A 116,247-nucleotide genomic window follows, 5' to 3' on the forward strand; every position below is an offset into this window, starting at 1 on the left:
AAAGAATGTTTTCTTTATGTTGCAAGAAATGATGAATGAATTTTATAAATAACAGCAAAGCGCTGGAAGCTAGATTTGTGAGATGGAAGCTCCCAGTGTGCTCCTGGTAATACAAAACTGTGGTTTCTTATTGTAAATATTAGCACAGATCAGTGTATCAGTATTTACAAAATAAATTGTAATACAAAACTGTATTTGTCCTTCAAGCTCAGTTTAGATTATGCAGTTTATTCATTACTCGTGGTTCATGACAGTATTTTCCTACAACTTTATAACTACATGGCTATTACGTGACGTTCAGAAACTTTGTTTTCAAAATCATTTTAACACTACATCGACATAAACTAGCAGGTTTTTTAAAAATAAGGAATTATGTCAACTATTTATTTATAAGTGCAATTCGACTTTCCAGTGTGCTGTTTACCCAGACCTCAAGTCTCCGAGAGATCGGATGTAGTGGTCCAAGGTCTAGCTGTTGGGAGTGGGAACACGGGTAAGTGGATGTATTTTGACTTCCACAGGACAAATAGGGGCACTTTCATGTCTCTGGAAGGAAGAAAGAACAAAGAATGTAATAAGTGTGGCTTGAAAAGTCTGATTGACAGTGTGGTTACAGCTTAATCCTTGAAACTTGTGCTGTTACAGCACCACTGGTAGTAATGTAATTTAACAGAATCTTTAAACCGGTGGCAAACAAAAAATGTCACAAAATCTTAACTGTATTCATTAAAATGTATAAGTGGTTATAAAATGATTAGTGTTTGTTTTCTTTGCAAAGATCCATGCAAAAAGTTAATTTACTAAATAAAAAAGCGTTACAAGAGTTATAGTTTTAGTAATAATACAGATGTTCCTAAATTTTGAATCAACAGAAAATATCTTGTCTTTACTTCAGCGTGTCAAAATTACACTGAAACATTACATTTTTATTTAAATCCCAAGCAGAAAACAAACAAGCAATACAATGCAAAAATAAAATTAATAATCACTGGCCCAGAATCAGAGTGTCGTTGTTCTTCCCCTTCATGCCGATGCTGCATTCTCACCCTGTTGGGCCTTATGAACAATAGTACCTACAAGTTTAAAAATAAATGTACTATATTGGCATATTTACATTTATTAAGCTATTCGTTTTCAAATAAACCTAAAAGCTGCTTCAGAGAGTTTCTTCTTTTTACCACACACTGTGTCAGCAGATGCAATTCAGCTGACAAGTTGCAGTGAACTTCATAACTCAGAAATCATTTAGAAAATGTAATTAAATGAATAGATTTTTCATGTGGTAAAGCAGTTGTACTTTACATTAAACTTTTGCCTGCTGGAGCTTTAAAATATAGCAGCAGCTAAATGCTATTCCATTTTATTAGACATGATATAATAATAATAATAATAATGGATTGGATTTATATAGCGCTTTTCAAGGCACCCAAAGCGCTTTACAATACCACTATTCATTCACTCTCACATTCATACACTGGTGGAGGCAAGCTACAGTTGTAGCCACAGCTGCCCTGGGGCAGACTGACAGAAGCGAGGCTGCCATATCGCGCCATCGGCCCCTGTTATCTTGCTGTTATCTTGCAGTGATTCAATAATCACCTACTAATCTTTTAAGGGGTACCTGAAGCGCGCAACATAGCAGAAGTAAATAAATTAACAGTAATTGTGATTAAGAAAATCATTTTTATCCGGTTGGATGTGTGCTTTTAATCAAAATTATGTTTTTAATGCTAAAACTTAAAAATTTGTTTTTATTCACTCATTTTCAAATTTACCATTTAATAAAAACACAGAAAAAATGGTAAACCACATCAATGTCGTTGTATTTTTTTATTAGGCTAAATACTTTACTTGCATTTCTGGTAAGAAAAACAGGTTTAGTGGACTAATGTTATGGAATAGAATAGAATAGAATAGAATAGAATAGAATAGAATAGCATAGAATAAAGCTTTACTATCCCACGAATGAGAAATTTGGGTGTTACACAGCTCTTATAGCAAGGGGAATATAAAATATAGAAGGAAGACACAAAGTGGTCCTATATACACAAGCAACTGAAGTTTGTATATATAGGTAACAATGTAGCAAACAAGCTGATTAGTAAGATAACCCCAAAAATGTTTTCAAGCATTAGGTCATTCAGCTGCTGGTAAGAATGACCTTATGCATGACTGACTCCTCAGACAAGTGCACTGTGTTTACAATCTTTAGATCAGCTTGGTATTTGTCTAACTATTAACAATATAATTTTTGGTTCTAAAATATTTGTGTTTTCTTGTTTTAATGACAGGTAGTCTAATAAATGCGTACTGTAGCACTGTAGATGAATCCAGATATTTAATTAAATTTAATTTTGCTTTAAAACTAACAACACATTTTAATGCTTAAATCATTGAAAGGAGAACGAAGGGTGTGCAAATGTTTAACATTTTCAAAAGACTTAGTGCAGCTGCCAAAGAGGAACTACTGATTGTTGAGTTGATTAACTCTTGTTTTATAGTTTGGTGAGGGGTATTTTGAGCAAACATTCTTGGTGCTGTAGCTCACTGAGGGGTCCATTTACACAAAAAAAGAAAGTAATAAAAGGAAAATTGTGTGATACATACTATATAAATATTGTATAGTAAATTTGCATTAATCAACAACAATGCAGATCGTTGTTGCATTGTTCTCATGCTGTGGTTAACATAAAAGTGCCTTCTAGGTCTCTCTTTCATGGCTCATTTGTTTACTCTGTGTTGTCACCACCTTTTTTGTCTTTAAGATTTCTGTGTAATGCACATATCCCTCCTCTATGACACACTCACTCTTGGAAATCATTTAAAGAGCACAAGTCATACACGCTTGTCTTGTTTTGTAAATATCTAGAAATCGGATCAGTCGCTCTGAATGGTGTGTTGATATAACCCTAATGCTATAAGGCAAAATTTTAAAATTAGAGAGTTCTACACTAGACATAAGTTGAGTGCTAATTAGGAATTGACTCTGGACTGACTAGACCATTCCAGAACCTTCATTTTGATTAGTTTTTTTTTTCTTTAGCCATTCAGAGGTGACCTTTCTGAATAATGAATAATATAATAATATATTATAATATATAATAATAATAATGAACTGTGGTTCACTGAAGTCCAAAAGCCTTAGAAATGGCTTTGTAATCGTTTCAATGCAAATAGACATCAATTAATTTGTTTCTCAGACGTTTCTTTAGATTACAGGTTGCTTTTTGAGATCTTTTTGCCTGCTTCCGTTTGTCAGATAGGTTCTATTTCAGTGATTTCTTTATTTGCCAGGTCTTGCAGCACAGAGGTTATCACTAAACTGCCATTTAAGTAAACACTGTCGTTGTAATCTCTCTCTCTCTCTCTCCCTGTATAACTGTATTGTTTCACAATTAAGAATAATAATTGGCATTTCACAGAAATTCACATCAAGTTTGTGATTCCTGAGGAAGTGCGGTGATATTCCCCCAGGAAAGACAAAGTGGCTTTCTACACTTGATCCATGACCTTTCATCACCTTAACAAAAGATATAAAGATATGAAAAATCCAAGTTGAACAGTCAGTCACCAAATCCATCTTGCCAGTTTTTGTATTTTTATTTCCCCCTGTGACTGCTAGTAATTATGCGGCTATAAATTGTCCCCTTCTGTGGCATATTTGAATTTGGTGTTGACAGCAAGTATCTAGTCTATCTCTTTATTTGAAGTGTTTCTCCCAAACTTTGCAAAACTGTGATTGCAGATATTTGACTTTGATTACAGGTCACAGAGCTGGGATCCCATTGTGATGGTGCTGACTGACTCTACTACAAAACATCTCTGAAGTACAATTATGAAAAATCCATGTTTTGGGACATTTTAAGGTAGGTTTACTCCATCAAACACTGATTAGTGAACAGTTTATTCATTTTTTTCCGATAGTCCTTTGGAGGACTCTTACAATAGTACATTTAAGGCTACTTATGCCTTTGACATTGAACTCCTTGCAGCTGTTAAATGAACTAAAAATCAAAAGCACTGTCCTTATGTTTGCCCTGAGATTGGGTTTCATTCTTATTAGTTGAAGAAAATTGAATAAGACCGAGGGGCCCTTAACAGGATGTCAGTCAACGTAGTTTGAAATCAAGGAAACCAGTTTTACTCTATGTAAGCATTTATTGCCGGGGGGTCCTTCAATCTAAAAGAAAAAACGTGCATAGAGTGAATACAACTTCACTAAAAACCAAACGAAAAAAATATTAAAATGTTTGTTATTACTGCCCATTAAAAAGCCTACGTTTTATTTGTAAACCATGAAATCAACTGATCCACACCAAAGCCCAATTTTCCTGCTGTAAGGTGATAGTGCTAAGCACTGCACCACCTGGGAATTTTTTTAGAAGTGACCTTTTAATGCAGGCAGTGAGCAGTGATGGTTTCATTCTTTCAGGGAAATAAAGGCAGTATTAGTGTGAAGGGCAGTTACTAGCATGGCTTTTTTTGAGAAACGTTTTCCGAACAAACACCGCTATCCAGTCTTAAAGTCCTGACTCAAATTACCTAAACACTGCACGACTGTTGAAAGGAAGTTGACGGGAATGACTCACTGCTAAATGGTGTGTTTCCAAATCTGAAACTTTTCAGTTTGTCTGTTTGTCACTGTTTACTATAGCAATAAATGAAACAGAACCGAAAGGGTCTCTTTGCTGCTGTTGCCAGTGTCTAGAGTGCTAAGAAAAATAAATTCTACTTACTTGTCCAGTTCTGAGATAAAGTGATATGTTGACCTTACTGCACAATTACTCTATTTAAAAAAAATGTGATGTTAAATGTAAAAAAAATTAATTAAGAAGATTAAAAGCATTATATCTCACATTCAAACTTTTCTCAGCACACTTTGGTTAAATCAAAATTCAGTCACACAACTGATTTAAATAATGTCATTATTGTGCTAGGGAACAGGGAAATATAATAATGCATTTATATAGTGCTTTTTGGGGCCCTCAAAGTGCTTTACAATTCCACTATTCATTCACTCCCACACTGGTGGAGACAGCTACAGTTGTAGTCACAGCTGCCCTGGGGCAGACTGACAGAAGCAAGGCTGCCATATCGTGCCATCAGTCCCTCTGGCCATCACCAGTAGGCGGTAGGTGAAGTGTCTTGCCCAAGGACACAACGACCGAGACTGTCCGAGCCGGGGCTTGAACCGGCCACCTTCCGGTTACAGGACGAACTGCCAACTCTTTGAGCCACGATCGCCCATGATTGTGTCTTCAAAATACCCATAGCATCATAGACATTTATACTACAAGTATATTTATAAAAGTTAAACAGTAATGCTCTTTAAATGGAAATGTGTACTGTCATTTACATCTTTTTATTATTTTATTTATTTATTTATTTATTTATTTTTACATTTGTTACATTAATTTCCGAGATTTTCCATGTTTTTCTCCTGCCTCTTTAGTTTTATATGATCCACTCACTTTGTTCTCTCTCTCTCTTTGCATCTTTATACCCCTCCTCACTTAGCTTAATGGGGTGACAACACACGGTTGCTCGTTTACAGCAAACATATCCAGCTCCGCCGTACATCAAGGACAGTCCTTCCTTTATGATCAGGTTGTTGAGTTGGAGTGGGGGCGGGGGATGGGGGATGGGGGGCGGGAAGTGTTGGATAGGATGTTAAATTGCAATGCTTAGGCTACAATACTCCTCAATAAACACCAGAAGACGTCACTAGATATGTGATTTATTCACAAATAATAAATGTTTATCTGCAGTAACCTCAGAATAACCTTCATTTTCCATACTCACAGCCTCATACCTTTTTCAACCCATGTGGTGCTACGGCAGGGATCAAACTAGATCATCAGGCAAAACATACAAAATTATATAATAATACAGATGACTGAAATTTTGAAATATTAAATAAGTATCCAAGCTTAGCTGGATTTTAAAAAACAAAAAAAAAACAGTAAATACCATATCTTGGTCCAGTCAAAATGCATTACAATCTCTGTCAGTTTTCCTCAGTTAACAAACATAAGCATAGAAGTGAGCCTGAAAATGTTTATGTGCCTGTGTATGGAGGCGTATTTCATTGACACTTAGCAACATTACATTTTTACAGAAGAAAAAAATCACAGTGATGTTAAAAATGCTATTTTATCAACTTCCACGTGGCTTTCTTACCTCACAAACTCATTGGTCCAACATATAAATCCTGAAAAAACAAAGTGCTGAAAAGGGGCTTCTTGATGTTGCTCCTGTCTATTATTGTAGGGTCTTTATCTTACAATTTAAAAAAGAAAGAAACCCCCCCAAATTGAACAGGCGTTAATACTGCCAAGATTCTCGTTGATACTCGCATCGAAATAAAAGACTGCTGAGAATAGCTGCTGTTGGCAGTATATGAGCTCACTGTGTGTCAATTCAAGTAAAGTAAGATCTCCTACTTTTTCAAACTCTCTGGGTTAACATCGTAAAATGCTTGTTGTGCTCAGCTCACCTTTCTTTGGAAACAGCGTTTCTTAGGAACTGCTTTCTGCCCCTCTCTTTTCTTTCTTGTAATTATTTGATTTTGCTTTCTTGTAGAAAGACATGACTCACAGTGTGCATTAGCGCTCGCCTAGGCAGAATAAATCAGTTGTGCTATAAAAGTGAGTCAAGCGTGGGATGGACTGAACCATTTTGTGTTTTTCTAATATATATTAATATGTACAGAAGTGTGCTTTGGACCTCGTACTTAAATTTGAACCATCTCATTCATCATTTACCTTTCTCTCATATTTATTTCAGACAGTTTCCATGTTTTCCTCCTGCGCCTTTTGTTTTACATTTTACCTCATCTTTGTCACTCCATTCTTTGCATCTTCACAACGATCCTCACTTTGCTCTGTGGGTTGATAACACAAAGTTATACGTTTACAGCAAACATATCCAGCAACTCCCTGCTCTGCACCCATAAAAACTTCAAGGACAGCCCTTCCTTCCTAAACAAGAAGAGGATACATTGATTTGATGAGGGACATCAGGGTCAAAAGTGTTTTTTAATTACATGCTAGGTCTTTGTTGACAAAACTACCCCTTAAAGATTTATGAATTTTACAAGATTACAAGTTGTAATTTTTTTCTTTTTTTTTTTCATTTCTAAAAACCTGTTCCTTCCATAAATGGTGAAAAATCCTAATCAATTAGAGATATATTTTTGCCTCATGGGGTTTCCCAAGGCAAATGGCAAATAACCCTCTCCTTCATCTCTTCTCTCACATTTATTTCAGACAGTTTCCGTGTTTCTTTTCTAGGTTTTCTCGCTCACCCTTTTTTTGTTTGACAGTATATCTCTTCTTTGCCGTTTCTTTCTTTCTATCTTTACACCCATCCTAACCTTGCTTAATGAGATGATAACATGCTTACATTGATTCACACGTTTACAGCAAACATATCCTGTAACTCCATGTACTCCGACCAGTCAGACATCAAGGGCAGCCCTTTCTTTGCGAACAGGAAGAGAACATCTTGGTTTGATGAGGGATATCAGGGTCAATTTTCGAGCATAGCTGTGTTCATCAAGGCACCTAGAACACGCTAGGTCGCTGATGATTGGTTTTGTAATTGTATGACCAGATTCGCAGTGAGGTTTGCTGTGCCCAAATGTATAGGGAGGGTTCATTGTGCATGTCTGGCAGAGGATCCTTGTTTGTTAGATCTTTAACTTCCCCTTCCAGCAACGCAAGGATGACAAGGATGAAGGGTTATCGAAGTTGACTGATCAATTGTGGTAGCTCTATTGCCGAGATATCTGCACTGAGTAGTGGCACCAAAGCTGAAGGGAGCCATCAAGCTGAAGGAGTCCAACCAAGCGTGGTTAGCTGTTGGGCTTCTGGACACAGCTGACGGGTACCCTTGGCAGTGACTGAAGCAAAAAATTTGAGTGTTGGAGGAGTTTAATCATACTACCTCCCCCAACCCATGACCTATTGAGTTTAACCTCCACGCTTCCTTCCTCTAAGCTCCTCCTCCACAGGTATAAAAGTAAGCTGAAATTAAGCCACCTATGTTCAGGGCAGAGTGGAAGACGCAGGAGACAACTGGACTGAAAGAGGGAGGTGGAGTAGGAAGGTTAGACTGATTAACTGAACTGACTGCTGTCAGACTGCACTGCAACCATGGGAGTGACAGTAAGTTTGGACTGAGCTCGACAGTTTTGGATTGCTCAGGGTTGAATATTCTTGCCGCTTACTTACACATTAGCTTACATCTCTGTTAAATTTCTTTCTTTTTTTTTTACTTCTTTATCAACTGTGAAGAGACATTTTTCGAAATTATATAAACAATGACACATTTACTTCATTATGTAAAATCTGAAAGGCAACTTTCCAGCATGTTTCATGTTGTATCAGTTTTATTTAAAACCCTATTTTGTGACACTGTGAAAACATACATTAATTTCTTTACAGCTTTAGAAACTTAAAACATATTCTAAAATGATCTATTTGAATTTGAATTTGCTGTTCTAATATTTAACAGCATATCAGTTAACAATATATTATTCTTTAATTGTTGACAATAATTAATAATTTAGTTTCATGCAACTTTCTGCTTTAAAATCACCTTCGATTTTAGTCGTATTCAGAACTCCCTTTTGTGACACTTTGTTCATAACAGAAAATGAAAGATGATTACAAACTGGCGGCAACCGCAGACCACGAAGAGAAGAGGAGCAAGAAGGGTAGAAAAAATAGGGATACGGAGGACCTGAAAAAAGAAGTTGACCTGGTGAGTACGTAAATTATGTGAAGCCACTCTGGGATAATCTTTCATGTAAGTGTTTGATTGGCACAATTTAAGTATGCCAATATAGTATAAAGAGTTTATAACATGTGAAAATCCGTGTTCAAACACAAAAAGATTCTTATCTTAAAATGACTCTGTATGGAGCAATGTGTAAAGTGCAGATGCATTTTGTCCCCTGTGTCCTTCTGGAGGAATTTACAGGGATGTTTTTTAAGCCTCAAATGACATTTTCGTCTTTTTCTCTCCCACACTCTCCTTAGGATGATCACAAATTAAGCGTGGACGAGATTCACAGAAAATATGGAACCGACCTAGTCATGGTGAGGACTCCGAATATGTGTCTTTGTTTTTGTGAGTGTTTGAGATGGTAAGGACAGAGGCCAGGAAAGATCAGGTAGTCTTGAAAAACATCATGGTGTGCATGCAAATAATAGCATATAAAATGTTCAAGATCTCAGTTTCTCACCCACTATGAGCAGTATCTAGTTACGGAGTTCTGTTTTATTGGTCTAGTTTTACAAACCAAATTCTTCAAATTTGAACAAAATGAAAACTAAAAGACTTTTAATCCACACGAGCCACTATTTTTTTCACATCTCTTTTATAGGTAAGCATGTTAAACAACTAAAAAGCAATCAAATAATAATAACTTAATAATTTGCTATATGTTCTCCAGGCTTAATCTTTTTGAACTTTCTTGTTTTTTCAGTCATTTGTTGCCTTGACAGCTTTTGTGTGGCCTGTAGCAAACATCAAATTTAACATTAGCTCATTTTGTGCATAAAATTGTAAAATTACAGAGAAAATACCACTGCCTTGCCACTGCTGTGCCAAGTAAAAAAACGGCATTGGAAAGGCAAAATTAAGAGGGTGACAGGAACCAGTAAATATACTACAATATTACTGTTGTAGGATGTAACTATACTGTACTACACATGTACAGACAAGTCTTTTGAACTTCTGGGGTAACTGAGACACTGTTTTTAGGGTCTCTCCTCCTCCAGAGCAAAAGAGATCCTGGCCCGAGATGGCCCCAACGCCCTCACACCTCCTCCCACAACACCCGAATGGGTCAAGTTCTGCAAACAGGTAGGAGTCCAACATCCTCACCATGAAAACCACAAACCTGTGTTTTAACTCACACATTATAAATGCAAAAAAAAGTAAGTACAACCACCAAAGGTTAAATGTTATTTCCCCTGGTTTCCAGCTGTTTGGTGGTTTCTGCATGCTGCTGTGGATTGGTGCCTTCCTCTGCTTTGTGGCTTATAGTATCCAGGCTGCCTCAGAAGATGAACCTGCAAGTGATAACGTAAGCGAGTCTTTATCTAAATTGTTATTGTGACCATTAATTCAATTCAATTCAATTCAATTTTATTTATATAGCGCCAAATCACAACATAAGTCGCCATTAAGGATCACCTAACTCTCTCGTGTCTCTTCATGTAGTTGTACCTAGGTATCGTCCTTTCTGTTGTGGTCATGATCACGGCTTGCTTCTCCTACTACCAAGAGGCCAAGAGCTCCAGGATTATGGATTCCTTTAAGAACATGGTCCCACAGGTGAGACACTGAAAGGAAAACTAATGTAAATTCAACATATTTACAGCTTATATGAATTAAGAAACTGCAGTATTTTTGCACAGTCTTAAGGGAAAAGTTCTGCACTGATGATACATTTTATCATCTGAAATTTTGGTGTTGGCATTAAATTCAAACCGGGTTAATCAAAAATTCCTAAAATCTTTGATTTCATAGCAAGCCCTGGTTATCCGTGACGGAGAGAAGAAAAGCATCAACACTGAGGAGGTGGTGCTTGGAGATTTAGTGGAGGTGAAAGGAGGAGACCGGATCCCTGCTGATCTGAGAATCATCTCTGCTCACGGCTGCAAGGTCTGTATCTCAAATACTCTTTATGCCACCAAACATTTTTGTAGAGCATGTGTTTGATATCTACTATTATTTATTTATTTATTTAAATGAGAAGAAGACATGCTGTGATGTTTAGTTAGTTTTAGACATAGTTTAGTTATGGCCGGCGACAGAGTCAAGCTCAGCCCTCAGTCCATTTAGATTAGCTAATCTTGTGCATGCAAGCTGATTGCTCAACTGTTCAACATTTTTATGTATCCCACTAGTAAATCTGAGAAGTTACTAGCTATGTTGATTGGATGTGGTGGTCTTCATTCTAAGTAGCTTTTCTTTGATCATATCATAAACTGTTCCCATTTGTTTCTTAAGTTTATTATTATTATTTTTTACAAAAATATTTAATTCTGTGTTTTCATGTCACTGATCCCCTCACTGATCTTCGTTTGATTTTGTTTGTTATCTCTCAGGTGGACAACTCCTCCCTGACGGGTGAATCAGAGCCCCAGACTCGTTCTCCAGAATTTTCCAATGAAAACCCACTGGAAACCAGGAACATTGCTTTCTTCTCCACTAACTGTGTAGAAGGTAGAGTATGAACAGCTTGTGGTTGACAATTTGAGTGTGGTTTTTATTTGATGAAACAGTAGTTTAGTGATGCTTGCTGGTAATCCACAAAATAAGAAGGATAACAAGGAAGAATGAAATCATCTATTGTTCTGTGGACTCTGTGTCTCTTCAATTTTCAGGCACAGCCAGAGGAATCGTCATCAACACTGGAGATAATACTATCATGGGCCGTATCGCCACCCTGGCTTCCAGTCTTGAAGCTGGAAAAACTCCCATTGCCATTGAGATCGAACATTTTATCCACATCATCACTGGAGTGGCCGTGTTCTTGGGTGTTTCTTTCTTCATCCTCTCCGTCATCCTTGGATATAACTGGCTGGAGGGTATTATCTTCCTCATTGGTATCATTGTCGCCAACGTGCCAGAAGGTCTCTTGGCTACTGTCACTGTGAGTTTTGGTGTCAAATGACATTCTCTGCAGATAGCTTATGTCTTAGTGTCTGCAGTTGTCATAGTTTTGAAAACTTACGTTTTGTCTGTAGGTGTGTCTGACTCTGACTGCTAAGCGCATGGCCAAGAAGAACTGCCTGGTGAAGAACTTGGAAGCTGTCGAGACTCTGGGCTCCACCTCCACCATTTGCTCTGACAAGACCGGCACCCTGACCCAGAACAGAATGACCGTGGCCCACATGTGGTTTGACAACCAGATCCATGAGGCCGACACCACTGAGAACCAGAGCGGTACCTCTTTTGACAGGAGCTCTGCCACCTGGGCTGCTCTGTCCAGAATCGCCGGACTCTGCAACCGGGCCGTCTTCCTGGCTGAACAGAACAAAGTTCCTGTTTTGAAGGTGATAAACTTTCATTTCTTAAGGCTCTTGTGGTTGGCAAGTAAAAGCTTTGGTATTTTAAATAAGGCATAGGATGTAACTTATGAATCCATTTTACCAACTCTGTCTTTTTCTAAAAATCCACAGAGACATGTGGCTGGTGATGCATCAGAAGCTGCCTTGCTGAAGTGTATCGAGCTGTGCTGTGGATCTGTTAGTGACATGAGAGAAAAATACCCCAAAATTGCTGAGATCCCCTTTAATTCCACAAACAAATACCAGGTAAATCATCCATACAGAGTGACAAATCTCAAAAATACATTGTACATGCTTTGGTTTGTGAACTTCTGTTTCAAAGCTTTGTGTTTAAATCAAAAGTCCAGTAAGCCAATTTTCTCAAAAATACCTATACAGTCTGACTTCTTGTTGTTATCAGTGGAGTCATCCTTTGCTGGCAGGAGTACAGTTTAAGGCAATAAACCTTGACGGTATGTTGTTGTGGAAATGCACAGTAGTATACTTCTTTGAAGTGCAGTGCCTGGTTCACATATATACTTGGGACATTGCAATGTAAAGTCTCCATGAACAATTCTATGTGGTCACAAATAATCGGCAGGCACAGTGACATCTCCACCAATGCTTGCACTCACTGCTAGATGGTGAAATTCAAGTCACACTCAAGATTACCCTTGCAAATGTAGAACGCCTAATGAGGGCCTAATTTTTGAGACCTGAAAACTTTGCGTTTAAATCAAGGCTTTCTGTTGCCCCACAGCTCTCCATCCATAAAAACAACACCCCTGGCGAAACCAAGCATTTGCTGGTGATGAAAGGAGCTCCAGAGAGGATTTTGGACCGCTGCTCCACCATCGTGATCCAGGGCAAAGAGCAGCCTCTGGACGCTCAGCTGAAAGATTCTTTTAATAGTGCCTATCTTGAGTTGGGAGGCCTTGGAGAGAGAGTTTTGGGTACAGCTTCACTTCTTTTTATATCAGCATTTATGAACTGTTTGTTTACTGGAGAAAATTTAATCTAACAAGTACTTTCTGTGTGTCTTTTTCAGGTTTCTGCCACTATAACCTCTCTGATGACCAGTTCCCAGAAGGCTTTGCTTTTGATGCTGATGATATGAACTTCCCCACTGAAAACCTGTGCTTTATTGGCCTCATGTCCATGATTGACCCTCCTCGTGCTGCTGTGCCCGATGCTGTGAGTAAATGCAGGAGTGCTGGAATCAAGGTATGCTAACTTTTTTGAAACAACAGATTTTAAACTTTCTCTTTTTTCAAACTGTGGTCAAAACTTCAAGTTAAATATTTTTCTTATCTTTTCTTTCTCAGGTCATCATGGTCACAGGTGACCATCCAATTACAGCCAAGGCTATTGCTAGAGGTGTGGGTATCATCTCAGAAGGCAATGAGACTGTTGAAGACATTGCTGCCCGCTTAAATATTCCAGTTTCAGAGGTCAACCCTAGGTTAGTTTTCTTATCAAGATTTATTTAGCTAGCTTTGAACATTTTGTGAGCATAAGAGGCAGCTGTTCAAATTAAATCAAGTTTGGCTAATGAAGGTTTTGACATCTGCAGAGCCTAAAAGGCTTTTACCATTAATTTGTGCAAGAAAAAATAATCTTGATATGGTTCTTAGCTACTGGCTTTCCTGTTTCTTCATCAGCAGTACAAGACTATACTATACTATAATCCTGAATCAGTAGTCATCTTCGTAACTCAAGTGCAAATAATACCTAATAAATGCAACACATGTGATTCATTATCTGCAATGGGAAGACAACAAGTAGAATATGTTGTAAATGTAGCTTTTTGCTGAATGTTCCATCATCAACTTTTGCTGAGGCTGATGTTATTTTCTTTCCCCCATTATTATCTTTTTCTAATATCCTTAACATAGTCTGTGCTTGGACACAGGATGTTGGACTACAGCTGCTGTTCGTTAATAGATGATTCTTATATAGTGCTTTCCTGCTCTACTTGAGTACTTGAAGTACTTTGTACAACATGCAACATTTATCCATTTATTCATGCACATTGACACACGAGCCAGCAACCTTCCAATTAGCGAATGAACTCCTCTACCTCCTGAGCCACACTACTGTCATCCAGTTGTCCCTCATTTATTGTGGGAGTTACGTTCTAAAAATAACCTGCGATAAGTGAAATCCGCGAAGTAGCCAAGTTTATTTTTTGCAATTATTATAAATGTTTTAAGGCTGTAAAACCCCTAACTACACACTTTTTTCAGACAGGCATCAAGATTTTTACACTTTTCTCTCTTGTTTAAATACTCTCAAAGTTCAAACCTTGTAGAAAAATAAGTGCAGTATTATAGAATGAAACTGAAGGCACCCGCAGGTGATGATGCTTCGTCGACATTGTTGTGTTTGTTGGGGAGAAAACTTACAAACATACAGTGCAGCACTTCAGAGTCACACTGCAAGCGAAGATTTATGTAAATTTGACAAGTTGAACGCAATCTGTACTGTGCAGGAGACACTGCACGAGGTTGATTGAAAATGGTCTACAGCCAATCAGGACGCAGAATACAATGCGCATTAAAAAAGAAAAAAGAAAAAAAAAGCATGCAGAATTGCACAAAAAAAAAATCAGCGAAACACCTCTGTACTAACACTACTGCAATCTAATCTACAGGGAAGCTAAGGCCTGCGTCATCCATGGTAGTGAGCTGAAAGAAATGACCCCAGAGCAGCTTGATGATGTGCTGAAGCACCACACTGAAATTGTATTTGCCAGGACCTCCCCTCAGCAGAAACTGATCATCGTGGAAGGATGCCAGAGACAGGTGAGCATCAGGGGTGGCGGGAGTGGGGATTCTCACACACACAGTTTCAACATTGTTTTGTTTAAAATGTATATAAAAAAATGCTTTCTTCCAGGGAGCCATTGTGGCCGTGACAGGTGATGGTGTGAACGACTCTCCAGCTCTGAAGAAAGCTGACATCGGTGTTGCTATGGGCATCGCTGGATCTGATGTCTCCAAACAGGCTGCTGACATGATCCTGCTAGACGATAACTTTGCCTCCATTTTAACTGGAGTGGAAGAAGGTAACATCTATATCAAGACTTGGAAAAAAAGTAAAATTCCATAAAATACAAAGCTTCGCAGCAGCTGCTGAATTCCTTTTTCAGGCCGCCTGATCTTTGATAACTTGAAGAAGTCCATCGCCTACACTCTGACCAGTAAAATCCCAGAGATGTCGCCATTCCTCTTCTTCGTGCTTTTTGACATCCCTCTTGCCCTGGGAACTGTCACCATCCTCTGTATTGACCTGGGAACTGACATGGTGAGATTTTGCCTGATTCTGTTCAATTCAGTTTAATTCAATCTATGTAGAACAAAATCACAACAACAGTCACAAAAACAATGATTTTAGAAGGCAGAATCATCCACGCTGTTTTAGCTTTAGCACATTCTGTTAAACACGTTTAACTAATTGTTGTGTTATCTGGCCTCTTAGATAAATAAAGTTTGGTATTATCCACATAGCAGTAAAAGTCAATGTAAAAGGGAAGCATGTATAATGTAAACAGAATTGGTCCTAGCATGGAACCCTGTGGAACTCCATAATTAACCTTAGTGTGAGAAGAGAACTCTCCATCTTACATGAAGAAACTGTAGTCCATTGGATGGAAAGGATTCAAACTACTGTAGCACAGTACCTTTAATACCAGCAGTATCACTGAAGCTGTTTCTGTGGTGTAATGTGGTCTACACTGACTATTTAGAAGTACTAATTATTACCTTAACCAGATCAATCGTAGGGAGAGAATCTAAATAAATATCAGTAGTATTAAAGCTTACTGTGAGTAATGATATGTTTGTGACATTGTTATTAAATGTTGTTTTTTAAATAGTTCAAATATTACTTATGAAGAAATTAATAAAGTTATTTATACTTAAGTAAGTTGGGTACAGTGCTGAAAAGAAAACTGCGATTTTTGCTGTTTTCCTTGATCAGAGATGGATAGGAAGATGTCCTGGGTTAATGAGGGGGCATTTCCTCTCCAGCTTACTGAATCTGTTCTACACAGAAGCTCAAGCGGAAGATAATGCATTTATGGGTGGATAATTTGTTTTTTCTTTTTCTTTTCTTGTGCCATGACAGGTCCCTGCCATCTCCCTGGCCTATGAACAGGCTGAAAGTGACATCATGAAGAGGCAGCCTAGAAATGCCCAAACAGACAAGCTGGTGAATGAGAGACTCATCAGTATGGCCTATGGGCAAATTGGTAACACATCGTTCACTGTTTAACCTTTAGCTATATCAAATCTGTTTTTAATACTTTTGTGCTGTTTTAAGCCTTCCTCTACTGCCCCCTGCTGGATTTTGTTTATACTGCAGACACTAAAACACCTTTAAATATCATATCCAAAATGGGTACCGTCATTTGGTGAGGAAGTTATTGCTTATAGATTGAATGCAATCATTAATTTAAATGCATATTACTTTATTAAATTGAAAGATTTTTTGTTTGCAGGCATTAAAAACGGAATCCGTCAGTTTTTTTCAGGCAAATCTGATCATTATTTAATTTGTTAATAGGTTAAACGTGCGGCATTGTTTCAAACAATTAATGTGTTTAATTTTCATTCACCATGGATTTGCAGAGTGTTACATTGACATGTCATATTTGCTACTGCTTTCTTTAAGAAGAGGCAGCCACAGTTGTTATTTATATTTGTCATTAGTAAAAGTTGAAACCCTGTCTGATAAGCATTCTTTGATGTTTTTGCTTCTTTTAGGTATGATGCAGGCCTTAGGTGGCTTTTTCACTTATTTTGTCATCCTGTCTGAGAATGGATTCCTCCCCAAAGATCTGGTGGGAATCAGAGTGTTCTGGGATAACAGATATCTAAATGACCTGGAAGACAGCTATGGACAGGAGTGGGTCAGTCACAGTAATGTTACTAACTTTACTCCAGACTGTGAGAATTGTAAAACGTGTGTGTTTCAGTGATTCAGTGTTAATTTAGCTTTTGTCCCCCAGACGTACGAGCGCAGAAAGATCGTCGAGTTTACCTGCCACACAGCTTTCTTCACAAGTATTGTGATCGTCCAGGTGGCCGATCTGCTCATCTGTAAAACCAGGACCAACTCCATTGTGAAACAAGGAATGAAGTATGTATGCACAGATATACATGAGATCTCCAATAACAACAGACTTTGGAACCGCCATTTTCCAAATAAACCGGCAAATAAGTCCAGTTTTAACGAGATTAGTCTCTGCTGTTTTATTGATTCTTACATTTATTTATTTCACAGGAACTACGTTCTCATCTTTGGCATCTTTGAGGAGATGGCTCTGGCTGCCTTCCTGTCATACTGCCCAGGCATGGACATTGCCATCAGAATGTACCCTATGAAGTGAGTAAAAACAATCTGATAGGTTTACACTATAATTTTCTACACTGTAATTATACAAATGAACCAAAACACTCAGCATTATTTGGCTACTTTAGAGAAATCGCTATATAAGATAAGATAAGATAAGATAACCTTTATTAGTCCCACACGTGGGAAATTTGTTTTGTCACAGCAGGAAGTGGACAGTGCAAAAGTTATGAGGCAAAAATTAGAATACAATAAGAATAAATACAGTACACAACTGTACAGAATAGAATAAAATAAAATACTATATACAGTAGAATAAAATAAAATAAATATACAATAAGATAAAAATAGAATACAAATACAAATACTATATACAACTGAGTAAAAATACAAATACAAATATATTCAGTTTTGCTATTTCACCCATGTTTTTGTGGCTGCCTAGTTTGCCATCTTCATTTATGCAAAGACGATCATGTCCTTGTATTTTGTTAAATGGAGTTTTAGTGTTGTTAATATAAAATAAAATATGTTTATTACTGTCATTTCCACTTTGTAGTAAAGCGCACAAGCTGCGATATGGGTTGCTCTCCTCTAAAAAGAAAAAAGTTAAGACACTTTTAGGCTCATAGGCTCAGAAATTCATACAATCTTGCCAAAGAATATCCAAGAGGACCATAAAACATTTGCATTAATTTGTTTACTTTTCCTGTGGGTGTTCTTTAAATGTTGTGCAGTATATCATAAGTTTTCTATGTGTGCATTATGACATTGAAAGGGATCATGTCCGTATGGTCTCTTCTAGACGTGACCAGTAACAGGAATTTTAAGATCAATACTGACACAAATATTTGGTGATTTCAGAACTGATACTGGCCAATTTTTTTCTTTCAGACAGAAAATATGAACAGCTTTCCCTGTTATATATGAGTCCTTGATGTGACAATGAGGTTTTAAAACAGTCTTTCTTTGTCGTGGATTGCTTGTTTATGCTCTGTCCAACTTTGTTCGGGTTAGCTGGGTTTTGTGTTTGTGCCGTTTCAAATATGTGTTGCCAACAGGGAAGTTGCAGAGTGCCCTCTGGTAGGCAAACTTGCAACATCAATGGTCATAAAACGACTGAAGACTTTTTTCTCCCCATGTCTTCCTTACTTTTTTTTTTTAATCAACTGTTATATATCCTGATACTGTTATTTAAGCTGATATATCGACCCCACTGATATATCATTTGGTCTCTAGTCTGTTCTTACTGACCTGTAGCAGTGAGTACCTTCTGTTTTTAGATTTTTTAGATGCGTTGTTTTGCTTCCTCACCTCATAAATTCATTTTAACATCTGGTTGTCTACAGCATAATGTTCACCATCAAAGCTTTTCATGTGCTTTTACAGAACCTGACATAAGAATTTCCAAGATGTTGAGAAGCAAGCTTTTGTGTGGGTTTTTTTTTTTGTCATTTGAAATTGAATCTTTGTCTGTCCATCCTTACCTTAGGCCAATGTGGTGGTTCTGTTCCGTTCCCTACTCCTTCCTCATCTTCATCTATGATGAAGTCAGAAAATATATCCTCAGACGCACCCCAGGAGGTAAGACCTTCCCAGCTCTTTGTTTTACTTTCTGACACACGTAGGACACATTTTTGCCTGTAAACTCTGCATTTTAAATATTAGTGTAGGGGAATGCAAAGGTCATACTTTTTTTACATTTTATCTAAAGGGTTTGAGAAACCACAAACTGAACACCAGAACAGCAAAACGTATTAAGAGTGAAAGGTGAAAAATGTTGATTATTCCAAGAAATGAAAATAAACTGTGTCCTGATGATCAGACTTCAGTTCAGAATTGTACAGGATGTAAATCTAATAATATAAAACCCAAATACACAAACCTCTAGCTCTTCTAGGGTCATATGACTTCATCCCGGGGTGAATATTAATGGCCTCGCTCATGATATCCTCTCATAAGCAACCCTGAGACCAAACTGACACACCCTCACATGTCCCTGAAGGGTAGAGCTCCTAATAGCATCATCACCAAAATCATGGCTGCAGTTTATCTTCTTTATAATCCCCAGTCAAGTCAATTTTTTCCCCAATAACTGTCAGTAAACATAAGCAAAATAAAGTAAAGACAGATAAAAATTAGATAAGTTGGCCACTCTATAATTTTTATTAGAATTTTTCGTTGGATTTGTCTGTAAAAGACAAAAGGAAGTATCTAAACTCTCACATTTGTGGGTGTGCGAATGCACAAGTTGTGTAAAGCGCTTTGAGTGCTCAGAAGAGTAGAAAAGCGCTATACAAGAACCAGTCCATTTACCACAGTTGACATGAAACATCACACTAATTGTGTCTCATTTGATTTCTAGGTTGGGTGGAGCTAGAGACATACTACTGAGCCAACATGACATAGGCTTGGAGGATGTGCGTTTTTCATTACCATCTTATGCAATCTTACATTATTAATATAAATATATATTTATCAGTGTGTGTCACAATAAAGAACATCTGTTGTACACTGAGGCTGCCTGCATGTTAGTGTCTTTTGTAAACACTTTTCTCGTAGGTTTCTCTGTTTTGTTAGCAGTAAAAATACTGATTCAGGATGGGGGTGGGGGTGGGGGGGTGGGGGGGGATTTCCCTGAAGCTTCAGCAGATATAGGACCTGTAATTCATTTCCACCTTTCTACAGTCCTTAGTTTGGTACAAGCTATGTGTCACAAATAAAAAAGTAACATATTAGGACATTTTTCTAATAATTTGCTGAGAGGTTAGAGACCATTTTGTTCAAGAGCACAGAGTATTTTAATGGGCAAAGTGTTGCTAATTTCTTAGATTTTCCATTTTTCCCCCTCCCCTTCGCTCTTTGTTTCTTCGTACTTTTACAACTGCCACCAAAACCAGCACTACCACCACCTTTACTAAACATGGTTGAGTAGCTACAAAGAGTCATAAGTGTACTAGAAACACTTCCAACAACCCCCACAGGCCAGCCGGTGAGCCAAGCCTTCCTCCTCACTGCAGATTCCAAAGAACAGGAAGTGCACATGTTGATTTTGTGAGGAACATCAAAGTCCTTTGGTTAAAGGGCAATCGTTTTTTTTACATTTTATTAGAGAAGTTAAAGATATTGTTGTCTCTTCAAGGGTACAGTGTGTTCCAGGTACTCTGTGTTGCTCACTTATTCACTGAAACCATCTCAGTTAAACTTTATGACTTTGCTTTGATTTCTGCTGGCCGCAGAAGTGCTGAGCTGGGGCTTCCAGTTCCCAAACCTTTTGGTTCCTGATAGCATATCAGTGAAACCAATTAAATCGTATTTGTAAATTGACTTTGCCCAGATTCTGAGTCACGATAAAAAGAAAACACACCCTCTTTTCCAAGGGTTTAAGGATCAGTACATAATAGAAAAATCTGGTCGTTATGAGGTTTTAAAGTTAGTTAAATACAACCTTCAATGAATAGCAAAGCCATAGCAAAGCATGAATAGTCCTTTTACATGATTGTTCAGAATTTAACTTATACACTGTGATCACCTGTTAGGTCTTCACCCAAAGTCAAGGTCACATTTGTCATTTTACAGACATTTTTCCATTTTCACAGCCAGACCTTCACGCACCCTGCCTAAATTCCACCAAATCCTTGCTCTTCATGTAGGAACATTACTGAATCCGAATTAGTCGTTAACATAAGGTTCTTAATAATTTAATGACTGGTATCCTGTTAGATGGTGATGATCATGATCTTCATGGTCATGATCATGGAGGGAGTGGTCCTACTGGTTGACTCCCACATTAGGAAGGCGTGGTTGGGGCTTTCCTTTCACCATTATGCTAACATCAGTGAAATGCTGGTGAATTCACATATTTCCATGCTTTTTATGTGTCAGGGTTACCACTGACCATCCTGAACTTTAACTTTGTCAAGTAGATTGCTTTTTACTGGATGTGACTCTTTAAAAGCCTCATTGATTTCTCAAAGGATTCTAATTGTCTTTATTTTCTGTAATACAGTAAGTCAAAAGCACATCACTCTACTGCTCAGCTTTACACATTTCAAAAACCTTGAAACTGCTATTGATTGTAAGCTGAATGAACTAGTACATCCTTGAAGTTTCAATAAAGCACTGGGAGTCAGATTTATCAGGTAGATGTGCAGTAATACAGAACAAAGGGTTGTTGCTGAAAAGAACAGTGCAGATCTGTGCACCAGGATTTTAACTGTATGCACAGAGTAATTCGAAGCACTAAAGCAGTTTTATTCCTCCACCACATTGGATCAGGTAGACAAGGTTTTACTCTTGTCTACCTGCCTGCCAGCTTCATATTCACCATCCTTTTTCTAATATATCCATTATCCCTCCTCTGCACATGTTCAAACCATGTCAGCCTTGCCTCACTTTATCTTCAAATCACTCAAGCTGAGCTTTTCCTCTGATGTTCTCATTTGTAATCCTGTCCCAATGAAAATCTAAGCATTTTCAGCTCTCCACTCCTGACTTCATCATGCAGTACCACAGTTCCTCCTTTGGCACCCTATCATATGTTTTCTATAGATCCACAAAGAAGCACAGTTGGAAAAAATCAGCTACATTCTTTGCCAGACATCCCCAAAGCTCCACAAGTATGTCATATGAACCCACTGCCACTCTTCAGTGTGTTCATAGCTGTCCATACTTCCTCCTTACTAATTCTCTGCTGCTCATCCTTTCTGGCATGATCTTTCTGTCCAGCCAATCGATATAGTGTTTTTGTTTTTCCTTAGTGACCAGCCTTGTGTATGAGTCACTGTAACTGTTTGCCTTTGGCACTTCTTTCTTTTTGCCATATGCCTAGCCTCCCACTACTCCTCCCCACTTTCTTCATCACACGAATGATTCCACTCTTTCTTTGCCAACATCTTTTGAATATTTTCCTCTCCTAATGGCATCACCATCTCCTCTTTACTCCATCCAGAGGATACAGTAAGTACCTTCTTGGCAGTTTCCCTCACCACTTCCCTTCTGCTTTCCCAGTCACTGGGTAAGTCTTTACATGTTACATTTTACTCTGTCACTGGTGACATCAGCTGAGATGAAGATCTCTGAGAGTTAAAGTCAGAACCAACTTCTTGCCTTTCCAACAGAAACATGGAACGAGTGGATGCCTGGCTGTTGGGGGCAGGATCCCAGGTAAGTAGAGCATTTTTGGGTCTGTCTACATCCATCATGATTCCCACTGTCAAATAGAGGGGCAGTGTCGTGTAGTTAAAAAACAGAATGGAAAAGTATAAAGTATGTAATCAGTGTGGCCAAAAGTAGTTATGTGATTTTACATGATCAAGTCTATGACCTAAAATTTCCAATGTGGAAAAGCAGCCCTACTGTACATTAATATTTTGCTTGCTGGAGTTTTAAAATATAAGCTATACAATCGTTATTCAATTTTAGCGCACTTGATGTCCTTCCTTCGAAGGAGAAACAGACAAAATTTGTCCATCTGTCTGTTTATTAGCAGTCTTTGGTCGACAGCTTTCATTTTCATTTTCAGTTCAAGCTTATTTAATTTGGGTGAACATGATATCAAGTTCACACAAATTGTGAAAAGCAGTAAAAACTTTACATTACCCACACATTTTTATGGATTGTGTTCAAAACTCAAACAATATACTAGGCCCTGAAGGACATGACTCCCTAGGTTGGCGAAACATTTGACCTTCACCATCATATAAGCACTGAAGTTCAAAGTTGACCTTGAAGAAACATTTCAAGACCAAATCAAGTAATATATGATATGAAAGGACATGGCAAGAGCTATACAACACTTTTTTTCTGTATGATGCCTACAATGTCACAATGACACCATAATAGACTGATATGTTGTAATAAACACATCATTAGGCATCAAAGTTTTAGTCTAACCCTTCCTCCTCCGGGGGAAGTCGTTCTGAGAGCAATTCAAACACACATTTACTTCTGCGTACCTTTATCTGATACCTCAATAATCCTCTTTGCTCCATCAGGCATCTCACAGAGGTCTCCATGGTCCTCTGACGCAACATCGTGAATAGTGAGTCTTCATTTGGGTCCTTTCTGCTCCATCCCATATTTACTGCTGGGCATCAGCCTCTGCTCTTCCAGGTACCAGGCGCCTGGGAGCGACTCATCAGGTACATCACACTCAAGCAACATCCCTCTCTTACTTTAAAGATACATTTTTTTTTTCTTTTTAAAATTTTAGAACATACTTTTTCATTTTAATTCTTCTCCGCTGTCAACCTATTTAAGTAGTTCTTCTAACTATAATGCATATTGTTTGTACATTAAGGACTGGCATGACAACTCAATGACAAATTTGACTCTTATGGAAGAGGCAGTTGACATAGTGCAGAATGAAAAGTATATGTTTATGTGACCATTATCAAAGGATTATGATAAAACACTTACCAATTAACCCTGGTTAACCAAGGTCTTTTCTGGGATTTCATGATGTTGTATTCTTAATCAGCATTGGTAGGACAGCAGTGGTTCCTGTTCATCTTTCAGTCATTTTCTATACTTAATTCCAATATTTAAGGTTGTCAGGAGCCTAAGGAAGGTAGATTCACACTACATAAAGCACCACTTAAAACTAATATAAACATGTTGTTGGTTTTCTTGAACACCACTGTTAAAAGGACTACTAGTATCATACTTGCTTACTTATCCTTGAAAGACAGAATTGCTAGACCTTCACTGTGGCAGTTCATAGCTTTGCAGGTGTAAACACCTTTGTCTGGTATACACGTCTAACACCATCTTCAGAGAGTTTCTTCTTCCCATTGTCCTTGCAGTGTTCACCATTTTGCACTGTGGTTTCCTATAAAGTCTCAATTTTCCTGCATATGTTGCATCACGCCATTGATCACTCACATCCTCGTGTTGTGGCTGGGTCTCTCCTTCGACTTTGAGATAGGTCTGGGTCACTCTGGTATGGTCAGCAAGTAACCTTTTCCCTCCTCTGACAGCTTGTAAGGTCCCTCAGATAGCTATCCCACGGTGGCCCACTACAGGACATGGATAGCCTAAAACAGTGCCTCCCAACCACTGTGCATAGATGTGCTGTGAGAAATGATCAGGTGTGCCGTGAAAGATTATCTGGTTCCACCTTATTGGTACTCGAAGCGATTGGCGTGAGTAACGGACAGAACAGTTACATTGTCTTCCACTAGAGGGCAGTACAACTACCTGCTCTATTTGGTAGTTGAAGTTATATAACAGTCATGCTGTGAGACAACACAGTGCGTAATGTCAACAGGAAAATATTTGAAATGAAAAACTAGTCAATCTTACCTGGTTCCTGGAGAAAATTCTGACCCAGATAAGAGCCCTAGCATGAGTAGTGGTCAGAAGAAAGCAAAAAGGTATACTGAGCCAATTCTATACCTGGTGCACGGGGAAAATTTATCAATATGCTTTTTGTGACATTTTTGTTTGGTGGTGTGCCGTGTGATTTTTCTAATGTGAAATATGTGCCATGGCTCCAAAAGGTTGGGAAACAATGGCCTAAAACATGAGGTCTACCACCAAAACATCCATGATGATGTCACCCTTTGTTTAGGTTTTATTTATTCTAGCTTCATCTGAGACACTTTAAAGAAATGCTTATTGTAGTAGATAATCAGTTCAGACAAAATAAATACAGACTATAGCTCGGAAACCCAAAAACAATAACAATAAACAGGATTAAATGGTTTTGTGAGCAAACACTCGGTTGTCTCACAGATGGCGCTGTAGCTCAGTGAAGCGTGTGTTTATAAAGCAGTCTGTTCCAAAAACAACATACACCATTCATTATCTGAAGCTTTATGTTCTTTTGTAGTTTAGCAGCCGCTCGTTTCTCTTTCATGGCTCATTTGTTTCGTCAGTCCTGTCACCACCTTTCTTTTTGCATTAGGAATTTCAGCCATCTGTGCTCTGTGACACATCACTTAGAAATCATCCGAAGACCATAAGTCATGAGTAGAAAATTTAAATGATGAGTAAAGTCATAAGAGAGACGTATCCACTTTGAGTGTTTTGTGGGCACATGACAGGAAAAGATCCACCTCCTTAAAGCTAAAGAAATTAGCTCAGTGTAAAAGTCAACAGAGAATAGCTTATTTCTAATTGCACGCATTAAATTTTAGAGGATAAAATGCTTTTGCAGCTGCTGTCCACTCCACCTCTGCTGCACCGAGACTCAATTTATGGGCATACAGATTACTCTGTGGGCTCACCTTTCTGATACTCAGGTGACGCTAGCTGCTGTAGGAAAGAGGAGAAGGCCTCACATTTGTCTGCTGTGTTTTGTTTTGCTTGTGGAAGGGAGGCTGTGCACAGCTCTGGTATGCTTAACATAACTACAGAGTGCAGAGACAGTGTTTTAGACGAGAGCAATAAGTGTCACCTAGAGGAGGAGTGATCCAGACAGCACTTTCTCAATAACACTGCATTACCTAGTCTCACCATCAGGCTGGTGGGACTGAAAATAAAATTATATCACATGACTTTAATCCGTCACATTCATGTACCTTATAGTCAGTCTATATAAACAATGCACAGAGCTTTCCTTTAGCAGAGCAGCAGAGGAACAGGAAGATCATCTGTGTGTATATAAGATCAGCCCTGTGGGACACTGCAAGCTTTCCTCTCTGTTTCATTACATGTTTTTTTGAATAATAATAGCTTCTAGAAAAGTCCTTGTAATGTAATAGTGTTGTTGGATCTGTGGATCATCACTACTTATTTTCACAGGCAGAGCTAGGAGGTTGAAGAGAAGGTGACTTGAAGTTTTGTGGGGTTTTTTATTTCTTCCTCTGTTTGTATGGTCATGTGACCTTGTGATGTCAGCACAGCATACATATTCTGATGTGACCTAAAACCCTTGCAGGGTCAAAGTTAATCAAGCATGAATTCACAGAGCAGGAGTTACAGAATTACAGAAGGTCCAAAGGCATAAAAAGCATACAAGAGATTTACTTGTTTTTCCAGTACTGTCCATTAGATGAGGCTAAAGAGTTATTTTAAAAAATGAACTGTGGCCCTGACGTGAGTTTAAGGTTAAAAACAGCCATGCAGAAAATCAACATATTTAAGCCACACAGCTGTCACCTTTGACCTCCCTGAGCAGAACCATAGTAGAATTAATATCACAAAGTGGCAAAGCATCTCATTGCATCAAAATAAAATCCTCTATTAACAACATATTTCATTTCATTTCATTTATTTGTTTCAAACATGGTTCAACAGTATTCATTTCCTACATACAAATCCCCCTAGTCCACATTTAGATATAAATTTTCTAAAATAATAATAATCATAATAGTAATAAAATTGCCCATTTTTTAAATTATTAATTTAATAAAATTCTAAATGATCTAAAATAAAGATGATCTTTTAGGAAAAGTCTTGTTTTACCAACACTGCACTAAAAAGAAGCATCGCTCAGTTTACTGTTTCCAATCACTGTCTCATTGCTGTAACTTGTGTCGCTGAAGTCTTATTAAGAGGGGTGATGTTATTGGAAATCTGTGAAAACATTGTGGTCCCAGGATGAAACATTTATGGCCCCAGAGACCAGAGGGAGCGTGCTCAGACGCAAGTACAGGCCCGAGGACGGATCCTCATCCTTCTAATTTTGAACCTGCTGTGAAAAAGAAGAACAAACACATACTGAGAACGACTGAACTAATATAGAGACACGCAGAGCCAAAAGAAAGATCAAACATCTTTGTCAGGTGACCCCTGACATTTTGGCTCCTCCCTCTTCTCCATGCAACCAGCAAGCATGTTGGGAAAACCAACAAAGGATTCTGGGAAAGACAGTTGGGAGACTTTTTCCCCCCTTTTTTCAATATAAACAACATCTGTGTATGTGTATGAGACAAAGAGAGGATTACATGTTTTTGAGCACTAGTTTTTATTGTTATTATTATTTGATTTTTTTTTTCTCCTGAGAATAATTTTAGCTCTGATTCAACATTGTCCCAGATTGTGGCGCACGTCATGGCACTGAAATCATTTTTATGCTGGGAAAAGAAGCTTTTCTGAAATGATTGATTTGGAAATGTAGTTTTCTTGTTTGGTGTTCCTGACAGTGTCCTTGGGGTAGAGCACTTACACTTGGCTGAGTTACACACACGCTCAGTGAAATCAAGCAATCGAGAGACTGATAGTGTGAATGCAATAAAATAATTGGTTTATTGGTTTATTCACTGGAGGCAAAAGTTATGAAAAAGGCTGGTGACAGCACTGGAGCTATTATTTATTTATTTTGGAAAATGATCCTTTATCCTGAGAATTTAGAAAGATTAATGCCTTTCTCATGTGAAAATCAGGATAATATTTGGGCATTAAGACTGGAGGCTGGTGAAAACAAGTAGTCAAAAGCACATAGTGCCTGTCCAAAAAACCCCTTACAGCATGCAACTACCCTGCAAACGTTATTACTGGACTCAGAAACGTTATCTCCTCTACCCTGTTTAGTTTTTGGTTAGGAGGAACTAATCATCTGGTGTCATACTATGTTCATTTTAATTACCCAGAATACTCCAAAAAGTTTGTGCCTCAGTGTTCAACACACATAGAGCCACTGAGAGTGGATTTAAGAAAGCAAACCAACTCAAAGCCATTATAAACCAGGACATTTGCACAGGTAGAGGACAGTCCTATGAAAGAGTCAAATGCACTTGGAGGTAATGTCTGTATGCAGATATTATTTTATTAGAACAAGAGTTAGTGCAGTTCTAATTAAGTTGAAAGTCAATATTTGGTGTAAGTAGTCTTCAGGAATAGTTCTCCAGGCTTCTTGAAGGACATTCAAAGCTCTTCTTTGGATGTTTCTGCCTTTTGTTCTGTTCTCTGTCAACATGATCCCACACTGCTTCAATAATGTTGATGTCCGGGCTCTGGGGAGGCCAATCCATGACTGATATGGTAAATGGCCTGCATTTGTATAGCGCTTTTCTAGTCCATAGGACCCCAAGGCGCTTTACACTACATTCAGTCATCCACCCATTCACACACACATTCACACACTGGCGATAGCAAGCTACATTGTAGCCACAGCTGCCCTGGGGCGCACTGACAGAGGCGAGGCTGCCGGACACAGGTGCCACCGGGCCCTCTGACCACCACCAGTAGGCAAACACGGGGTTAGGATGCAGCCTGGGATCGAACCACCGACCTTCTGATTAGTGGCTGACCTGCTCTGCCACCTGAGCTACAGCCACACACAGTGCTCCACTGTGTGTGTTTTTCTATCCAGGTATGATTTTACTGCATTGTGTGCAGTGTGCTTGGGATCAATAACATGATGAAAAATAAAGCTGTTACCAATCAGGTGCTTTCCAGTTAGTATTACATGGTGCATCATAATCCGATGGTACTTTTTCTGCATTTAGAAATCTATCAGTTTTAACAAGGTCTGCAACACTGACTGGAATACAGATCAAACCATGATGGAGCCTCCTCCGTGTTCCAGTTATAGAACAGTCTGTCCAGCTTCTACCTCTAACCAACTCCGGGGCGATCGTGGCTCAAGAATTGGCAGTTCGTCCTGTAATCGGAAAGTTGCCGATTCGAGCCCCGGCTCAGACAGTCTCGGTCGTTGTGTCCTTGGGCAAGACACTTCACCTACTGGTGATGGCCAGAGGGGTCGATGGCGAGATATGGCAGCCTTGCTTCTGTCAGTCTGCCCCAGGGCAGCTGTGGCTACAACTGTAGCTGCCTCCACCAGTGTGTGAGAGTGAATGAATAGCGCTATATAAATGCAATCCATTATTAACCAGCACTTCTCACATTCCTGTCCACAAACCTGAGCATCAAGCAGAATTTTCCTTTCCCACGTTTTGGCCTGCAGTGGTTAAGTTTGTCTTAAAAGTAAAAGATCATCTTGTTATATTATTACATTTTCCTGAGTCTGATTTGTAGAGGAGTTGTGTTTGAAAATCCCATTTGTTGTCTTGTTTACATTTAATCAAAAAGGACTCTTGAGGGTTCATATCTCACAGCTACATCATAGGCGTAACTCTGAAGTGCAGGTAAACTCAGACTTGTATTTTGTGTTCTGCTTCATAGAGCTGGTACAGTCCAATCCTGGATTTGGCTCCGTATTGTGTTTACTTTAATAATGATGGTCAGATGTTGCATCGGATACATATTACATTACTTTTTGGGATCAGAAGCAGATGTGGAGAACATTCACACAATCCCTGCTTAAGGCAGAAAAGTACAGCACTGTGCTCTCTTCCCACCTTGCAAACTGTGTGGATGAGCCAGTTTTCAAGTTTGCAGTATTCACTCACCGGCCAATTTGTTAGGTACACCTCGCTAATGCTGGGTTAAACCTCCTAAAGTCTTCAGAGCTCTCTGAATTTGTCATGTCACAGATTCAACAAGGTGCTGGACGCACTCCTCTGAGATTTTTATCCATGTTGACATGACATCATCACACAGTTGATGCAGATTTGATGTGAATCTCCTGTTCCACCCAATCTCCTGTTTCTGTTCCTCCCAAAGGTGCTTTATTGGATTGAGATCTGGTGACTGTGGAGGTCATTTGAGTTCAGTGAACTCATTGTCATGTTTTAGAAACCAGTTTGAGATGACTGAGATGGTAAATTGTGGTCATAAAGGGACGGACACTGTCAGCAACTAAACTCAGTTAGGTTCAGCTGCTGCCAAGGACTAGAAGTGTGCCAAGAAAAACATATTTTTTAAATGTTTTTTTTTTTCAGTTCATTAGCTCTAAAAAAGAGCATTTGGGTTATTAAAATCTCCAGAGTAAAAGTGGAATAAATGTAGTCAAGTTTATATAATTTCTAATCTATGCACATTTGGCATAACCAGTAAAATTTAGTTAAAAGGATTTTCCAAATTTTGCTGACTTTCCAAAATAAGGTTTACAGCTTGTAGCAGATATTTGGAATATATATATCTAACTTCATTAATGGGTCCATCCATGGTGCCATCACCGTGATCAGTGTTTCTGACTCTCCCCACTGGTGCACTGAAACAAATAACATTATGCAAACAGTAAGAAGAAAGAAAATGTTCATCCATCCATCCATCCATCCATTTTCATCCGCTTTGTCTGGGGCCGGGTCGCGGGGGCAGCAGCCTAAGCAAAGAGGCCCAGACCTCCCTCTCCCCAGCCACCTCCTCCAGCTTATCCGGGGGAATACCAAGGCGTTCCCAGGCCAGCCGAGAGATATAATCTCTCCAGCGTGTCCTGGGTCTGCCCCGGGGCCTCCTCCCGGTGGGACATGCCTGGAACACCTCACCCAGGAGGCGCCCAGGGGGCATCCTTGTCAGATGCCCGAACCACCTCAGCTGGCTCCTTTCGATGTGGAGCAGCAGCTGCTCTACTCTGAGCCCCTGTTGAAAGAAAAGAAAATGTTCAGTGTCTTTATATTCAATATTTATATTATAAAATTATTTAGATTTATATGCATCTCTTTGGTTTGCATCATTGTAGTAATCCTCTCTTCCATCCGTATGTTGCAGTACATTTTACACTCATGACAGTCTGCTGATGTTGGGTTTTTCACTTCTGAGGGTAATGTGAGGTGTTACTTGTAGAAGTCAGCCACCCTGAGTGCAGCAGAGTGATTTTACTGGAGTCAAATAATGTACAAAAAATGACTTTAAGGGCAGATGTGGATGCAAATTTCATATGATGACCCATATGATGACATGTGATGACACACACATCCAAGATGACTCTTGGATGTTATAACAGATGTGAGAGGAGCAGTACATGCCGTCGCACCTCTAGGTTGCAGGCAGCCATCTGCTACAGTATATTATAGAACCTAAAAAAGGAAAAGCTAAAGCTACCCGGATGTCAGAGCCAGCTATAAACCACTGGCCTTGGTATGAGCAACATATCAAAGCAGTTTGGAGACAAAGGGATGGATGTTATCAAATGAACTTATCCAAATAGATGAAAAGGACTTAACTTTATATTGTAAGTTATATGTTTTTTATTTATTGCAGTTTTGGGGAAGTTAAACTGATTCCTTGCATTATGACAAAAAAAATTTATATTGAAGAAAAGCAAAGTTTTTGTTTGTATATGCTGTCCACTGAAGCTCTTACAAAGAAAATCTAAATCAACAAAAATGACTTCCAATTATTGCTAATCAATAATAATTTATCTTGTTTTTCTGTTTAATGAGCAGTGGCAATTCATCTGTGGGCAAAAGATATATCACCAGCAAGTGGAAGAGGTCAGTAGAGGGAGCAGAAAGCGTCGCAGTTAGGATCCTCTCACACCTAATTATTAATGTATTTTTTTTTTACTTTGTTTGGCATCAGATTAGTACAGTGGCACTGTGAAGCAAAACACTACAACAAACAAAAAGTAGCAAAACAGGAAAAACAAAAAAAAGGGTGTTTTTTCTCTGTAGAAATATTATATGACATTTTTTTGTATTTGCTGAATAGACAGATCTCCCGAATTTTAGTACATCTGTTACACCTATTGATGACACGAGCGTGTACAAAACTTTGGTAGTGTAACTAAATTTTCTGGTTCCAGTGGTGTGAAAAAAACATTTCACTCCACTCTAAATTAAAACACACACATACACAAACTTGTTTAGATGGAAGAAGCTTCTCAGTTTAATAGGCTGACAGTCAGACACACTGATATAGATGAGGGTTATTTAAAGCACACATCCTGATGCTTGAGCTACAGTTACCATGACAACCTGTTTGTGTGAGCATGTGTATGCACGAGTCCTCCACATGAACCCTGCTAACTTACTTTCTTTTCTGAAAAGGATGCTGATCAGACTAAAAACTGCTTCTTGGGTCTCACTAATTCACTTGTTGCTGTTCTGCTGCTCTCATTAGGAAAAATAGACACAGGACAAGCTTTCTACTATTAACCTTTTCTTGTTTGTGAACTTTGTTTAATGAACTTTTGCCGGCTTGTGTTGATGCCCCACACTGAGAATATCTTGCAGTGGGGTTAGTCTAGCCATTCATAAATGTTCGCTATTGTTTTAGTGTGGAAGGGGACATTCTGGCGACCATGCATAACTTTAACTAAAGGTTTCTATTTAGTTATGAATGACTATAAATTTAAACATTTGCTATGTGGATTGTTTACTCTGCAACAGACGAGCAACCTTTCCAAGGTTAACCCCACCTTTCACCCTGTGGTAGCTGCTATAGGCTCCAGCCCCCCCACAACCCTGTATTTGGATAAGAAGAAGGAGGGATTGGATGGATGGCGTTAAGAGACTTTTTTAGGTCGTTGTTGGTGCATGGTGGTGCTGTGGTGGTTCTCCATATTCTCCTCATGCCTTTGTGGCTTCTCTCTGGCTTCCTCCCACATTCCAAAGACTTGGGTTAGGTTAACTGCTGATTTTAAATTGGTTGTAGGTTTGAGCATGAATCTGGCTTTCTGTGTTAGTCCTGTGACAGACTGGTGACATGCCTCTCTTGCCCTGTGAGACACCCACAACACTAAAAATATACAAGTTTGTCTAGTATGATCACCTGTCAGTCACATGAGCGTGTTTCACTCAAACCTGTAGAGAAAGTCATGTACTTCACATAGCTGCACATCCTCTACACCAGGGGTCCCCAATCCCAGTCCACGAGGGCCGGTGTCCCTGCAGGTTTTTGATCTCATCCTGGATCAACACACCTGAATCACATGATTAGTTCATTACCAAGCCTCTGGAGAACTTCAAGACATGTTGAGGAGGTAATTTACCCATTTAAATCAGCTGCGATGGATGAAGGACACATCTAAAACCTGCAGGGACACCGGCCCTCGTGGACTGGGATTGGGGACCCCTGCTCTACACCTTTGTACACTTTTGATGTTGTACATTCAGGAAACGTACAATGGCCTCTTTTACACTTGTACCTACTTAGCTCAACTCGACTCGATTGTACTTAACCCTTTTTTTAATTCGGTTTCAACAGTTTTCCACTACAATTGAGTACCATCTCACTGTCACGATCTTGGGTCTTTTGACCCAGTGTTTTGAGTTAATATATATATATATATATATATATATATACATATATTGATGTTTATGTTTTTTAATTATGCCTAGGTTGCTATTATAGTTCATTGTGATTCCCCGTGTGTCTTCAACCCCTGTGTTTAAGTCTCCCTTGTCCTTCATGTGTTTCATGCCTGCGTCTCATTATGTTTCCTGTTTTATTTTGAAGAGGTGTCAAATACTGAGCTTCAGTAAAGATTCAATTTGGAGTTATTTAAATTTCCTATCACCTTAAATCTTCACTCAAAGACAAGTATCTTTGACAGTATATATATAGTATATATATATATTGTATAGTGTATATTATGTATAAGAGACAAATATTGTTATTTTAATATGTTGGCATTACTAAATTTGGCTCAATGCTTACATATATGTGTAAAAACAAAATGTACGAGCTGTGAAAACTGTTTCTGATAGAATGAAGAGTAGACTTATATATTAAATATTCCTTTATTGGGTGAGAAAATCATACCAAGTCATACAAAACAGATATAAGAGCCTTAAACAGGCTGACTTCTGCTAAATGGGTCAAACTGGGCAGATAGTATACAAACACATAACATCCTTATAGAATATGATGTAACACTATAGATCAACTTACCTCAGAATATATAAAGCATATAAACAATTACAACAATATGATGCAACAAGCACAGCAGTACTACTAATCCAAAATACTCAAAGCTTCATAGAACTGAAACAAACATGGCAGCATCACTGACTTTCAGCCTGTTCTGTTTGTGGATATTATCCATAAAATCATCACATTCTCAGTAAGATTAAGGTCAGCTATTGAACCGTGTATATTATAAAGTAAAGATTTTAAAACCAAGTTGATGCTGAGAGTACTCACATCACTAATGTCACATAACTTTGCCGACATGTGGCCAACAGTAATGTTTTAATGTTCTTCATTATTAAACATTTGCACATAAATATGTGACATAATATTCAGTGCTTACTTTTAAAGGTTTACTCTTCAGCCGCTTCACTTCAGCCGTTCGCCTTTTTATCCTCCTGAGGCAGCATTTGTAGGCCGATTACATCACAGCAACGCGACGAAGGCTGTCCAAATTCGTAGACTCCTTCAAATGCGGCCAACAAATGCATCTTTCATTTCACCAGATTTGAAGGATGGGTCAGGTATATCCTTCGTGGCTCACCATATCCCAGAACACGGCCCAGCCAATTCCAACAATAGCGACAGTTACTTTGTTTTAATATTAATCGTATTACTTTTTCTGGGTCACAAAATAAACTTTTAAGACATTTTCAGGCGAGAATGTAGCTGTGTAAACTTTAAATATCTGCTCGGTTTATCAAGACATCACATATTTGTAAAAGTGCTACGACATTTTCAGAGACATCTGTTATCCAGCAGCTCGATAGCTAGCCGGGAGCTTGAGGGTCACTAGAGCTGCTGAGAACGGCAAACTCCCGGCACATCGTTTTCAAAGCCCCCATTACTCAGATTAAACATGATATATAAGTCACTTAGATAACTTAAAAATGTTATTGTTTGGCTTTTTTCAGTGTTTTATTTGTTCATGAGTTAATCGGTTTGGCTGAGATTACAGCTGAACAAACGTCGAATGGAAAACTGATTAAACAGAAGTGTGATCAAGAATTTACGCCAGTGTCCTGTTATATTTTAGATAGCAAGGAGCAGACAGCTGAGTTTATGAAACTCCACTGAGACAGGTGGTGATGCAAATCTGAAGGCAAGACTGTCCAATTTCACCACAGCCGCTCAATTCCAGCCTACCCAGCCTTCGGAGGACCCGGCCCACGTAGGCCACAAAGGCCGGGTCCTCAGGAGGATACAGCCTATGAATCTGGACACAGCTTCAATGTGCACGGGGTCGTTATAGCAACATGGCTAAAAGTCCAGTGACTTGTTTGTATGCCACAAACACAACAATGGAGGACGTTGAGGTGGCTGCATACCTACTGCTCGGTCTATGACATCTTGTCAGACTCAGGAACCATGTTGCCAGGTTTCAGAAATTGTGCATATGATTGTTGTTAAGGAGTCACTCTCATGACTCAAAGAGTGACACCACTGACAGGCCAATCGGGGGCATGCAGTCTGCTGACATCACATTTTCAGGTTGATTCAGATCGCTTTGAACCCAGGCCGAGCAGGTACTAAAAAAGTACCTGGTACCAGGTTCTACTACCTAATGTAAAATCCTAAAAACCAAGTCGGGTCAAGCAGAGCCGAGTAGGTACTAGTAGAAGCGAGACAAATGTGATATGACTCAGTCTTTGAGTGCAGAAGTGTAAAGACTTAGAGAGTGCGTCCCATCCCAGAGTCCTACTGCAAGAAACTTATAAATAATTGGAAGATGCTGCCCACAGATTCTGTCCATTATGATATTATTCCCATGGAAATGACCCAACCTCTGCAAACGGTGCTATGTAAAAATCAGCTGCTAAACCTGTTAAAATGTGGGCTGGTTCTTCAAATAACAAGTGGCTCTGTACCAGCACTGTGTTGATGACAAAGAGTGAGTAGACTGGTAGGGAGTGTTTTTTTTTTAAATGAAACATTTCATAGGGGACCTAATTACTATGATAACTAAAGTAGTCCAGTCTTTTATCAGAATACCAAGAAATGTGATGCTGTTTTTCACCCAATCCTGTGTTTGCTAGAGGGATATCTCAAATATCTGCCAGTGCATAGATGGCCTTGGTACACCAAGCCAAAGAACAATTGATTTGCTACTGGTGTTTCAGATTGAGATCTGGGATTTCTGCCATCAGATGAAGTTTTAGCCTTACCTGCAAACCTTACAAAAGAAATCTGTGCATGCACTTGCAGTGGCAGGAAGACAGAGTCTGGATGTTTTCTGTTAGTAGAACAAATGAAGAGTTTTGGTCTTTTTTCTGCAGTGAAAATGCACAATTGGAATTACATAACGGTCGCTAGTTGTCTTTAAAAAAAACAACAACTAGTACATTGCTTACATTTTCTTTTCTAGTCTTTTGATTTCAAACTTTCTCGTCTTGCTACTTGTCTTGTGCACCGTTTCATCAAAGTTGGCCCACTTCTCCAAAAACTTCCCAGCGAGGAGAGATAATGATGGCAGAACTCTGGCTGCCTCTAGGCAATGGTGTGCAACCATATACACATACACACACTGGGTGCCAAAACCACACATGGCATATTTGCTCTTAACAACCCTTCAGGGAAAACACACACACACACGCATGATGAGGTAAACTGATGCAATCTAACTGAAAGTGTCGATTCAGCAGAAAAAAATGCACTGACAAGAAATAAAGTATCATCCACCGTTTCCATGTTTCCACAGCGTGTGTGAGATAGCAGATAGGAACTGGTGATAGTTTTCCGCTGCCATCACACTACTTCCATAAACATTTTTCATCAGTCTTGCTGTCTGATTGCCATGGTAACCTCTACACCTGTCATGTGCAGACACACACACACCAACACGGTCACAGCCCCAAATTAGTTCAAGCCTTCCTGGTCGAAAAACAGCACATGTCGGTGATTTTCTCCTCCAGCAGCAGCTTTCGCTCTTTTTAGACTTTCACAAACATCCTGTTTTCTTCGTGTAATTATGACAATTTCCGAATTGTAAATGCACACCTAAATTTTGTCACTGCGAGGAAGAAACACACCCACAAAGCTAATTATAGCATGTGTGAGGACATCTTGTCCTCTGATCTCACCCCCTCTTAAAAATTATAAACAGCAGCTGTTGGTGATGAGCCTCCTGCATACTTATCTCCACTGCACGAGTCATTCAGGGAGTTTAATGTACTTCATGTTCTCAGAGAAACCTTAGATCTAAATGCAAAGGCAGAATAATTATTGCCTGTCATGGTTTACTTTAAACTGGCTTTCCCTTTGTTTGATTCGATGAAATGAACCTGAAAATGTTTTCTTACATTTGAAACTATGAATGGAGAGAGAGGTGTGGCTGTGACACAGTGATGAATGAAGTCATAAGGGAGGCTGAATGAAGTACTCTTCCTGATTGAACCTTTGCTAAGCTACATTAAATATCTTAAGCCCACAGTTCCAAAAGAAGTAGATTAAATAATGACAGGCACAAAATCCTTCTTTTAAGTTTTACAGTAATGATAAGTATACAGGATTAGTTCGTGCTCTAGTTTAAGCTCATTCATGCGTACTCCCTCTGAGTATTTGCTATGTGACTTGAAAGCGGCGTATAGCAGGGGCTAAGCGGTTAGCATTTTAAAAGAGCAGTTGTTTCGCTGGGTAGATGCAGTAACGTGATCTCTGGTTTGGATTTCTGATGTTGTGCTTCATCAGGGGACATTGTTATGCAATTATTGTGCTGTTGAATTTAGCCATGTTAGCACTGTAATGCTGTTTTTTCTTTTTCTAAAATTACAATAATATTTTCTTAAAAAGAATATTTTTACAAATTTTAACATTTATTTTCATGCAATCTAATCTGATGCTTTATTTATTCAGAAATGTATTTATAAACCTGCACAGGTTTTTATGTTTTTTTCTTCAGTGTGAAGCACATTGAGTTTACATTTAATAAAAATTGCCATTGCAAAACAGACTCAACAATTAACAATTTATAGATAGAAATATGCTTTCAGTCTTTAATGAAACTGGAATGCATTTCATTAACCATGTGCAAAAATAGACACGTAACATTTGCATCTACTCTCCTCTCTTTTTCCATTCGAATTACTTTCTATTAAAAGCTTCATTCTATCTTTGTGTTTATTTTATGTTAAACTCTGACTTCATTATTTTTGACAAGTGCAGCATAGCTCAGTAAACAGTAGTTTATTTTTTCATGTAGCATTTAGCTGCACTGAATACTAACAAAAGAACTGTATACGTTAATCTGTTTTTACATATAGCCTACAACAAAATTCCCTGCTAGTCCGGTATTATATAAGTGCAGCTCTGTGTTTGGTGTTTGACTGTGAAAAAAAAAAGCAAAAAAGTTGTTCAACACTGGGGATAAAATTCACAAAAATAATTGGAGAAAAGAACAAAAGAAATCACATAAAATAAATAGACAAAATAGTCATAATAATCTTTTTAATATCTCGCATGATGTTTGCATGCCTTAATCTTACATTTTACATAATTTAAATCTCATCATACACTATAAACAGATCCCTAAACCCTCCTCTGTGCATCTATAAACCTTCTGCACTAGTACTTAACATTTGATACTTTATTCATACCTGATGACGCATAAGTCAGTATTTTTCTACTTGAATTTATTTAGTTGTCAGCTGTCTCTATTTTTGCCATTATTTTTCTCAGGTTATTATTAATATATGAATGAGGCGGCCTTTTTTATATGTTTACATGAGATTACAGTAGATTGTTACGTAACCCCTTGCACGTGCTCGTTAAAGTGAAGCAGCCTGGTGATTCATTGCACACATGGATAACTAAATGGCAGAAAGTCAGAGCAGGGAATGAAGTGTTACGTAACATGAATCAAGCACACACATGTGTATGATCAAGTAAACTGGGCGAAAAAATCCATCATTCATTCACTGAAGATTTGGCATGTTCGTGTGTGTATGATTTGGTGTATTAGTGTGCGATCACGCGAGCACATCCAACTCTGACTGGCAGATTGCTTGCAGTGAAATGTCAGCTGCCCACACCCTGCAACATGCTGTGCTGTGTGCGTGTGTGTGTGTGAGTGCTTCATTCACAAGAGCACGCGATAGAGTGACAGGCAGACAGACACATGGGAGGAGGGCTGCAGAGACAGTAGGGAGGGAAAAATCAATACATAATTTCAAAACAAGTTCACTTTTTCATCATATTTAACTGATACTCTGATGCGGTATGGATTAATGCGTGACACGGATCTATTCCTCATTAAACTCAAAGAGCCAGTAATAATAAAAAAGGGTTGAAAATTTCTGCAAATCCTGCCCTGATCGACTGAATGAGCTCACAACAAATTTGCCTTTTTCTAGAACAGTACTGCAGTCACATGTATAAGCTTCTTTTTCATATTCGAGGCTGATAAAATACATTGACGTACTCTCATCAGCCACTCTAATATCTACACTTTCCTACCGCTACTGTCAGAGCTGCTTTAAATCTTCATGGCACAGATTCAACAAGGTGCTGGAAAACTTCCTCAGAGACTTTGATCCATGTTGACATAACAGCATCACAGTTGGTGCAGAATTTTTCATCTTGAAAACTGCAGCAGACCAGGCATCATTTTTACGGTCTGTTTTTTCCAGTTTTGGTGAGCCTGTGTGGAATGTAGTCTGTGGTGTTTCGTTTTATAGCCCATCTGCTTCAAGGCAGGATGTGTTCTGCATTCAGAGATGCTCTTTTGCATCCCTGGTTGTAAAAAGTGGGTGTTTCAGTTACTCAGTTACTGCTAAATTCTTATCAGATGTTTGGCCCCTCTCTCCTGCCATCAACCCCCCCCCCCCCCCCCCCTCCCCCCAACACACACACACACACTTTGGGAACCACTGCTCTAGAGGGAGGGAAAATCCCAGCAGATCCAGAAGTTTGAATTCTCAAACCAGCCCCTCCAACAACACCAACAACCATACCAAGTTCAAAGTCACTTAAATCACCTTTCTTCCCATTCTAAACTTCAGGAGGTTGTCTTGACCTAGCTAAATGTCACAGCAGTGTCACACCAATGTGACTGGTTGATAATGAGTAGCTGAAAAGGTATATATATAAAAGGATTATATACCTATAAAGGTATATAAAAGGAAAAAAATCATCAAGGCTCAGCTTATCTCAGTGATCACAAAATACACAGAGGATGCCACACCTGAGTTTCAGTTACCAATTAACGTTAGTATATTTAAACTAAAGGTGGGGAGGCCTGGCAACAAAGAAACAAAAAGGTGTAAGGTGAAATTCCACACAATGGGCCGCAGGACCCACAACTTCCTTCCTGAGAATAATGAGCTCAGAAAACAAAAATAACCAATAAAGCTTTCAACCTGGAAGGAAAGGAAAAAAAATCTTTACAAGGAAGCAGGGAAACGAGAGTGCGGCAGAAATGAAGAAAAGGGTGGGTAGCAGTTACAGTCACTGTTATTAAGTGAGAGAAATACAATGTTAGCGAATGACTCCGATAACCACACAAGCAAATGGATCGATCTATGTGTTTCAATCTTCAGATGAATCCCATGATTGTGCCGAAAAGTTTGACCACATGGTACATAAAAGAAGATTAAAGCACAGCAGATGATTATTTAATCAGAGTTAATGATTTATTAACTTTACTATATAAGTTAGTAATAGATTAACTTCCTTAAATCCACACATTGGTAGATGGAATAGAAACAAAGTGAACAGAAAGTTAAACAGTGTGATGACAGATGCTGGTGACATTTTGTTCTTTTGTAATCTCACCATCATGTCCCTAATCCCAGATACACTCAAACTGCTTTAAAGTTGCTGTGAAAACTCATTGTACTGACTCTATTGTCTAGCTTCATATTTACACCTGTCATCTTGCCGTGTCATTACTCACATGGTGAGTGCGTACCTGTTCCCCAACAGGAATCTCTCGTCCTTTGGGAGTGTGGTACAGTGTCATGCTCCTCTCCGAATGCTAATTTGTGCATGAATATGTGCATGATTGATAGAATGATAAGTGGAATAACCAGAAGTGTGTGTATGTGTGTGTGTCTGGTTGTAGTGGGCTGTCCTTCCTCGGCGCTCCCCACCACAGTAAATCCAGCTCTCTGGCTCTAACATCATTAAGAGGCTAAGACCAGTCCCCGGGGGCCCAGAGAGAAATCCACGTTCCTCAGTGTGTGCATGCATTATGTGCATTCTGCTTTTTTGTTCTCTGTCCTAATTCAAATTCATGCCCATGCTGTTTCTTACGTGTGGCCTGTGAAATGATCCAGCAGAGCAGTAAGTGAAGTGGAAATCTGAAATTCAGTTGCAGCAGAAACTGAAATCTGAAATAATTTTACTTTGCATCCAAGTCCATATTGTTCCCTTGAGGCTCACGTTGTCAATCCATTTTAATTCCTGTGTGTATGCGTGTGTCCAAGAAATCCATCTGCTCTCCCCTTGTTAAGATCAGCCTCAGAGGGACCCTTGAGCACAAATCCTCCCCTTCTTGCGCTTATTTACCAGACGTAAATGAAGGGAGAAACATCAGCTTCAGTATGCGAGTCCATCTCATGTCTTACAGTCTGTATATTTTTTCGTTATTATATTTGTAAAAAAAAAAAAATCACAAAAAAACACTGAAAACAAGTTGATTTCTAAAACACCTCTGATGTATAGTGATTGTCCAGTTATAGCTTAGCAACACTAGATTTACTAAACCTGCGCAAATTTGCGTAACTTCCCTAAACCCAACACCTACTAGAATTACTGGCTTTTTTTATTTTCTGGTGCAAGTCCTGAGGTGTTAATCACCCCTGCTGAGAGTTTCACAGGTCGTCAGCTCGTTTCTCCTCCAGCTTTTGTTGTGCAAACCACCCATTATCCTTGAGGCCTGGCACATTTGCATTTGCTCACTCAGAGTTGCTCAGATCCAAGCCAAGCCAAACCTCTGTGTTACAACCTTCAGAAATTCCTGCCATATCGATACAAAAGACACACATTCACAATATATGGGTACACAAGTCTGTTTTATTTCAAAGTGTTTCAAACTTTACAGCGTTTGCAGACCCAGTGTTCATCATCCCTGCATTTGGCACAGGTGAATTTCTGACATGTTGCACAGGTAAACCTGCTGCGATTCCTGTTGCAGCTCTCTTGCACCTGGCACTGCGTTGTCTTTCCAGACACTGGCACAGTAGCTGCAGCAGCTTCAGCAGCCTGTGCTAATATTTCCTTGTGCTGCATGAATCGGCAACGAAGTTCCTGAGCTAGAAGACTCAGAAACAATCTTCTTTTGCCTGTCCACCCTGTACATGCCTTGTACAAAATGTAGGCATTCCCCGCCGCCAGGTCCAGCATATTGTAGAAAACTGCTACTGGCCACCTGCGTGTTGCTGCTCTTATGGAATACATCCGCGCAAGTTGAGGAAGTTCACGCCGGACTTTATTCACCGTGCCCAGTAACGTTGTTTTGTGCTGCAGCAGTCTGTGCGACAGTGACAGTGAAGTAAAGAAATTGTCCGTTGTGACGTTTCTCCCATCATCCAAAAACGGCTCCATCAGTTTCATGACCATGTTCTCTGCCAGCCTCTGTCCCTTCTGACGACTGGGGTCCTTTCCCAAGTAAGGAGATGCACTGCAGACATATTTGGTGTCCAAGTCTGTGGCCATCCAGAACTTGATCCCAAATTTGTCTGGCTTTGTTGCGTTATACTGTGTGAATGGACAACGAACCTTGGTAGGGAACAGCTGTTCATCTATGGTCATGTGTTCTCCTGGAGTGAAACTCTTAGCACAGTTCTCGTTGAAGCGTGTCCAGATGTCAGAGATCGCCGCAAATTTGTCTGTTTTCACCCGTTCTGCCCGCGTGTCCTTGTCATCAAATCGAAGGTGTTGCATAATTGAAATGAATCTATCTCGGGGCATTGTCTCTTTGATTACTGGCACCAGAAATCTTTCTGACCAGCAATCCACAATGGCACCAACGGGACACATGATTGCTCTTACAAACAGGATTGAAATGAATGCCATCAGTTCATGAACTGACAAATTCCAGTCCGGCTCTGTTCTGTGGGCTTGATGTACCGTACACTCTCTGATGGTGTGCAGCATTCCCACGTCTAACAGGCAAAGGAAGCTTTGGAGCACACTTGTAATTTTACGCTGTCGGAAGATAAACAAATAGAGAATGGTAAATTTACATGAACCTCACTCTAAATGGGTTTATATAAATATCATATGTAATATGACAATGACAAACCTTAGCAGACTCTGTGGGTCCAGCTTGTGCAGTGAAGCACGAGCGATTTGCTCCTGCACTGGGTATTCCATTGTTCTCCTCTACCCACAAATTGCCGTCTTTTGCCGTGTGGCTCAGACAGGGCTTCCCAGTACCACGGGGCCTCTTCCGTGGAGGCATGTTGGGTTCTTGTTCCGTCTCCTTTTCAGATTCTTCTGAGGAGGTATCAGTGGCCTGCTGGACAAATGAAACCTCTCCTCCATCAGAATCTGCTTCGTCCATTTCCTGAAGCAAGGCCCAAGCCTGTTGCGCGGAGAGGTTCTTCCTGCGTGGCAGTGATACGGAGGCCATCCTGATGTGCGTTCTCAGAAATGCGTAGAAGAAATGATTCTCCCTCCTGGCCGGTCTGCTTTTATGCACAGCACTGTGCTGTAGTCAAGTAATGCCACTCCTACACATATACAAATCTCTCCTGGTTGGGGGAGGGTGTTTTGCACAACAAAAGCAGGAGAACAATAGAGCTGAAGGCCTGTGAAAATCTCAGCGGGGTGCTAGCACTAGAATTACTGAGCCTTTTTTCCTGCTGTAAGTCCGTACTACTACATTTACTAACCCTGCGCAAATTTGCGTAAATTCCCTGAACCTAACACCTCCTAGCACCCTGCTTAGAGGCCTTCAGCTCCATTGTAGGGTTGTAACACAGATTTTTCTCTTGCCTTGGATCTGAGCTACTCTGAGTGAACAAATGCAAATGTTCCAGGCCTCAAAGATAATGGGTGGTTTGCACAACAAAAACAGGAGGAGAATCGAGCTGATGACCTGTGAAAAATTCAGCAGGGGACTTCCACCAGAAAATAAAAAAGTCAGTTATTCTAGGAGGTCTTACCGGTAGGTTCAGGGGATTTACGCAAATTTGCGCAGGTTTAATAAATCTAGTAGTAGGGACTTGCACCAGGAATAAAAAGGCTCAGTAATTCTAGTGTTAGCAAGCCTAACTAGGTACAGCAAACCCGTAACTCTTCAGATTTTCCACATGTGCAGTTTTTGTGAATGGGGGACAAGTTTGATCCTCAACATTTCATGCGGTTGAAGGATTCTTGGTTTGGTTTTTCTTTCCAGAACTAAACGTATGTGCAAAAAGTATATATACATCTCTGTAATGTGAGCAAGTGTGAGCACCGCTATAAAAGCAGAAGTTTAACACAATTCCAAGGTGAAAAGACATCATCTGTGATCTTAGAAAAGCAATTGCTTCTGCCTATCTAGGAAGGGTTTGGCTATAAGGCCAAAGACTATCAATCTATAGCGAGAAAGACTGTTTACAAGTGGAAAACTTGGTGGCCATGATCAGACTGTGCAATTCTTAGAGAAACTGCAAAAGATGCAAGAGCTACATCTGAGACTCTACAGGCCTCAGTTAGCATGTTAAAGCGCTTAACAGTATAATTAGAAAAAGACTGAATAAATATGGGTTGTTTGGAAGAATTGGAGAAAGCCTCCTGCTCTAAGAAAGAAATGGCAGCAAAGCTTAAATTTGCAAAGCTGCATCTGAGCAAACCACAAGACTTTGGAAACAATGTCCTTTGAACAGATGAGACTAAAGTGGAAATGTTTGGCCATAATGCACAGCACCATGTATGGCGAAACCCAAATATAACATACCAACACAGTGGAGGAGGAATGATGATTAGGCCTTGTTTAAAGCCAGGGGACCTTAGCACCTTGAGTCACCACGAGCTCCTCTGTATACCAAAGTATTCTAGAGTCAAATGTGAGCCTAACAGCTAAGGCACAGCAGCAAATCTATAGCAGAATGACTGAAAAAGAAAAGAATCAAGGTGTTGTAATGAACCAATCAAAATCCAGACCTCAGCCTTAGTGAAGTGCTGTGGTGTTCAACCTTAAGAGAGCTGTGCATAAAAAATTACTGCAAACCTCAATGAATTCCTCTGCAATGATATGAGCGACTGATAAAGACATACAGAAAACAGTGAATTCACATTACTGCTGCTAAAAGTGGCTCTACAAGCTACTAAATCATGGGATGGACTAAACAGTGAACATGGGGGTCCCATGGAAACCTTCTTTTTCCCATAACTGTAGCTACAGAAGCAGTATGCCTTATCTTTTACATCTAAAGTTCACAGTGAGTAAAAACCTGAACTGTGAACACTTCTGGGGCAAACCGACCTCAGAGGTAATTGTCATCTTACTTGCTAAAATTGCTGTACTGTCAGGTCAGGATATTCCTCAAGTTTACTGTGCTGAAGCTGAGCTGTAAGAACAGAAACTTCTGGTCAGCAAATGCCAGCTCAAACTTGGATTTAACCACTCTGTGTTCAGATACCTGGAGTTTGCACACTGTTTCAGTCTCTTATTTAAAGCTTTTTGATGCAGCTCACCATGCCAACACTGCACACCTCCTGCTGTCTTCACAAAGTCAGAATTTTTATTTTGTTTCCCTTTATCTCACTCGCACAACCATGCTAGAGTTACGGACAGTACACCTCAACTATTATGCATGAGACCTTGTTGCTAGGCAACACTGGCCTATGTCAGAATGTCTTTACATGCAAGATCAGACTGTGCTTTTTTTTTTTAAGTAGTATTTTTGCAAAAGTTTTGCAGACCAGTTCGATTGGTGGTTTATCAGAACAGGCATGTGAAGGTGGAGATGAGGATATCTGTGTGTGTGTGTGTGTGTGTGTGTGTGTGTGTGTGTGTGTGTATTAATCTTGCTTGCTGGTCATGCACTCTGTTTTAGTATTTTTTCTTTTGCTGCCAAAATTAACCCCACAAACTTTAACATTTCGCTTTTATTAATTCCCCCGATTTACTTTAAATTTGTTTTAAGTATTTCTCACATTCATATCTCACTTACTTTGTTTTTCTTTGCTTTGTCTTTGTTTTGTGTTTTTTATACAGATTTTTTAAAGCTTCCAGTGTGGATATTGTGGAATTTTAACCATTTAAATACTGATCATTATTGTAAGGTAATTTGAAGATTATACGTTTTTTTATAGAGAAGAAAAACAGAGAGAGATACGTGTATGTGTGGTGTGTGTGTGTGTGTGTGTGTGTGTGTGTGTGTGTGTGTGTGTGTGTGTGTGTGTGTGTGTGTGTGTGTGTGTGACTCATTGTACATTACATAATTTTGAAGCTGAAGGAAGTGACAGGTGGGGCGGGACAATGTGGTGTTTATATTTTGAACAGTGAAAACTGTCCATCTAATCCTCATGTTACAGTTTTTCTCAGTCGCTTTGGTGCGTTTCTCAGATCAGAATTGAAATTCTCATAACTATTAGTTCAACCTCCACAACACTCAGTCATTTGTGCACATCATAGTAGCAATTTCTCCTCTCTCTGAACAAACTGCAAATGATTTTGGACATGAATCAGTTGCTTCCATACATTTCCCTGCTGCTTTCTGACATTTCCATTTGCTTATGTCATGTCAGTCAAAAGTAATCATACCTATGGATGCTGAATAGTCATTCCCAATAAAACTAATAGTCATACATCCATTGCTTAAGTCATCACACACAAAATTGTTGAACTAGTTATCACATGCCAAATATTGGCCATCTGTCAAGCAAATCCTATACCTTTCTGTATCATTTTTCCTGGAAATGTCTCCGAAATTGAACAATTGATCTCAGGTGAATTACAGCTGTCACTCATGAGGAGGCTCTACCAAATTGGTGATTTTATGTTTACATGTATTCTACAGTGAACAAGTGACTGTAGCATATTTTTCTTTTGCACAATTCTGTAGGATTACAAACACTTCTACACAATGGAAATGTGAAACGTATGTATTCAGTGTCTCAGTTACTCCCAAGACTCCCATAACATCTACAGTGACTTTACTGCACATTTCAGATGGCTGTACAGGTAGGCCATAGTGCTGTCGTCAGCATTTTCAGGTGTCACCAATTGTTTTTGCAATGGGAAACACTGAAATTATAAACTGTCATAGTGGAAACATGACAATGCCATTTGACTATCTTGTTCATAAAGATGGTGTCAAGACTTTTCATTTTGATGGCACTGACAGTTTCATTGACATGGATACTTGCTTTTGAGGTATGGATAATCAATTCTGTGCATGTGACGTGCTTTTGCAGGCTATCCACTAGGTTTTGCAGTTTGCACTAATTGTTTTGGGAAATGCACTAACTGCTGTGCAAATGTTAATGGTGTTCTGAGAAACGCACCAAAGCGACTGAGAAAAACTGTAAGCTTCAGAGCTGAACTCGAAGCACCGCATGTCCTCACATTTGGATGTTACGCCCTAGAATAAAACAACACTATGTGACACGATCAAGGCTTTAAACCTGCAGCATCAAAATTATTAAATCTAAATATACTGTTAAACACGTTTAACGTTACTAAAAAGAAACATTTCTTTTATAAAATGCTTTTTAAATGTGTGTGTATATATAGAGATAGATAGATAGATAGATAGATAGATAGATAGATAGATAGATAGATAGATAGATAGATAGATAGATAGATAGATAGATAGATAGATAGATAGATAGATAGATAGATAGATAGATATTTTATACTGTATATTTTTAAAGCTTGAAACAAATACAGGTCACAATGGATTTTTTAAAATGTTGACAGGGATGTCCTGAGCGAAGCTGACTTTGATCTTAAGTTGGTGGCTGTGGCTACAATGTAGCTTGCCATCACCAGTGTGTGAATGTAGTGTAAAGCACTTTGGGGTTCATAGGGACTAAGTAAAGCGCTATACAAATACAGGCCATTTACCATTTTAAAATTAGGTTCTGGTAGTCCATTACTCCTACTGTCATGTAATTTTAAACTATAAAGTTTTCATTAATTCACAGAAAATGTCCTTTCCCCCCCCCGTGGACTCACTGTAAGAAAAAGAAAATCTGACACCCCTGATATAAAAGAACAAATGATCTCAAATAATATAAGCAAACCACAAGGCGACTGCTGTTGTGATTTCACACTATATTAAAAAAAATTATTTGAATTGAACTTGAACATGAAATCTAACAAAGCCATCACATTCAAATGAATGCGGTTTATAGTGGTTGAGAAATTATCACATTACCTTTCTGCAAAACACAAAAGAACTGCAAACACTGAAATATTGTTCAGGTTGACTGCAGTGAGCAGTAATCGAGGAGGAAGCAGGTGCTTGATTCTTGGCTCTGACTCTTCTGTGCTGCATGTTTTCCATGAACCTCCGGCCAATCTGTGCACGAAGTAAAACTTGCAACAGCAATTATCTCCAGGAGTTCTTGGCAAAAACGAAGGTTTTTGTAGGATACTATCTGTTTAGGGATGTGCATTTATATGTATATATATGCATATAGTGCTGCAGAACTGTATAACAGTATAAATGTTTGGTGAAAATAATACTTGGTCATGCTGACTCACGCGAAAGGTCACTTTTCACAAGAAAATGTAAATTATTTTAAACAGTACCTATTATGCTCATTTCCAGCTCTATTTTGTTTGGGGGGAGATCCACTAGAGTAGCTTTGCATCCATCACTGTTCAAAATTATCTTGACTTATGTTTTACAAGGCCTCACTTGATCCTCTGTGGCGGAACAAGGTTTTTAACCTTCTTTTAAAGGCACCTTGCCATGGAAGCCAACTTTCCTTTGATTGGCTGGGTTTGAACATCAAGTGGGTGGGGCTTCTGTGCTATGTCCCTGAGATGACCGTAGTGAGAACATCCGGACTCTACGTGCCCTTTAAGTGTTTTAATGCTTCATTTCACCTGATGATTTTGCCATTGATTCATTTTATCATTGCTACAGGTTTTAGGATTAACACACATGTTAAATGAGGGTGAAAACTGGCCTCTTGTATGCCATACATTAGTCTGGTAAGGTGATAATAATCATTTCATTTTATGTTCTGCAAAGGTAATCAATGTCTGTAACTGAAAAAACAGAATCTTAACCTAAAATAAACCTACTTTAACCTAAAATTCATCTGCCCTTGACCTGCAGTTTGCTACATTAAGATTTAAATAGATGGAAGTCCTGTGAATAATATACCGTAGCAAAGTACCATCCGGCTGTAGTTAGGTCAGTGGGGGATTAGTCCAGTGGGAGGTGGTGTTGCTTTGGATTGGAGTGGGCGTGCTCAGTTTCTCTTTCTCAGTGACCATTTAGCTATCGGTAAGCATTTCACGGCGCTTGTATAAATATTCATGTTGTCACGTGTGGGTGACTGGAAGAGCTGGACAGATTTACGTTTGTTTTCATCAAATTTTATCAGTCACGGGCCCCCCGTCCCCCATCCCCCTCGCTCATCACCCTCTCTCTCTATTCTTCTTTCTATTCCCGTTACTCTGCGGTCCACTGTTAACACAGGTCTCGTTGTGTGTGTGTGTGTGTGTGTGTGTGTGTGTGTGTGTGTGTGTGTGTGTGTGGTGTACCCTGGTAGTTTTCCATGAGGGAAGGTTGTGAGGGCCCCAGGGGAAAGTCTTTACAGAGGGGAGGAGTCAGCATAGGAATTCTGTGCGTGTGTGTGTGTGTGTGTGTGTGTGAGAGAGAGCGAGAGAGAGAGAGAGAGGGGGGGGGGGGGTAAAGTGATTATGATAATGAAGAGGAATGGGTGATGTGGGGGAAGTTACAGGTGTATGCACGTGTATGTGTGTGTGTGTGTGTGTGTGTGTGTGTGCACGCATGTGTGAATGAACTCCTACTAAGAAATAACTAGCAGGAGAGTGAAAAAAAAGAAAACTCTAGAGTACAAAGGGCATCTTGAGTGTGTGTCCTTCTCGTGTGCAGTGTCAGGAACTGAGATGGTATTGTACAAAAGGTGAATAGAAGCTGGATAGGAGAGACTAAGAAAATGGAAGGCAGATAAGAGCTTGAAGGAGAGTGAACTCAAGACAGAAAAAGTGGGGAAATGAAGACAAGGAAATCCTTTGTTGTGATATGCCTGTGTCCTTTCCAAGGACAAGATGACATTCCAGTACCATCATGTGACAAGTCTCCTCCTCTCTTGTCTGTTCGGCTCCTCCTTTCCGACGTTATCGTGTCCCTCCCCTGACATTTTCCTCTGCTCTTAGCTTCTCCCAGCAAGTTGCCTTTCTTTGTCCACTGTGGTGAAGGAGAGGTTAATGAGAAGGTGAGAGACTTTTAAGTGTATAAGGCCGATTCCAGAAAGGTTGTGAGGCTGTGTAAAATACAAATAAAAACTGAATTTAATGATTTTAAAAAAATGTTGTGAACCCACATTTTTATTCACATCAGAACATAGAAAACGTGTCATTTTAAGAAAAGAAAAAAGGTCATTTTGAATTTTATGGGAGCAATCTCCAAAAAAGTTAGGACCGGACCATGCTTGCCACTTTGATATGTTATTCTAGCTGCTTAACAGTCCTGGATCTACTTTCTTGTATTTTTCATTTCATGAATGAGTTCAGTTAGTGGTGAATCAGCCTGCACTTTCTACTATCAAGTCATGCTGTTGTAATAGATGCAGGATTCAATTTAGCATTGTCTTGCTGAAATGTGCAAGCCCTTCCCTGAAAAAGACTTTGAATGGAAACATGCGTTGCTCTAAAACCTGGATATACCATCATCGCAGAGGGTGACTTTCCAGATGTGCAATCTGACAATTCCATAGACATTAATAGCCCTTTTCCACTAGAACCTACTTGGGTGGCTTGGCACGGCTCAACTTGGTTTTTAGGTTATTCTGTTAGGTGAAAAACCATAAAACCCCGGCCGGGGTTCCAAGCAATCTGAGGCAATCCAAAAATGTGACGTCAACATACTGCATGCCATCGATTCGCTAGTCAGTGGCATCACTCGGTGAGTCATCCTCTATAAAAATCAAAACCGCCATTTTTGAAACCTAGAAACCAGGAAAATGGCCACACAAAAGACAACACTGTGTTCCCCGAGTCTGATAAAAAGCCAAAGACCAAGCAGCAGGTATACCATCGCCTTGACGTCCTCCATCGTTATGGTGTTCGTGTCACATATATATGACATCTTGGGACTTTTTGCCACGTTGCTATAACAACCCTACGCACATTAGGTGGTACTCGATTGTAACAGAAAACGACCCAAACCGAGTCGAGTTGAGCTGAGTAGGTACTTGTGGAAAATGGCTATAAAGCTGTCTCATACCAGCACCAATTCAGACTTTTGATAACTGATGACAGATTTACTCATTTTAATTTTTTGACCACAGAAGTTTTCTACTTTGCCTGTGTTCATTTTAAACTAACCTTTGCCACGGAGAAGATGGTGACATTTCTGGTTATGATCCTCCACCCATTTTTCTTTATTCCTTACTTCTAAAAAACTCTGCCAATCATGTTATTGGCCTTTTGCTAATTAACCAAATTAGATAAAAGTGTTCCTCCAGCTGTTTCGGTTTACGTCCCTCTACTTTGTCCTTCTACCAACATATTGAGATGTGTTGCTGCCATCACGTTTTTAGATGAAACAATACTTCTCATGAAATAAGAAAATGTCTCAGTTCAAACATTCAATGTGTTTCTCTTTCATTTAAATGTCTTTTCTATTGCAAGTTTCTATACAGGCTCAGTAACCTTTTTTTTTTTTTTGCCTTAACTTTGATTAAAGACCAATAAATAAATAAATAAATTCACTCTAGATTTCCAGTGAAAAACGTTCCAGGAATATATGGTTAAATCCATTGTTTGGAAAACTGAGCATTTCACTTTAGGGGTAATCAGCCCTAATCCACCACCTAGATTAGAGGGGATTTACTCATTATTAACTCATGCACTACAGGTCTGCCAGTTTCATGCCCACTGCTTATTACATTGTAGAAAATAATATTTCCATCAACCTCAAGAATAACAGGAAAAACATCGCTGTGTGTGGGTGCAGTGATTGTAACAAATTTCAAGAAAATAGAAGAAACTGAAATACATACAGGGAGTGCAGAATTATTAGGCAACTTAACAAAAACAAATATATACCCATTTCAATTGTTTATTTTTACCAGTGACACCAATATAACATCTCCACATTCACAAATATACATTTCTGACATTCAAAAACAAAACAAAAACAAATCAGCGACCAATATAGCCACCTTTCTTTGCAAGGACACTCAAAAGCCTGCCATCCATGGATTCTGTCAGTGTTTTGATCTGTTCACCATCAACATTGCCGACAGCAGCAAACACAGCCTCCCAGACACTGTTCAGAGAGGTGCACTGTTTTCCCTGCTTGTAAATCTCACATTTGATGATGGACCACAGGTTCTCAATGGGGTTCAGATCAGGTGAACAAGGAGGCCATGTCATTAGTTTTTCTTCTTTTATACCCTTTCTTGCCAGCCACGCTGTGGAGTACTTGGACGCGTGTGATGGAGCATTGTCCTGCATGAAAATCATGTTTTTCTTGAAGGATGCAGACTTCTTCCTGTACCACTGCTTGAAGAAGGTGTCTTCCAGAAACTGGCAGTAGGACTGGGAGTTGAGCTTGACTCCATCCTCAACCCGAAAAGGCCCCACAAGCTCATCTTTGATGATACCAGCCCAAACCAGTACTCCACCTCCACCTTGCTGGCGTCTGAGTCGGACTGGAGCTCTCTGCCCTTTACCAATCCAGCCACGGGCCCATCCATCTGGCCCATCAAGACTCACTCTCATTTCATCAGTCCATAAAACCTTAGAAAAACCAGTCTTGAGATATTTCTTGGCCCAGTCTTGACGTTTCAGCTTGTGTGTCTTGTTCAGTGGTGGTCGTCTTTCAGCCTTTCTTACCTTGGCCATGTGTCTGAGTATTGCACACCTTGTGCTTTTGGGCACTCCAGTGATGTTGCAGCTCTGAAATATGGCCAAACTGGTGGCAAGTGGCATCTTGGCAGCTGCACGCTTGACTTTTCTCAGTTCATGGGCAGTTATTTTGCGCCTTGGTTTTTCCACACGCTTCTTGCGACCCTGTTGACTATTTTGAATGAAACGCTTGATTGTTCGATGATCACGCTTCAGAAGCTTTGCAATTTTGAGAAAGCTGCATCCCTCTGCAAGATATCTCACTATTTTTGACTTGTCTGAGCCTGTCAAGTCCTTCTTTTGACCCATTTTGCCAAAGGAAAGGACGTTGCCTAATAATTATGCACACCTGATATAGGGTGTTGATGTCATTAGACCACACCCCTTCTCATTACAGAGATGCACATCACCTAATATGCTTAATTAGTAGTAGGCTTTCGAGCCTATACAGCTTGGAGTAAGACAACATGCATGAAGAGGATGATGTGGACAAAATAATCATTTGCCTAATAATTCTGCACTCCCTGTATTTGAGATTAGGGTACACCAGCAACCTGTTGCTAATTTAGAATCACCAGTTAACCCTACATGCATGTCTTTGTGATGAAAACCAGAATACCTGGGGAGAATGTGCATCACACAGAAAACCACAAACTGACCTGAAGGTTCAACCCCAGAATCTTCCTGCCATGAGATAACAGTGTTTAGCTCCATACCACCATGCTAACCAGGAAACTAACTTTTCTTTTCATGTCAGACATAACGGTGACCACTGACCGAGTCATTCAAGGAAGTGAAGGCAGTTTTTCTGTGGAAGGCAGTTACAAGAATCTCCTTTTTTTTTTTTAAAGCTTTCTCAACAAACACTGCCACACAGCTGAAACAAACGCTGCATGACTTTTGAAAGGAAGCTGATAGCAATGACTCAGTGCTATGTTACGCATTCCAACATGTGCTTTTTCACAGTTTGTACTTTTTGTGATCATCCCAGTTCAGGACTTTGACATATCTTTTACCTAATATGTATTTAGTCTCGAATATGTTGCAAGTGAGATGCCTTTGAACACATACAACAGTGCGTAGCATTTTCTGCTTCGGGCAAAACCTTTGTCATAGCAAAACTGGCACAAACAAAATCTTGGTTTTAAGACAACAATTATGTCATTTTAATTTGGTAGCTGCAGCCATAATTAGTGAGTATGTGCATGTTTACAACTATGGAAAGGCATAATGACAACTTAGAGCTATATCTGAAATCAGCAGAGGTAGGTGGCTGAAGGCCTGCGCCCTGGATGTTTATTTTTTGATAACAGTCTCTTGAGACAAACACAAGATTTGCTCAGACAGTTAAGCAACAGCATTTGATGGTCTTTCTTAAACACATTCACTGAAACCAATCTCCTGATCTTTTGACCTTAGTTTGACTCCCAAACAGACTGCATATTGACTCTATGATTGAATTGTGTATGACGGAAACATCACAGCTGAGAAAAACAGACCATGGTGTCAGGATGCAACTTTTTGAAATTCTGCTATGGTTTTTTTTTTTTTGTTTGTTTTGGTCAAACAAAAAAGTGAATCCACATTTTTATACCCAAATTTGAGCCGAAACACCGGACTTCTCCATTTTGTTAATTACCAGTACTGTTAACTTAGGGCAGCAATGGCATAAACTTCACTTTGGGTGGTTGTCTAGTAAAGCAGAGCACAATTTGTGTCTTTTAAACAAATGCCTGGTTTGATTCTGCAGGAGGGTTCTTCCACTTAAAAGGGAATTTTTCCTTCCCACTGTCACCAAATCCCTAGCTCATAAGGGGTCATATGATTGTTGGGGTTTTCTCTGTAGTATTATTGTAGGGTCTAACTTACAATATAAAGCACCTTGAGGCGACTGCCGTTGTGATTTGGAGCTGTATAAATAAAATTTAATTGAAAAAAATGTAATTGAACAATTTGCAATGTTGCTATTCTGTAATAACACATATATTAAATTAAATACTCAGTCTTGACTTTATATTCCTAATGTACTGTCTTCGTTTAACTACAATGCATTTAAAACAAACCTTTAAAAGCAGTTTTTGACAGAGGTGGCACAGAGATATTGTGGGAGACCTTAAAACACACAAACTAAAGTAATGAAAAATGTGCTAGTCCCTCTGCAGCAGAAGGTGAAACGCTGGAATAGAGGTGCTTTGAGCTAAATATTTACGTCAGCATGCCTACATGTCTACGTGCTCACAATAACAATCATCACTTGCTGACATTTGCTTGTTTGCGGTGTTCAAAAAGCTTAAAATTTGCTAAACACAAAGAACAACAGAGATTGGCTCGTATTTGTTTGTTTTCACACATATTGGCAGATTTACCTGATGATGGTTCTTGATGTGACGTAGAGAGCCACATTTCATGGTGACCAAAACAAGTACTAAAAAAAACCCTTAAGCCTTAAGGTGATTGCTGTTGTGGTGTACAAATAAAACTGATTTGAATTAGTGTGAATGTGTGTGTGAATGGGTGGATGACTGGATGTGTAAAGCGCTTTGGGGTCCTTAGGGACTAGTAAAGCGCTATATCAATACAGGCCATTTACCATTTTTTTAATTTTATTTGTACACCATGACTTTGGTAATGACTGGAATTTAAATATTCCAGTCATGACCAAAATAGAAGGTTGAGTCCAGGAGCCATTGGACTGATGTTGCCACCACAGACTGAAAGACCTAAGGACTGCCATGATGCAACAGTTATATAATACTTTACCTGCAGGATGCATCAGTGTCAGAACTCCAGGTGTTATTTTTTTGTCTGTAGATGACAAGTGTTGAGCTAGAGCTGCAAGTGCAGGCACGTGGGCAAAGCTTGCCAAAGAGACGTTCAGTGCTTTCAGACAGATAGGTGTCCTCAGATTATGTAAAGGATCTATTTTAACCCATGTTACCATGTTGACCCAAACCTAACCAAACTGTCATCAAAAAAGGCCTGAATTTAGAAGTCTTTCAGTCTTTAGGGAATCATCCAGAAAACCCATAAGACTTGTGGTGAGAAGAAAATCACTAGCACATTACTTGCATGTGGTGGTCATTTTGGTATGTGTCTGTTAGCAAACTAGCTTGCGTCCACACTGGGGTTTGCACATTGCAGTATGTGTGCATGAATGTGTGAGAAAGAGTGAGCTCAGACAGTAGCTCTTTGTTGCTGTTGCCAGGATTTTGGATCAGCCAGGCTGAAAGTGCCTACAGTGACTCTTTCTTCCTTTATTCTCTCACTAGTTCCTTGTGCCACTATACTACAGTGCACAGTGCTGGGAAATGTAAAACTATAACGTCACATCCAGTGCTGAAAAGAGAAGTCTTACATAGCTTTTAATTTCTATTTTATTTGTTCAGTGGTTACATTTTAAAAGATTCAAATCATTTGTACATTAGATATTTTACATTCTGTCATCGGTTGTGATCAACCCCAAATTAAATATCTAATTTTTGGTGTGAGTTCTTACAAAATGGAAAATTAGTGCAGAAATGTATTAAAACATGTGCCAGCGCACGTGAAAATACAGTATTTAATAGTTTATACAATTCCACAAGCTTGAAAGTCAATATTTAGGTTACCACCTTTGTTCTTCAACACAGTCTGAACTCTTTTAGGCAGCTTTCCTGTCATTTCTTTAAGTAGTCTTCAGGAATTGTTCTCCAGGCTTCTTGAAGGACATTCAAATCTCTTCTCTGGATGTTTCTGCCTTTTGTTCTGTTCTCTGTCAACATGATCCCACACTGCTTCGATAATGTTTAAGTCCAAGTTCTGGGGAGGCCAATCCATGTCTGATAGTGCTGGATTGGCCTCAGATCAGGGATGGGATGTGTTTCAGCATCAAGCTCATTATAAGCACATGAAGGAATGTGTCAAATAAACCCTTAATCTTCATCTGATGTGCTAAAGGATTTGCATTTGTGACTTTGATGAATATGAAGTTGTGAAGAATATTAACACAAGCTTTAGGAAAACTGCACATGAAAGAAAAAAATCTGTCAGAATCATTAAGACAAGTATTGATTCCCTATTTACTTCTGTACCAACATGGTTCAGTTTCAACTGCCTGTTTGCAGCTTTGACCATACAATAATAGCAATAACCTGAATTAGAAAAATGCATCCCTCGCCCTGTCTGTCTCTTTCTCCCTCCATCTTCCTTTTTTCATTCCTTTAATTGCAGCGGGTAATCCTCAACCAGATTAAATGGATGTGCAGGGTCTATGTGCGTGCGCCTGTGTGGTCTGAATGAACGACACATAGATCTCTCAGAGATTACATGATCCCTGTCATCATCTCCCTGGGTGAAACTGACAAAAATCCAAATCCAATTTACTCTCCACTGACGTCCACTCGTACCAGGAATACGATCTGGCAGCTTGTAAAGCAGCTAAACCGAACCACTTAGGATTTTCTTCATGTCAGAGAGGATGCCATGTGCGTTGCCGTAGCCTAGTTTGATTACACTTTGATCTGTCAGCTGGCCTATTTCTAGCTGACACTGCAGCTGATTTGAATGTTTACTAATTACACAAGCATTTTGTTGTGGTGCAAACAGATTTCAGAAATTCTTTCATCTCTCTTGGCCTGCAAGGAACCAAGCTTCTGGTAAATGGTTGGTTGTAGAAACTGCTGTGGACGCCCTCTGTTTTATGCCTTATCTTCTCCTTTCATACACAATTTGACCTGGTTTTTGAATTTCCTCATTCAGGTGACTGACTTAACCATTGAAGAATATGCATCCATCAGAAGTCACATCATCAACACATCCCATAACATTGCTTCCACCATGTTTGATAGATGATGTGATATGCTTCTTTATCTTGTGTTGTTCTCTGCTTTTCTATATTTTTCTCTTTCCCTCATTCTTTATCTTGGTTTCATCTGTCCAAGCATCTTTTTCCCCCTTCTGGCTCTTTTAGAGGTTTAGGGTTTTCTGTATAAGCCATTCCTAGGCTCAGAAAATCCCCTCATTCATATAATCAACTTGATTCATTTCTTTCCATCTTGTTTTTGTCCTACTGGCTTCTTTGCCAGTCATGTTGATGTTATGTCATTCTTTGATATTGGTGACAAATGTGGTCTGACAAACTTCAACACCATCTTGGACTATATCTGGCAGCAATAATCCTTTTTGTGGTGTTCTTCTGGAGGCACTAGTTCTGCTGAGGGACTCCAACAAGAACCTGTAGGAGGTAGAGAACTGATCCAATGTAATAAATTAACTGAAAATGTCAAGTAGACCAAAGACTACCAGCTGCAGTTAGAGATGAAAGACTTACTAGAAAAAACTCTAGTTATTTATTTACTACTTACCAGGTAAACTATTCACAGAGGAGCACCTTATAAATAGTAGTGTTTAACATATGAATGGGAGCTGTGATGCATGGACAAAAATATTTAAAAAGTAAAATGTTGCCAACTAAAGTGATGGGATTAAAAAAAGATTAAGAAAACTACTTTGACTGTTTATTTGATTTTTAACGTTCTGATAAAGACTAAAAAAATTATTAAGGTGATGGGACCAAGTACAGTCCAGTTTTGAGTACTTATTAGTTTGCTAAAATGGCAGGCTTCTAATTTAAACAAAATCATATTTAGTACAACTAATTTAGGGCAAAGGTTGTTTTTTTTTTATAACAGTAGTCCTCTGTTTGATGACAGAAAACAAATATGCAGCATTTAGCTTCATATCCATATATTTTTTTCTGACCTCATTTGTTTTTTTTTTCTATATTTGTATGAAGTGGAAACCAAGAGAGACAAAAAGTTGTTTTTTGTTTTTGTCCCTTTCATTCATGGCAGCCTCAACAAGAGTCTGTTTTCTCTTTTGTTGACCTTGGCACAGATATCCCAGCGTGTCCACAGAGTCTCTGACTTCTTCATCTGGAATTACTCTCTGCAAAGAAACATTTATGTCTGAGGCTATATAGCATGTTTCTGTGCTGTACTTAAATTTTTATTTTTTCTGTGAAAATTGGCCATTCTGTGTCTGTTTGATCAAAAGCAACCCAAAATTACTGCTAAAACTGAAACCTAAAAATGCACATGCTGAGCTAAATTCTAAACACCAAGAATAAATTACAGTCCTCCTTTTTTCAAGCTTTAGACAAACACCTAAGATGGAAATTTTGAGTATGTGTGTGAAGTCTCTTTTAGGAGTTATTAAGTCCTACTGGGAGTATGTCAGGCTGACTTAACATTATGAAGTTTTCTCTTAAATGCTGGCAAAGTAAAACTAATATTTTAATTCAACTTACTTTTACTCAATACTTTTCATTTTGACTCGGTGTACCACCCCAGTGGATTTTAATTCAAGCAATCACAATGTTAATAAAGTGCAGACTTTCAGCTTTAATTCAAAATATCTAACTTGCATTAACTGTTTATGAATTACAGACATGGTTTCTTTACTAGTCAACTGGCCAGGTGAGACTTATTGCCTATTCCAGAACCAGTTATACAGATGGTAAATGGCCTGCATTTGTAAAGCGCTTTACTCAGTCCCTAAGGACCCCAAAGCGCTTTACACTACATTCAGTCATTCACCCATTCACACACAGGCAATGGCAAGCTACCAGATACTGGTGCTGGTCAGAGGGCCTGGTGGCGCCTGTGTCCGGCAGCCTCGCCTCTGTCAGTGCGCCCCAGGGCAGCTGTGGCTACAATGTAGCTTGCTATCGCCAGTGTGTGAATGTGTGTGTGAATGGGTGGATGACTGAATGTAGTGTAAAGCGCTTTGGGGTCCTATGGACTAGAAAAGCGCTATACAAATGCAGGCCATTTACCATTACCATTTACATTGTAGCCACAGCTGCCCTGGGACGCACTGACAGAGGCGAGGCTGCCGGACACTGGCGCCACCGGGCCCTCTGACCAGCACCAGTAGGCAAACATGGGGTTAGTATCTTGCCCAAGGATATTTGGCATGCAGCCAGGAGGTAGCCTGGGATCGAACCACCGACCTTCTGATTAGTGGCTACAGATAAAAGAGTTGGAATTGATTCCAAGCGTTGAAATTGCATTTGGTAGCTCTTCACTCCAAAGTGATGTAAGCGGAAGTGAAAGTGGCCAAATTCAACCTGCAACATCAAAAGGCCTTAAAGACCACAGAAGAAGTCTAGGAAGTGGATGATCACAGAAGTATTTCCATGGTGAAGAAAAACAACTTCACAACATCTGACAAAGTATCACTGTCAGGGTCTACAGGTTTGTCAAGGTTTACAACAAGGTGCACAGCGCTGATAAATGATATGACATGCAATCTATACTTTCTGCAAATCGATGATGACCCAAATCATACTGCAAAAGCAACCCAATGTTTTCTGAGGGCAAAGAAAGGGGATATTGTTCAATGGGCAACTCAGTCACCTGATCTGAACTCAACACAGCTGCTTTTCAGTTCCTTTAAACAAAACTAAATGCAGCAAGACCGGCAAACAAGCAGCAACTATGGGTGACTGTACAGCATCTCAAGAGAGGAACCATGATGTTTGTTGACAGCAAGGGAATAAAAACAATTCTTATATTTATGAAAATAGTTTGTGCAATTACTTTTAGGGCTCTGAAATAGTTTGGTTAAAACCCTTGAATTAAAGCTGAAAGCCTGCACTTTAGTCGCATGTTGATTGTGTTATTTGCAGTCCACCTTGATGTCATGTACAGAGACAAAATCATAAAAACTGTGTTATTACAACCTAACCTAAACCTAACAACATTATTCACCTGGCTGTCCCAATGCAGTGTTCCCACCCTACCTTCTGGGAACCATTGGTATAATGTACTGAAGTCTGTAATCCAGCTGGGCTTTTTAGTATCTTTACTTGTCTTTGAAGTTCATGTTAAAAGCTCATTACAATTTTATAATATTGTTATAAAGGTACAGCCAGTTCTTATCTCTGGGGTGTCAGTTATTTCTGTTTGGTCAAGGCTCCTTTAGGTGCAACGTGTGCTTTGGTGGCGGTGCTCTGAAGTACTGAGTTATGGCATGAGTGAGACTCGGCTGTTACTTCCAGCTCATTTCTTCAGCAAGAAATATTTTAGCTTTTCTCACATTCAGTGTAAAGTTCTTATTTTTCAATGGTATTGGTAGCAGCTTGATTGGGTCTTGGTGATGTATATTGTGGTTGCTCTGTTTAGGCCTGAATGTTTTTATGATAGTATTTGTGTCATTTCCACAGTGTGTCTTTTTTTCCTGTCTCCCTCAACAGGCCGTGGCAGATGGCTGCCTGTCCCTGACCCAGAGGTTTCTTCCTGTTAAAAGGGAGTTTTTCCTTCCCACTTTTGCGTGCTTGCTCATTGGTGTTGTGTGGTTGTTCATGTTTTCTATCTATTTTCTTTATTATATCTCTTTTATTATTTTACAGTCTTTACCTTACAAAATAAAAGTCGGTGCAATAGCATCAGCAAACTCTTAATTATCTTACCTAAAACAATCTGATGCATTTAATGTCATTTTAAATCGTTTTTCACCTGGTCATCCATGTCACATCCTCTTTGTACTGCCCCACAGCTTGGGAACGACGGTTGGGAAAGACAAAGCATTGCCGATAATACTGATGCTATCACTTTTTTTCCCTTGGGAATTGAAGGCATTACTAGTCAGTGTTTTCATATTTGGGTACACTGCAGGGAGACGCTTCTGCACACATTACATGTTTTAACAGCCTTAAGCTCAGAGAAAATCTGTCATGTCATTATTATTTTTGCCCTGAAAAACATAACCAGGTAAGGAAAGATATTTGCCAATCAAAATTTGCATTATAAAAAAAATCATTAAAAAAATGTAAATATTTTTTAAAAAATTAATAAAAACTATATTTATTTTAAAATAACTGAAAGTAATAATTCTGATTCAAAAATATTTAAAAGTCTAAATAATCTTTCAAAATAATACTTAATATAAGACCATGATACTCTAAGGACGATCTAAAAAAAAATTGACTAACTCAAGCAATCAAAAACTGCATTTTGTTGGGTATCCACATGAGTAACCATATATTCACACGTTAAAATCCCTGACTGTGCAGAAGAAATAAACATTACTACATATAAATAAATAAAATTAATATACAGCTTTTCTTTGGTCTAAAATAAGCATGTCAACATTAGCTTTTAACAGCGTTGTCGGACCTATGATCCAAAATTTTTCAGTTGTCAACTGCGTTTTTCACAAACTTGTGATTGCTCATGTTGGTTATGTCCATATTTTATATACAGTTGGTGGTCTGCCCCCATCTTCATCATCATGAGATAATACAGATTCCCACAGAGTTTAAGTATCTCATGAATTTTGCTATGGCTTTGCTAGGTTTAAGGCCTTAACCTTTGATGCATAGAGAGTTAATTTGACTGCGAGCATGTTGTAGATGAACAAATATACATGATGATATGTGCTGTTACAGCACGAGGATTTACTGTCTCAGTGGGGTGGGAAACATGCTGTTCTTATCCCGTGGCTGTAATTTGGTTCAACTGTGGTTGCATTTTACATGTCTGTGCCTTTTTTCTCATCACTCCTCAAGTGAATGTTTTATATCAAATTAAAAATAAACTGCACAAAGTCACATTTATTTAATGGATATTTTTGATTCCAAGTATCTGTAGGCTTTGTGCTGTCTTGTACAAGACCTTGGGCGGGGGAAGGGGTCCTGAAGAAATCTTGAAGAAGCCTACAATAGGAATAAGATGTAGCAAACAAGTCACACATTTTGGCTGTAATCATATGATAGCTTCTCAAGTAAAGAACAGATGTATGTATATTTGTCAGGCATCTCTGGAGGAGTAGAAATGACAGCAAGGCAAATGTTCTCACATGTCAACATGGGTTTGACTGTTTGACTGTCACCCTCGCTGCAGGAGTGGCTATGAGGAGGACAAAGCACTAAAATCTAAATCTTAAGAATCACTGGTCTGTACGTGTACTGCACTTGAGTGTCCTTTTGCCATGATAAGTTATTCTGAAATTACGTTTTATAGTCCTTGCAGGTGGCAGCACGGTGGCATGGTGGTTAGCACTGTTGCTGCACAGCAAGAAGGTCCTGAGTTCAATTCCAACATCAGGCCGGGGTCTTTCTGTGTGGAGTTTGCATGTTCTCCCCGTGTTTGCGTGGGTTCCCTCCGGTTACTCCGGCTTCCTCCCACCGTCCAAAGACATGCAGCTTGTGGGGATAGGTTAATTGGATAATCCAAATTGTCACTAGGTGTGAATGAATGTGAGTGTGAATGGTTGTCTGGCCCTGCGACAGACTGGCCGCAGGGTGTACCCCACCTCTCGCCCCATGACAGCTGGGATAGGCTCCAGCACCCCCTGCGACCCTGAAAAGGATAAGCGGAAGCGAATGGATGGATAGTCCATGTAGGCAGTCAGTATGTTGGCACTACTATAGACGGCTTAATGTTAGCTTTCTTGCCCCAGTCAGGACTTTATAGCGCACTCACTTACATGTTGCATATCCAGGTTAAGTCTCAGTTTAGGGAACTTTGAGACCCTTTTGCTATATTTTCAAGGGTAGATTTTAGTGTGTATTCAAGCCCAGTGTTGAATCCCTCTGACATAAGAAATTCTTTAAATGCACAGTCCTGAATGCTTGCTTGATGGCAAGCATCTTTTGAAGGAAGTATTCCAACGCCATTTGAGAGATATAATCTCTCCAGTAAGTCCTGGGTCTTCCCTGGTGCTCTCCTGGGTAGACGCTTCACACCTCACTAGGAGAAGTTCAGGATGGATTGCAGTCAGATCACCAAACCACCTCAGTTGGCTCTTTCGAATGTGGGGAAACAGCAGCTCTGCTCTGAGCCCCTCCTGGATTACCTCCTCACACTAGCCTAAGCCCAGTCACCCTTTGGAGGAAGCTCATTTCTGCTGATTGTGATGCTTTAAGCCAATACACCCAGGTGATGGTAGGAATCTGGAATGGCCAGTCTAAATTCTTGGCTCTCCTATTCACAAATCCTGAATAGTTACATTAATCGTTACATTGAAATGTTACATTACATAAAAATCTAGGGAAGTATTCCAGAGGCCATTGTCATTCTGAAAAATTATGCCATTGCCAATCAAATCCTTTCCAGATGGTGGTATTGCATGGCGAATGAAAGCCTGATGGTACTTTTCTGTGTTCATAATTCATTAGCTTTATCAAGATCTCCAACATCACTGACTGAAATACAGCCCAAACCATGACAGAGCCTCCACCATTGTTCATAGACTGTAGACACTCACTGTTGAACCTGTCTCCAGTCTGAACTAAAAATGTGAAATTTGGATTCATCACTCCATCAGACATATTCCCACTGATTTTCCAGTTCTTGTGGAATGTGGCATACTTAGGCCTTTTCTCACTGGTTTCAAAATGAGGGAAAAACTCTCCAAAGACAAATTTTGAAAGACCTCCAGCAAGCAAGCCTGGCTGCTTGGAAGTAAAATATAAAGAAATGAATGGTGGCTCAAGACGTTTACACAGTTCTGTACGTTGACCTGTTTCTCTACAACACTTTAAGAGGTTATATTTATGCATTTGCATGTACATTTTTGCACACACTTTTTTAAATTTCTGGACATGTGTCTTTACAGTTATGTGAATCTTCATCATGAATGCTTTATACCCATTGTACTGTATATTTTGCAAAGTTGGCTTCCGTTATAATCACTTTTCTTAAGCGTAAGTACAGCTGTTCACATTGCTGCTTTTTTTTTAATCTAGCACTTCAGTGTCTTTTAAATTGCTTGGACCCCGTGCCTCTGCTGCTGGTGTTTCCCCTAATAATATTCATGTTAACTCTCATGTAGTTGGTAGTACAGTAACGTTCTAAAGGCCATGTTTTACATTTTCAGCTCCCACGTTGTTTGTGTATGACAGAGGATTGTTTAGGGTTATACAAGAGCCTATAATGCCTTAATTGCAGAGCTAAAACCTACATTATCTCCATAAAATCTCTGAGGGAGCCACTTAGGCTCAATCATGGTTCACTGTTTTGGTTTTATTGATGCAAGAATTGCATAATTTCCGTGTGGGGGGTGAACATCCCAAAGACTCAAGCATCCACATGTACAAACTCTGCAAATGAAAGTCTAAACACTAATTTCCAATGTGTGTGCTCGTGTTTTTGGATAGAAGGTGTGATCATATGTCGTTAAGACAAAGTTATCTCTGGGTGTTGACATGACGGGCACATTTTGTTCATTAGCATCCCGATGACTTTCAGATCACTACACCACAAACCAATATCCTATCCTGGGTTTGACTGTACTGCGGTGAGCTACAGCTATTATGAGTTGATATGCAACAGTGTGTGAAAGCAGAAAAAGTCTCAAATGGTTTTTGGCTTTAGTTAATGTAAGGGAGTAGCAGGCAGCAAACCAAGGCATTCAGCATTTTATGTTAAACACGGTGGTTTAGCATAGTAAAAGGCATTGTAGAGCAGCCCTTTCTTAAAGTAATGCAACCTTGAAATGCATTGGACGATCTTTTTTTTTTTCATAAGGGAAGTTCAGAAAGCTTCAGGCTCACTGGATTACTTCCATTGCAATCCAAATTGTATCTGTGCTATGTGCACCAGTTTACTTCTCCTTTCACCTGCACCCTCACAAGATAAAAGTCCATTTTAAGCATCAAGTCCCTACTTTCAGCCATTGTTAATGAAGATTTGAGGAAATAAGTCACCTTCATAGCTGGATTCACTCCAGTGTTTCTCAACCTCAAGCGGGTGGAGACATCATAAACACATAAACGCTTCAGGTAAAATTAATGAGCAAGAAAATGTAAATTGTTTTCATAATGGCAGAATGAGGGGTGAAAGTCAAGTGGTCGACAGGAGGCAGTTTGTGCAACACATAGGGTTTGAGTGATCTTTAGCCCCCACATGGTCCTGCCCTGCCCAGCCACGGCTCCACCAGGTCAGGTATAAAGGTGTGCCAAACTGATGCCACCCATCGTCCCTGCTCTGGAGAGGGTGGAAGACAAGGGAGTGAAAGAGACAGTGCAGGTGTGACAGAGAGAAGTGGAGGAGGCAAGTTTGACTTGTAAGGCAGGAAGATTGACTGCTGTTAGACTTGAAATACAATCATGGGATTTGGAGTAAGTACTGAAATTTTATCACAGATTTTGGCCTTTAAACTTACCTTAAGATTAGGTTCTGCATTTCTTTTCAGGTTTGAGCTCAGTCTAAATTTTGGTTATTTTGATAAAGAAATAGAATTTCTTTTGAGATAAAACAAAAATAATTCTTGTCTTTTCCAAATCATGAGGTTATTCTTGGGGCTAGGTTTGGAGTCACCATCAGAGATAACCTAGATCTCACAGGGCTCAATTTATCGTTTCGTGTTAATGTCAGTTCTCTTTTTTCTAACTTAAATTTATTTTTACAGCTTTGGCAGCATTATAAACCCAAGATTATCTGGATCAAGATTAAAGAATTTCACTCTTCTAACAGTTATTAACACCGGTGTCAGAGCATGTTTGAACAGGACGGCTGACCTGACTTTCTGCTCTTATTTTTGCACAACAGAAGAGGAAGCTTCAGGGCAATTTCCCCCACATATGTTCAGTTTTATTAATGCCACATTTTGTGCCACTTTCTTCTCTCCAGAAAGGAAAGGATAACTACAAGCTGGCAGCAACGTCAGAAAATGGAGGACAGAAAAGCAAGAAGGCTAGAAAGAAGAAGGACATGGATGAGCTGAAGAAAGAAGTGGACCTGGTGAGTACTCAGCTCACGTGCAGCCGCTCTGTGATCATCTGTAACTTGACTGGCTTGATGTCATGTAAGAAAAGTGAGAATTTTAAGCATACAAAACTACTGATAAATAGTTTGACTGTGTCACAGAAAGAAAAAGGCATTGAATAAACGTTCGTGAACTTTAATGACAGTCACTCGATTGCTGCCAGTGGCCACAGCAATGATGCAGTCACGGCTGAGGCAAACCTCTGCTTTGGCCTCATTGCTGGTCTCATGAGATGTAGGTGTCTGAGCCATATTTCATGAAGATTGCTGCTTACATTGCTGGATGTACACTCCCATGTTATTAAGATGCTGTCAGCTATAATTACCTTCTAAGTCATGTTTATCTAGATTGGTTTTTAATGCTGAGTGAGTGAGAGGCTCTGTTGTTGTTGTATTGTGTGGTTCCTTAGATCACATCAACTCATCCTTCATGCGCAAACAGCAATTTTCTGCTGCTACATTCACATAATAAAACACATGTAATAAAATGCATGCCTGCCTGTGGGATTTTGGCTTGTTTTACTCAATGTTTCTCAATCTCTTTGTTTTTCCTCTCCTACTCTCAATAGGATGATCACAGGTTAACCTTGGAAGAACTTATCAGGAAATATGGAACTGACCTAACCAGGGTGAGCACTTCAGACGGGCTTGTGGGTGTCTAGTTTTTTAGAAGTGTGTTTTTTTAGAAGATAATCCCACAGGTCAAGGAGGATTTCATAGTCCAACATGAGGTTATAAGTAGAGGTGACACAAAACCACTTTTTAATGTCTGATACCAATACCGATATCATAAATTTGGATATCTGCAGAAACCGATATGAATCCTATACAGTCTATTTTATAATCAATAAAACTGTTTTTTTAAGTTCATGCTAACTTTAAAAACTGTAAAAAACAAAACACTAAAGCTATTCTATTACACCCAAAATATTTTGCAGTTCAGCAATACTAATCTTTTTATTTAAACTTTTAGCAGAACTTTAAATCGAAGTATTTAAAGTAATATTCAAAAATTAATTTAAAATGCAATTTTATGCAGATTTCAAAAATTCTTTGGTTCTGAAAAAAAGAATGGACCCTTTTATTCTTAAAGCTTAACATAAATAGACATCCAGAGTGGAAAGCAGTGCAAATGAATGCAAACACGGCTTCTCACAACACTCATCTTTTATCAAGATGGATGTCAGTGTAAGCTAATGAATTTTGTGTAATTTCCATACAAAACATGAGTATGAAAAAAGTGTTTTTCATATTTTGTTTTCGAACCACGAAACTGTTTAACCATGTGTCGTGCCAAAGTTGATATCCCTGACAAAATTTGTTTCCCCTGCATCAGGAGCACACGCAGGGCTCTCCAAATCACGGGCAAACACTATCCCACATTCTGGATTTGAAGCTCACAAACACTTCTAATAACGACTAAATACTGAAATTTTGGAGATGTTAGCTCCTTATACAGTGAAGTTATAGTGGGATACAAATAATATCAGGCTGATCCTGCCACAATATGTTCCCCCCCTGCCTAAATCATGGACAAAGAGTATCCCACATTCTTCATTTTTAGTTCACAAACGCTTATAATGACTAACTAGTCCTAAAACTTTGAAGGTTTTAGCTCTTTATACAGTAAAGTTACATCTATTTATCAGATAAAATGTCCTTTATTTGTTAAAATAATCCCATCCGATACCACATGAGAACAATAAATATGTAAGTTTCTGTTGTAACCCTCAAACTGAATGGTACTGTTACGACACTCATTTTTCACTTTTTCACAAAACTAAAACATCACTACTTCCACGTCTAATTGTCTGTAATGGAGGCAGAAAAAACTGGATCTGCACTCCGTGCCCAGCGAATGCTCGCAACGCAAGAGGTACAAATTTTGTCAGGGATACCTACCTTGGTACACCTGGTTTGGCAGCACATAGCGAGGCTCCAAATGCTTTTAGTGTGAACTCCAGACCGCCGACAGGTCTCGCACACAACAGTCACTCTATCATATGACGCATGCTGCTCCGACGTGCTATTTCATTACGTGGGTTACGCCATGTTGCAAGTTTTGTGAGATGTTTTTGTGATATTTAATGGATCGGATTACTTTTTTTTTTCTCCCCGATATCCAGTAATTTAGATCAGGATCAGACTGATACAGATACTGTATATCGGATCAATCCTTCCCTAGTTATAAGCACATGACTCAGGACAGTCAACAGTTTAGTTTACTTTGTCAAATGGACTGGTACTTATATAGCAGTGTTTCCCAACCTTCTGGAGCCACGGCACATATATCACATTAGAAAAATCACACAGCACACCACCAAGCAAAAATGTCACAAAAAGCATATTGATCATTTTTCCCCGCACACCAGGTATAGCGGAATTGGCTCAGTTTGTCCCCAGTATAGTTTGCTTTCTTCTAACCACTACTCATGCTAGGGGCGTCGTCTGGGTTGGAATTTTCTCCAAGACCCAGGTCAGATTGAGTACTTTTCTGTTGCTATTACGCATTGCATTCTTTCACTCAGAGCATGACTATTATGTAATTTCTTCTTCTTCTTCTTCTGTTTTACTGGCAGTTGGCAACCCATTCAATTAGAGCAGGTAGTTGTACTGCCCTCTAGTGGAAGAGAATGTAATTGTTCTGCCCATTACTCACGCCGGACGCTTAGAGTACTAATCAGGTGGAACCAGGTAATATTCCACGACACACCTGATCATTGGTTGGGAAACACTGTTATCGAGCACCTTTCTACTTAATATGGGCATTCAAACTGCTTTCACCCAGTCACACACATATTAATACAGTGCTTCTATCTTTACTAAGCACTTTTATCTAACATGTCAACATGTTCGCACTCTGATAGGTACATCGGGGGTAAACTTGGGATTCTGTAACTTGCCCAACGACGCTTTGACACATGGACAGAAGGAGCCCGAGATTGAGTCATGGGCTATGTGGCACTTAGCTATTTGTTTCTTTAGCCTACTTGTAATTAGCTTCCTGCCTTCATTCATTCCAATAAAAGCTGGTAGAGGAATATTGTCTCTGTAAAGTAACATCCATCCATTCTTTTCTGTTTAACCAGTCGTCAGGAGACTGGAGCCTATCCCAGGCTTTGCTTCTTGACTCTTTTTAATGCCACATGTGGCACAAATAAAATACATTGTCTTTATAGTCCCAGATTACTTGTGGAAATGAAGAAGTTTTTTTTTTAAACAACTCAAGTGAACTTACAGGCAGTTACATTAACAGGTTAGACAGATGGTGAACTGGACCTTTAAAGTATCAATACATACCACACTACAAAAGGCAGACTTGGATACTATTCAATAGTAGCTCCATGTGATCTTCATCAAGCTACAGATAAACACACAGAATGCACTGTCACACACCAATACGGACCCACCTAATGATTGCTTGAGGCTGATTATCTCCTGGAATCTGACCTGTCTGAACAGTTTCACTCATATAGGGAAACGGGCTTTATTGACTCTGCCAACAAAGAAAATAGTAGTAAAAAAAATTCCCCGTATTTCTTCAGAGGATTTCATAGAAACAGACACAACCTGATCACTTGGTAGTCTTCGCGCCCACTGTTAATTACAAGACTTGATTTCCCATAAACATGGATTTCTCTTGTTGTCTGTTCTTAAGGAGAAGAAGCTGTAATTTTAAGATTACTGAGGTATTTCGGCTTGTGGTTGTTTTTTCTTCTTGGTTTTCCATTAGGCCTTAATTCACCATTTCTTTGGATTTAAATGCTGTACGTATTAAACTGAAATGTTCTTCTTCTTCATTATGTTTGTCCTTAAGTCAGCAAAGATTAAAAACTTTTTAGGAACAAGGGAAAAACTGGAATCACACATTTTCATATCAGGTTTTACACTCATCCAGGCTGGAGAAACTGATCAGGAAGGCTAGCTCTGTGGTCGGCATGAAGCTGGACACTCTGGTGACAGTGGCAGAGAAAAGGACATTAAAGAAACTGCTGGACATTATGAACAATGCTGGGCATCCTCTGCACACGGCCATAAACAATCAGAAGAGTCTGTTCAGTGACAGGTTGCTTCTCCCAAAGACAAGAACTAACAGACTTAAAAACTCCTTTGTCCCACACGCCATCAAACTGTTTAACTCCTCTCTGGAGGGGAGAGGGAGGGGAAACAGGAGGACAAAGGAGGGGGGAACAACTAAGCTGTAGCGCCTCTTCACCTCACTGTACAATACCTTGTGCAATACTTTTTGTAAATAGTCAACAGTGCAATAGACTCAATACTTGAAATGTGCAATTCACTTGTATTTTTATTTTTTATTCCTATTTATTCTATTTATCCCCTTTGTATATTTTATTTATATTTGTCTCTGTATTTATATATGTGTGTGTGTGTGTGTGTGTGTGTGTGTGTGTGTGTGTGTGTGTGTGTGTGTGTGTGTGTGTGTGTGTATATATATATATATATATATATATATATAACAATTCTGTAACTGTAACTTCGGTCGTTGCTGTGCTTTTTTTGGAAGTCGAATTTCCCAGAGGAACCCACCCGAGGGATTAATAAAGTTCTATCTTATCTTATCTTATCTTACACAGCTTAACCTTTCCTCTTACCTTTATCGTTCTTTTTAGGGTCTCTCCTCCTCCAGAGCAAAAGAGATCCTGGCCCGAGATGGCCCCAACGCCCTCACACCTCCTCCTACAACACCTGAATGGGTCAAGTTCTGCAAACAGGTAAGAGTCAAACATCCTCCCCTTGCAAACCGGACCTGTGGTGGAATATCCAAATAGTAGAAATGCAAATTAAGTCTGTGTCACTGTAAACCAGTACAACCAGCAAAGCCTGATTGTTATTTCCTCTTGTTTCCAGCTGTTTGGTGGTTTCTCCATGCTGCTGTGGATTGGTGCCATCCTCTGCTTCTTGGCTTATGGTATCCAGGCTGCCTCAGAAGATGAACCTGCAAATGATAACGTAAAAATAACATCTTCAACTAGATTGTTGTATGTTAAACAGTGTTGATAAGGTCACTTTTAAAAATGTATTCCACTACAGATTACAGAATACATGCCCCAAAATGTATTTTGTAACATATTCTGTTACGTTACTCAGTGAGAATAACGTATTCTGAATACTTTGGATTACTTAATATATTATCATGCTTTTTACAACTACATGAATGTAGTATTGCTCTGTGATTTATGACTATTACTTGGTTACCCGCCATACCAATACCAATATCAACTAGATTTTTGAATCTTAACATAAAATGAGTAACAGTAGGGTGGACATTATGTAAGGCTTCACTTTTTGCAGCGGTCTCGTATTGAAAACTATTCCGTGCTTATATAAAACAGGTCCGCGGCTCCAAATCGTAGTAAAGGGACCTCTGGCTAATACATTGGGCTCTGTGACTGGCTCATAGCCAAAAATTAGCTTTACTTTGTTGTTCCGGTCAGCTTTGCTAGCGAGAGACAGAGAGAGGCGTTGAAAGGCTGCTCCAACGGAACTTATTGTTTTGGAGGAAAACACGAACACGGTGTACAGTCGAGTCTTAATAGAAAATTTACAACTGGGCTAGTCAGGTACTCTTTTTTTGCTGCAGTGGTTATTATTATAGTTACATGCTTCCAACTCCCGTTTCTGGTCGGTGACAACTCGTACTTTTCCACTCTTCTTTTTCTCCCTCCTCGCGCTCACAGACACATAACAGGTATGGCAGTCCATTCTCCCTGCAGCACAGACTACACTGCCCATGAGGCTACATTCTTTAGAGCTATGTCTGTAACACTCTGCCTGTTGCCTTCATATTAAATAATTTTTTAAATAATTTAAAAAATATTTCTTTATGCTATTATGCGGGCCGCAAGTAGGGGTGACATGGGCTGCAAGATTGAGACACAGGCATTAGAGCCTAATGCATGTTTTGTTTGGGTTTCCACCGGCGTGGAATTACCAAAAATAAAGAGGGCATAGACTAGCATATGAAACAGAAAAAGACCACCGTGTAATCCATTTATGTTAACAAAGTAACTGTATTCTGAATACCACTTTTTTTAACTGTAACTATAACGGAATACAGTTACTCATATTTTGTATTGTAAATACGTAACGCCGGTTCATGTATTCCGTTACTCCCCAACTCTGATGTTAAATAAATAATGTATAACACAAAAGATGACCTAACTGCGCCTTCTCTGTTAATGTAGTTGTACCTAGGTATTGTGCTTTCTGCTGTCGTCATCATCACCGGTTGCTTCTCCTACTACCAAGAGGCCAAGAGCTCCAAGATCATGGAGTCCTTCAAGAACTTGGTCCCACAGGTGAGACACAAAAAGAAAAGCTAATGTAACAGCCCATTTATACACACTGTTTTTGTATCATTTTGCTTGGTAGCCTCCCGGCGGTAACACCCAACAGTACTAGTTGCACAACTCTAAGGAGTAGCGTTTCTTCATCAGTATTACAACAATGATGATGCATTTTTACCATCACTCATCTGACTTTTTGTTGATGGGAAAAGAAAGAAAATACATATTCATGTGTCTTTTGACATATCTAGGTATGCTTGAATTCCTAAAATTCCTAAAATATCTTTGATTTTTATAGCAAGCCCTGGTTATCCGTGATGGCGAGAAGAAGAGCATCAATGCTGAGGATGTAGTGCTCGGAGATTTAGTGGAGGTGAAAGGAGGAGATCGAATTCCTGCTGATCTCAGAGTTGTCTCTGCTCACGGCTGCAAGGTTCTTTAACTCAAATACTTGTGTTAATTACACCATACATTTTTCTAGAGTGGGGGTTTGACAGCTATGGTTTTATTTATATAAATCTTATTTTATGTGTTATAGTTTTTGAGTAATTTTTCATTCTTGAAGTGGCAAAATCAACCTCAGTCCTCCACCCTTGTGCATCACCTGATCATCACCACTGGTCAGCGATCACAGCTTATTGCTGACCCTGTTAACATGTTTGTTTCTTTTTTTTCATTCCTCAGGTGGACAACTCCTCCCTGACTGGTGAATCAGAGCCTCAGACTCGATCTCCAGAATTCTCCCATGAAAACCCACTGGAAACCAGGAACATTACTTTCTTCTCCACCAACTGTGTTGAAGGTACAGACACAAAAATTGATTTACTGTCTAATTAGAGAAAACATAAGCTTAATGATCTCAAGTAAAAGCTGATAGGTTTGTAGCTTGAACCTATTCGCTGGAACGTTGAAGACAATATAATTACACAGCAAGCAAGACACGAAGTAGGCAAAGTTCTTCTTGTTACTCATGCATGAGGGAGACCTGCCTGGAGCCAAGTGTCGTCCCACCACTTGACCTCCATCAGACTCTCAGCCAGGTTCCCCATAGCACTCCTTTTATTGTGGTTACATGAATATGCATAGGGTCATTAACATATAACATCTTACATAGGTATACATGTGAACAAAGAATACTCTGTGTGTGTGTGTGTGTGTGTGGGGGGGGGGGGGGGGTGTCAGAGTGTGACCCCATAAATGACTTCCCTAAACCTGCTGGTCTGGAAGTCCAACAGTTCATCTAAACAAAAGGCACTTAGCCTAAAACAGATACAGCCATGTTTATCCTACCATAAAACAATAAAACAAGGTACGACCTCTTCTCATGCTCCCAGGATGTAGGTGTGCATTCCAGTGTGGAATACACACCAAGCCTTTGCAGCCTGTTAAAGATCACACATCCTATCACTACACAATTGATTATACACCTCTAAGCATATATGGTTAAATATTTCTAAGCATAAATGACAATCAACAATACAAAACCTAACAAAAGCCAAATGAAAAGTCAGTGGAATCAGTCTGTCTTCTCTTTTCAGGCACAGCCAGAGGAATCGTCATCAACACTGGTGATAATACCGTCATGGGCCGCATCGCCACCCTGGCTTCCAGTCTAGAGGGCGGAAAAACTCCCATTGCCATTGAGATCGAGCATTTCATCCACATCATCACTGGAGTGGCCGTTTTCCTGGGAGTAACTTTCTTCATCCTTTCTCTCATCCTTGGATATAACTGGCTGGAGGCTGTCATCTTCCTTATTGGTATCATCGTCGCCAACGTGCCAGAAGGTCTTTTGGCTACTGTCACTGTGAGTTTTGGTGTCTAATGGCATTCCTTTTAAATACCTTATATTTATTGATACAAAAAGACTGTGGTTCTTAAAACCTAAATTGTCTGTAGGTGTGTCTGACTCTGACTGCTAAGCGTATGGCCAAGAAGAACTGCCTGGTGAAGAACTTGGAAGCTGTCGAGACTCTGGGGTCCACCTCCACCATCTGTTCTGACAAGACCGGCACCCTGACCCAGAACAGAATGACTGTGGCCCACATGTGGTTTGACAACCAGATCCATGAGGCTGACACCACTGAGAACCAGAGTGGTACCTCTTTTGACAGGAGCTCTGCCACCTGGGCTAATCTGTCCAGAATCGCTGGACTCTGCAACCGTGCCGTTTTCCTGGCTGACCAGAGCAACGTTCCCATTCTGAAGGTGAGAAATTTTCATCTGTAAAACTGCTCTAGTTCATCCATCGTGAACATCAACAAAGACTCCAAATAATTTCCCATCCAAATAATCCATCTGAAGGAACAAATCAGAAACATTTGTTTTCCATGTAACAAGTTCTCATACCCTTGGTTGTACACAAAGACAATGCTTATTACCCCTCTTTCCTGAGTTTGATAGTATACCCAATGAATACTGGGAATCAGTGACTATGTGGGAAGTCCTGGCTTGGAACTTTTGGGATTCAACCAGATACAAATGCAGCCAAAAAGCACTACAAATCTTTATGAAACCACTCAAGATAATTAAAGTCTGTTTTAAATATACAGATGTATAATAGTCTTCGTCTAAGTCATGGTCTCCATAATCATCTATCCAATTTAGTAAATTACATCCACAACCATGTGATTGCCATATTTTTGATGTAATTCAGCAACAGATTACCTAAATACAGTTGTGTACACATCAATTCTCATTTACAAAATGTTGTTATAAAGAAGGCATGGAATGTGATGATAAACCTATTTTACTAACCCTGTTTTTTGCTTAAATCCACAGAGACATGTGGCTGGTGATGCCTCAGAAGCTGCCTTGCTAAAGTGTATTGAGCTGTGCTGTGGATCTGTTAACGAAATGAGAGAAAAATACTCCAAAATTGCTGAGATCCCCTTCAATTCCACAAACAAATACCAGGTATACCATCCACACAGTGTGATAAAGCCCTTAAATGTTTAGATCAAAAAAAGCACATCTATAGACAAAACACATACTATAAAGTTGCAGAAAGCCTTGTTTCAAAGTCTTAACTTTAGAATTAAGGCAATCCCAATCTTGATTTCCTTAAACTTGATTTGATCTGGGGGGATGCTGCACACTAATATAGTGCTAAGCTGTCAGTCTCAGGCTAGTTACCCTTTGCACTTTATTATCTATTTCACTATAAATGAGGGCTTGATTTACAAAAGAAATATCACATTGAATTAAATAACACTTAAACTAGAGATTTGGATGATAAACTATTGAGTATTTACTCGGGCTAGGGCTGTCAGTGTTAATCGCATTAAAATGACGTTAATGCCAAAACCACATTAACGCGGCTTATCTCCGTTAACGGGTTAATGTGGATCACCCTTTGTGTGGGGCTGGACGGCGTCAACGCGTTAGTGTGGGTAGCTCGATTAACGTGTTAGCGCCACGTTAATGCAGTTTTGCCGTTAACGTCATTGCAAAGCGATTAATGCTGACAGCCCTAGTATTTACTGAAGTTATAAATCAGAACAGAATGACTGTAATATCCTTTTACACTTCTGCAATCATACTACTTGTTTCAACCAGGGGAGTCGCCCCTGCTGGTGAGAGTACATTGCATGAACTTACTTTTCAGGGCCCTAAGCCATGTCTATATTTTACATATATTTTATTTCAGTCTAATTTTAACAACAGCATTTTTATCAATAAAACTTGCCTTACCTGAATCTATTAAATGTTTTTGATTAATCTAGTAAAAAGTCTTGTCAAACGGTTTAGAGTAAAGCTCTTTTAATTTTGCTTCACGTAAATCACTTAAACCTGCATTTAAATCCAGTCTCTCTGCTGTCCCACAGCTCTCCATCCATAAGAACAGCACTCCTGGGGAAACCAAGCATCTGCTGGTGATGAAAGGAGCTCCAGAGAGGATTTTGGACCGCTGTTCCTCCATTTTACTTCAGGGCAAAGAGCAGGCTCTGGATGATGAGATGAAAGACTCTTTCAATAACGCCTATGTTGAGTTGGGAGGTCTTGGAGAGAGAGTACTGGGTACAGCTAGCCTCCTTCGCTATCTGTATATTTCAATTTTAGCTAGCAAAGGGGAATCTTTCAAGTATTTTCTTTGTATCTTATTCAGGTTTCTGCCACTGTCACCTGCCTGATGACCAGTTCCCAGAGGGATTTGCTTTTGATACTGATGAAGTGAACTTCCCCACTGAGAACCTGTGCTTCGTCGGACTCATGGCCATGATTGACCCTCCTCGTGCTGCTGTGCCTGATGCTGTTGGTAAATGCAGGAGTGCTGGAATCAAGGTATGATAACTTTTTGGATGACCAGATGTTTGTTTTTTGTTTGCACAAAGTATTCCATTTTTTTCTCTTCTTTCTCAGGTCATCATGGTCACAGGTGACCATCCAATTACAGCCAAGGCTATTGCTAAAGGTGTGGGTATCATCTCAGAAGGCAATGAGACTGTTGAAGACATTGCCGCCCGCTTAAATATTCCAGTTTCAGAGGTCAACCCTAGGTTAGTTCTCTTTCAAAGATTTATTGAAGTAGCTTTGACAGTTTCTTGACCACAAGTGAGAACTGTTCAAAATGTTTCTCTCTTTAATGATACAGCTTTAAAGTTTGCTTGAAATTGCAAAAACTGCTAAATTAAATTAACTCTGTCTTTCAGAGGTCCTGACTGCTACACAGCCAAAGAGGCTTTTACCATTAATTTACATCTATTAAATCTTGGTGTGATGCTTAGCTGGTGGCTTTGCTTTTTATTCATCAACAAGTTATTGTGTGTGTGTGTGTGTGTGTGTGTGTGTGTGTGTGTGTGTGTGTGTGTGTGTGTGTTTGTGTGTTCACGTTAAAGCACACTAAAATTACTATCCTTCTTAGTGCTTTTGCAGGGTTAGGATTGTTAGGCTCTTTTAAACTCATATAAAACCTCTGTTTACAAAATATGACATAACATTCTGTTGGATTAACTAAATGCTAAAAACAAAAGGTTGGGATTCACTGTCTGCACTGAGGATTGATTATTTTATTAGGTGACAGTGTTATTGAGCACTTTTTTGCTGACAGTACCAAAGTTCACATAATTTACTTTTTGAAATGTCCTGATGTAATCTCCTGATGATACCCTACTGTTATACTAATGTGTTTGTAATTTCTTCAGGGATGCTAAGGCCTGTGTTGTCCATGGTGGTGAACTTAAAGACATGACCCCAGAACACCTTGATGATTTGCTGAAGCACCACACTGAAATTGTATTTGCCAGGACCTCCCCTCAACAGAAACTGATCATTGTGGAAGGATGCCAGAGACAGGTGAGCATCGGGGGGGATTCTCACAGACACAGTTTGACAAATGTTTTGTTTGGAACTTGTAAAAACATGTTCTTCCTTGTCCAGGGAGCCATTGTGGCCGTGACAGGTGATGGTGTGAACGACTCTCCAGCTCTGAAGAAAGCTGACATCGGTGTTGCCATGGGCATCGCTGGATCTGATGTCTCCAAACAGGCTGCTGACATGATCCTGCTGGACGATAACTTTGCCTCCATTGTCACTGGAGTGGAAGAAGGTAAGATCTATATCAAGACCTACACCTGCAGAAATCTGGAAATACAAAATACAAAACATCACTGAATCTACTAAATTACTTTGTTCAGGCCGTCTGATCTTTGACAACTTGAAGAAGTCCATCGCCTACACTCTGACCAGTAACATCCCCGAGATCTCACCCTTCCTCCTCTTCATCATCGCCAACATCCCTCTGCCCCTGGGAACCGTCACCATCCTCTGTATTGATCTGGGAACTGACATGGTGAGCTGTTTGGCTCTTCATCCTGTTCTATAGAGAGATTCAACTGAACTCAAATATGGGTGGAAAGTTCATGTGTATATTTATTCACTTGTGGTTTTGCAGGTCCCTGCCATCTCCCTGGCTTATGAGAAAGCTGAGAGCGACATCATGAAGAGACAGCCCAGAAACCCCAAAACAGACAAGCTAGTGAATGAAAGGCTCATCAGTATATCCTATGGACAGATTGGTAAGGCATCATTTATTTATTCAGCTTTAACTATACTGTATCCATATTTTTGTGGCAGTATTTAAGAATTCTGCACCTTCAATATGACATATAATTTTCCAAAAACCCTCAAAAAGTTAATTCTAACTCTTCTGCCAAGTTGTGCATTATTTATATACATCAGTTGCATTTGAATGGTCTATCTAAAATGTCTGCAATTATGAAGGGCGAGCTATTGATAGATGGGAATTAATAATAATAATGGATTGGATTTATATAGCACTTATCAAGGCACCCAAAGCGCTTTACAATGCCACTATTCATTCACTCTCACATTCACACACTGGTGAAGGCAGCTACGGTTGTAGCCACAGCTGCCCTGGGGCAGACTGACAGAAGCGAGGCTGCCATATCGCGCCATCGGCCCCTCTGGCCAACACCAGTAGGCGGTAGTGTCTTGCCCAAGGACACAACGACCAGGACAGAGAGCCCAGGGATCGAACCGGATGAACTTCCCAACCCCCTGAGCCACGGTCACCCCCTCGAATGGCTGATGGCTGCAGGCCCCTGCCAGGCATCGACGCTCCCACCCTAGGAGTGGGGATGGGTGCAGCCTAGATGGTCACGCCCTGGGGGTCGGCACGGACGCCAGAACAGTCCCTACCTCCTTCACTCTGGCGGCAGTGGCAGCCAGGTCCAGATCCGAGCTGCCATGCCTTAATCACCTCCACATGCTGCTCAGTCTTGTCCTGCAGCTCTTCCCGCCAGAAGCATGACAACACCGCCTGCTCTTGTTGTGTGGCTGTGAGTTTGATCATTATTCCGGCCAGCGCCTTCCCTGGCTGGCCCGGTCCTGGGTCTGCCATGCCACTCCACTCCTTGGTTTCGGCACCACTGTAAAATAACCACAGCAGACCCAACGACATTCTTACACTTTTCAGCATCTTTATTCAACCACTTTTCACACACACAGTTGCTGTACACTCACAATGGGCTGCATTTCTGCAGCTGTCAACCACACACATCCACAACAACAACAACTACAAGATTAAACAGTCACAGACTTTTAAGCTGGCGAAGCGTGATTGCAGTTGCCACGCAGGTTCATCCATCTCACCTGGAGAGGCATTGCAGACCACGCCCCACTACAAATACATATCTCTTGCTGCAGTTATTTGCAAACCTTCAGCAATCCCACTGAGAGTGACATCAGTCAGCCCAAGTAAGACTGAACTACTGGTTTCAGAAAGGTTGCCTCCTATCAGCTAACCTGTGCAGTCACCTTGTGATCAAAAGTAGTCGGGGACTTTCAAGCACCGTACAGAATGTAAAAAGAAAAATCAATACAATCTGCATTTCCTGAAGTTCCCTGTTGTTTTTCTCCTGTTAGGTATGATGCAGGCCACAGCTGGCTTCTTCACATATTTTGTCATCCTGGCTGAAAACGGTTTCCTCCCCATGGACCTGATAGGACTGAGAGTGCTGTGGGATGACAAATATCTAAATGACCTGGAAGACAGTTATGGACAGGAATGGGTCAGTCACAGTAATTCTACTACATGTACTCTGAACTAGGAGAATTATTCAGCTTTATTGTGTTGTTCACTTGAATTTCAGTGCTTGAAAAGGCTTTCTAAGCTTATCATTTTGTTTTTTGTGCACTAGACATATGAGCGCAGAAAGATTGTAGAGTTCACCTGCCACACAGCTTTCTTCACAAGCATTGTAATCGTCCAGTGGGCTGATCTAATCATCTGTAAGACCAGGAGGAACTCCATTTTGAAGCAAGGAATGACGTACGTATATGTGGAGACACAAGAGATCTCAGGGCGGGACTTACATCAAAACTAAGAGCACCTTTAAAGTTTAATGATGTTGTGATGCTTGATTTTAGAACATCTAAGAATATTCACCAGTGTTTTGGTGATTCTGACTTTTTTTCCCTGCAGGAACCGCATCCTTATCTTTGGGCTCGTTGAGGAGACTGCACTGGCTGCCTTTCTGTCATACTGCCCGGGCATGGATGTTGCCCTAAGAATGTACCCTATGAAGTGAGTCAAGCACACAGACAAGCTTGTGCTCTTCTTTTTAATCTAGTAATACCACAAATTCAGGAAAACACCCTTAGAATTCAATAATTATTCATAAAGCACACTTTTGCTCTTCCAATGTTATTCTTGTGGCCGTCTTCTTTGTCACCTTTATTCGTGCAATGACATTCATGAACGCAAGACAATCCCCTGGTAAAGTGTTGATCTTGTTGTGTTTAATTCAGTGGTGTCATCTTGCTTTACCTTCTTGTTGAAAATAAGACGGCTATTATCTAGTGTCACTGGTAATTTCCTCTTCAGAGGCAGAGCGAAGCACAAGAGCTGCTATTACTAAGGAGTTTCTTTGCCCAAAAGAGAACAATAGAAAGCATTGAAGACACTTTAGGCTCATTAGCTGAAAAGTTCGCATGCTACTTCCCTAACTTACCCACTCCCCTGTTTCTTTGGGTGTCTTCTGGTGTTTAAATAATCCCAGTTTCTTATTCTGTGTTGTTGTCCCTATTTCTGATTATTTTACGCTCTTTTATTTTTTTAATTTCTTTGTTTACCTGTGGATATATTCAGATGTAGACAGCTGCACTAGATCTAGGACACTGAAATAAGCACAAAAACATAACAAACAGATCCCAGAGTTTTGTGGGCTGGTTTTCAGGGCTTTGCATTAGTGGTCTTTCAGTAACCTCGTTAGAGTCGCCAGAGAGCAGTCTCAAAGAGATGAACGCATCAGCAGGATATGTCCTCGACCCAGAGTCCTCAGATTTCTCTGCCTCGTTTTGCTTTAACAGCTTCTGAATTCATTCTAATAGCCGGTTCTCTGCAGCCTAATGCTCACTCCAAAAGCTTTTCATGTGCCTTTATTGAACCTGAAAGAAAAAAGACGAGTATGCTTGTGTTTTGTTTTGCTTTTTTTGCCATGTAACTCATCCTGACTGTCCATCCATACCTTTAGGCCATTGTGGTGGTTCTGTGCCTTCCCTTACTCCCTCATCATCTTCCTTTATGATGAAGTCAGAAGATATATCCTCAGACGAAACCCAGGAGGTAAGAGCTTCACTAACTCTGTTACATTTTTTCACTATCTGAGGCACCCAGGACCCCCGTTTTGTCTCTGCATTTTAATCTGAATGAAGTAGCGTGCAACTCCTTTTTACCCAAATGAGAAATCAGAAGCACAAAATGTGCTGTTTTGCGTTAAAATCTATTGTACATCCAAATTTGAAGAGAAATGATCAAGTGCTTTGACAAGCCTGCTACTTAAAGGAATAGTTCACTGCAAAATCTAACTTGGGCCTGTAGTGCCCAGATTTGGTGATACAGTATAGGCTGTGGAAATGTCTCCATTCTCTTAAATGTCATGAAACTAAATAACATTCTCCTTGTAGTGCCAGTGGCACCGATGTATCCTTCCTGTAATCAGGGCCTGGTTGCTCAAAAACTCTACAAACCTTGTTTTGCACAGTTTCATGTGGGAACTATTTTCATAGTACTGAACCACATCCACTGAAACAAAGGAGCCCATCAGCTGGCTGGCATTAAAGCTCAGCTGTTGGTTGGGTGGAAGGGGGTGGGAACCATTTATGTTTACGTCCTCTCAAGTTGCTGCAGTTAAAAGCCCCTCCGTGATCAGTAGATGTACTCTTTCTCCTGCACAGTCATACAGTTGATAGGAATTGTTCCTGCATTAAACTGCCCACATCAAGGATTTTTAAGGATTTTTATTATGATACTCTGACCAGAACAAAGTTGGTGGAATTAATAACAGGTAATAGTTACATTATATTTAAGCAAGGCACACATCTGTGAAGCTGATGTTTCTAAAAGTGGCCGTTCACCCCAATGCACACGGGTGGATAAATGGGACAACAGTGCATTAAAATATGTGTGTTTCATTTTCCAGATTTTTATTTCATTTAATTTACTCTTTTTAATTTATTATTATTTACTATATGCCAAATCCCATACAATCACCACCTAATACACTATGTTGCTGGCCTTTCCACCAGAAATACTTGGATTTTTTTAGGATGTCCGACTAGTTAACCTTTAGACTAACACATGAGACATGTTAGGACAGTTTTACTCAATTACATTTACATGAAACTCCACTCATAGCTTTTGAGCTACAGGGTCATTTCAGTGTCTTGTGATCCTTTTAGTCATTTCATCCCAGGCTGATTATTTATGGCCTCACTGATGATGTCATCTCATCAGCATCTGTGAGACCAAAATGACACAGCCTCTCCCGCCCGTAGGATACATCTTCTAATAGCATTGCCACCAAAGCCATGGTGGCATTCGGCCAAAGTTCAGCAACATATATCTTCAAAGCCCCGCCCCCCCCTTCCACAAGTCGAGTCTCTTTTCTTTTGATTGCTGCCAGCAAACTTAAAGGATTGAGTGCAAGCTTGTTGAAACCATGGCTTTTGTTTTTTCAACGCATCAGTTTGTCAACCCTGGTGCATGTGAGGCGAGATGTGCGATGTTCCTAATTACGTCTCCTTTGGTTTCTAGGTTGGGTGGAGCTAGAGACATACTACTGAGCCAGCGCCATGCATGGGACACAGGAGTGTTTCATATGCTACACCTATGTTTGAGATGTTAGACCACTAACACCACAAGTCATAGTCAGATTATATTGATGTATGTGTGGGGCTTTCAATAAAACATAAATACTGTGCACTGACGCTGCTTGCATAGTGGTTAATTTTGTCCAGGCTTTCCTTGTTGGTAAACGTGGGATTATCTCATCATTTAGGGTCATTTTAGCCTGTTTTCTGTTACTTCTAACAGTCTGACAACAAGTCAAGAGATCACTTTGTCTGCTCAAGGGCACAGAGTATTTCTTGGCCACCATGTTGCCTAATCATTCATTACAAGCCCTTATGTTCATTTCTGAGATTTTCCATGTGTCCCCCACCCGCCCCCACGCCCCCTAGTGTTTTGCAAGCTCCCTCCCACTCCGTTGCTAACCCCCCACCCTGCAATAGTTGAGTGACTACAAACAGCCGTAAGTTTACTACAAACACATCCAACAACCCCCACCAGTCAGCCATCAAGGACAGCCCTTAATCCTCACAGCTAAAGTTTCAGTTGCGTTAACGGCACGTGTCGGTTCCATAAGGGACATTGGGGGTCACGGGTGTCCTTCAGTTCCACTGTGGCTCTTTGAGCGCTAGTGCTGAAAACTTTTGGGCAGTCCATTTGCTTCACAGGGACTGTCATTCAGTTAAGAAGTCAGCAGTCAGTGGTCGCTCTGTTCAAGGGCACGGCGTATTGCAGGCACATTATGTTGCTTAATCATTCATTGAAACCTTGTCAGTTAAAACTTTATGGCTTTACTTTAGACTTTGCTAACCTCAGGAATGCTGAGGTGGGGATTCCAGTGGCAGCTGCAAACCTTTTGGATCCTGTTAAGTGTATCGACCGCACCAATTAAAATACACTTTTCCATTCAACTTTGGCCAAGTTTGCAAGAGATAGCTAAAAATTTTAATCTCAAAACACTTTCAAATTAGATTCTTTTTCCGAGGGGGAGGGGGGGCGTTGTTTTGAGCTTCAGGCTCAGTGGTTTACTCCCTATGCATTCCACATGCTATCGTAGTTTTGAGTAGCAGTTTTGTTCTCCCTCTATCTCCCGCGCCCTCGCAAGATAAAAGTCAGTCAGTTTTAGTCAGCTTCTCACTTTTTTTTCTTTTTTTGGTACTTTACTTTCAGTCTTTGTTATTCACGCTTTGGGCAATCAGTCACCTTCAAAGCTGTACTTTGACCTTTGGAGCTGTTGCTTTATCTCTGTGTCTCTCACTATCTTGCCTTTCACTGTGTGAGGTAAGCACACACAACCTGAGACAATGCCCTCGCACGAATAACACTGCAGATGAAATTAATCAAAAACAGAAGCCAAAAAACGGTTTTAGGACAGTTGGAAGGGAGAGGGAAGGAGAAGACCGGCTACAGTGGGAACAAAAATGAGAAGTTGAGTAAGATTTAGCCCACCCTTTCTCAGGCACGCCTCCTCCCAATGCAAGTAAACTTCCCCCAACTAAGCTACCTGTCCAGTTTTAGCTCCCTTCCCCCACCCAGCAAGCCCCTCCTCTTATTCCTCCAGGTATAAAGGTGTATTTCTGCAACCGCCTCTACCTTCTCTGCTCTGGGGAGAGTGGAAGACGACTGAAAAGAGGAAGAGAGTGAGCGTGAGAGAGAGAGGCAGAGGCGGAGTGGGAAGTTTCAGTTTTAAAAAGCAATTGGACTGACCACTCTCTGACTCGTGCTGCAGTCATGGGGCTTGGGGTAAGTGTTGGAACTCTGTCACAAGTTTGCTTAAGGTTGCTTAACTTTGCATGTGAGTGCCAGATTCTCCTGCATTGACTTAGACTACGTCTTTCTTTACAGCTTTAGGAAGTTTATGAACTCCAGAACTCAAAGATCTCACTTGTGTTGATAATAATTTACAGGAGTTTCACAATATGTTTGAACAGGACAGTTGACATAGCTTCCCGCTTCTTAAAATCGGAAGCTCCAGGGCTTTCTTCCCTCAGGCTTTTTCTGTTTTTTTGTCAGAGGCTAACTTTGTTTCCCTTTCTTTCACTGCAGAGAGGGAAAGATGAATACAAACTGGCGGCAACCTCGGAAGATGGGGGCAAGAAAGACAAGAAGGCCAAGGCCAAGAAGGATATGGACGATCTGAAAAAAGAAGTCGACCTTGTGAGTACAGAGTGCTTGAGCAAAGCCAGTCTGTAATTAGTTGCCACTTGAGGCCTCGATTGATGTGATTTAAGCATAAAATGGTGACACTAAAGCCTACAAATGACATCTAAACTAGTTAAAGTCAAGTCATTTTATAAAATTCACTCAGTTCATGTTAACACTCAGTCACTGCCAGCGATACAAACCTCTGCTTTGGCCTCATGGCTGGTCACATGAGACGTAGCTCTGTGCTTACACTGCTGCATGTACAGTCACACATTATTGGGACTGCTTGCATAGTGTAGCTCACAGCTATAATTAAATTGCAAGCCATGTCTATAAAGACTGATCTCAACCAAACACGTCAGTGCTGGGTGGGAGTGCCAGGATGTTTCAAATGCATAAACTTCCACAAACACTCAGCATTTATTTTATTGTTAGGCTTCAAAATTTCAACTCTTCCCACTGGACTCTGATGACGTAGAGACTGGTGGAGTTGTGAAGTTTCACACTTAAAAGTTTAGACAGGTTTTTAAACATCCTGGCGTAGACAGATGAGAGAGAGGGAGGGGGAAAAAAAGCAGAACACTGAGATGTTTTCCACTGGTGTCAGCTTTTTCTCAGTCACAGTCTGCAGCTTGCTTAGGTCATTTCCCAAGGTCAGCAAGGAACTTGGTGTGAGTTCACGACAAAGTCAACTGCAGAGCACCGATGACCAGTTAAAACGGTCGTTTTGGTATTTTAGAAGCCAGGGATGCTTTTATTAAAAGTTTCAAGTGTTTAGGTTTTTATCCGACACATGGAGGCATTCACCTCTCTTCTCACGTCTCCACTGGAGACAACTCAGCGCGACATTTATCTCAGACTCTTAATATTATGCATTTCAATTCCAGGCAAATTTTCCTTCCATTCGGATTAACATAGATTTGTTGGTTATCAGTCAAAAACAGAAGAAGCAGGTAAAACTAGTGCGTTTTTAAAACTAACACGTAAAGTCACTGGTTACTCGTTTATTTCTATATATGTACATATTCACGTATATTTAAGATGTATACTCTAGAAAATATTTTAGCCTTGTCCTTGTCCTTGACAAGGTCAGTTGACACATAGGCAAGTTTACCAACATCTCCAAACACCAGTCAAGTATTAGCGAGCGATCTGTGTTGAAATGTCACTTCTGTCATGAGGAACCATCAATTATTTGGCAGAATGGTGTTTTTTAAATGTTGCTGGTCAATGACTTTCACAAGGTCACAAAGAAAACATGTAGATAGATATTGTTAGGTAATATCAGATATCCAACATGGCTCCAAAGTAACTTGTTAAAAACAACATTTTTGACAGAACATGCTATTAGCGGTCTTTGGCACTTCTACAGTGATTTTGTCTTGACACAAGCGACAGTCCCTTCTTCCCAATGTCATCCTGCAGGTCACAGAATACTGAGGGTTATTAGGTAATAAAAGCCCCATCTTCCACACACATGAATGATTACTGTCCCGTGTACATCTTAACTACATCTCAAAGTCCTGCTGTCACTGAAGGACATCTCAATGCCATGGCAACCCTATCACCAAAGTGCCATGACCTCCCATGGCCTGCAATTAAAAGCAGGCATTGTCTTTCATGTGTCAGGCCACCATTGAATGTGCATTTCAAAATAAGATTTACTGTCAAAGGGCAGCTTGGATTGATAATCCCCAGATTTGAACTTTAGTTAAATATTAATAACGTATTGGATTAATGTATCAGCTCAGTAGTAAAACTGTAGGTGACTCTCTATGAAACCCATGGATTTGGCAATCTGTTAATGATTATTGCATCATCATACAATTAACCGAGGCATCAAAGTCCAGCTAAAGACAAAGGGAACAGGCCCACAATAACACAACGCAGCTAGTGATTTGATAAATTGTGACAAAGTCTAACAGAAAGTCCTAAATATAGATCTTACTGAGTTATAGAGTTTGTTTCTTCAGCAGTTTGTGGATGGCCAAGGTGTAGGTCTTTATAAGCCAGAATATGAAAGCTAGCCTGTAGCATGTAATATAAGCACAGTATCTGTGGCACATTTGGTATGGAACACTTTGCATGCTTATTGTGATGCAAAAAAGTGGCCATGCTGATTGAACCATGCGGTTACCCCCATTTTTTTCCCCATGTGACAGGAAAGCGTGCAGAGAAATGTCATCAAGCACAGTGAAGAAAGAGAAGTGGTTTAATTAACTTTTTTAATTAAAAACTTAACTAGTCAGATCAACCCAGCACACAGTAAGTGAAACTTGATGTGCACTCCTTCTGTTAAATAAAGGTTAACCAAAAAAGAAACTGCAATCTATTAAAGCAGAAAGCTGAGTGACAATCATTTACCTGCAACTACAACTCTGACACGCTTTTCACAGTGCAGGCAGTAAACGACTGGAGCTTTTACACTTTAAACAATCAAAGTGATCCTGTACTTTCGTATCACCAGCACATGCCCATGCCACAGTACACGTGCTATGATTTTTAGTCTGTTGGTAGGCGGTTGCTAGGCAACGTGATGATGTCACAACCCACGTAATACACCATCCAGGTTTTGTGGATACAAATCAGATGGCATTGTTTTAAAATTAAAGTGATAGCGATGCTGGAGCTGGTTTGCTGTAGGTGCATAAACGCCAAAAAAAAGAAAAAAAAGAAATGGGTCATCTTAGCCCATTGATAGGTGGTTGCTAGGCAACGTCACCTCATGATATGTGACACAGCAGTCCCAGAAGATTATCTGCCGCTATCTTTAAAACCATTAACATATAAATTTGTGGCTATAAAACAACATCCTTGCTTTATTTATGTAAATAATAATTTTTGTTTTTGTTCGTTTTTGTCTGGAAATGGAAATGGAAATTGCTTTAGTGCACTCTTGATCGCATGACTGTGTTGTCTCTCAGTTTCCAATCAATGAAAGGTGGGAGTTAGATATCACTGCAGCTCATCCGAATGACATGAGATAATCTCAATGTAGGCATCGATGAACACATGCGTCTCTGGTGGTTCATTTGCAGAGCTACTTTAGTTTCTGCCACTATCGCATTTGGAATTAACTGAATTATTGCTTGATTAAAACGTTTGGTGGCTTACAAACACTCATGGTTAAACACTACAAGAAATCATTATGAAAATCTTGCACCAAATTCACTTTGATGTCACTGATAATGACGTGAGTTAGCCTCTGAGTCAGATAGAGTTCTTGGGGAGCTTTGCTGAAATGTCAAACAAATGAGCACAAACTTTTGAGAGCAAACATCAGTCTATCAGTTGGGTGACATCGATTTACGGAGTGTTTGCTCGCAGCAAACTGATTGCTTGAGCCAATCCGAACGTCACTGAGCTCACGGCAGCCTTCATGTCTCACTTATGCAATGTCTCTCAGTCTCTTTCCTTCTCTCTCCATAGGATGATCACAAGTTAACCTTGGATGAACTTCACAGAAAATATGGAACTGACCTAACCAGGGTGAGCATTCCAGATGTGTGTATGTGTGTCTTTGTTTTTGTGAGTCTTTCAGCTGATAAAGACAGAGGTAAGGGAAGATTTCACAATCCAAGCTGAGGTCAAACAGCGGACTAAAGACGTGGACAAAGTTTCACTTTTTTCTTGTACTTATCCAGCAGTGTAGTGTTTATCCAAGAGCAAAGAAGTGGAGGCACAGATAGTCATGCAGCAAAGAAATTCATTTCTTGGTTTTTAGCCTAGTTTTACAGGTGTTGGCCTCATTCCTTCCTTCCTCCCAATGAAAAGCAGGTGAAAAGGGACTTTTCAAAACACTGGATAGAAATAAAAAGTGTCCCTGTTATTTAAAAGTACTGTAATGGTCTTGGCTATAAGTATGATTTGCAAGCAGGTCAAAGACTACTTTGTTAGAAAGTAGTCATGCTGTTGCATTGTTACAATGATGCTACATGTTCCCACAAACAAGAGAAGACACGAGAAATTTCTAGGAAGAGGAAAGAGAGTAGCTCTTTAAGGTATCAGTGCACGCCACACTGTACAAAGAAAGCAAAGCTAGCTCCTACACAATAGTTGTTCTTCATGTTTTCCTCATCAAGCTAAGGTTACATACACACAGAATCCAATTGCACTAGCCAATACAATTCCACCACGGCCAAATGCCTGAGTGACGCTGGTTATCTCCTGAAATCTGATCTGTCTGAGTTTGCCCTAAAACAAAGGCTTCATTCACACCAGAACACCAGACTTATTGATCCTGCCAACAAGGAGAGAAAAAAAGCTCCTTGTTAATCTTGGTATTTGTTTAAAGAGACTTTCAGTCACACATGAAGTAATAGAAATACAACTTGATCATCTGGTATATTTCTCTGTCTTGGTTTTATTACTACTGGTATGTTGAGTTTTCATTTACTGCAAGTCACACATAAAACAGAGGAAGCTCTCATTTTAAGATTAGGGAGATAATTTTCTTCACGCGTTCGGGTTTTCTTTTGTTTTGCGTCAACCAGACCTTAATCCACCATGTCTTTGTGGAATAGAGTGAACCTGTTTACCAAATAAAACCGTTCTTGTTCTTGTCCTTTATTATGGTTCTCACCCAGTAAATGAAGATTTAGACAGATTTAGAGAACAGATGAATATTTTTTTATATTATAGTTTGCACAGCTTCTTCTTATTTTGTTTTTCTTTTTAGGGTCTTTCCTCCTCCAGAGCAAAAGAGATCCTGGCCCGAGATGGCCCCAACGCCCTCACACCTCCCCCCACGACACCTGAATGGGTCAAGTTCTGCAAACAGGTAAGAGTCAAACATCCTCCCCTTGCAAACCATAAACCTGTTTTTGAATATTCAAATAGTAGAAATGCAAATTAAGTCTGTGTCACTGTAAACCAGTACAACCAGCAAAGCCTGATTGTTATTTCCTCTTGTTTCCAGCTGTTTGGTGGTTTCTCCATGCTGCTGTGGATTGGTGCCATCCTCTGCTTCTTGGCTTATGGTATCCAGGCTGCCTCAGAAGATGAACCTACAAATGATAACGTAATGATAGTTTCTTTATATAGATTGTGACATATTAATTAAAGAATTAATAGTTACAAAGGTTATGTCTCTCTTCTCTCTTCATGTAGTTGTACCTAGGTATTGTGCTTTCTGCTGTCGTCATCATCACCGGTTGCTTCTCCTACTACCAAGAGGCCAAGAGCTCCAAGATCATGGAGTCCTTCAAGAACTTGGTCCCACAGGTGAGACACAAAAAGAAAAGCTAATGTAACAGTTCATTTATACACACTGTTTTTGTCTTAAATTGCTTTGTAGCCTCCCAGTGGTAACACCCAACAGTACTAGTTGCACAACTCTAAGGAGTAGTGTTTCGTCATCGGTATTACAACAATGATGATACATTTTACCATCACTCATCTGAATCATCTGGGAATTAAAAACAAGAAATATTCATCATGTCTTTTTGACATGTTTTATAATGTAGTTATTGTTTTATAATGTTTAACTTAAGTCTTTGGTTTTATAGCAAGCCCTGGTTATCCGTGATGGAGAGAAGAAGAACATCAATGCTGAGGAGGTGGTGCTTGGAGATTTAGTGGAGGTGAAAGGAGGAGACAGGATCCCTGCTGATCTGAGAATTATCTCTGCTCATGGCTGCAAGGTCTGTAATAATAATAATAATGGATACTTTATTGATCCCCATGGGGAAATTACTTGTTTTTCTCTGCATTTGACCCATTCACTCTGTGAAGCAGTGGGCAGCCCACTAAGCAGGCGCCCGGGGAGCAGTGTGTAGGGACGGTACCTTGCTCAGGGGTACCTCAGGGTAGCCGTTAAGTGGATTCGAACCGCCGACCTTCCGATCATGGGGCGACCACTTTACCTACTGAGCTATCCCTGCCCCTGTATCAACTACTTGTGTTAATCCCAACAAATACTTTTGTAGAGCGTGGGTTTGATAGCTAATATATATTTTTAGACTGTTCAATTTACTTCTTTACACTCAAGCTGCCCTGTGATAATGTTTCTGATTCATGTGTTATGGTTTTTGAGTAACTGGGCGGAATGTTAGTCCACGAAAGCATTAAAGGCAAGCTCACATCATGATCTCAGCATCAGATGATTGCTTATCAGAAACCTTTCTATGTTTCCTAACGAGGAATCTTATCTAGACTGTGTTTGAGTTTCTTTACCCAACATACATTTGTTGCTCACCTGCAAGCTGTTTGGCAACCCACCTCCATCTCAGCTTCTCAATATATCCTTTTTCTGGCTTGATCAGCGTGATGTCTTTTGTCACTGATTCCTGCTTCTGTGCTTTCATTCCTCAGGTGGACAACTCCTCCCTGACTGGTGAATCAGAGCCCCAGACTCGTTCTCCAGACTTCTCCAATGAAAACCCACTGGAAACCAGGAATATTTCTTTCTTCTCCACCAACTGTATTGAAGGTACAGCATGGAGAATTAGTGGTTGACATAGAAATGTATATAGAGATCATGAATCATCACCAAGCTTCCATGGACTCAGTCTGTCTTCTCTTTTCAGGCACAGCCAGAGGAATCGTCATCAACACTGGTGATAATACCGTCATGGGCCGCATCGCCACCCTGGCTTCCAGTCTAGAGGGCGGAAAAACTCCCATTGCCATTGAGATCGAGCATTTTATCCACATCATCACTGGAGTGGCCGTGTTCTTGGGTGTTTCTTTCTTCATCCTCTCTCTCATCCTTGGATATAACTGGCTGGAGGCTGTCATCTTCCTTATTGGTATCATTGTCGCCAACGTGCCAGAAGGTCTTTTGGCTACTGTCACTGTGAGTTTTGGTGTCTAATGGCATTCCTTTTAAATACCTTATATTTATTGATACAAAAAGACTGTGGTTCTTAAAACCTAAATTGTCTGTAGGTGTGTCTGACTCTGACTGCTAAGCGTATGGCCAAGAAGAACTGCCTGGTGAAGAACTTGGAAGCTGTCGAGACTCTGGGGTCCACCTCCACCATCTGTTCTGACAAGACCGGCACCCTGACCCAGAACAGAATGACTGTGGCCCACATGTGGTTTGACAACCAGATCCATGAGGCTGACACCACTGAGAACCAGAGTGGTACCTCTTTTGACAGGAGCTCTGCCACCTGGGCTAATCTGTCCAGAATCGCTGGACTCTGCAACCGTGCCGTTTTCCTGGCTGACCAGAGCAACGTTCCCATTCTGAAGGTGAGAAATCTTCATCTGTAAAACTACTCAGCTTCCTAAGCACTACCTGTTGTACTCTAGTTCATCCATCGTGACCATCACGAAAGACTCCAAATAATTCCCCACTGTAAGAACCTTTGTTTCAGTGGAGCAAATCCTCACAGCTCTGGTTGTAAACAAGCACAGAGCTTATTACCTCGTGGTGTATTGACCTAATTCCTTTAAATATTTTAAGGAATTTGATAGTATACCCAGTGAACATGGGATGCAGTGGCTATGTGTGAAGTGCTGCAGTGTTATGACTTGGCTTGGAACTTTTGGGATACAAGCAAATACAAATGCAGCCAATCAGCGCTAGAAGTCTTTAGAAAAGCACTCAAGATAATTAAAGGCTGTTTTAAATATACAGCTGGTTCTTTAGCGATGGCTGGCCAGAAAAAAACCATAAGTTAATATATGTAATGAATCCTGGCAAGTGTGCTACTAATGCTCATTATGGACGGAATCAAATGTAGGCAATGCATAGTCGGCGAATTATATTAGAGTTTATATAAGCTTATATAAGAGTGTAAGAGTAAATCAACATTTGATACAAGTGATATTGTACTGTGGAATTAAATTAAAACTGAATCCTAGTCCTCAAAATCATCTACCCAGTTCAGGGAGTGGTATTCATTAAGACCCAGGTGCTGTATATTTTATGTAATTCAACAACAAATTATCTATATATATAGTTCTGTATTTATCAGTCTACATTTGCAACATATTGTAATAGAGAAGGCATGGGATGTGATTGTTGATCCAATTTTAATGACAGTTTTTTTCTAAAATCCACAGAGAGATGTCGCTGGTGATGCCTCAGAAGCTGCCTTGCTGAAGTGTATTGAGTTGTGCTGTGGATCTGTCAGTGAAATGAGAGAAAAATACCCCAAAATTGCTGAGATCCCTTTCAATTCCACAAACAAATACCAGGTAAACCATTCAGATAGTGTGATAAAAGCTCAAAAATAAAAGAAAACTGATCCACAGATTGTTTAGCCACTCAAGTGTTGTTTTAAAGCATTGATTTGAGCATTAGGCTGTTTCCATCTTATTTCTTTTTTAACCTGAACAAGAAGGCTTGTGGCTCTGACTGTGAAACAAACAGCACAAATCACAGCCTGGCAATCCCCTAAACCCTACCCTGCTTTATCATATATTTTAGTTTAAATTACGCTGTGGTTTGCCAGTTGAGCATCTGCAAATTTAAAAGAGTTAGACAATAAACTAATCAGTAAAGTATTTACTCAGGTTTAATATCATACAGTCATCAATACAAACTGCTTTATCCAAACAGACCTTCTGGACATTAGAAGGCATGCAGGTTTTAGGCCATTCTGGAATGCCCTTTTTAATTAAATCTTTGATTATCTTGGTCTGTTATGTATAGTCTCGGTGTACAACATATTTAGTAGTAAATGCTGATTTGTGCCCCCTAGTGGTTGGATTAATCATAAGCTGTTTTTGGCTAAAGTTCTTATCAAAGCTGTCTAGAGTAAACCAGTTTTTTTTCATTACATAAACCACTGATAGTATAGATAAAACCTGAATTTAAATCCAGCCTTTCTGTTGTCCCACAGCTCTCCATCCATAAAAACACCACTCCTGGGGAAACCAAGCATCTGTTGGTGATGAAAGGAGCTCCAGAGAGGATTTTGGACCGCTGTTCCTCCATTGTGCTTCAGGGCAAAGAGCAGGCTCTGGATGATGAGATGAAAGATGCTTTCCAGAATGCCTATGTTGAGTTGGGAGGTCTTGGAGAGAGAGTTTTGGGTACAGAGCATTCCTTCTATAGCTACATCCTTTATTAGGTAGTGGAAACAAGGCAAAGTTCTGCAAAGTCCTGACTAGCATTTTCTTTGTGTCTTATTCAGGTTTCTGCCACTGTCACCTGCCTGATGACCAGTTCCCAGAGGGATTTGCTTTTGATACTGATGAAGTGAACTTCCCCACTGAGAACCTGTGCTTCGTCGGACTCATGGCCATGATTGACCCTCCTCGTGCTGCTGTGCCTGATGCTGTTGGTAAATGCAGGAGTGCTGGAATCAAGGTATGATAACTTTTTGGATGACCAGATATTTGTTTTTTTTGTTTGTACAAAGTACTCCAATTTTTTCTCATCTCTTCTCTCTCAGGTCATCATGGTCACAGGTGACCATCCAATTACAGCCAAGGCTATTGCTAAAGGTGTGGGTATCATCTCCGAAGGCAATGAGACTGTTGAAGACATTGCTGCCCGCCTGAATGTTCCAGTTTCAGAGGTCAACCCTAGGTTAGTTCTCTTTCAAAGATTCACTGTGCTAGTATTTCTCAAGCGTAAGGAGCAGCTGGTAAAAATCGTTCTGTGGCCATTAGCTGGTGAATGGGCTGGTTCTTAAATAGTGCTTTTGTACTCTACCTTAGCACTTAAAGCACTTTCTTACTACAAGCTTCATTACCTCTTCAACACACAGTCACACAAGCACCCTTTTCTATGCCAAAAGTGTTTTTAACATTACCTCTACTCCATTTTAACTTTTAACCTTACATTTACTCTGGATTTATGGCAACTCGGGGTTCAGTAACTGGCCCAAAGATACTTGGATGCAAATGGAGGACTCCCAATTAGTAGACAACGTGCTCTACCTCCTCAGCCACAACCCCCTTAGAACAAAGCAGTTGCTGTAGGGTAGGTGTGGCTGAGGAGCTAGAACTCATTGTCTATAATTGGGAGTCCTAGTTCTTCCTAAGGGTGATGCTGTCTTTGTTTTGGTCAAATTGACTTTATTTTTTTGTTTTTTTTTCTTTCTAATCTCCTGATGATACCCTACTGTTGTACTAATGTTGTTGTAATTTCTTCAGGGATGCTAAGGCCTGTGTTGTCCATGGTGGTGAGCTTAAAGACATGACCTCAGAGGAGCTTGATGATTTGCTGAAGCACCACACTGAAATTGTATTTGCCAGGACCTCCCCTCAACAGAAACTGATCATTGTGGAAGGATGCCAGAGACAGGTGAGCATCGGGGGGGATTCTCACAGACACAGTTTGACAAATGTTTTGTTTGGAACTTGTAAAAACATGTTCTTCCTTGTCCAGGGAGCCATTGTGGCCGTGACAGGTGATGGTGTGAACGACTCTCCAGCTCTGAAGAAAGCTGACATCGGTGTTGCCATGGGCATCGCTGGATCTGATGTCTCCAAACAGGCTGCTGACATGATCCTGCTGGACGATAACTTTGCCTCCATTGTCACTGGAGTGGAAGAAGGTAAGATCTATATCAAGACCTACACCTGCAGAAATCTGGAAATACAAAATACAAAACATCACTGAATCTACTAAATTACTTTGTTCAGGCCGTCTGATCTTTGACAACTTGAAGAAGTCCATCGCCTACACTCTGACCAGTAACATCCCCGAGATCTCACCCTTCCTCCTCTTCATCATCGCCAACATCCCTCTGCCCCTGGGAACCGTCACCATCCTCTGTATTGATCTGGGAACTGACATGGTGAGCTGTTTGGCTCTTCATCCTGTTCTATAGAGAGATTCAACTGAACTCAAATTTGGGTGGAAAGTTCATGTGTATATTTATTCACTTGTGGTTTTGCAGGTCCCTGCCATCTCCCTGGCTTATGAGAAAGCTGAGAGCGACATCATGAAGAGACAGCCCAGAAACCCCAAAACAGACAAGCTAGTGAATGAAAGGCTCATCAGTATAGCCTACGGACAAATTGGTAAGACATTATTTATATATAAATCTCAGTTTTTATAATCGATACATGACTTGTGACCAATGTTCCCTCTAAGCTGCGCGTGTGCTGGCACGGTCTGTGCACAGAAAATCTGCGTTGTGCACAGAAAAAAAATCTACCTGAATTGAAATTAAAATTAATACTTTAACAATTCTGTTTTGCAGTGTTAGTCAGTAAGTGACTGGCTGTTCCCGTATGGGATTAGAACGATGCCACCTTATCCCATAGTCCAGCCAATAATGCGATTCACATTCGTATATACGCAGCTAATCAGCGTCGCTGACAGGCTATGACAGCGTCCTTATGTGCCGACACCGGTGTTTTAGCTAGCAAAGCGGCGTGGCTGATGTGGAGTGAAGCCACGTTAATCACAACGTGTACGACCATTGGAGATGTGAGCAGGACAGACGGAGCAATTGACGGAAAAAGTGTGGACTTTATACCAGTTTTTAAATTGTGTTGTTGTGGGCCACGTAAAACCAGAGTTATGATAAAAATATATGCAATGTTTGGTTGCCTTCCTGAATACCATTGTTATTTATATTTACTGCGGGAAGAAACGGTAAAACCAGCGTTTTATACGGAACACGCTCGAAAGCACTCTCCGCCTGTGAGCAAAAACAAAATCAAAAAAAACCCCACCTTTTCCTATTGGTGGAAAAAAGTACCATGTCGACCAATCAAAAAATGATATGGCAACATGGCATTTAGTTGCTTAGGAAGGGGGAAGTTTTAGGACTGACAGTGGTGTTTTGAGATGTGAGAGATTTGCGATAGTTTTCAATAGTTTTGTTGTGTGTGTCAGAACAATGAGGCATCTGAATGTTACAGGTGTTACAGGAGTGATACATCTCCTGCTGTCAGGCCTGCAGGTATCAGGCTGTTGTTCTCCATTATCTCATAGTGGACAGAAATTTTTTTTTTGGAGTGGCACAAATAATTTGTGTGGCATCAAATTTGATGCAGAACACCTGATTGTTCTGTATATAGTTTGAAACGTTTATTTTAAAAAAACACCTTGGCTGCATTTTTAGGTAAACAGCTGCAAAAAACGTTTGCAAAACTCAGTTACTTTTTTGAAGAAGTAACTACATAATTAATTGCCCAGCATTGGTCATTATATACAGTACTGTATTTCCCAGACCACAGACTCATACTCATAATACAAGTCAGAGCTTTATAAAAAATAAAAAAAAGAAAAGAAAGAAAGAAAGTTGTGTTTTCAAACTTTGAGTTCAAGTTATTTTTACTTCCAATAGTGTTAACATACTACACAGGTCATGAACAAGTTTTTTTTTTAAATTTTCATTGTAAGTGGGCTAAAGCAGTTAATTAAAAGTAGTCTAACATAAATGTAAATGCTGTAATTTTATTATTTTGGTGTTTAATATATTTATTATTTTTCACAATGAAATACAAAAACATAAAGCATCAAATAAAAGTAAAAGAGGGGAGAAAAATTAAAATAAAAACCCATCCTGACAAACAACACCCCTCAAGTAATCAAAAGTTTAAAAGGAAAAACTTTCAATCAGTGCGAAATAACACCAGCCAAGGTATACAGAATAAGAAGGAAGAAAAAATAAGCAAACAAATATAATTAAAAATAAATAAATAAAGGTCACTCCTGAACCTGTGTTGATGGTTGGTCAAAAAATATCAAAAAGGGTTTCCAGACTTTATTAAATTTCTTTACTGATCCTCTCAAAACGAACCTAATTTTCTCTAATTTAAGATGAAATAATACATCCTTAACCCAATACGAAACCATGGGCAGGGCTGCGTCCTTCCACTTCAAAAGTATTAGACATCTTGCCAATAGTGTAGAGAAGGCAATAAGTCTTTGACCCCCTGCCGGTAGTGCCAGACCATCGGAATTGACCCCAAATAAAAATAAAAGTGGATTGAGTGACACTCTCATTCCAAATATGCCTCACAGACATCCGTCCAGAACTTTTGTATTTTGGGACAGGACCAAAACATATGGATCAAGGTGGCCTCTGCCAATTTACATCTTTCGCACGTTGGGTCAATCTGAGGATACATCTTTGCCAATTTTGATTTGCTGAGATGTACCCTATGCACTATTTTAAACTGCAGAAGGCAATGTCTTGCACACATGGAGGACGAGTGAATATTACTTAAAACATTGCCCCAGTCTGCTTCAGCAACACAGATTTTAAGATCCTCTTCCCAGGATCGCTTAATTGCAGACATAGAGGAAGAACCCAGGCGCAAAATCAGAACAAGTATTGATGATATGGCCTTTTTCTTAACCGGGTTGAAACACATAATGTCATCCATTACATCATTAGGGTGTTTATTTGGGAACCCTGGGATAGAGCCTGAAAGAAAGTGTCGTATTTGTAGATACCTAAAAAAATGAGAGGGGGGTAAGTTGTATTTATTAGTCAGCTGTTCAAATGAGGCAAACGTGCCGTCAATTAATAGTTCTTTTAAAGATCTCAGCCCTCACCTCTGCCAGCCCTGAAATGTGGCATCAGACATTGAAGGGGAAAAAACATAGTTGGAAGCTACTGGGCTGCCTAAGCACATCTTCAGAAGATTAAAATTTTTTCTAAACTGAAAGCAAATTTGGATAGTATTATTAACTACAGGATTCTCAATTGTCAGGCTTTTGGGTAACGGGATAGATGCACCTACGATAGACAATAGCAAAAAAGAACCAGAAGAGAGCTTCTCCATTTCTACCCATACGGGTCCGCTGCAATCGTGCTGTAGTGCTGATAGCTCAGTTCCGTATCGCGAAATGCCTTGAATAGCATGATTACTTCTTATAGCTATTGCCAATGGCTCAATAGCTAATACGAAAAGGAGGGGGCTAAGGGGGCAGCCCTGACAGGTTCCACGATGTAAGCGGAACGGTTTAGAATAACGGTTATTAGTGAGTACCATAGCTGAAGGACAGGCATAGAGTAATTTCACCCAGGATAAAAAGGAACTTCCAAACCCAAATCTTTGCAAGGCCTCGAATAGATATTCCCATTCTACTCTATCGAAAGCCTTCTCCGCATCCATGGAGGCATTTAGAAGCAGCTTGACTGGGGGTGTACATTATATTAAGTAGTCGACGAATACTAAAAAAGGAGTGACTGTTTTTAATAAAACCAGTCTGAGCTGAAGAGATTATGTTGGGTAAAACTTTTTCCAATCGGTTGGCCAAAATCTTTGCTAGTATTTTATAGTCTGAATTCAGGAGTGAAATCGGCCTGTAGGATCCACATTCCAAAGGGTTTTTATCTTTTTTGGGAAGTAATGTTATACAAGCTTGATTTAGGCTATCAGGCAAAACACCTTTGGCAAGAGAGTCAGTATATAATGTAGCTAACCAGAGGTGTGGACTCGAGTCACATGACTTGGACTCGAGTCAGACTCGAGTCATTAATTTTATGACTTTAGACTTGACTTGAAAAAATGTTCTAAGACTTGTGACTTGACTTGGACTTTTACACCAATGACTTGGGACTTGAATTGGACTTGAAAAGACTTGATATTTTACCCCAAATATAAAATTTAACATGCATATTATATAGAGATTGAAAATGTGACGTCATTCACGGGTAGAACCGCAAAGGATTCTGGGAACTCGTGGCAAGCGGTACTAGCGCACGCAGGCTTTCAATTAAAATCAGTTATACAGCGATAAAAAGAAACACAAAAATGTCAAGAAGCCGTTGTATTATTAACTGCAATAGCCGGTCGCATGACAGCCACGGGAAGCCGACGGGTAAAGAGATCGGTTGTTATCGGATTACGTCGTTGAAGAGAAATTGTTCTAGCCATGTTTCCGAAGTAACAAAGACGGCCTGGATTGCAGCCATTCAAAGATCAAATATAACGTCCCAGAACCCTCCAGCTCACAGGTTAGTCTGCTCCAAGCATTTACACGAAGGTCAGTGTTTTTTAGTAGTTAATACATCATTTTCATAACATAATTAGTGATATAGGTTACAAGCAAGTCTGGCGCTGAACAGAAATTGTCGCGCTATGCTCCTTTATTTATTGTGCATAAATAGTGAATTGTCCTGACACAATATTGCGTTTCGCTTCTGTTATTATGGTACATTGACAAAAACATATACTTTTATTCACAGGATAAAACAGGGTTTTTGTATCACTAATTGCCCAGTACGATTACAGCATACAATATTGTTGTCACTGCTACATTTCTGTGATGGGTACCAGAAATTATTTCCACTACTAATTAATTACCCTTGAGCGCAAAGGTCCTATTAATAAACGGTTAAGGAATGTGTATTTATGACGACGATTTGTGAGACTGGTAAACTTATGATACGTACGATGGTCTTTCGTTCTACACGGTGCATTTCAAGGTCCTGCACCCATCCGTCGGTAAACTGTACCTGGGCTTGTTGCAGTGACCTGAAGTTACTAAACTTCATGAGTGTATGCACTCACTCCAAGAACCGTATGATTATAAATATGCATATAAATATGCTACAATGAGATAGCTGACTTCATCTAACTAGCAAATGTTGTCCAGGCTACGTTGGTGATACAGTTTTTTTTAATGTGTATGATATTTTTGTCATGCGATTTTAAAGCTGGTCCTACAACCGCATCCAAGAATAACATGCAGCTTATCTCAGAACTGTCGGTGAAAATTATTCTTGGAGCTAGGTTTAATTGAGCTGCATTTTAAAGAGGTGCAATTTCACAATTTGTGTATATTTTCTAAGTTCACTATTTTGTCATGTGTTGAGAAAAACACAGATTTTAAAATTACATGGTCTAATATTTACATTTAGCATATAACTGCAACATTATTTTTTCGTTTTTTTTTTTTAAAGACTCGAAAGGACTTGAAATTCAAAGTTTCAGACTTGTGACTTGACTCGGACTTTTACACCAGTGACTTGAGACTCGACTCTGACTTGCCTGACATTACTTGAGACTTGACTTGAGGATAAAGACTTGAGACTTACTTGAGACTTGCAAAACAATGACTTGGTCCCACCTCTGTAGCTAACACAGGGGCTAGTTTTCCAGCAAAGACGGCATAAAATTCGTTCGGTAAACCATCAGGGCCTGGTGATCGGCAAAACTGTAATGATTTTATTGCCGTTATGATCTCCTGCTGCTGCAGAGGTGCATCTAGGGTGGAAACCTCGTCTGGGGACAATGTTGGAATCTTTAGGTCTCTAAAAAAGTCAGAGAGAAGGTTAGAATCATTGGTATTATCGGAGCTATACAACTTATAATCCTGTTGATCTGTAACAGTTCCACCATCTCGGGTTGCGACCCCATTAATAGTTTGCCTGGCTCTTGCACATTTCAACTGTCTTGCTAGAATCTCTCCCGCCTAATCTCCGTGCTCATAGGTATCACTGCGGTTCTTTAACAATAAATATTCTATAGAGTTTTAAGATGGGTTTCTTGGATAAAGGCTATATCAGTACCCATATTTTTCAAGTGAGTGAGAACCTTCTTTCTTTTAATAGGATGGTTCAGGCCTTTAACATTCCAGGTCACTAAGTCAATAGGGGTAACCATTGAAAATATATCAAAAATTTTAGCTCATTCTTGCTCAGACAAGAAACATAAAACACTTGGAACCCTCCCAGAAACCCCCTGAACCCCCAGGTGACGCTAGATGTCAGAACAAACAGCACACCTATCCAATCTAACTGAAAAACTTCCATAACTATCCTACCTAAAGCTCCTTAATCCCGCATAGTGGAAAGGTTGGAATAAGACTCACCAGGTGTACACCGGTGAAGTCCACCATTCAAAGTATGTGTAAAATAATTGCACTGTCACGCCAAAAAATAATAAAGAAAAAGAAATGAAGTCAAATGTCTGAAAATCAACAAAGGATGCATGACAATGCCGTAACAGTCGTCCGAAGTAGTCCCGTGTTCCACGCGCCTCAAAACAGTTCAGTCTTCCATGGAGTCTTGCACAAACCTTTCGGCCTCAGCCACAGAGCCAAATGTGAGGCGTACACCATCTGTTTTAACAATGCGTAGTCGTGCCGGGTATAGCAGTGATGGTTTCAGGCCCATCTTGTACAAGCTTGACATCACTGACCTGTATTCTCTCCGCTGGCTCACCACCTCAGGGCTGTAGTCTTCATAGACTCGGAATGGTTTATCCATATACTTCAGGTCGTTCCTCCTAGCCTGTCGTATTAGCAGCTCCTTGTTTTGGTAGCGGTGAAAACAGACAATGACGGGCCGCGGTCTGCCTCCAGGGGTCGGTTTGGGGGCCGAAATACGGTGTGCACAATCCAGTTCGGGGGGAGAGGGGAAAATGTCTCTCCCAAAAACGTCTTGCAACAACTGTGAGAAAAACTTAGAGGGTTGTGGACCCTCAATCCCTTCCTCCAGGCCGATAAGGCGGGCATTGCAGCGTCTGTTTCTCGACTCAATGTCCGATAGCTTAGCCTTCAGCTTTTCATTAGCGACCCGTAGTGTCTCACAGGTATCCTCCACTTTAGCAAGGCGCTGGTCGAGCGGTTCAGCGCTTTCCCCCAAAGATTCTAGGCACTCACCATGGTTGTCCGATGCCTTCTGTAGTCCATCCAGCTTTTTACTCAAGTCATCAAAAGCTGACTTTTAGTTTCGCCAGTAAAGCTGAATGGTGCTCCGCTAGCAGTGCTGTTATGTCGGCTTTGCTAACATTCGCAGGAACGCTAGCAACCACGCATTCGGTTGTTTTACCATTCGACTTTGCAGGTTTAGGCGACATGACAGGGCATCAAATGTTCCAACGGCTTCACCAAATCACCAAGATATTTGCCTCAAAAGATAAGTTAGGTGGGCTCGCTCAAATAACTAAAAGTTGCGGGAGCTAAGGGAAAGCGTGACTACCCCATGCTTGTCTATAATCTGATTATTTTAATAAACCATGTAACTTGGATGGATTCGATGCTGGCGTGACCATAGTGGACATGTCTGCTGTTGCTCACAGTGGTCCAAAGGACCGCTCAGGGAGTTTGTGTCGCTCAGACACATGCTCCTCCTACCAACTCAAAACAAAACAAAACACAAACTGAAGTGTATGCTCTCTACTGCCCCCTGGTGGACAGTCTGCATACTGTACTTTGAATCCCATATCCAAAATGGCTGCCTTGTTTTGGCGAGTTGCGCTTTGCTGGGGAAATCTTTGCTTTTACAATACATTTCTGGTGTGAATATCCTTGCTTTGTTTCAGATGGTTTTGATGTTTTTATACCTGACTTCATGGTAAAGTCTGCATCAAATACAACACAATGGGTTTCCAAAGTCAGTTTTTTTTGTCCCCCATATCTCTCCTTTTTTCACCTTATGAAGCAATCTATATGATGCTTATTACAGTGACAAAGTCAATATTTCCATTAATTAACTACACTTATTAAAGCTTGAAATGTCTCTGTGCGCCGCCAAAATCACATTGGATTTTAAATCAACTGATCAAGATGAGATTGTAGCACAGACTTCCAGCTTTAATTCAGCACATTTTTAGAGACTAAATCCATTTAAAGTCGTGTTTTTAAAAATCCTCAAAAAGAAGAAAATCAAATTAAAGGATATCTTCACAATTTCAAACATATAGTTTTATACTGTTAAAAACTCATCTTTTTAAACTTGCGTTTGGTTGATTTTTGTTTCTATGTTTTCAGTTCTCTGTGAAGCACTTTGTGTTTTTATCTTGGAAGGTGCTATACAAATAAAATGTTACTTGATTTACTTACTTTTATGTCTCTCCAGAGGCTTAGCTTTGCAGGGAATGCCACTTACATGTTATATTTGGTTGTCTTATCTCCATCTTGATTACCAGAGACAAGTATGAAAGTTGTTAATGAAAGCTAGAGAAACTGTAACTCTGCTTCTGATTTGCATTTCCTGAGGTTTCCTGTTGTTTTTCTCCTGTTAGGTATGATGCAGGCCACAGCTGGCTTCTTCACATATTTTGTCATCCTGGCTGAAAATGGTTTCCTCCCCATGGACCTGATAGGACTCAGAGTGCTGTGGGATGATAAATATGTAAATGACCTGGAAGACAGCTATGGGCAGCAGTGGGTCAGTCACACTTATGCTTAAATTTAATTGGCGTTTCAGTCTAGGAAAAGGAAAACATTCTAATCTTTTCCTTTTTATTTTATTCTGTTCCAGACATATGAGCGCAGAAAGATTGTAGAGTACAGCTGCCACACAGCCTTCTTCGCCAGTATTGTGATCGTGCAGTGGGCCGATCTGATCATCTGTAAGACCAGGAGGAACTCCATTGTGCAGCAAGGAATGACGTATGTACACATAGAGATGCTTGAGATCTTCAAATGACAACTGGGTCTTTATATTTGAGTAATTGTAAATAAAATCAAAGACATTACTGATGAGATGGCTTCAAGCCACAATGACAGTTTGGTACTGTGTTGCATGCTTTCCTATGACAAGAACATCAATATGTCAGGTAATTTTAAGAGTAGGAGCTTTTGTTGTATTGACCCATACCTTTTTTTCACCCCCACAGGAACCGCATCCTCATCTTTGGGCTCTTTGAGGAGACGGCTCTGGCTGCCTTCCTTTCATACTGCCCAGGCATGGACGTTGCCCTCAGAATGTACCCTATGAAGTGAGTCAAGTACACAAACAGAACCATCCTGTGACTCATGACTTTAAAATTAGCTTCCAAGATAATTTCGTAGGCTCCAATAATCATGCAGAACGTTTCATTTTCCTTTTTCACTGTTGGCTTTTGTTGATATCCCACTTTGAGTGTCTGTTCAGTTTATTTGAGGACCTCGCTGAGCACAAGGCAACTTTTGTTAAAGTGTGAAAAGCCTTCTTTTGGCAAATTTGCAGACATCCCTGGTTGCTGGATCCTTCCGGAGGTTTCTCGTACATCACTCAGTGCAGACAGCCCTTTGAGAGCTTCATGTTTTCAGTTTGGTGATGCTTTAGCTTTATCATCTCGTTGAAAATAAGATGGCTATTATCTAGTGTCACTGGTAATTTCCACTTCAGAGGCAGAGCGAAGCACAAGAGATGCTATACTAATGAGTTTCTTTGCCCAAAAGAGAAAAATAGAAAGCACTGAGGCTCATTAGCTCAAGAGTTCACACGCTACTTTCCTTTGTCACCTTTATTCATCGGTTTCCCATGGATCTGTCTCTCCTTTCTCACCTTCTTCATTCACCTGTTTTGTGTCCCAGACTCTAGCTTCTGTTTTGTTCTTTCTAAGTTATTTCTCTCTTTACCTCTGTAAATATCTTATGCAGATTAAAGGTGCTGAGCATATGTGTCTGACACTATGCCCTTCTGGGGTATTTTATTGGGTAAAGACAGGGGTGTAGGCCCCTGCTCTAGTTCTAAGACACTTATAGAATCACACAAACCCCCTCTAGAAGTTTTGTGGATTTGTTTTCAGGGCTTTGCATTAGTGGGCTTTTAGCAGCCTCGTTAGCGTTGCCAGAGAGCACTATCAAAGAGATGAACAGGATATGTCCTCAACCCAGCTGTCAGATTTCTCTGCATCATTTTGTTTCAACGGCTTCTGAATTCATTTAATAGCCGGTTCTCCACAGCCTAATGCTCACCCCAAAAGCTTTTCTGTTCAAAAGAGAAGAGTGTGCTTGTGTTGGGGTTTTTTGTCACATTCCCATTAATAATTCAACCTGTCTGTCCATCCTTACCTTTAGGCCATTGTGGTGGTTCTGTGCCTTCCCCTACTCCCTCCTCATCTTTGTTTATGATGAAGCCAGAAGATATATCCTCAGACGCAACCCAGGAGGTAAGAGCTTCACTAACTCTTGACATATATAACTATCTGAGGCCCCTAGGACACATTTTTGCCTGTATTCTCAGTATTGTAATCTGAATGTAGTGGGGCACAGAGGGATTTTTTACTTGACTTGAAGTCAGATACATAAAAATGTGCTGCGTTGCTTAAAATATGTGCTCTCTGCACATTTGGAAAGAAGAGGATCATATTTTTGCATATTTGGGAGGTGATTTTCTCAAAAGTTCGCCCCACACATTGCAGTAATCTCAATGCATGAAAAGCGCTGAAGGCAGAGGAAAAATGTGTCCCTTTAACGTAATTAAACCGCATTAAAAAAAACCCCATCTGAATGGGAGACCTTCTTTTTAGCTATTTTTTGACAAACACACGGGATTGAAAACACGACTGCAAAGTAGTGAAATATTGATGGCTTTAAAAGGTGTTGAAACTTCTAAAAAAACCCACAAAAACAAACAAACTCCCTCCAGTGGCTGATGTCAGTCTCATTGATTCATTGAGGCTGACATCACAGAGCAAAGGCAGCCGCAGCTTTGTGAAGGTGCCCACTGTACTGTGTGAAAATGAGACACAGGTGTGTGTGTGTGTGTGTGTGTGTGTGTGTGTGTGTGTGTGTGTGTGTGCGCACACGCGCGCTCAGCAAAAGTGGCGTATGCCTCTTGCGAGTCTATTTTTCGTGGATACTCGTGCCCAGTATTGCTGCCACAACTGTGTCCCTACACTGACCAGTGAGCTGAGGCAGATGGCAGAGCCCGGTGGGATTTGAACCCCCAACCGTGGTGTAGTTAATGCATCATTCCACCCACAAAGCTGAACAGAACCTGTACGAAGGGCTGGCTCTGAAGCAGCTGCGTGAGAGTGCGTGTGCGCTACATCTGAGCCCCACGGCACAGATCAGTGAACATCCCACTGCCCATCCATGGTGAATAATGTGTTACATTCAGACAGGAAAAAACACAAGTTGAGCTGACATGGTTTCTAGCAACTTTGGCCCCCTTTTCTTTCTTTTTTTTTTGAAAGCGCTAGCAAATAAATACTTTTTCCACTCCATAAATAGCCCAAAGTGAACTGCCCTTAGATAATTTTTTAACTTTTTTAAAACTATTTTTTAACTCACAGTTTCTCCCAAAAGTGAAACCCAACATGCTAAATGGTATAATTCAAGCATTTAGAGCAGGGATGTCAAGCTCATTTTACATTGAGGGCCACATACAGCCCACTTTGATCTTAACTGGGCCCTTTCTGTCGTTGTAAGTTTAAGTTTAATCCATCTCTATATTTTTCTATAATATAAGAAAATTAAGTGAAATAATAACCAAAACAGAGGCATTTCTATAATAGATGGTCATCTATGACATGATTTTATTATTTAATATATCACTGTAGGATGATTAGTATGCATGGGGTGGTCTTTATCAGTAGGTAAAACTGAAAGATTTATGAAAATACAGTTAAAAATCCAAGATTTATGCCCTCCTTCACATTGTCCAAAGATGTCCAGCGGGCCAGATTGGAGTCTTTTGCAGTCCTGGCGCCTTATGTTTGACACCAAATACCAAATTGGTGTCAAAATTGGGGAATTTTGGTATTAGGACCACTCTCGCCATTCATTTTTACTGGATTTTATGTCCAGCTAATGATATAAAACTCAAACATCTAGCTTTTGAGCTACAGGGTCATTTTATGTGATTCTTTTAGTCATTTCATCCCAGGGTGATTATTCATGGCCTCACTGATGGTGTAACCTCATAAGCAACCATGAAACAAAAATGACACAGCCTCTCCCGTCCCTTCAGGGTGCATCTCCTAATGGCCGCATTTCCCCTAAATTTAGCATGCAGTCTCTCGCACACGGCCCAAGCCCAGTCAAGTCTTATTTCTTCGAATCACTGTCAGCCAGCATGAGGGGTGAAATCTTTCTGAGCACGAGGTTTGAGGCCAAAGCCGTTTTAGATGTGGCTGTCGTGTTGTATTCCATCTTTTTTTTCTCTGTAAAAGACAATGAGACAAATTTGAGCCCTAAACTGTGAGAAAGATTAAAAAAACAAAAAAAAAAACCCTCCCTAATTGTGTCTCCTTTGCTTTCTAGGTTGGGTGGAGAAAGAAACATACTACTGATCCAACGCCACACAGGCACGGAGGGAGCGTGTGCTTCATTACTATTTAATGCCATGTTACATATTTGTTTGAGTTATTAGACCCCCCCATTAATAACACCACAAAGCATGGATAGATTAAGATTATATTGATGTGTGTTTCTTTCCCAATAAAACATTCCCACTGTTCACTGAGGCTGCTTGCATGATTGCTTGTCTCTCTGATGCCTTTGGACTGGAAACCGTGTTTCAGGAACTTGATTCAGGATGTTCCGAGGTTCAGCAGATACATACCTGTGAGTCAGGCGCAATGACCCGTGCAGTGGGATTATCCACCTCAACAGTCTTCACTGCAGGAATTGAATATGAAGAGCTTAATGGGGAACAAGCAAGATGTCTCAGGGAAGGAGAAATATTTTAGGGCATTTTCACAGGAAAGCATGATCATCATTTACCATCAATTAGTAACTTAGAGTTCAGAGTGTATTGAAGTATTGAAGAATAAAGGTGGTCAGAACAAATATTGACTTTCAAATTCAGTAATTGTACAAACTCTGTTTTTGCCTCATATAATAATAATAATAATAAACTTTATTTATAAAGCACACTTAAAAACCAAGGGTATGCCAAGGTGCTTAACAAGTAAGATAGAGAATAGGAGGAGGATAATAGAAATAGGACCAAAGCAAGTACTAAGTATGCAAGCAGATAACTGTCACTGATACATAGGAAAGCAACAGGTACAGAGCAAACAAGAATTTAAATGAGCATAAAAGTGCATGATATAAAATCATAAAAGAAATATTAACTAGAGGGAAAGGCAAGATTGAATAAGTGGGTTTTTAATCGTGATTTGAACAGTGCAATGGAATCAGATGCGCGGAGGTCGAGAGGAAGGGTATTCCACAGTACCGGGGCAGCTAGAGCAAACGCACGGTCACCCCGGGACTTCAGCCGAGATCTGGGTTGGGTCAGAAGTAGTTGAGTGGCAGATCTGAGTGTTCTAGCAGGAGTATGTGATTTGAGAAGTTCACTAAGATAACTTGGCACTAATTTATTAATAGTTTTGAAAGTAAAGAGTAATATTTTAAATGGAATACGGTACTTTGTGGGCAGCCAATGCAAGCTAGCTAGGACAGGAGTAATATGGCAAAATTTCCTGGTGCCGGTCAAGAGGCGGGCTGCTGCATTTTGGACTGTTTGCAGTCTAAGAAGAAGAGAAGAGGGAAGACCGTAGTACAAAGAGTTACAACAATCCAACCTGGAGGTCACAAAAGCGTGAATAAGCTTCTCCAGGTCCTCATGCGGAACATAATGCCTAGCCTTAGAGATAAGGCGCAGTTGGTGGAAGCTAGATCTCACTACAGCAGACACTTGCTTATCGAGTTTGAGCGAGCTATCCAGCAGTACACCCAAGTTACTGACATAGTCACAAGAAAAGCTAGCAAAGGAACCCAGGGCAGCACAGAGTTGGGCACGAGGGATTTTACTGTTGAACACCACAATCTCAGTCTTCTTATCATATACTGTATTTCCATTTTCATGTGCAGTAAACAGCTGTACTTTCCTCGCAAAAATGAGGAACAAGCATACTGAAACGGTGTGTGTGTGTGTGTGTGTGCGTGTGTGTGTGTGTGCACATGCTTAAAAGTGTCTCTATTATCTCAAGAGCCATGTCTGTCACAGCAGTGTTTGCAATGGATTGGTCTGTTGACCGCTAATGCAAAGAGGGCCTCAGTGAAAATGAACTGAAACCACTCTAGTGCTATCTTTGTGTTTACACTGGTCATTATGATCGCCCCTCAACCTGTCTTGTGTGTGTGCGAGTATCTAATCATCATGCCAACCTGGTCACAGATGGCCAGCTTCACATAGACACACACACACTTGGGGGAAAAGTGCTTGAGCCGAAAGAGTAATCTTTCAGGTGATTTCTTCCACAGCAGAGGGTGCTGCTGCAAGACAGAGTCTAGAGTCAGGAGTCTGCAGACAAAAGGATGGAGGGATGTAGAGGAAAGAGGGACAAAGAATGGGGTCGACAAAAGTGAGTCAGGGTGACGATGAGGAAGCGAAAGAGTTGGGGCATGAGAAACAAAGGCAGGCATTAATTTGTGTTTTTAGGGGCTGACATTATGAAGCTTAGTTTATGGGTTTCTGCTCACTGCTTTGAGAGAAAACGAGGCTGCAGACAGACTAACATTATCATGTCTTCAGCCCCCCCCCCCCCCCCCTCACCACACACACACTCCTCCACTCCCCCACCCCCAGTCCTGCCCTCCTTCACAAGCAGGGCCCCTGAACGTGCCTGTTGCTATGGCAACTCATTTGAGAGCCTTCTCTCTCTCGCTCTCTGTCTCTTTCTCTAACATCTAAATAAAATCTTGGCTATTTATAGCACAACACTGGCAACATGCAAGCCACATTTAATCGTGCACCCACAAATGGGAATGCAAAACAAAAATGCAGTAAACAGGCAACTGCACATGTGCAGTAATACACAGGAAGACGTATAGGCTTGTGTGCACACCCGCCTCCTCTATGCCAAGGCTTGCTGCTGTGCGTCCATCTGTGAATTAAGTCCACCTGTGGGTTTTGTTTGTTTACCCCTGCTTTGGGGTATTTTTTTCTCATCATATTTCAGAGCAGAGCTGGTCTGATAAGCAACCATGGAGTTAATGTGTGTGTGTCTGTTGAACTCCTTGCTGAAGCCCGCCATTGAAATCTTCCCGTCGTCTGTTTGATCTATCTCAGCTTTATCTTGACACTTGCCGCAGAGTGCTCTCCAGGCCAGCTGATAAAGTCTGTCAGAATACACAGGGATCCAGACAGCGAGTGACACCGTTTACCTATCGGGACACAATAGCACTCCGTAACTGCAGGCTCATATTGCCCTGCCCCGGTCTACTTCATTCTTGAGAAGGTCGCTCTCAAAGCGTAATCTGTCACAGCCTTCTGATGCGGCTGGTTCGAGCTGCAGACAGGAGACAGGAGAGCAATGAGGGGGGAATTATAAATGTGGGTTTGCCCCGAGATTTACGGAATCTAAAGCCTTGGTGGAGCTTTGGCTCATGAACATAAGGCTGTAACTTTCCTTTTTTTCCCCTCTGGCCATATATATACAACAGCAAGTGGCTGACTGTTTCTGGTTTCAAGCTTACATGCAGGGATGAAAGACTAAATCTCTCATTTGTGTTGTGGGATGAAAGGGTTTAAAAGCTCATGGAACAGATGCAAATGGCCATAAGAGTGCTGCTGCTGCTGCGGCTGCTGCTGCTGGGGTAGTGTACAGCAAAATCTTGCTGCAGTGTGATAGTCAGTGGGCTCTCGGCACAGATCCCTCTCCCTCTATCTTGCAATCTCCGCAGGAGGTGGTCAGAGGTTGGGCAGTGTTCTGGAGCTGGTATATGTTCAAAGTATATGTGGCCTAGTCAGGGCTGGACTGGGACAAAAAAATCGGCCCGGGGAATTTGGACTAGAGACCGGCCCACCAAAAATGTGACGTCATTCAGGGGTAAAACCGCAAAGGGTTCTGGGAACTTGTGGCAAGAGGTACTAGCGCATGCAGGCTTTCAATTGAACTCAGTTACACAGCGATAAAAAGAAACACAAAAAATGGCAAGAAGCTGTTGTATTATTAACTGCAATAGCCGGTGTTGTGCCAAAAAGTGATTGTCTGCCAAAAACCGATTTCCGGTATTTGCCAAAAACTGATTGCTCGTATTTAAATTGCTATAAGTAACTTGTTGGGCTATAATATGTGAAACATATGTCAAATGCATCCCTCATGGATGACATAAAGTCATCTCTCCATCTCCATCTCTCTCTCCTGTTCTTTTATTTCTCTCTCTTGCTCCATCTCTCTCTGCTGCTCTTCTGTCTCCTCTGTCACAGACTTCTCCACTTTTGATAATAAATCAGCCTGGTGCAACATGTAAGGATTGGCACAATTTGTTAAGATTTTGAGGAGTTTGAGAAACTAACCTTAAGCATAAAATAAAATTTACTATCAGTAACTTTATAGCACCCACCCAGCAGTATATAAACTCTGTCATGCTAGCTAGTACGCAGTACCAGTTATTCTAAGCGACTGTAAAAAGTCAGCACAACGAAAACAAACTACAACTAAACTTGGTTTATATCTGACACAGATAGACAGCAGGTCATAACTTACCTGAAGTTCAGTTCCTCTGCCACTATGACCGGCGGCCGCCTCGGGTCTCTCCTCCTCTTGCCTCCCCTTTCCCTTATCCACCTGCTGGCCTCCACCACTTGCTGATGTTGCTAAATCTGTGGAAGCTATGCCATAGCTACCGCCAAACAATTCAGTTATTTTTACACATTTGGCAGCGTCTGCCTGAAGGGCTTGTTTCTTTTTGGCCCTAATTTTTTCTGCACCTCCTTTCCTTTTTTTGTTCTCCATTTTCTTTAGTTCGTCTATCCGGTTGTTCAGTGATGACGCGACGAATCCTACTTCCGGGTCCAAAGTAGTCTGCGTTTAATATGGCTTTTGTGTTGTTAACATGTTTAATGTTATGTATTTTCTTCTATTTGATCTCAAGAAGCTCCTAAAAACAGTCAGTGATCCCTGTTGACCTCCCTCGGCTTTTATTACCACTAATCATTTATTTAAGCTCAGTTTTTTTTAAAACCTTAGGATGTAACTACAGCCCAGCCCATGCAGCAGTATATGAATGACTAACCTCGTATTGTGGATGGATTATCTCAGTTGTTCTCCTGGCTGAAGTTTGGTCCTTTTACAGCATCCTGCCATGCGATTACATTTGTTCCTGACCACCGAGAACACTCACATTAACTTTTATCGAGTGGAAAAAAAGGTTAGCTTGTTTATATTATGCTAACATGCTGTGTCGCTAGCGGTCACGTAGCACATCATTATATACCAGCTAGCCTAACTTCAGTAACCCTACAAACGTCACTGCTGTCTAGTTTTCTGTCTTCATTTATGCTGGAAGTGATAGCAGAGCTGTACGTTTTAATTTGTTTCCAAAACCCCGCAGTCAGAACATGCTATATTGTATTTAGATAGAAGCTAGCGAGCTAACTCCCTGCTAACTTCTAACTCCGTTAAATGTCATAAATTCCGTTTTCATGGATGCCTGGATGTTAAACTCAATTGTTACACCTGGTAGAGCAGAACGCTGATCATTTTATTAAAGATGAAAGACTTTAGACAGTTTTTCAACTCTCAGTAATGCCATAGTGATCGTTTGATATATGGACCTGCAGCGGGGTTTAGACCCAGACACGGCCAGTGACGTCAGACTGAACAATCGGATTGGCCAATCCAACACCTTTCATTATTTATACCCTTCCAAAAAAAAAAAATCGATCGGCCCATAAAAACAAAAAGTCGCCAGCGGCCCACCGGGCCAGTCCAGCTAGGGGCCTAGTACCAGGGGAGAAAAAGGAAACAATAGGCTGGCTGGTCAGAGGGAAAGAAGGGAAAAGTGTCAAGGTGCCCCAGGGCAGAATGGAGGCCTGGGATGCTAATGAATTTTGACATGATAAACCAACAAAACAGATAAGCTTTTATAAGCTTTTGTCTGCTTATACCCTCAAAACCCATGACAAGCCTGGTCAGACTATACTGCGAGCATGAGTGTGCCTTTTTTTCTGCAGCTAGAGATTCAGAAGCAGGGGCTTCAAAAGTTGGCTGCCCGCTATCAGCAGCAACAACCTTGTCAAAGCAGCAGGGGAAGGGAGGTGTCTGCGAACCCAGCTGTTAAGCTGGGAGAGGTGTAGATGAATCAGGAGTGTGTGTGCATGTGTGTGTGTAGTAGTTTGCTAACAGCAGGGTGTTAGTGGTGGGCCTCTTTTGTGCAGAGCTGAAGTTTAAAGCAATAGTTCAACATTTCTGCTGAACAGTCTTTCTTGGTTGGTACTTTGATTCTAAACTCACATTAAGCTGTCCTTTAATGAGGATTTAAAAAGTATAGAAATGATATGAGTATAGTTCATCTAGATGGTTGCCTTCATATTTAAGTGTTTCTTCTATAAAAGGGTTTGAAGGTGCCAATATTGCTGGTCACAGAGGCTAACCACATTTCGATTTAATTTACAAATAGATAGGACCTTGAAAACATATTTGTCCTCATTTATTAACGGAAAATAAGTATCCACCTATCTGGCCCTGTGCCAGTGTTAGTATTTCACACAAGAACTGGTAATGAAATAGGCTACAGTTTCTCAAAAATTAATGCATCAAAGTCAATGACACCTATCAAAACCATTTCTAAGGCTTTGGGACTCCAGTGAACCATGGTGAGTGCCATTATCCACAAGTGGAAAAACATGGAACAGCGACAAACCTTCAGGAGTGGCCGACGTACCAAAGGTACTCTAAGAGTGCATCGTTGACTCATCCAGGACATCACAAAAGAACCCAGAAAAACACCCAACGAACTGCAGGCCTCACTTGCCTCAGTTAAGGTCTAAGTTCATGATCCAACAATAAAAAAGAGACTGGACAAAAATGGCATCCATTTCCAAGGAGAAAACCACTGCTGACCAGAAAACACATCTTGATGATACCTGAGACTTTTAGGAAAATATTCGCTGGACTCACATGACAAATGCGGAACTTTTTGGAAAGTTTGAGTCTCGTTACGTTAGACATCAAACAGAAAATCATAACAAGATCATAATACTAACATTTAAACATGGTGGTGGTAGTGTTATGGTCTGGGGCTGCCCTGCTGCTTTAGTACAACTTGCTGTGATTGATGGAACCATGAATTGTGCTCTCTAGCAGAAAAAACATTAGTTAATGCCATGGAGCTCAAGAGCACTTGCGCTATGCAGCAGGACGATGATGCGAAACACGCCAGTAAGTCCACCTCAGACTGGTTAAAAAAAAATAAAATGAATATTTTGCAGTGCCCCAGTCAAAGTTTGGACTTACATCAGATTGAGATGCTCTGACGCAACTTTAAATGTTGCGTCAGAGCACATAAATAAAGCACCACAAATAAAATTCTGGGACAAAATTCTTCCACAGTGATGTGAAAGACTCATTTGCTGTTATCACAAACACTTGATTGCAGTTATTGCTGCCTAGAGTGGCACAACCAGTTATTAGGTTTAGGCTTTGCACACAGTGGAAGTGAATTCTCATCATGCATCGCACCAGCTGGTTGCTTGATGACATTACAGGCTTGGGCTCCCAAGATGACCCGCAAATGTATTTATCAGTTGGTCATATGTCAATCAACATTATTCTTCACTCTCATCATCACACTTTCCATCCAAAGTTAACTTCCGTAGTTGCTTGATGTCACCAAAAATCATGCACTTTCTATGTTCTCTGGTTGCCGCGTTGCTGCAAATCAGTTTCATTGGGTACGCAGCTTTAAGGGGCAATTGCTTTTTCACACAGGATAGTTTGGATAGCTTTTATTTCATTAATACAGGAACGGATAATCATTTAAAAAAACAGAAAATTGTAATTCTAATACAAATTATGTCCACTATTAAAATTTCTAAAACATGTAAGTGTCACAAATATGCAGAAGACTAGGAAATAAGGAAGGGGTCATAGACTTTGTAAGCTAGCAATGTTTCTCAAA

At 40.1% G+C, this 116,247-nt stretch overlaps 4 protein-coding genes across 5 annotated transcripts; 3 read left to right on the forward strand and 1 right to left on the reverse strand.

Moving 5' to 3' along the window:
• The first annotated feature begins 7,802 nt into the window (after nucleotides 1-7,802).
• Nucleotides 7,803-19,941, forward strand: LOC146681100 (sodium/potassium-transporting ATPase subunit alpha-1-like). Its single transcript, XM_085449138.1, has 23 exons — nucleotides 7,803-8,168; nucleotides 8,656-8,766; nucleotides 9,045-9,104; nucleotides 9,772-9,873; nucleotides 9,995-10,096; nucleotides 10,234-10,347; nucleotides 10,543-10,677; nucleotides 11,124-11,241; nucleotides 11,403-11,671; nucleotides 11,766-12,074; nucleotides 12,201-12,335; nucleotides 12,829-13,021; nucleotides 13,117-13,292; nucleotides 13,394-13,530; nucleotides 14,722-14,872; nucleotides 14,967-15,135; nucleotides 15,220-15,374; nucleotides 16,197-16,320; nucleotides 16,835-16,980; nucleotides 17,080-17,210; nucleotides 17,355-17,456; nucleotides 18,916-19,007; nucleotides 19,789-19,941. Exons 1-23 carry the CDS (start codon nucleotides 8,157-8,159, stop codon nucleotides 19,815-19,817), a joined length of 3,072 nt encoding a protein of 1,023 aa, XP_085305264.1. The 5' UTR covers nucleotides 7,803-8,156; the 3' UTR covers nucleotides 19,818-19,941.
• Nucleotides 19,942-23,503: 3,562 nt separating this feature from the next.
• On the forward strand, nucleotides 23,504-83,848 carry LOC146681101 (sodium/potassium-transporting ATPase subunit alpha-1-like). 2 transcript variants are annotated; one of them, XM_085448359.1, is made up of 23 exons: nucleotides 23,504-23,566; nucleotides 66,675-66,785; nucleotides 67,379-67,438; nucleotides 71,441-71,542; nucleotides 71,679-71,780; nucleotides 73,016-73,129; nucleotides 73,416-73,550; nucleotides 73,802-73,919; nucleotides 74,656-74,924; nucleotides 75,017-75,325; nucleotides 75,899-76,033; nucleotides 76,945-77,137; nucleotides 77,226-77,401; nucleotides 77,480-77,616; nucleotides 78,262-78,412; nucleotides 78,497-78,665; nucleotides 78,754-78,908; nucleotides 79,011-79,134; nucleotides 80,504-80,649; nucleotides 80,779-80,909; nucleotides 81,063-81,164; nucleotides 82,114-82,205; nucleotides 83,676-83,848. In XM_085448359.1, exons 2-23 carry the CDS (start codon nucleotides 66,756-66,758, stop codon nucleotides 83,702-83,704), a joined length of 2,979 nt encoding a protein of 992 aa, XP_085304485.1. In that variant the 5' UTR covers nucleotides 23,504-23,566; nucleotides 66,675-66,755; the 3' UTR covers nucleotides 83,705-83,848. The 2 variants fall into 2 exon arrangements, with proteins under 2 accessions (XP_085304485.1, XP_085304484.1); XM_085448358.1 differs by lacking the exon at nucleotides 23,504-23,566 and adding an exon at nucleotides 66,007-66,163.
• LOC146681102 (uncharacterized) lies at nucleotides 42,093-43,652 on the reverse strand. Its single transcript, XM_085448764.1, has 2 exons — nucleotides 43,309-43,652; nucleotides 42,093-43,211 (listed from the first exon to the last, which is right to left on the reverse strand). The coding sequence occupies exons 1-2, from the start codon at nucleotides 43,636-43,638 to the stop codon at nucleotides 42,093-42,095; spliced, it is 1,449 nt and encodes a 482-aa protein (XP_085304890.1). The 5' UTR covers nucleotides 43,639-43,652.
• Nucleotides 83,849-85,287: 1,439 nt separating the features above from the next.
• LOC146681103 (sodium/potassium-transporting ATPase subunit alpha-1) lies at nucleotides 85,288-108,857 on the forward strand. The gene is made up of 23 exons (XM_085449217.1): nucleotides 85,288-85,451; nucleotides 85,755-85,865; nucleotides 89,283-89,342; nucleotides 90,532-90,633; nucleotides 90,772-90,873; nucleotides 90,963-91,076; nucleotides 91,361-91,495; nucleotides 92,166-92,283; nucleotides 92,381-92,649; nucleotides 92,742-93,050; nucleotides 93,867-94,001; nucleotides 94,649-94,841; nucleotides 94,943-95,118; nucleotides 95,204-95,340; nucleotides 95,910-96,060; nucleotides 96,145-96,313; nucleotides 96,402-96,556; nucleotides 96,659-96,782; nucleotides 104,700-104,845; nucleotides 104,939-105,069; nucleotides 105,297-105,398; nucleotides 106,465-106,556; nucleotides 108,655-108,857. Exons 1-23 carry the CDS (start codon nucleotides 85,440-85,442, stop codon nucleotides 108,681-108,683), a joined length of 3,072 nt encoding a protein of 1,023 aa, XP_085305343.1. The 5' UTR covers nucleotides 85,288-85,439; the 3' UTR covers nucleotides 108,684-108,857.
• Nucleotides 108,858-116,247: the final 7,390 nt, after the last annotated feature.

The sequence above is a fragment of the Copadichromis virginalis genome, linkage group LG23 (genome assembly GCF_057382275.1).
Source record: "Copadichromis virginalis isolate Kocher_CV1m ecotype Utaka linkage group LG23, C_Virginalis_male_GT1.1, whole genome shotgun sequence".
Classification (NCBI taxonomy): domain Eukaryota; kingdom Metazoa; phylum Chordata; class Actinopteri; order Cichliformes; family Cichlidae; genus Copadichromis; species Copadichromis virginalis.

Excerpts from the sequence above, each read along its gene's own strand:
- LOC146681100 (XM_085449138.1), top strand. Across the intron at positions 10,097-10,233 it reads ATGAACCTGCAAGTGATAAC|TTGTACCTAGGTATCGTCCT; the intron begins GTAAGCGAGTCT and ends CTCTTCATGTAG. Across the intron at positions 13,022-13,116 it reads CCTTGGAGAGAGAGTTTTGG|GTTTCTGCCACTATAACCTC; the intron begins GTACAGCTTCAC and ends TGTCTTTTTCAG.
- LOC146681102 (XM_085448764.1), bottom strand. The coding sequence starts at position 43,638 with ATGGCCTCCGTATCACTGCCACGCAGGAAGAACCTCTCCGCGCAACAG. Across the intron at positions 43,212-43,308 it reads GACCCACAGAGTCTGCTAAG|CGTAAAATTACAAGTGTGCT; the intron begins GTTTGTCATTGT and ends ATCTTCCGACAG.
- LOC146681101 (XM_085448358.1), top strand. Across the intron at positions 77,402-77,479 it reads GCAGGAGTGCTGGAATCAAG|GTCATCATGGTCACAGGTGA; the intron begins GTATGATAACTT and ends CTTCTTTCTCAG. Across the intron at positions 81,165-82,113 it reads CTAAGAATGTACCCTATGAA|GCCATTGTGGTGGTTCTGTG; the intron begins GTGAGTCAAGCA and ends CCATACCTTTAG.
- LOC146681103 (XM_085449217.1), top strand. Across the intron at positions 92,284-92,380 it reads CTCCACCAACTGTATTGAAG|GCACAGCCAGAGGAATCGTC; the intron begins GTACAGCATGGA and ends TTCTCTTTTCAG. Across the intron at positions 94,842-94,942 it reads TCTTGGAGAGAGAGTTTTGG|GTTTCTGCCACTGTCACCTG; the intron begins GTACAGAGCATT and ends TGTCTTATTCAG.